Source organism: Botryllus schlosseri, chromosome 10, assembly GCF_051294905.1.
Source record: "Botryllus schlosseri isolate E-star chromosome 10, Bs_hap1, whole genome shotgun sequence".
Taxonomy (NCBI): domain Eukaryota; kingdom Metazoa; phylum Chordata; class Ascidiacea; order Stolidobranchia; family Styelidae; genus Botryllus; species Botryllus schlosseri.
In genome coordinates this window covers 12,760,336-12,881,620 of record NC_137245.1, presented here as the reverse complement: position 1 = coordinate 12,881,620, position 121,285 = coordinate 12,760,336, and the positions used below count along the sequence as shown (strand labels likewise).

At 40.9% G+C, this 121,285-nt stretch overlaps 4 protein-coding genes across 4 annotated transcripts; 2 read left to right on the top strand and 2 right to left on the bottom strand.

Moving 5' to 3' along the window:
* Positions 1-5,942: 5,942 nt before the first annotated feature.
* LOC145448219 (uncharacterized) lies at positions 5,943-21,332 on the bottom strand. The gene is made up of 9 exons (XM_080326579.1): positions 21,274-21,332; positions 20,485-20,788; positions 20,051-20,092; positions 13,334-13,396; positions 11,876-11,938; positions 11,578-11,640; positions 11,081-11,143; positions 9,518-9,637; positions 5,943-9,437 (listed from the first exon to the last, which is right to left on the bottom strand). The coding sequence occupies exons 2-8, from the start codon at positions 20,726-20,728 to the stop codon at positions 9,585-9,587; spliced, it is 591 nt and encodes a 196-aa protein (XP_080182705.1). The 5' UTR covers positions 20,729-20,788; positions 21,274-21,332; the 3' UTR covers positions 5,943-9,437; positions 9,518-9,584.
* Positions 21,333-31,128: 9,796 nt separating this feature from the next.
* On the top strand, positions 31,129-33,900 carry LOC145448484 (uncharacterized). Its single transcript, XM_080326869.1, has 6 exons — positions 31,129-31,618; positions 31,689-31,819; positions 31,888-31,961; positions 32,941-33,006; positions 33,080-33,160; positions 33,667-33,900. The coding sequence occupies exons 1-6, from the start codon at positions 31,502-31,504 to the stop codon at positions 33,804-33,806; spliced, it is 609 nt and encodes a 202-aa protein (XP_080182995.1). The 5' UTR covers positions 31,129-31,501; the 3' UTR covers positions 33,807-33,900.
* Positions 33,901-54,700: 20,800 nt separating this feature from the next.
* On the top strand, positions 54,701-77,513 carry LOC145448212 (protein FAM91A1-like). Its single transcript, XM_080326567.1, has 20 exons — positions 54,701-54,940; positions 55,010-55,187; positions 57,178-57,291; positions 58,407-58,594; positions 59,130-59,283; positions 59,348-59,493; positions 60,141-60,242; positions 61,979-62,064; positions 62,122-62,201; positions 62,877-63,013; positions 63,563-63,714; positions 64,154-64,245; positions 64,312-64,388; positions 64,956-65,040; positions 65,515-65,678; positions 66,492-66,605; positions 70,274-70,568; positions 75,439-75,568; positions 75,629-75,698; positions 77,129-77,513. The coding sequence occupies exons 1-20, from the start codon at positions 54,869-54,871 to the stop codon at positions 77,237-77,239; spliced, it is 2,547 nt and encodes an 848-aa protein (XP_080182693.1). The 5' UTR covers positions 54,701-54,868; the 3' UTR covers positions 77,240-77,513.
* An 11,040-nt stretch (positions 77,514-88,553) lies between these two features.
* On the bottom strand, positions 88,554-111,572 carry LOC145448727 (solute carrier organic anion transporter family member 4C1-like). The gene is made up of 12 exons (XM_080327188.1): positions 110,838-111,572; positions 110,164-110,407; positions 110,055-110,109; positions 109,901-109,985; positions 108,599-108,704; positions 106,904-107,028; positions 106,567-106,827; positions 105,587-105,776; positions 103,973-104,129; positions 103,743-103,897; positions 92,542-92,747; positions 88,554-88,851 (listed from the first exon to the last, which is right to left on the bottom strand). Exons 1-12 carry the CDS (start codon positions 111,064-111,066, stop codon positions 88,667-88,669), a joined length of 1,998 nt encoding a protein of 665 aa, XP_080183314.1. The 5' UTR covers positions 111,067-111,572; the 3' UTR covers positions 88,554-88,666.
* Between the last annotated feature and the right edge of the window lie 9,713 nt (positions 111,573-121,285).

Sequence of the window (121,285 nt, the reverse complement as noted above, 5' to 3'; positions counted from 1 at the left end):
GCTGGCGAAGAGTTATCAAAACGTGGTTGTTAAACTGTGTCAAATTTTATCTCGTTATTGAAGTCATGCAGCCCGCAGCCTCTATGAATTTTGAAGAGTGACCCGTGGCCCATTTTGATTTGGCGACCCCTTCCATAGAGAATATATTGACCGTTAGATACCACATTAAAGCAGTGGTTCTCAACCGGGTGTTCGCGGAACATTTTCAGGCGGTCCGCGAAGCCTCCAAATGTGCAAAATGGGTGATAATCTAATCTGTATTTTGTTAAAATTAGAGAAATCACGAGATAGTTTCGCATCATAACTGTTAAAATGTCATAACTCACATACTCAGAATGGCCGTTTGAGAGGAAATATTCCACTGTGCAAACTCATTTTAAGTGCATAATTGCCAATAGCCTGCTAATACAGACATATTGCAGTTTATAGATGTTTTGTTGGGGGTTTGGATAAAATTTGTTTGCAAAAATCCATTTTCTCCTGTGATATGCATAACCGCTATTTCGTAATAACAACTAGATAGAAATGACAATGGTAGGTATCACAGGTTACGGTCATACCCACAGGTGTCGTTGGAAGCGTTGCGGGTTATTATTACATTCGCCACCAGCACCTATCTTTGTGGAAATATATTTTCAGCACTGGTTCATATCTAATAAACGACGCGTATTTCCCAGACACGACCGCGTATTTCGAGAAATTTAGCTGCAAAATTCGCTTTGAAATAATAAAGTCTTACCAATTTCCACATAAAAAGTAGGCTATGATGTTATTTTCAAGAATGTTCACTAGCCTACAGATGATATTTGCACAGGACAGATGACGGTTGCACAGTAATGGAGCTTAATTTGAACTGAATCTTTGGGGGTCCGTGACGCTCCAAAAGGGGTCCGCGAAGACAAAAAGGGTGAGAACCACTGCATTAAAGATTATTTGGCACTTTTCCGACCATGCCTATTGCATTGCACTTTGTAACAATGTTGTGGCTTGATGATGGCTTCACAAATGTCTTTTCAGTAACGTTGTTATAGCTTTGTAGTTTGTACTAGATTTTCGTCTACTGCGACACGCCCAATCGAGATTTACAGCCGTCCGCGCAGTGGGAAATAGTATCTATAGACTATAATTCTGATCGATAAATTAGGTCTTAGTGGCAAGGGGCACAAAAGCACTTGTAGTTTATAAAAGGAGAATTAGTTATTATCAGTTGATATGGTGTGGCTGCTTTCAGTGTTGCCTAATACTGTTGAGCAGCGAAATATATTTGAGTGCAACGAAAAAGTATAAGTATAAGACAGCACGCTGTTCCTATATGTGCTCGACGACTGTCGGATTGCCGGCTAAATACTGTTCCACTGTTCAGGTTCCTCCGGCGCTTGCTGAACGCACTGTAAGGAAACGGTGTCGATTACGCCAAGTATTACTGGGAACTGCGGTAGCTGGTCAGCGCATCACAGCATCTTCAGTCTTTGCAATGTCCTTTGAAATATCCTGTGTTCGCAAAATACAAAATCTTCTATGAATTACAGTGTGTATACAATTATTCATTGAAAGAGGTTTCCGGGTATGATAGTGATGGACGAGGATTAATATGACAGGGTCATAAGAGTCACGGCTAATGGTCGACTTGTGAGGGCTGATCAGATGCTAAGTTTCAACGCCGAGACGGCCTACAGCAAGCGTAGCGAAATCAATTTGAATGTATCGTAGAAGCAGAAATACTACTTGAATAGTTTCAAGAACGTGAAAGCAGTTTTCCCAGCTGCATAAAACCACGAATGCATCAGGTTTAATTCAGCAAGTTGCTGTTGCAAATTATGGGTTAAACTCATGACGTCGCAACCACTGTTCTACTCCGTCCGTCAATGAATGCACTGTAAAAATAACTTCAAGTTAAATGCCGGCGAAATACTGATCCACTGTTCTACTCCGTCCGTCAATGAACGCACTGTAAAAAAGCCGTTGAGTTAAATGCCTACGCGATCGACAGCATGCGTAGCGGTTTGGATTATCCCAAGTATCACTGGGAACATTTCGTAAGTCCGAGTGGACTATTTGTGGCGACACAATGGGCTCGCGGAGTCGATCGCGCATTGTTTAGGAGATTCCCGATTGTCTAAAACAATGGGAATTTTCATCTTTGAGTTCGCTTTTTGGGGGGGTTCCAGTGTCCGGAACCAGATAAAAATTATATATTCGGAATCAGTATAACAATAGCTTTCGGATAATACCGGTTATATTGAATTTTGAGGTGTGGCCGCCAAATTCACTAAGTATTTCAGACTGGTGTGTAGCAATAGATTAACCACCGGTATTATCACTCAAAAACATAATGCATGTTCTTTCGAACAAGTCCGAAAAGGAATATATAAACAAGACTCAACATGAAAAGTCTGCACCTTACCTTACAGCAACCTAAGGGGATCGCAGCCTCGGAAAATGACAAGGGATTCCAGTCTCGCATTGGTTAACCGATTCTAGGATGCAATACCTCTTCATTTTCCGAGGCAGGATTTCAGAGGCTGCTATCTTCTGTGATCTTGCAGCAACTCAACCTGTGAATATTCTGCTATCAACAATTGCAATATTCTAAAGCTATTCGATTCGAAACTCCCAAGACCTTACTGAAACGCATCCTTTTATATCCAATACGAAATCATCTCGTCGCCATGATATCTATTTCGCGACATTCAGTAATTCAGTAATTCAACCGCACGTGCTCAGGCTCAGTCTGACGTCTGACGCCGGTATGACTGGAACTCCTATGATGTCACAATCTAACGTTCGCTCTAGCAACTAGGAATTGGTGATCAAACAATTCATGAGGCCTTTTGCGAGAAAAAGGTAAACTCGTCGCAATGGCCAAACAACATGGCTACGCCAGCACCAGTGTTTCGATACATGGTTATTGGTTAGTGATACATCTGGCATGCGGCGTTAAAAATGAATGCAATGTGGGCAGAACTGGCGTAGCAGATCATGACATAAAGTTCATACCTGTTGTAAAACTACGTATATACCAAATACGCTTGGCATGCTTCCTTGATGACTCAAATGATACTTTTTATAAAGTGATATAAACGATGTTATCTGCAATGCCTAAATGTTCAGATACCAGCAGTGATGTTCAGTGTTCACTGATTAGCATTCAGCATGGCCATTCGCCATCGATGTCGTAATTTGATTGATGATTGAAACATGATGCAATGACGAAAATCAGATATGTCCAATTGTCCATTGTCCATTAGCGCATTGTCGAATTGTAAATGCAACAGCAATTAATGCTGTAAGAACGGATTATAATATCTAATTATCCAGTAAATCACTTTTACGAATGCAAATGTAAATCTTAAATACTGATCATCCAGTATATTTCCTTTACGAATGCAAATGTCAAGCTGAAATACTGCCTATCCCGTAAATTGCTTGTACGATTTGAATCTGTAATTTCTTTACCCTTCAAAAACAAGTAAAATTCATTTTGACCTGCCCGTATACTAATGCAGCGGACATTTACCGTTAATTTAACTGACGGAAGAAATTTACAGGTATAATTTGGGTAAATCTACGAATATTTCTAAGAGTGTAATGCGAGGCAGCGGTCAGCAGAGTTTCACGCCATAATAAGAAATGCGAGCTAAATAGTCCAGGCTTCCCCTGCTTTCCACTAGACAATCCATCAATCAGCGCAAGGTATGGTATGGAATGGGAAATTTCAATACTCCATACCCGCCTCAATGGTTCCGTACCATACTTTCAATTTTCCGTACCATATAGCAACATTCTACAATACCATATTTGATAATTTTCCCATACTTTCGCAGTTGCCCTAACTCTCAGATAATATTCCATATTTTACGACTAGAGATTTTCCAGCGTTTATATTATAATTATTTTGGATGAAATTATCCATTTACCAGCCCTTTGCACCAACTATCCCCAGTTTCTTTTTCTTATATGTGAGCGATATAGGTTGCCTAATCATCGAAGACGGAACCAAATATATATATAGGTATTATTTGTGAGTCCCAACAGAAGCTCATGACATGTAAAACTATTGCCGTAACGCAGTGCTAGCAGTAAGAAGCTGTTCTAATATTATTTACAAAATTACATAAAATAAAAGTATTGTCCACGATTAGAATATATCTTATAATACAATTTTACGCATCCACAATCATTATGGATTTTGCGACAGTGATGGATCAAATAATGTCCTATTCATACTTCAGTAGTATATGTAATATATGGCGATGTGCCATTAGTTCACATGGGTGAGGGCGCAAGGTGGTGTTTTGTAGTATAGGCCCCGACGGTTAGGTGGCTGGGTATAGGTATAGGGATCGGTCGCAATGGGGTCTTTCGCTGATGACTTTGGTGGTCAAAACCTGTTGGTTTGTGATCCCATGATCGCCAGTAAGGTGGCTGTACAGCAGACCTGGACAAAATGCGGCCCGTGGGCCAAATGCAGCCCGCGGAGCTACTCTGTGCGACCCGCGAGAGGATGCTTGGAATTCAAAACATAAAACCTGCTTTTTGAATGTTGATACGTGGATTAAAACCATATAGGCTGTATCAACTGGACGGGAAATTCGTTTACTTTGAAGCCTGTTCATTAGTCCGCCATGGTTACGCTGCAAAGTATGAGTAGCAATTAATGTGACAAAAAATCACTCCTTCCATATAGTGCAATTCAAAATTTAATTTTTGCCATTGTCACAGTACGCATGATACGGTCTGTGTTTCAAATTGTTACGTGATACGTTTTCAAATCTCTAATTCGTAAAACAAGTCTGTCAAGCTACTATATGACTCATCTTATCTATTACCCAAGAAAGAGGAACGGGCATGTCAAAAATGGAAGCCGAAAGATGAAATTTAAAGAAGGTTTGGAGCACAAAATATTTGTATACTGGAGTCAGACGTAAACGTTTTAGTTTGTTCTGAGCATGTCACCGATATTTAGGATTATAGTTGAAATAGGTCTTAAGACAAAAACACGAAGACAGACACTCGGCCAAGGGAAGGCGAATTTCAAAAAAACTGCAAGCTTCGCTCAACACCATGGCTATTTAAGCTGCACACTGCTCTAAAGGCAACGACTAAAACAATAAGATGTTAAGGCCTACTATCCCAAATACATTTCATTGCAGTGTTTCTCGAACCGGGGGGCGTGAAAGCATCTGAAGGGGGCGCAAAACCATGGTCAAATGAAAATATTGTTCGCGCTAGGCGTGATTCACCACCCAGCTCATAGTTTTTGCCTTGCGTATTGTCCGATTTTGATATTTCAGAATTCTCTCATCAACAGCCATCACCTTCCATGCCATCAAACTATCCGTTGGGATTTCTAGCATTCTGGTTCCTCTTTTTAATACTTTATGATATCGTGATAAAATGGGGGCGCGAAATTTTTCACCATCATGAAAGAGGGGCGTGCCTAAAAAAGTTAGAGAACCACTGTTATAGTGTAGAACTTGGATACAGGTTTAAAGAGAATTGAAAATATATCATGTTTAACATTGTTTGCATCATGACAAAAAATATATATATATATTTAATTTTCTCATTACCTGACATCAACACATTCACTAAGCAGCATTTATTAACAATATAAATTAATATTAAAATTAAAATATGCTGCAGAATATAGCTAAATATTTTCACTCAGTCCGCCAACGTATTTTCTACTTCTCAATTTGCCTGCAGAGAAAAATAATTGGCCACCCCTGCTGTACAGTGTACACTGTACAGGTATAGGGATCAGTCGCAAGGTGGTCTTTCGACCGTAAGATAATAATGATCAAAAACCTCCAACGGTCGCGAGGTGTTGAGAAATGAGTGAGGAAGAGATTGCGTAGTGGTGACGATAAGCTCCTCGTCCCCCGCGTCGCTGTTCCTACGGCGACAAAAAAACGCCCAGAAAAAGACCGATGAAAGAGCGCACCCATGACCACATAACTCATTGATTCCGTATAGGAAGCCAAATCCAGGGATATTCAACCTCCTAGCTATTCACGACCGTGCTTCAGAGAGTTGTCATGACCCATCTGGAGTCGTATATACTCATGTTAAATTGGTTACTGGGAACTTCGCACCGAGGAGACTCAGGAGAGCCCTTGTGGTGTTCTGTGCCATCACTGATTTCTTGAGATATACCTTGCGTATAAAAGTTTGAAATTGTAGCAGCAGAACAACCCGCCGGCTTACTATCTCTTCACCCAAATCGTGAGTATAAATGTTAGGAAAAGATAACAGGACTGCCTTCCATCTGGAAAATTAATTTCGTCGATAATATTGGTTGTTTCAAATATTAGGCTACTGTCAAAAATTTATCCATTCTTAGCCGACTTGATCAGATTAACCGATCGATCTGGTGTACGGGCACGAAATTAATGATGATGCATCTCAGATAACACTCAGATAACAATAAAAACGAAAAATCCAAGTCAGCCTGAATCGCGCCAAGCGTAAATAAAATCTTCAAGTTTATAATATCTCAAAGATTTGGGAACCAATTCGTTAATTCAAATTGCATATTGACGGTCGTCAGTACCCGCTAATTCATTATGTGTTGAGGGCCGCATAATTATTGCATGACGGCTGCATGCAACGTCTGCAGGTTGGCCACCTCTGACCCGTTGAAATAAGGATGAACAAGGTTGTAACGTATTTTTAATGCTAAATACTAATCAGGGCTCGAGATTACAGAAACGCCATCTAGCACAGTAGTTCGCAAACTTGATGTCCCCCGAGACACCATGCCTACGCAGTACGCACCTGCAATCATGTACACTGCGTTATTTATAAGCATCTCGCTGAAAGTACATATTCAATATTTCTGAGCTCTCGCGGCGGTTTCCCCGAGAATGATTATAGACAGATATCGCAAGCTGAACATTAGGGTTGTTCAAAAATAGCTCTTTTCTTCAAATTCAACTTGCTTAGTGATAAAATTGTCAGGTTGCCTGAAAAAACGCTACAAACCAAATTTGCATCGATTACGACCGGTAGCAGCCGTGCAATCTTAAATTGAAATTTCGATCATTGAAATTTCGACACTTCGGTATGGGTAAATATTGTGTTCCAGTATAGGGGCTGAAATGAATTTAAAATGTAGCATGTTTACCATTGTTTTGAATTAAAACTGCGAATATTTATCATATTTTGTCATAAATAACCGTCACTTACTCGTTATCTGATATCAAAACAACCACTGAGCAACATATATTAACAAATTAATTCGCAGCTTTCAATTTAGAAATGAACATAATGCGCCGTGGAATTTAATTAAAATTTTCGGCTCGGCCCACCAACGTATTTTCTGCTTTTGTTTGGCCCGTGGGGATAAATAATTTCCGACCCCTGTGTTAGACTATACTCCCACTTCCACTTGACAGTTTCCAGGTTTCTAGGCAAGACTAGTTCTAGAATACTTATTATTCAACTTACTTATAAAGTCACTACTTTATTAACTAGCACCTTTCCAGAAATTTACGATGTTGACTACCTTGACCACCTCTTCACATATGTCCATATACTGAACCACCGAATATATGGAACAATACCTATAACCAGCGGGTTGCGAAGGGTTGAGAACATAAGTCGGAAGCCCTTTTCGACGAAGGATTCATATTGACCCTATGTTTTCAATTATATATGTCAATCCACTTGCAACGTCACAACTAAGGATTCGTGACGTCTTAGTTGGAACAAAAACGATAAAAACATGTTTTAAACAAGGGCATTGTTTTAAATATTTTCTTAATTGCTTTTTTTTAATGCAACCCTGTCTATAGAGCATGCGGGGTTCCTAAAAAAAATTACGACCCATTTTATTCTCCCGCGACCCCAACGGTTAATATGAATAACTGCTTGGAATAAAAAATACTCCCCATGCTTAATTTGTTGCAATGAGAATCACACTTGCCGAGATCTTGGATTATAGAGGATGGGATCGGGAACAGAGTTTGGATTGGCAGATATTATATCCACTAGACTTTGATATTCAATCAATACGCGTAAACCATCGCTTCCTGTGTTCCTAGCAGTGTTGGGATCAAGTCGCTACATTCGAGTCACGAGTCAATTCGAGTCATAGCACATTTTGACTCGAGTCAAGTCAAGTCAATCGATTTTCAAAGTTGACTCCAGTCAAGTCAAGTCACTCGATTTTTTGAAGTGACTCGAGTCAAGTCGAGTCAAGTCAAGTCACGTCACGAGTCAAGTCACAATTCAAGTCAAGGTGCCTTTTCGGAGTATGAGGCATGATTACGTCATTGCATTTTGCGAGCTGTCTGAAATTACGATTGAGTGGTCATTGATTCCGAACCGATGACGAATACAGCGTTAAATGTACAATTGTACATGCAAGAAGGCGCTGTATCGCTCACATATACGTAGAACTGTTACACTGCATAAGTAATTGCACAGCCTCAGTTTATAGTTACCAGTCAAAATAGAGAATAGAGAATCGAGAAACGAATTGAAAAGATATGTAATACATTACCCATTTATAAATTGATATGATGCAATTCAAGCCTGCGCCAATGGTTTAGGACTATATAAACTATATATTCGAATTTAATTTCCCTTAAAACAAGAGGTTTGGTTAACGTGAGAGCAGAGACCAGAAATGCACATTTTGCCACTCGATTACTTTACTGCTTACTAGTTTACGACAACGTAAGCTGCAAGCTTCGATCACTTCGTTTGCGGTCAATTTATTTGTGAGAGAACAATGGAGGCTCAGTAAAACGCACGATCAATGAATTTTTGGTCGCTCTCACAAGTTACACCAGCGTTTCGCGAACAATCCGAACATATGCAAGATACAGTGATTTTTATCGACACTGATTACTTGATGACTTGAAATTGACTCGTGAATTTTGCTTCGAGTCACGAGTCAATCCACATTTCTGAAGCGTCGAGTCAAGTCAAGTCAAGTCATTTTTGCAAAGTGACTCGAGTCAAGTCAAGTTATTCGAAAACGGTGACTCGAGTCCGACTCGAGTAAAGTCATGACTCGAGTCATCCCAACACTGGTTCCTAGTCACGTTACGCGTTCACTGGGATAACGGAATGATTTCAAAAAGTATCTTTAAAGCGGATACCGCCGTCCTCTCTGAAAACGGTGCATTTATTTGGTTAGATAGGGCAGTTCGGGTGTATGAGTTGAAACACGAAATATGAAATATGTCCTAGCAGGAGTAGTTCATCTTTTCTAGATCACACGGTGGCTCGTATAAACCCTCGGCAGCCATTTTCTTGATCAGTGTTGCGCAAGCGTGCTCGCAACTACCATATATGGATGATTTTGTACATTGAACACTGCGAGCATAATTTTTTGAGTCTTGACAGCGACAAGTATACTTCAATTCCCAGCTATGAAATCCTGCGTGTACGCGTGTTGTTATCCCATTTCCAGCGTAGTTCAACTTTAAAAAATAATCAATATAGACATCTTATATAGTTTTCTCCATTTATCGTATACATATAATAAGCTATCTATACTGACCATTGAACTGCCATCGTTATCGCTAATGTCTGTTTTCACTTCATTCCAGGATGTCGTCCACTGACAGTTATCTCCGGTAAAACATCTTGGACATGTACAAGTTGGGAAGTCGTCCGACCACTGCAATTATTTATGCGTGAAATGTAGTGCGTCACCATCCACTGGTGAGTCCAGTGATTCTCAAACGGTGTGCCGCGGCACACTAGTGTGCCAATTGAACTGCTCAGGGGTGCCGCGAGCAACTGTAGTAATTAAGTCAAAGTATGGCGGAGTTAATGAATCCAAATTCTTAGTTTGGCATAATCGGCGGTTCTATTATTTTAACTGCTCAAGACATACGATGTACAATGCAATGTAATAAACAGATACTAGTTACGGACTCTCAATCTGGCATCCGCATCAGCCTAATGTCAGTTTTCAATCTTCCTCGCCCATTTCATCATCTTACTTGGATTGGTCCTTGATCGGGTCTTTTTATTATAAATACGCTGTAAGCACGGTGAAGTAGGGAAGGAGAGCCTAAGCTAAATCTCCGACCCTTTGGAATTTGCTACTGCAAATAATCAAACTGGGGCAGACGTCATCAATGTTGGTGATACGCTAATTCGCCCACATATGGTAGCATTTAGGACGGTGATAACTCAACAAAAGGTCATCACTCGGGTAATTGGGCCGTAATATCGAGGTGCGGCTGAAAATGTTTTTCTAGTCCCCCTACCATAACCGGATGCTAAACAGTGATATGACGCAGCTTGATGGCCTTTTTGTCTCTTTTTTAGTCATCATCTTGCCAAATCTTCGACATCTATGGTCATTTTATACCATACCGATATTGTTTAGTGATTTCTGAGATGCCAACTTACGGACCGTTTTCACTTCATACTGCTTGTGAGGGACTGGTTATGTAGATCGGATGATGGAGAGGAGCCTAGATAAACCTCCAACATTTAGCACTTAGATTCTGGGCTCAACCCTGCGACCCATTTGTGTTGCAGGGTGCAACACAGCAATGTACCACTACGCTACTCGCCACTCAGGGTACTCGAAGTACTATGGGGTGCCTCGAACTATTTTCCTCTGTAAGAGGGTGCCATGAGGTCGAAAAGGTTACGGACCTTTGACTAGTCCACCGCCAGTTCAGTTTTCGGTTTAATGTTAGTGAATCATGAGTATGTCAAATATCGTAAACCACTCACTACAGAGTTAACTGCATGGCTGGGTTATATAGCTTTGAAACACAAAAATGGCCGGTAGGCCTACCCATACATGTGGCCAGTAGTAATATGAGTGGGTACATCGTTGCCGGCCGCCGGGCCTACGTTATCGTAGGCCCCGACCGTTGCCTTCAAACATATAGAAACAATGATATTTCGAGATGTGGTTTTGAATTATTATCGACTTCTCAAGATAAATCACCATAAAAAAAATTGCTCAAAATTACTAGATTACTAAAATTATACGCCTAAATGCTAAATGACTCAAGCTAATTGCTTATGAATATCTTGTGAACAAAATCTGATGAAGGTCTACATGTTTGGAGAGTATGATCGGTTAGTTGCTTACCTGGTGATGTTCCCTGGTTCTTTTTGCTCAATTGTGATAATTGTTTCTTCATGACATCGCGTTCTATATATACATAAAGAATTCCAATACTTCATGACATACGGTTTCTTATGTGAAATAAGTATTGATATAATGTGTGATAATCATAAAATATGAAAGAGTCCATAAAGTAGTCTACCCTACTAGGTCAAATGCGTTAACCGATCTATTACTGGTTTTATGGGGAACAAATCCATCTTGAACATGCTGGTATCACAAATATAAAGGTTACAGGTTACTGACTAATTAGATTAGAGATACACTCAACCCGTAGCATGAATGAATCCTGAATAGCTCTGTGTCAAAGTGAAGTTTTTCGCTTCATGTGTACTGATGACTTTATAATATAGTATGGATACCAATCCATCCAATTCCGGTATGCAACCATTCTGCTCGATGCGCCAGCAAATAAGCCCAGAAGTATTTCCTGGTAGCTTTGCTCGACTGCTTATGCTTACCTGCCGACATTTCCTGATTCCTTTTGCTGGATTGCGATATCTCATATTTGATGACGGTGACCTCTAAAAAGATGTTGAGTAAATTTGAAATCTCTAGCAAACCTAATTGTTGTTTATACGAAGAACCGCTAACTTGACGTCGTGCTAAGAAGTGTCCAAGGACAATTTTTAAAATACATAATTTTGTCACAAATAGTTGATTGGCGACTCGCTCCACTCGGGATGTTGCATAATTTTTGTAGCACATTCAGCATATCACTGCATGGAACTGGTGTATCCGTGACATGTGTCAACGTACCTGCCGTTAGTTCTCTGTTATCCTCCTTCATTTGGGATATTTGTGCCTTCACATCACGTAACTCTGACAGTAAACGCCGGGTTGCATTACATTGTTTCAGCTTTCGGGAACGTTATAGTATCAGTCGACAGTTTTCCTGTTCTTCTTGATGCATTGATTACTGTCATCTTTTGAGTCAGGTCCATGTAGGGGAGATGTGGTACCAATGGATCAAAAATTGCAAAATAAAAAACGGCTGTATTAAGGGCTCTTATGCCCGCTTAGGTCCGCATATGATACGAAACACATCCTACAAAGCTTTCAACTTACTGTATTAGATTTGAGGTTTTATTATCTTAAACTAAACCCTCCAAATAATGAGGATCCTTAGTATTTCCAAAAAATGCAACTTCAATGAAAGAGAGTCATGTATTATTTTCCAAATCCGCATTCCTAATAGGAAATAGGGGGTTTTGGTGAGTGTTCTGATTTGAGGTCCAACAAATACACACTGTATTGTATTAATTCAAGTGAGGAAACTTTTTGTTATTGTACAATTCAAATTGATGACTAGGCTATTTCGTTAAGCTTGATTCAACTTTACATAGCTGCTGATCACCTTCGCACTCATGCTGAGAACATTCTTCAGACAAAGACGCTTCACCGAGAGAATCTTCTTCAACTGCTGGTAAAACTTTTAAAGGCAATGCAATTGTGACATCTGATCGGTGAGGAATCGGTCGTGTTGCGCAAGTCAAATTGGATATTGAATTTTATGCTCATTTTTGACATCGAATAAAACACACATGAGCAACAGTAACAAACTTTTCCATGTCCATGTGACTCTTTCCATACCATTGGCACACCGTATGCTAAAGATTTTTGTTTTCAAATGCTTCGCAGACTCAATGTCGCTTTATTTTTCATTCAGTATGCTGTGCATACCTCTTCTATACATCGCCTAGGCCAAGGTGGGTGTCCGATATCGAAGACTACTCCAAGTCGTCTCGACGCCTTCCTATCTTTTAATTGGATCGCAATCTTGTGACGTTTTGAAAGAAAGAAAATAATAATAAATTGATTCTGATATCAAAAACTAGGCCTAGAATACTTACTTTTACCAAAATTATAAATGTTACTTTTACTTCTACTTGAGTAGAATTTGACGCTGTTACTTCTACTTCTACTTGAGTACCAATGGTAGTACGTTAACCACCTCTGATGATGTCACAATGGTTATAGCTATGACTTAACAGCCAGGAATACGTCACAGAACAGGCTGTTTTTACAAATGCAAAATTTTAAATCACAGATTATAAAAAATCTTGACGTGATAGAAAAAAGCGACTTTATATTCGTAATCAGCGTACGAACATTGACTTAATAGTCACTATTTCGGCCAGAAAGCAAAAATCATTTCGACCATTGTTACATTCCCCTCACACAGCGTGTATCAGCAAGGTTATATTCAGTACTTGCCCTTTAATAATTCGTCGCTCTTCTTTGTCCATTTGGAAGCTTCCTTTTTAACAACGGTATTTTCTGAAATCAACAAACAACAAACGATTTCTCCGTAGCAAAAGGTTTCGAGAAGTTATGTTATGTTCTTGATCTTGTTTGAACAATAACTCAATGCGACGAGGTTGCAATACAGAATCAGTATATTATCAGCAGACTAACTTTAGTACAGGCGACACGATCCAGAGTTCAGTTAAATGAAAAGACGACGAGACAACAGAACACAGGGTATAAATACAAGCATGACACACGAGGAAATAATGATTGGCTGAAATTACTAATCCAATAGAAAGAAAGAGTTCTACGACACCGAACGTAAATGCACGAACATAACAGTCCTCCCTTGTAAGTTAGAGGGTTGCCCACATTTACGGTCTATAGAAATCGGTGGGTTTCCTATTTCTAAGAGGATAACGTCTGCCCGACGATCGAGCAGGACTAGCTGCAGGACGTTGTGCCCTATTCCTGACCAATGGTTGCTCAGCTTGGGACTGTTGAGGCTGAGCAACTTCCTGTGTGGCTGTATCATGACCAGTGGAAATCAAGCGTGGTTGGAGTTTGTTTTTGTGCCTCCTCCAATACCCATGATCTGTTTTTATGATGTACACAACACGCCCCAGTATTTCCGTCACCACGCCAGCAACCCACTTTGGTCCGCTTCGGTAACTGCGAGCGTAAACCGAGGAACCAATCTCAAAATGAGTGACTGATTGTCTAGGCGTAACGGGTTTCGATTTGTCGAAGGGCGAGCACAAACTTAACAAATTGCGCGGCTGCCGACCATGTAAAATCCCGGCAGGCGTTTTCCAGTCTATGCCCGGGTGCGGTGCACATCGGTACGTAGCGAGAAGTGTTTGGAGCGTGAAGTTGAGATCTTTTCCCCCGTCGCAATTTTTTATTAATCCAGCTTTTAAAGTCTGGACGAAACGCTCCGCTTCCCCGTTCGAGGCAGGGTGAAAAGACGGGGATACGATATGGCTGATTGCCAAATTAGAGCAAAACGTATCGAATTCATTCGATGTGAATTGCGGCCCGCCATCCGTAACAATTGTTATGGGCAAGCCTTCGATAGAGAGAAGACTTCCCTCAAAGCGTTGACCACACACAAGGTTGTGGTAGAACCGACATTCATTACTTTAACGAAAGGATGTTTCGAATGCGCATCGACGATGACAAGAAACATTTTATTGTTTATTGGACCTGCGAAGTCCAAGTGAATTCGATCAAAGCTTTCAGAAGTTTTGGGCCATTCGCGATACTGACGATCAGGCGCTTTCATTACGGCAAGCGTCGCAACTCTTAACGAGATTTTCAATGTCGCGATTAATGGAAGGCCATGCGATGTAACGTCGAGTCATTTGCTTCATTTGATACCCCAATGTCCTTCGTGCAACAATGATAAGACTCGCGAGCGAAGTGACTGCGGAATTACTACGCGCTGAAAACCATCAATATTGAGCATGACTATGTCTTCGTGCAGAGAAAGCGGATGATTGCGAGTCGAAAACCAAGAAAAATCATCAATGTGCATCTTTGGATTCCAATTAACATGAGTGACGGATAATTTTACTATTTTCATGGTTTTGTCCTTCAGCGTCGCGTCGCGAATTTCATTGCGAGTTAACGGCAAGCCATCGAATGCCATATTAAGGCCTAACGGCCCCTCGTCGTCTCCCAGTCTATTCCGCAATATTTGTTTCGTATACTTCTTTATTTATTGAGGTGACGAATAAAAGACTATCTATCTATCTATAATAGCGTGAACGATCTCCGCGTTTTCACGAGTTTCCAGTTCGTCAAACTCAGGGTCTAGGCCAGGGGTTCTCAACCTGGGGGGCACGCCCCCCTTGGGGGGCGCGGAAGGCTCTCAGGGGGGGGGCGAGAAATTGACAAAGTCAGTATAAATTGTACGTGTCCGAACATGTGTTTCACATCCATTATGAGAAGACGATTAATGAAGATGAAATTTATTACATATTCAAGAAAGCTTGCAAAATACAAACTCTAGCAACCGCGCTCAACGGAGTATAGTCTGATTTCAACTTGATTTGAGCAAATTTTTGAAATTCTTTGGAGATATAGAGAGCAATTCCCACGTGTAAGTCATTCATTGCTTGATAGCTTTGACAGTAGCCTAAAGCTTGGCGCGCTGGGCAGCTCTTGTTAGTAGCTTGCGAACTGCACTGCCTAAGACAGAATTAGATGCAACATAGGTTGCCCGGTTTCGCCCTCAATTAGGCTATAAATCAACACAATTTAATTAATTTCCAAAACTGATCAAATTTAGCCTGGCAGGACAGAACGACGCCTTGCGCTCTGTACTCACGACCCGCATCAGGAATAATCTCAGGGTGACCTACCTTGAAATTAATTAATGGATGTCTTGTTCAATGTTTTTGGTTATTTTCAAACAAGTTTGGAGAAATTTGTCATGTAAAAGACTCAACAACTGGAATGCCGATTCAAAATTGGCGTAAGATATACCTTATGTATACTATTAGATCAGGGGTGGGCAGCCTGCGGCCGTAGAAGGGAATTTGAGCGGCGTTAGACGCCTAATTCAATTAGTGGCTATATGTTGGCGGCCGTAGACATGCAAATTGCATTTACGAATTCACTCCCGCATTTTCGAGAGATTTTAATTAATCTTGAAATTTTCTTCGCCCTCCGCGCAATTCAACAAGACTTCATTTTTTGATTTTAATGCAGTAGCGCCCGTCTTAATCTGAGCCGGAATGGGAATTGGCAAGAAATAACAATTCGTTTGCAGCCCTGAAAAATTTTCGCGCTCCGCGCGACAATATGCTCCTCCCGGCAACTATTCATAACATTGCCACTCGCGATTTCGTTGCGTACAATAGGCCATTGTGAAAAGTAGAATAGTCCGGAGTTCACCGGGAATGGATATGGACAGTTTACCATAGGAATTTTGTGTCCAGATCGTTCATTGCGGCAATGCCCTGGAATGCGGCCTTACGCTACCCCGTACATAAGTAATTGAAATGCGGCCATGATTATCAAAAACGTTGCCCACCTCTGTATTAGATGATGTGCTCTTTTTGACATGACGATAAATGCAAGGGGGGTCAGGGGGGCACGATTTTTTTGACCATCTCTAAGGGGGGCGCGAGTCAAAAAAGGTTGAGAACCACTGGTCTAGGCCTTTTGGTAGGCGAGATAAACCGTCGGCGTTTCCGTGCTGATTAGTCGGTTTAAAGCGAATATCGTATTGGTAAGCCATTAGCGTCAGTGCCCATCGCTGTAAGCGTTGCGCTGTAATCACGGGAATTTTCTTGTCCGGCGAGAAAATAGCTAAAAGCGGTTTGTGGTCCGTCACGAGCGTAAATTTTCGACCATACAAGAATTGACGAAATTTAGTGACACCGTATATGATTGACAGAGCTTCCTTCTCTATTTGAGAGTAGGATTTTTGCGAATCGGAAAGCGTTTTCGATGCGTGCGCGATCGGTCTCTCTTCGCCATTGTGCTCGATTGAGAGGACAGCACCGATTCCGAATTGAGAAGCATCAGTTGACAAAATGAGCTGCTTGTTTACATCATAATGAGCTAACTGCGTAGCGTCGATTACGTCGTTTTTGAGAAAGCAAAAAGCTGCGTCACAGTCCGTATTCCAAATGAATTTCGCGTCTTTTTGAAGAAGACGGTACAAGGCAGCGGCTTTATTCGTGAAATTAGGAATAAACGCGCGATAATAATTGACTTTGCCCAGGAATGCCAGTAGCTGGCGAACATCCTGAGGTTTAGGCAACTGTTTGATTGCTTCAACGGATTTGTGAGACGGGCGTTTGCCGTCCTTGTCGATTATGTGGCCAAGGTACTCGATACTACTTTTGAAAAATTCACATTTAGCGAAGTTGACGGTGAAACCGTATTCGGTGAGGCGCTCAAAGAGTAGCGATAAGTTGCGAAAATGATCGCGTTCATCAATGCCAGTAACGATTATGTCATCGATAAAACTAGCAACACCGGGTAAGCCGGCGATCATGGCATCAATACAGCGTTGAAAATTTGCGGGACTAGATGCGACTCCGAAACACATGCGTCGATAACGGAATAGACCGAATTGCGTGTTGATGACACACAAATTCATCGCATCATCATCTAATTCTAGCTGAAAATAAGCATCGGCAAGATCAGTTTTCGTGAAAATACAACCACCCTGTAACTTGTGAAGGATTTCATCTAAGGAGGGCAGGGGATGTTGATCTATCTGAATTTGTTGATTCAATGCTTTGAAGTCACCGCAAATGCGTACTGATCCATTTGATTTAGTGACGGCAACAATTGGTGCTGCCCAATCACTGTAATTGATTGGTTCGAGGATACCTTGATTGACTAATCTATCCAATTCGGTTTGAACAGCGATTTGCCTTGCGAAAGGCAAAGGGCGTGGCTTGTTAAATACGGGCTTGGCATTAGGTTTCAAGTGAATTGTCACCTTTGTCTTGGTGCATCGTCCTAATACATTAGAGAAAACGGAGGGAAATTTGGACTGAAAAGATACCAATTTGTCTTTCGAATCAGAAATGTCAATAGTATTACATGATTGCGATTTGACCATCTGCGAGGAAATTGCATCCAAAGCAGACATTCCCTTAAGTGGTCATGGAGAAAGCATCGCTCCAATCAAGACCAAAAATGTTTTGCCCACGGTGTTCGTCGAGAACCACCAATTTTAAGTCAACTCGAACTTCCGAACCCACCTGCACAGTTACGGTGCAAATACCTTTCACTTTCAGTGGCTTGTCGCCGTACGCTACGAAAAAGCAATGGTATGCCGAGAGTTTCGGAGAGCCCAAAGTTTTGTACCCAGTCAATCCCACCATGGCGGAGGGTGCACCAGTGTCCCACTGTGTCGGCAACGGAATGCCGTTGATGCTGGAGTTAATCCAGAGCTGGTTTCCTACGCGTCGATATAGTTGATCGATGTCGAAGGAGAGGAGTGGCACTGAGCAGAAATTGACGGATGTGACCTGTTGCGTGATGCTAGGTTTGGTACACATGCACACAGGTTTGATATGACCTTGACGACCACATTTCTGACATACTGCATGTCGATACTGACAGTCTTTTCTCTGGTGATCGATGAAACAGCGGCTGCAGGATTTCAGTCTTTCCAGGAAGTTGCCCTGAGTGGATTTGGAAGGTTTTTTCCCTTCTGATAGCTTCCAGTCATTTTGTTGACGATGGAAGTATCTTTACCGCTACTCTGGCCCTGGATAACCCTATCGGTTTCCAGCGTTCTCACGTATGTTGCGGCTACTTTGAGAACGTCGTCGAGGGATGGATTGGTTTGTGTTAGACAATGCCGTCACACATCCGCGTGCGGCGTTTCTTTAATGATGAGATCGCGCATTAGCTCATCAACGTAGCTCTGATCACAGCCATCTCTTGAGCATATGAAGTTGCAATCCTTGGAGATTCCGCGTAGAGTAGCGATCCAATCGGCGTACGATTGTCCCGGTTGCATTTTACAGTTGTAAAATTCGTACCTGGCTGCTTGCACATGAATTGAGTCCTTGAAGTGTGTAGACAACTTCTCAGTCAACGCGTCGAAGGTTTGCGCACTGACATCAGCAGCACCAAACAAATTACGTAGGAGCGAGTACGTTTCAGGTCCGACCCATGAGAGTAGACACGCTCTTTTCTTCTCCATGTTGGAAATGCCGTAAATTGCTAGGTGATGGTTGAATCGTTGCAGATATTGGTCCCATTTCTCCTTTGATTTGATGAACGAATCAAACTTGGGAGCGGTAGCTTCAGATGTTGACGCACCGGGACTCAACCTCTGCGCTAATTGCGATATGGCTTGCTCATGCTGCAGCTTTTGCTGTGCCATATCTTCTTTATGCTGTGCGCGTTGTTGGTCCAAATCTTCCCTGTGCCGAGCATTTTGCTGCTCCATATCTTCTTTACGCTGTGCATTTTGATTTGCCATTGTTTCTTCATGCTGCTTTTGTTGCTTCGCCATCATTTCTTGCTGCTTCGCTTGTTGTTGCACCATCATCTCTTGCTGCTTCAAGAATTTTCAAAATACCCGATTCCATGATATATATTCGTCGCAGAAATAACTTCGATCCGACTTCTGACACCAATTGTTATGTTCTTGATCTTGTTTGAACAATAACTCAATGCGACGAGGTTGCAATACAGAATCAGTATATTATCAGCAGACTAACTTTAGTACAGGCGACACGATCCAGAGTTCAGCTAAATGAAAAGACGACGAGACAACAGAACACAGGGTATAAATACAAGCATGACACACGAGGAAATAATGATTGGCTGAAATTACTAATCCTATAGAAAGAAAGAGTTCTACGACACCGAACGTAAATGCACGAACATAACAATGTTGCTAGTATAAGCCTTCCATACTTCACGCCGTATAATATCCATGATCAATTATTGTGAAGTTATAAACTTATATCGTTTGACCATGATTCATTAATCACCAACATGATTTGTCGCATTTAGAAGAAGTTAAAACGTTGCGTACATGTATCGCAACATTGCGAATAACAAGGATCACCAGAATTCGAGGTATAGAATGACTCACGTCAGCAATAAGTCAATAATTCACCTCGCAAATACTACATTCTCTAGACTAGAATACGAGCATATAGGCTTAATTACTATAAAGTACAAATAGGCTACCTTTCACCAATTCCGTGTTGCTTTTCTGCAATTTCCTCATACCTGCATGTGCAAATTTAGTATATTATGCTGCTGGAGAAGATATATTACGATTATGAAGAAATATTATAAAAATGAAACCTACGCCTAGTTACACTGATGTACGGGGAGACTCGGTGTGTAGGCTACTGTTCACAGGGAATATATAGCAAATGACTGTGAAAGAGTAGAGACTGTACGACGCATTTGTTGGAAACAGCGCTATTAAGGTTTTCGAAATTGGCATATATGTATGATTTATACTTATAGCCCGATGACTCACATACCTATAAATTGATTGCATAAAATAGATGGAAACGGGGAAATCCTGTATAGCTGAGAAGGGCAATTGGGCAGTCGGGCACATGTGTAAAAGATTTATGAATTAGATAGAAATGTTTCGGAGTACAGGATACCTGTTCTTAAAGATTTCAGTTGCTTTTTCAATTCGTCGTATTTTTCTTTCGATGCTTGTTCCTGATCACCCAATCTTGTACAAGTAACCGGGTACTCGTTCGCTTTCAGATTTTGCAGAAACGGACCTGGATCACATTTCGCCAACTGGCAGCCTGGTCGTGCTTTGCATAATATTTCCTCGCGTTGATCAGTAGAAGCCAACACAAGTATCGATACCACAAATAGCTCGCGTTTTATCTTCATTTTCACCTAAATACTTTCACAGTCAATCATCGCTGAGGAGGTACAGTGCAATGTAAATAGCTGCGAAACAGATGTCGAATTAGTTGATGGTTCGCTCACAATATAATTCAGTATGTCAGTAGCTCAGTTCGTAAAAGCATATGTAGCCTCAGTTGCGTTTACGAGTATGACATATATGCTATTACGAAAACATATTTCATCAGCCCACGGGCTTCCGTAGGCTACAGTCAGCATACAAAGATCACGCGATAACGACATTCTCCGCACATAAGGCGAAGGTAAAGGTAACGAAAACGGACAGCAGACTATGAAGCAAAACTTCATAGATAAGTTCGAAATCCCTTACATACATTGTAGACTCTAAAATGACTCCATATAGTTATATGTCTACATCAGTTTCATCTTCCTAGGGACCCTGTTCTCGTAAGGTACGGTGGTATATACCGCAGGATAGTGTCTACGGCCCGATTGCTGCACCGAATGCTACGACGTGGGAAGCTTTACCATTCAGCCTATCACTTGTACACTAGATTGAATGATCTTACCTGTTGTCTACGTACGCTTCTGATAACACGCTAACACTCGCAGATTGACGGTCTATAGCAGTGATTCCCAAGTGCGGCCCCGAGGGCCGCATGCGGCCCCCAGATAGCCTTATTGCGGCCCCCAAAGTATATTAAGAAATCGATTTATGACAAAAAGTAAAATTTATATTAATAAAATACTCGTGTTTGGCTTGGCCTCTGCAGTTTTTAATTATAGAATTGCAGGAAAGTTGTAAGTATAGACTGCCAACGTTACGTCACTGCTGTTTCAATGCAATGTGCCCTAACTTTCCAGTTGAACGAGAAGTAGCTATAGATATAAATAGGTATTGATAACTTTTAAAACTGTAGGAAAATCCTGAAAAAATGATTAATTTTCCCACTTCGTGGTCGCTTGACTAAAAAAGAAGAAGAGGCTCAACTCCCGGAAAATACAGTTTTTCTTTCACATTAACAGGTGGTTGACTGAAAAAAATGGTCAACTTTCCGGTCCAGTTCCCGAAATAGCCGCCGTAGGGTTCCTACAGTGCTGACTTAATGTATATCAGTCGAATTTGGCCCTATATGTAACCAAAATCCCCAAAAAAGAAGACATTTGGGTGTCCTCCGATGACACTTTAAAAATATCAAAAAAGAGGACAAATCATCTTAAAAGAGGACGTATGGTAATCCTATGATAACTAGATGTGCAACACGTGACTCACGGTTGAATACGCCGAGATGCATACTGCTAAGCCGGCTGAAAGCAGCATAATTGGCAGTCCTATAGTCAGGGCCGTATCTACCGCACCCCAAACCCCCAAATTGAGGGGGGCCGAACCTGAAGGGGGTCCAAAATTATTTCGTGAATTAGCATAAATTATAGAGTAATTTTTGAAAATTTATGCGACTTTTTTGAAAATTTTTCGCGCTAGGCGCGATTTCAATTCGCCACATATCTTGATTCTTGGGTAGGCTACTCTTCCCCAAGAAAATATACGCAAGATTTATAGAAATGGGCATATCAGCGTTGGCCATGACCGCATCACAACGCACCAAGACATATGGCCATGTAACATGTGTGTGATCTTTCAGTTTAGTAGGTTTGGGCAAGTCTAAATTTTTTTGATATAGCAGACAGGAGGTCACGAAATAACATCATGTAAAGAAGCGCTCTCTCACTAAACAGTACAACTTTAATTTCGTGACAAAAGCGAAAAACGTGATGCAGGGTCAGTTTATCACCCTATGGGAGCCCGGGGTCCTGACGAAGTGCTGTTACGTTCCTGCCAACGGGTATACCCCGGAGATTTTTAATTACTATTGAGGGGGCCTATACCTTTTCAAACACACCGCACTCAGCTCTACCGGTAAATCAGATTACGTGAACAGAGACAGGATGAAAATTGATAGCAATACATGCAATTCCCAATCATATTGACCGATTCAGTCATGAAAGTAAAGAAATTTCTCGCGCTTCGCGCGTTTAGGTGAGAAAAGTTGATTCACTCAACGGACACCCAATACAGCAGATAAGTAGCGGTAAACAGTGTACAGTTTTGAAATCTCGCCAGGGCAATAAAACTACTCCGAAATATCCATGATGACTGTTTACGAATTGGAATTGGCCTATCATATTTTGTTAAAGTCGCCAACACTGAGTTTTGCTGCAATGCCTTGGGTCAAGTTTGTAAATCTTCGGATGTGGTATTTGACTAATTGTTTTATAGGTTATCGCTTTGCTGTTAGACTTTTTGAGGAAAGCTATTGCCGCATTGCGTCATTTTCTTGCTTCGTGCCGACAAAAAATATAAGTTCGGTTGTCTCGCTAGGCCTTCCGTGAAATGGGAAAATACCAAATTTGACAGCTCTGCAGGTGCTGACAGCGAAATCCTGCCATGTATGTTTCAAACCCAAAGAACATAAAATGTATGCATGATCGATTGAATAGCGAAAAAGCAAACAGAACAAGCCGACACCATGCAAATCTGACTATGATGGGTTATACAACGGAACCTTTTGGATATGTCATACTCAATGTTCCCTCTAATTTTTCACGAGTCTGCGCACACTCACTAACTCACTGCGCTGTCCCTTGGACAACAGTGCGTAACAACTAAATAAAAGGTGATCACTTCGTCTTTTTTTGTGCGCAGCTTAGATTTTCTGTGCGCAGAGACCGTGTCAGCACTGCGCAATTGCGCACACGCGCAGCTTAGAAGGAACGGTGTTTATACGCTAATAATTCTAAACAATATATAAATGCAACTTTATGCTGCAACTTTTGTAAAAATTAGGTGCAACTTTCTCACGATTTTAGTGGAACAAAAACTTGCCCTACTGATTGATTCTAGTTCTGAAATTATAATCTTTCATTTTTGTATGGAAATCTACCTATGGAAAACCTCGGTACACTTCATTGAATACAACAGTAATAATCTACAAGCAGTGTATCAATTTATACATAGCATGTGCGTGCATGGACGAAAATATTGCATCGGAAAACTTTTGAACACAGTCGGATCGAGCTCGGATTGGTGTAGCGCAGTGTTGGGGCAACTAGAGCCATGTCACTTGACTCGAATCTGATTCGAGTCAACTTTTTGAGATGACTTGACTTGACTAGGCGATTCAAAAATGTGGATTGACTCGTGATTCGGAGCAAAATTTTCGAATCACTTTCAAGTCATTATTCGTTGGTAATATCGATCTCGTATATTATCTGTTATTAGATAGTGACAGAGGTGGGCAAAGTAGTCAAGAAAGCTACTCAAGTAGAAGTAGAAGTAGCGACGAAAAAAATCTACTCAAGTACGAGTACAAGTACTTCTTCCATAAGCCACCTAAAACTACTTGAAGTAGAAGTAGAATTGACTGACTTTAAATATACTCAAATAAGTAAGTAGTTTTGAAAACAGTCATAATTCGTTCGAATGGACTGTCAAAAGCTGTAAATTGAGCTATGCGGAAGCTGCAGAAAGCTTGATTCGAATCGATGCATCCCAGGAGGTATCAATTTTGGACAGAATAAGAATTCTTTCGCATCATGGGATGCAAATTATGGTATTGATATGAAAATGCGATACTAACCCTTTGTTTACTAGAACACCCCGTTTTAGAGAATATCATGGCATGGCGCCCTGCCCCAAAGGCTCCAAGTTTAGGCGAAGAGCAATACGGATAAGTTGTATCGGATACGGTTTCATCGCCTCGTCGCCCAAATGAAATATTTCATCACAGTAAATATGACACATCATAGCGTTTGAAACTAGCATATCGCAATCCAGTGTTGGGATGACTCGAGTCATGACTTGACTCGAGTCAGACTCGAGTCACTTTTTCGTATGACTTAACTTGACTCAAGTCACTTTGCTAAAATGGCTTGACTTGACTCGGCGTATCAGAAATGGTGATTGACTCGTGACTCGGAGCAAAATTCACGAGTCAATTTCAAGTCATCAAGTAATTGATGTCGATAAAAATCACTGTATCTTACATATGTTCGGATTGTCCGCGCAACGCTGGTGTAACCCGCGAGAGCGGTGGCGAGATAGCGCAGTAGTATAATCCGCAGCTGCAACACCAATGGGTTGCGGGTTCGAGTCCGACCGAGGTCGACTTTCGAATTCCTATACCTAAGTGTTGGAGGTTTATCTAGGCTCCTCCTCGTCACCTTATCCGCGTATAAGCGGTGTCTTACAAAAAGCCTAGAAGTGGCTGTGCTATAAGTCGGCAGTTACGGAGTAAAAATGAAAAATATCGTGGCCAGGTGTAGATGACCATAGTAGTCGACAAACACCATGAATACCACAAACAACAACCTGTGAGAGCGACCAATCATTCAATGATCGGGCGTTTTACTGAGCCTCCATTGTTCTCTCACAAATATATTGATCGCAAACGAAGTGATCGAAGATGACAGCATACGTTGTCGTAAACTATAGTATAGTAAAGTAATTTAATAGCAAAATGTATATATCTTAACTTAACCATACCTCTTGTTTTATTGAAATTGAATTCGCAAATAGTTTATATAGTCCTCAATCATCGGCGCGGACTCGAATTGTATCATATCAATTTGCAAAAGGGTAATGTATTGCATCTTATCAATTCGTTTCTCTATTCTCCATTTTGGCTGGTAACTATAAACTGAGGCTGTGCAATTACTTACGTAGTTTATTAGTTCTACTTATATGTGAGCGATACAGCGCCTCACTTGCGCGTATATTTACCTCTATATTCGGTCATCGGTTCAAAATCAATGACCACTCAATCTGTATTTCAGACAGCTAGCAAAATACAATGACGTCATCATGCCTCATCCTCGAAAAGGCAATTTGACTTGAATTGTGACTTGACTCGTGACTTGACTTGACTTGACTCGAGTCACCCCCGAAAATCGACTGACTTGACTAGACTCGAGTCACCTTCGAAAATCGATTGACTTGACTTGACTCGAGTCAAAATGTGCAATGACTCGAATTGACTCGTGACTCGAAGGTAGTGACTTGATCCCAACACTGTCGCAATCTAGCATTTACCTATCATATCGTAATCTAGCAGCCCATGGCGTGTCCTAACCTGGAAAAGTGGACTCTGACTTTTTCTTAGCTTTACACCTGTTTTAGCAGACCACTGTTGAAACTTTATGGGCAAAAGACATGAAATATATTTTCTGCTTTTTGGAAGTAGTATTTATATTTCTCTTTCAATTCCCAGTACTACAATTTGAGTATCAAGTAGTTTCAGTTCTTTTGTCTGCAGAAGATACATTTTGAAGTATAAAATCAAGTGTAGTAATGCCTCTATTTCCGAAAATAAAGCCACACTATATCGTATTTTTCCGATCAGCCATATTTTTTACTAACGTTTACTAATCGCGCAAAGTGTTAACACCGTATTCTCCTTATAATATGGAGAAGGGTGCCATACCATGATATTTTCTAAATCAGGGTGTTCGAGTAAACATAGGATTAGTATTTTCATCCTATCCCATCATTTTCATCCCATGATGCGGGCAAATGCTTATGCTCTCGAATATTTATACCTCCTGGGATGCATCAATATACATCAAGATCTGCATCTTTCACATAGCTCAATTTGCAGCATTTGACAGTCTATATGTGACCGAATTACGATAGTTTTCACAACCACTTACTTATTTGAGTAGATTTAAAGTCTGGTAATTCTACTTTTACTTCAAGTAGTTTTAGGCTGCTTTTAAAAGGACTACTTCTGCTCGTTCTTGAGTAGATTTTTGTGTCGCTACTTCTACTTCTACTTGAGTAGCTTTCTTGACTACTCTGACCACCTCTGGACATGCAGAACTTTTTTTTATCACTATGAGTCGTTGAAAGTATAGCTATATTTCTCTATCATCGCCACCATCATTCTTAATTTCTACTGGAAAATTTTAATACTAGTGTGCATTCCTGCGCGAGAACAAATTCTTCTTGCTCCTGAACTGACATGTATTACTCAGGCGCTGTTGCTCAACCATGTACATATTCCTAATCTATAGCCAAAGCATTCATGCAGTTCTAATGTAAGAGAAATATAAAGATATATTTTAACGACTGTACAGTGTATTGCAATTTGTAATGAATCACCCAACATGTAGAAGCATGCAATTACATTGTTTTTGACATATGGGCATGTAGGCGTGCCATATTTACAGCACCCAAAAAGACGAATTTTTACCGGCAAGTAAAGCGAAAGTAGCACTGTTACGTTTGAGTTAGATGATGTTTTACATTTCCTTGGTAGTTGTAGTTACAAGTTACTGCTCGAATCTGATCCCTCTGATAAGCTGTCTCATTCTTTGCACCATTGTGGTTGTATCAAAGACAAATTGCGTCGGAAAAGGATCCTTGGATTTAAAATGGCTCAGATATCATACAGCCGACTTCGCTAACGTTCTTCCGGCCCTGTCAAATCAATGTCAAGGAGAAACCTCTTCGCCGGCATCTCCTGTCCAAGCCGTTTTTCTTATGGCAGGGCGGTTTGTGTTCACAGGTTGAGGTGCTGTTTTTCCGTTACCATTCAATTCAGTCACCTCCGTGCTGCAACTTTTGAATGGCCTGAGAATGTCTTCGGTCATGCGCTTAGCTTCTTCCCTGATCTCACTCGATGCGTAGTAGTACAGAAATGGATTGAGGCATTCCGTAAGACGTAAAACACCGTTCGGCAGAAGCATCATCCACACCATAACACTGCCATCGATACTGTTTCCAAGCAAAACCACAAGTATTTTCGCTACGTAATCAACGCCGTACCCTCCCATGAACGTTAGTACTATCGTTTTCAGCTGCATCAACGCTTGCTTTTCTTTTTGCCTGGACGAAGAGCTTTGGCATACGCTTGCCGCCACGGCAAACCTGTGTTTCCTGATGTGATGGACGATTGCTACACAGAGCACAATGATCATGACCGTAGGAATCAAAATTCCCAACGTCAATGACAACAGCGACAGTCCCTGGAGCCACGGTGGAGGCTGAACAGTGAACATTCATAAAACATATCGATCCGTTTTTTCACTCTGTAACTTCCATGAGAAGGGCATGAGGTGCTGAGAAGAATGTAAAGGACATGGCCCAAGAAAATATAACAGCAATCCGACACATATTCACAGAAATTATCCAATGCGAATCCATAGCGTATACCACCCCATGTAATCGAACGAAACTTAGCAGAAGCACGTGGTGAGTCGTCACCATGCCCGTCGCAACACTCATAGTTGGTATCAGTTTACACATGTCTTGTGGCAATTCGAAGTCAATCCAGTACAGGTTGTGGTAGATTTGAAACGGGGCTGTACCAAACGATGCAATGTCAGAGATGCGTAGTCCGAGTACGATGGTAGTAAATACCGTGGGCTTCTTTCTGAGTAAGATCACTATCATCAGATAGTTTACTAACAAGCCTGTACCCCACAAAATTCCAAGCGTGATGATGACGCCTGCAGTTGCCCCTTCGCCTGGACCAGTATAGATACTGCCTGAGTAATTCGACTCAAGAACGAGTATGAAGTCGTCAATTTTATCAAATGTCATTTCAAGGCCGGGTATTTTCTTTCGCCATAGTGGTGCCATTCGACATAAGTGATTTTGAAACCTATCTTACAGTTCTAATGAAATCTCGAGATAACCATTTCAGGGAAACGGACTTTTTCCGCATGACACACTGCGATCCACTTATTGAGATCAATTCTTCGATATATTGACAATAAAAGTCGCCACATGGCTTATGACAGTTTTGTTTCTCTTAAATGCCACATGATTAGTATGGCTAAATTACCTGACATTATTTTGCATTTGGATTAATCGCTAGGCTGGGACATTTAACATGGACCTTTGAACAGCGCTTTTGTTTCCAGGGTATAGTTCAAACAGTAAGACGTCAAGACGGGGTCTGTGATGTACGCGGCTTAATTGATTCGTATTGCTGCACCTTTGGCTATATTTAGTATATGTGTAGTAAATTAATGGACTTGTGATTTCTAATTATCCACGATAAATTATGAAACCGTTCAATGTACTTTACATATACAGTCAAAGAAGCAACACTCTTAGCGAATCGAGTGTATATTCACTAAGTAGGGGAGATGTGGTACCGATGGATCAATGGGACCGAAAATACTTTGAAAATACTCTATGATAATTCCATGATTACACTCCGTGAACTTGTCTACAATTGCTTGCTGGCAAAATCTTTCCTCACATACAAAAAAATTCGACGTGCGCGAGCTATGGGGTCTCTCAGAGATGTTTTTTGTTTTGGGGGGTGTAAAGTAAATTTAGATCGACATAAACATTTTTCTTTGTAACCTTCAACACGAACAAACCAGCAATTATTTTTATTGTGACGTGCAGGACTTGTATCAGGCTATATAATGGCACCTATTATTTTTTTCAGTACTTTCCTTGAGTGGAATTTTTTTCGATTCATCTATAAAATTCTAGGGGTGGGGACCGATGATACCATAGCCAAATCAAGCAAAATAATCAAGCATACTAATCATAAAACAAATGAAGCATGCCTAAGTACAGAAAATCTTTATGTAATAATTGCATATGATGTTTTATCGCTATAACGAGGTGTTTGGAAGTCACACTGTCGATTTTCGGGCAATATGTATGTACCCTCAAATTTATAAGTCCGAGCCTAAATCGAAACGTGATTTTATGACCACATTTGAGTTAACATTTATTCTATTTCTTGACGGTTGCAATCAAACATTCTTCTTTGGCTTACTGTAGCTTAGATTATAATACTGAGCAAGAACAGTTGTCACATCTGATGCAGTTAGGGTATATGTGTCATAGGTCCCGGGTCGTGTGCCATTGGACCCACCGGGTGGGGACCGATGACACGTTCGAGCAACAAATTTTGAACGTCCATAAATATTTTTTGAAAAGACGGATATTCATGTATATGTGCGCGATAGGTAGAGCTTGTATCAAAGTGCTGGGCCAACAAAAGACCTGCTGTTTTCGGCTGAACATTTTGGGGCCAGTGATCATTTTCCAATTTTTGATCCATCGGTACGACATCTCCCTTACCAGTTGCCTCACCCGAAATGTTCATTTTCTACTCACAAACGCCATCTCGAGGTTGGACGTTATCACGGTTTATTCTACTAACATTCACACCATTTTAGATTGGCTTAATCATTTTATAGGGTGTTTGAAGGAGCTATGTAGTTGCGCTAAATTCTGATATGACCCGAGGCGAGATTACGGAACCCCAAAAACCCAAACATAGAGATATGACTTAGAGACTATGGCTCAATATGTCGAAATGGAAGGTACATATACCATTGCAAGCAAAATTAAACTGTTTCGAGAATCACGATGAATTATGCGAGAGAATAATTACAAATCATAAGTCATAAATTGAATATGTGAAATCTCAAGTATTAAGAATTTTTCTCCGTAATTTTCAAGTCGTTGGGCGAGCCATGACCCGTTCATGGCTTGTTTATTCCATCTTAGTGTCCTAAATTGTATGGACACAGCGAGATTGAACCACTCACTGCATTTGGAGTACGTCATACTTTCAATCTGGCCAAAGGCAGTTTTGGCAAAGGCAAACACGTGAGTTTCGACTTTCTCCACGTATACAGTAAATCAAAATGTATATAATATATGTATATGATGTGATGACATGGGCATGAAACGCGAATGAATAGTTTTACAATTTAGAAACACGAATCTTTCCTTATGCGGGATTCGTGAAGTGAGTGTATTGCGATTTTGATTAAACGTGGCGTCGAGTGACAAATGAAAACATTTTTCTCACGAAAAATCATCTGCAGGTTTGTCTGTTTTGGGGTATTCATGGTGTTTGTCGACTACTATGGTCATTTACACCAGGCCGATATTCTTGTTATTTTCCGTAACTGCCGACTTATAGCACGGCCCACCTCTAGGCTTTTTGTAAGACACCGCTGACGCGGATGAAGTGGCGAGGAGGAGCCTAGGTAAATCTCCAACACTTAGATATCGGAATTCGGAAGTCGACCTCGGTCGGACTCGAACCCGCACCCATTGGTGTTGCAGCCGCGGATTATACCACTGCGCTATCTCGCCACTCCATCTGCAGGTTCTTTGCATTGTTATTGCTTTGCGATGCTGCGAATTTCGTGTTCGCGAAGTCACGAGTTATTCTGTGAGTGTATTGGCATTATGATTACACGTGGCGTCGAGTGACAAATGATGTCAATTTTACTCACGAAAAACTTGCATGTTTTTTGCATTGTTGTTGTTGTTGTTGCTTTGCTGATGCTGCGAATATCAGTATATATACCGACGTGAGCGTGATAATTCACACATCCGCACACTTAATCGATTGGTGCACTTGCACACACGCATTGTGAATTTCTCGATGTCTTTTGATGTGTTGAACGCCGTTATGATAACGGCAGACTTGTTGAGATCTGTTGGAAATCCCGTTGAACCTGGCCAACTAGCGTATTGATTGAACTATAAGGGCTCTATCAACGCCGCTGTTATCGATGTTGGTTTAGAGGTGTATGTTCATGGTCAATGTCACGCTCTTGAGTGTATATAGGGCTGGGAACAACGGTTTCTGTACCCAAGTATCAAATGCGATGATTTGAGTAGAGTAGCAATAGTTTGATTCGAAATGACTTGCAGCAGAGATCGCAGAAATGTTTATATAATTTAATGTGACACTCCGTAGGCGTTGATTTGCGGCAGAAGATATAGATCCGGATTGTAGCGGAACTATGATTCCTTTTCTTTTGGCAAGTTTCATTAGCGTCGCGTTGGCGTCGTCCGTGCAAAAGCAATGTGATGTTTCAGCTCCTCTACCAAAAAAAGATTATCCTACCGATTGGAGCGAGGTAATGGTTGAATGCAGAGCATTGTAAAATGAATGTCTCGGGCAATTGTAACCTTCACAATATGTCACAGTACAACGGCACTTTGTACGAAACGTTGACGACCATGGACGCAATATCCCAAAATCATAATTGCGTGACTATTAAGGATATCACGCCGACTTCCAGGGGATTTCACAGCACATATGAGGTTTACTTTCACGGGTCAGTCACATTACCGTTTGAATTAATTAAATTATATGCCGAATTATATGGCGAATTTTATTATTAAGAGGGCGACAAGCTTCCTTCCATCCACACGTTTTCAATACTGGCGATGGACATTTTCGACAGGCGATTGTGGAAAGTATGGAGTTCTGCAATGAAAAGGCTTTTCGAGTCAGGCCTGGATCTGGCTCTTAGAATTAGAAAAATCGGCAGTAATCGACCTTATACCATGCAAATTGTTTACTACTCACCATGAAATTTAATATTTCGACACAGAATTCCTCTGCAATCAAGGTTAAATCTCATTTGATAAGAATCTTCTGATAAACGGCTGGAATGTTTTAAAACTTATGATAGGACTTCGTTCTGAGTAAATATCAAATACTCGGGTTACCAGATGTTAAGATCCGAAAAAGGATACCTTTTTCAAGTTGAAACAAGAGAAATGATACGGGAAGTTTAAAAAGATAATGCTGATCGCCCGGCAGATTGATTAAAAAAAGGTAAACTTAAATCTTAAATCTGGGTATCCTCGGACAGTTTCCTTTCGGTTGATCTTTTTTTAGTCAACCTCCCCGGCAGTTCCAGAAAAAGCCGATTTGCACGCGTAATTTCTAGCGAATAGACCTTTTTAGTCGTCTCTAGTCGCCTAACACTCAAAACATAAAGAAAGGGCATATTGCAAAAGATTAGGACATTTGGACGTCCTCGGAGGATATTTCAGTTGTATTCGAAAAGAGCACAAATCCTCTTGAAAGAGTGCATATGGTATCCCTACAAATACGCGAATTATACATTGGATACATCCATTATATACGGTCCATTGCCATGCAATGTTCCCGGTGCTCTCTTGGTTCAATCAAAAGAATAACTGTGTCTCAGCATCATTCGGTGACAGCTGCCAGTAATTTTGTTCAGGCATTCTCCCGTTCCTTGCCTACTTCAACAAATATCCTTGTTAGTCGTCCCTGCATGGTTTCACTGAACCATAAATAAATTTTAGTCATTCTTGTGGGCTATGCTGAATATGATTATGAGCTGGAGCTTGCGATAATCAGAGTAAATGGCTGCAATATATGAGGTTTCCTGAAATGACTACTATTTTTGTCCTTTAACAGAAGACGAAGAGATAGCTTTATCTCAGGATCAGTCTGGAAGGATCGATCCCAAAGCAAGATCGGAAGGTATATATGCCATGTTGCGCTAGGATACGAGCAGAGTAGCATCCAACTGAATAAACATTAACACATTTTACAGACACTGAGCTGGAATGGGATATATATTCTCTGCTTGGAGACTCTGGATATTATTGTGCGTACGTCAAATGTGACCCCGCCGGTAGGTCTGGGTATAGGCGATATTTAACTGTATTCTAATTCCCAGCCTAAGAGCCTTTCAGTAAGCATACATAAGGAATTTTGCTATACATACTACCCTTTCTAGATTCAGTAATTCATGCATGCGATCGATTCATGCGCACTTGCTATGTAAGGCCAATGCCCATCCTTAAGATAAAGTGGATTCATGCACAGGTCATCACAATACATAATAATGCAAGTGTTACTTGTAATGAGAAAAAAGTAGGCCAACTCATCTGATCACTAAAACACAATCACGTATTTTGAAGGCATCTGCGTTACTCGTTGACTCACAATCAGGAAATATAATTTGAGAAGTCGAATGACCCTAAGCGTCAAGATGTCTGAATACTTAAGTCCTTTATGTCGTTCAAGCTACATGGAGATGTCTACTATCTATGTGTATGTGTAAATCAGCTATAACCCGCATGTTATTGGTCTGCCGTTATTACTCTAATATTTCTTCGTGTCCATTACTAATTTCAGGTAATTGGATTGTTTGGGTATACACGAGAGCAAACGTAGTGTCTGCAGATGAGTTGATTTTCATCCATAACGATCTCTTGAAGCACGGCGTGTCAGCACCTCTTCGATTTACTGGCTGTAAAGACATGGAGGGAATTTGATGTTGCAAATATATGCTTTATGTGTTATGTTTACTATATTGAAACACCGGGTATAATGTTAATGGAACTATAGAATATATATGCTCAATGTGCACTCACGGCAGTGAACATATTAATTAAGACCGTCAATCAGGAATGACAATGATAACCAGGGGTTTTCAACCCTTTTTCGGCCATGACCTATCTCTAGGGATGGTGCGAACCCCTGAAGTGTTCTGATTCGTGTGAACGCGAAGCTTTTTGAAAGGCTCTGTGAGAGCGGACGTCAATACGGACCTATCACATCAGGTGACGTCATATTGCTAATCCAACCCTACATTTCCGTAAAGTAATGTATAAGCGAGTACTCAGGACACATGTCGGATACGCTGAAGTACATGTTGAATTTTTAGGCATCACCGATTGTATCAACTAGAACAGTGCTTTTCAACCTGTTGTATGGTATTCACTTGTGCCAATGAAAAAATTTGTAGTGCGAATGAGGAAGGTGGTGCGAATGAGAATCATAAATGATTGTTATTTTCCTGACAAGGAATAATTCAAATGAACCTAATAGGAAATTCAAGGGCAGTGCATCCCTAACTTTTGCAGTTGCGACGCAATTGTAAAAGTTGTTTGACTTACGGCGAACAACAAATCGTAGCTTTGACGATAACTTTGTATCTCACAAGCTGTAGTGATTTAATATTTTCGCACTATAATTATTACGTAACCAAAAGCCTGGTTTGCAAGCTTGTAGTGGCAGACATACAGTGTATCAGCCCGTCTCAGCCGGTGACAGGTTGGAATAATAACGTCAAGTTGACTTTCTGCTTTCTTCCGCTGAACAATCATCATATTTTCGTAATAACAGTTTGATTAGCGCGAAGCAGTAGGATAGCAGTAAATACTAGGGATGGTGTAAACGTGAGGTTCACGTTCGCGTTCTGTGTGTGAACCTCGGAAATTTTGAGGTTCGCGTTCACAACAGAACCTTGGTAGGTTCTGCACTGTGAACCTTTTTCATATATTGCGATTTTCACTTCATTATAACATCTTTGATTCAAATTTATTGACTTTCAACTGCGGGCCACTCTATGCATGGTGCTGGCAGCATAAACATTCAACACTTAACGAGCATGCTGCTTGACAATCTCAAAAAATTTACTTGCATTGTTACAAAAGTTTGCTCGAAATATCCAGCTTTCCGTGTGTGAATATTTAGTGACTTTTTGCTGTGAGTTTGACCCGCAATCACATAACATCAAGAGCAAAATACACTACATGTAGATAATCAGCGAATGATGCTTATTTAACCAATCAATGAGATTGATATCGTCTTCTGATGTAAAAATCTAGCAGGCAAACAAGCGTATGGGGTCAATCTTGACTTCATATGTATACTGTATCATAAAAACAAAATCCGTGCGACTGGAGTGTTGGCTACTGCTGTATAACTTGTTAATGGGGTAATATCGGTAGCAAGTATAACAACCCGTTTTTCACTCTGCTCAATATCAATGTGGCAATACTCAGACGCCGAATACATTGTCTGGTCAGGTCAAAATTGATGGAAAAGCGACGCGAGAAAGCGATTTTATGGAATTAATATATCATTTGATCGCCTCAGTTGATACATTTGCCGACGTTTAAAACGTCAATATGTACTTAAGCGCTGTGCCATTATGTGGCCCAAGTCGTCGCTCGGTATCGTGAACAGTACATTAATATAGGCAATCACTTAATTGAAATAAAGGGTTTGAATTAGCAATATGACGTCACATGACGCCATGAGGTTCACGTTCGTGTTCACACAGAACCTTTCAAAAAGGTTCGCGTTCACACGAGCCTGAACCTTTCAGAGGTTCACACCATCCCTAGTAAATACAATCATTACAGACTCACATTCACAAGTTACTGTAACGCAAATTTTTACCCCTTCAAGGGTTATTAAACTATGCGCCGCAAAGGTTATAATTTTTTGTAATATTTGTTGAATTTATTGCAAAAATCCTGCGATAGTTTTTACATATCCAAGGTCACTGTGTTGGGTGCTGTAGCCAATAAGCGAGAAACGCAAAAAATATGGCTTAATCATGAGAATCTGCCGACCTTTGGTTTGAATTCGTGATAATATTTATCTGACTGATTTTTTTCTGGAAAAAATGGTCGAAGATCGTTGGGATGAACCAGTGTAGGGTATGTAGCGAGCGAGTTCAGGCCTATGAGACTCATTCAATTCTAGGCCAACCCCTTCTGCGTCGGAGCGCATGAATATTCAAAGTTTTGGCCAACATACCGCTGATAAAATGCGGTGCCGAAAACATCAGCGGCGATAAAGCCTTGGACAAAAATGACCGTCGCTAATTGGCCAAACCACATCGATATCGATATGGATATGCTCCGTTGTCGGCAGTCGGCACCGAATAGTCACGTTCTTGCAAAACGAGTAGACAGCAGCATCAATGCGACGAGCAGAGGAATTTAAATCACCCCTATTTGAAATCGAGTGCGTCAGACATGTTTCGTGTTGGGTACAATTGTGTATGTCATACATGTCCGTAAAATTGTAGCATATAGTGTAATACTAAAAATGCATTTTTGTCATGCGTGAGGCTCGGGTCGCGAGATGCCTCTAAAACTATGATTTTTTTCGTCGTCCAGGAAGCAGGTTATTGGTTACTGAAGGTTATTAAACTGTTATGAACTTTCAAGTTCGATTGAGCTTAAGAGCCGAGCACACGGTATCGTGATTTTCTTTGCTCTCTCATTTACTCACGAGTCAGAAAATGGGAAATCGTAAAAAAAAAACAGAACACAAGTTGGAGCAACATATCATAAGACCAAGCTCTGATGTGCCTACAAGGGATGGTGTGAACCTCTGAAAGGTTCAGGTTCGTGTGCACGCGAACCTTCTTGAAAGGTTCTGTGTAAACCAGTGGTTCTTAACCTTGCCCCCAGCGCCCCCCAGGGGGCGCTGGCGATGTTGAAGGGGGGCGGAAACGCTCAGGGGGCGATATGGGGGGCGCTGGGCTCAGGGGGGCGGTATGGGGGGCGCTGGAGAAAAATGGCTTCGCAGTAGATGATGTGGTGATAGGACATATCCTTAATGAGTATTCAGAGCAAATTATCACCGAAAACTTCGTTACATATAGCCTTCAAAATACATATATGGTTAATTGTCCATGGGCGCCTAAACAACTGACACCGAATGTTCATGTCCTGGCCATCTGAACCCCAGAAGACGAATTCCATCTGGCAGGGAAAAATTATATGTCAGTGAAGAAATACCAATCTGAAATCGTGTGCATCTTTTAGTTTAGTACGATTGGGCGACAGGGATATTCCTGTTGGGCGATATCCCCATTGAGTGATTCTATATTTTTTGATATTGCAGACAGGGGGTCACGAAATCACATCATTCAACGAAGTCATATTAACGGGTTCGCCCGCCCGAATATGTTTAATTATTAGTAACGGGCCCTACAGTTTCCAAGAAACCTCACAATGTTCGCTTTAAGTTTTGATGAGTCTGCGGCCTGCGCACACTCAACAACTCACTGCGCTGACCCCTGGACAACAGTGCGTATCGACTAAAAAAAGGTAATAACTTCGGATTTGTTGTGCGCAACGTAGATTTTCTGTGCGCAGAGACCGTGTCAGCACTGCGCACGTGCGCAGCTTAGAGTGAACATTGCACCTCACTCAGCTCTACCGGAAAATGTGTTTACGTGAGCAGAGAGACGATAAAAATTAATCCCAATTTACATGCAATCCCCGATGATATTGACCAATTCAATCATTAACTAGTAAAATTTTTCGCGCTTCGCGCTACTAGGCGACAATAGCTGCCTCAGTAAATGGACACCCAATGTAGATACCTAACAGGCTTTCAGCAAATAGAGGACAGCCTAATGGGGGTCTGGGAGTGAAGTCCCCCGGAAGCTCGGTTTATCACCCGATGGGGGCACAGGACCAACGTTTTCTGTTTGGGGGGGCTGGCGAAGTGCTGTTACGGCCCTGGTGACGAATAATTGTGCCTGTGGGCACGCCCGAATATGTTTAATTATTAATTACGTGCCCTTTATCTTCCCATACAACAGCTCACTCAGTTTATCGCGACTTTTATATGTAATTGCCACCTATTCATTCATGCATTATAGAAAATTTTGGTACCTAGGGTGACCAGGCCACACAAACTTTGCTGACCATCGAAATCACGATAGGGGATTCGTGGGGGCGAAGCCCTCAGAAGTTCGGTTTATCACGCTATGGGTGCGCAAGGCAATCATTTTTAGGGGGTTGACGAAGTGCTGTTACGGCCCTCCTTCTTACTCATTGTCTTTATTACATTCCTTACATTATGAAGTTTGGGGGGGGCGCTGGAGCACGATAATTTTTGAAAGGGGACGCTGGAGGAAAAAAGGTTAAGAACCACTGGTGTAAACGAACGTGAACCTCATGACGTCACGTGACGTCATTTTGCTAATTCCAATCCTACATTTCTGTGAAGTGATAGCCTATAATGTACACGATACCTAACGACGACTCGGGTGACATAATGCCACAATGCTGAAGTACATATTGAAGTTTTAAACGTCGCCAAATGTATCAACTGGGCAATCAAATGATTTACTAATTCCATGAAATCAATATCTTCCGTCGCTTTGCGACGATTTCGACGAGGACTTGCAAGGGAATATAAGCTTACGCCTTAACTGTCTAGCTAGGCCAGAGCGGACATTGTATTCGGCGTCTGAGTATTCCTGGGGCAACTCTAAACGGCGGACCGCGGAACAGCGGAACATGTAATACTAAACGGCGGACCGAGCGGACCATAACAAAATAGCTCAAATCTAAACGGCGGAACGAGCGGACCACGGAACTAGCGGAACTTGCAATACTAAACGGCGGACCGAGCGGACCATAAAAAATAGCTCAAATTTAAACGGTGGAACTGGCGGACCGCGGAACAGGCGGAACTCGCAATACTGAACGGCGGACCGAGCGGACTATTACAAAGACCACAATGTGAGCGGCGGACCGCGGAACAGGCGCAACTCGCAAATGTCGCAATACTCCTACTTTCTCAAAAGGTGCCTTTAATTTTGGCAATAAGAAGCATACCAAACATAAGGACATCTTTTCTAGGGTAACTATGGTGTGGCCCAGTACCAACAACCCAAACATATCCCAGACATGATGTCCTGGTTGCAACACAGTACCAACACACCCCAAACATACCCGAGCCATGACGTTTTGGTTGCAATGCGGTACCAGCACAGCCCAAACATACCCCAGATATGATATCCGGGTTGCAACACAATACCAACACTCCCCAAAAATACCCCAGACATGATGTGCTGGTTGCAACACACCCCAAACATACCCCAGACATGTCCTGGTTGCAATGCAGTACTAACACGCCACAGAATGGTATATATTGACCATCTCTGCTCGAGGAGAAATTTATATGTATGATTCTACTTGAGTGGTAATCATAATGAAAAAGTAACTAGCTAACTCTGATGCTCTCATTTTGAATGATGTTTTCACGTCGGTGATGGTGCTCTTAGTCTATCTAGCTAAAGTAGGAACATTCCAGTAGGTTTTCATCTGCTCAATCTTCTAGTGGTTACGTTTCTGGACTACATCCAAATCAACCGATTAATTTAAAGTTAAAATACGAACTGTTAAAAAAGAACAAGTAGAAAGTAGTATTTTGCTCGAACACGTCATAGATAGAACCATTGAGCTGTTAGCTAACGTAAGCAGAACGATGATGGTACGGCTAAATCCACTGAAATATGTCATCAAGCCAGATAAATGCAATTATGTCGCTACTATAGTTCTGTGCTACCTTGACCTTAACACAGATTAAGGTGTTACCAGCTACGCCAAAACGTCATGGTCGTAGCCCAGTTCAAATTTTTGTATGCGTGAGACTGCTTGAAGGTATGTGTCAGAATATTGATGTCACCTGGCTACAACGCTGGTTACCTCCTGCTATGGTTCTCACAGTCTTAGTTGATAATGACTTAATTTTCCCACGGGCGCATCAGATGAAGTAGGCTATCTTTGATCTGTGTATTCTGGTGTAAACTGATTACAACTACTCCAAGTCCATTCGACACCTTTCTATCTTTTCATTGTATCGCAGTGTTTGGGTCTTTTGAAACGATGAAATTGTTAATAGAACTGACGCTGTGGTCCGGTGTCAACAAATTACAATGTCGTGACCATTAAACGTTTAATACATAGAAATACAAAACATAAAGTACAAAGCGGCATGGAATAAAGTAAAATTGTGTCGTAACTCGTAACTATTAGACGCTGAAGAATTACATTTCTTGACAGAATTAAATTACTTGACAAAATTTTCAACAAAATATAAGCTTCAACAAAGTCCAGGAAAAGATCACTTGAGAAAATTACGAGATGCGCCTGAACCGCGGCCCGCCGTTTACATTGCGAATTTTGTGATAGTCCGCCGGGCCGCAGTTTCGCTCGGTCCTCTGTTTAGTATTACATGTGCCGCTTTTCTGCGGTCCGCCGTTTAGTTTTGAGCTATTTTGTTATGGTCCGCTCGGTCCGCCGATTAGTATCGCAAGTTCCGCTAGTACCGCAGTCCGCTCGTCCGCCGTTTAGAGTTGCCCTTTATGAAGTAACATCTGTATCAAGTATAGAAACCAGTTTTTCAGTCTAATCAATATCAATAGCAATAGTCTTACGCCTTAGGAATACATTGTCCAGCCAATACGGCAGAGATATGCTTATATTCTCTTGCAAGTCCTGGTCGAAATTGTTGGCAGAGGGGCGGAAGATATTGATTTTACGGAATTATTTTAGCATTTGATTGTTCTTGTTCAGTGCTTATCAATCTTTTTGAGCTCTATTCGCAATTTCGTTGGAAAATAAATTTCATTCACACAAACCAACAGAAAATTGTTTTACATAAAGAAGATGAAGATACTTGAGGATATTTTGTTCCGATGTGCAACAATTGGCTGGTATTGCTTGAGCCAACAAGTGTATCATTAAAAAGAATCGTTTTGATTTCAACCGTTTCACTAAAACTCTTCTCGGCCAAACACGTTGTTCGCTTTTGTACAAGAAAGTCTACTAGTGCTTGGATGGCCTGGTATTAAGAACTGTTATGTACTCCTATCCAAAATACAGCGTATTTTCCGCGAGTGAAAAATACTTGCTGGCAGAAATCGTTTTTAAGAAATGACGCAAAGGTCCCGGAGGCTCCAGTTTGTCGAAAGGGTGAAAAATCCTCATGTTTATGTTGAGGCTTTTGCCTGATGTCTTGGAAAATAAGTTCCAAAACGATCAAGGAGAGTAGACACTAGGGATGGTGTGAACATGAGGTTCACGTTCGCGTTCTGTGTTTGAACCTCAGAAATTGAGAGGTTTACGTTCACAAACCAACCTTGGTAGGTTCTGCACTGTGAACCTTTTTCATATATTAAAATTTTCAGTTCATTATAACATTTTTGGTTGAAATTGATTGCATTTCAACCACGGGTCACTCTATGCATGGCACTGGCAGCATAAAAAAATCAACTCTAAACTAGCATGCCCCTAGAAAATCTCGAAGATTTTACTTGCTCTGTTACAAAAGTTTGCTCGTAATATATAGTTTTCCGTCTGTGAATATGGAGTAACTCTCTGCTGTGATCGAGCTTGACCCGCAATCACACAACATCAAGAGCGAAATACACTACATGTAGGTAATCAGCGAATGATGCTTATTCAACCAATCAATGGAATTGATATCGTTGCCAGAGGCAAAGAAATCTAGCAGACGTACGGGGTCAATCTTGACGTAATATGTTATTGTATCTTAAAAAACAAATCCGTGCGATTGGGTTGTTGGCTACTGCTGTATAACTTGTTAATGGGGTAATATTGGTAGCAAGTATGGAAACCCGTTTTACACTCTGCTCAATATCAACGCAGGAATACGGGCAACTCTAAACGGCGGAACGAGCGGACTGCTGAACTAGCGGAACTTGCGATACTAAACGGCGGACCAAGCGGAACTGCGGACCGAGCGGACCATAACAAAATAGCTCAATACTAAACGGCGGACCGCGGAACAGAGGAACATGTAATACTAAACAGCGGACCGAGCGGAACTGCGAACCGAGCGGACCATAACAAAATAGCTCAATACTGAACGGCGGTCCGCGGAACAGCGGAACATGTAATACTAAACGGCGGGCGGAGCGGAACTGCGGACCGGCGAACTATCACAACATTTGCAATGTTAACGGCGGACCGCGGATCAGTCGCATCTCGTAATTTTCTCAAGTGATCTTTTCCTGGACTTTGTTGAAGCTTATGTTTTGCTGAAAATTTTGTCAAGTAATTTCATTTTGTCAAGTAATGTAATTCTTCAACGTCTAGTTATGAGTTACGACACAATTTCACTTTATTCCATGTCGTTTTGTACTTTATATGTTTTGTATTTCTAAAATGTAGCAAACTTTTAATGACCATGACATTGTATCTGTTGACACCGGACCACAGTGTAAGTTCTATAATAGAACTTCTATTACCGCAATTTCATCATTTCAAAAGACTGCAACACTGCGATACAATGAAAAGATAGGAAGTTGTCGAATGGACGGGGCAGATAGCGTAGTGGTAACGATAAGCGCACACCAATTGGCGGACTTGGTTCAATTTCCGTCGGAGGTTTATCTGGGCTCCTCTCCCCCGCCGAAGCCGTTCTAATGGCGACAAAAAAGCCCAGTAAAAGACCCAACGAAAGAAAGCACATACAAGGAATGGAAAGAACCAGTTGTAGGGCTCTGGCCCCTTCTCTCTCATGTCTGTATATCACGTGACTTATATTTTTCTTCTCGCTACCACACGTGACTTACCATTTATCAGCTCGTGCATTTCAATTACAAACTAGACTCATCTGCGATATCCTAATGTATATTCCATGCATATTCGACCAATATATCTATCTGAGGCAATCCTGTCGTTGCATTCGCGTTGAAGTTGTCAGATCAAGGACTTAACGCATGAACGTGCATCTTACTACCCACGAGCTAAGTATATCCACCCAGCCACACATTACGTGGGACTCAGGTTACAACTCTAGCAGGTTATCCGACGACACACCTTCCTATACAGTAAAAAGGGCCGCGTCCTCAACAAGATCAAGATCGAAAAGGACTGTGACATCGGGCACTCTAGGCCGAGGTGGATGTTAGATTAAAAGGATGCCGGACCCCAATTGTGGAACAGCATCTCGCCGGCTATCCGACAGTCGTCGAGCATGTCCACATTCAAGTCGAAATACAAGCAATTTCTTCTAAATCAATACTAGCTAGTCTTCAGGTTTACCGGACCATGACCTAACATCGACCTCGCCCTCCGACACATGCCACCTCATTTTGTCGCTTGCGTCTTATATTCTCTGCATTACTTTTCATTCAGTATGCAATCTGTTCATGCCTCTTCTTTACTTCGCCTAGCTAGGCTAAGGTGGGTGTCTGATATTAAAGGCTACTCCAAGTCGTTTCGCAGTGGCGGCTCGTAACAATATCGGGTGGTGGGGCAAGGGCTGCGAGCGACTTTTATCAAGATGACGTCACAATGGCGTTTTCCAACGTAAAAAAGTAACTTTAATATGATGGTCACATGAATTTCCCGACAACAGTGATTTTAAAGTAGGTGCCGCGAGAGGTTTGTCGGACCGGCGGTGAGCCGTGACTTGAAGTGTGGTAACAAATGTTTTATTCATTTTTTTTAATCAAAGGATTATTTTACATAATGTACGTGAACTAAGAATCGACCCTATGCCACGAATCAATTATCAGGTCATCCTTAGTAGCATGCGTTATGATTTCATGGTAGAGTTAGAGATTACGCAAATCGATAGGCCGTCCGAAAGTGTTTCGTACACGATCCTGGTGTGTTACGACCACTGAGCTGGTGGTTACGAGTTACGACCAGGTGATAGGCAACCAAAGCGGAGGTACCCGGCGTACGACTGGATCAATGGACTGGACAATTTCTATCATCATCATCATTGGTTTATTAGCAATTTCATCAGTTCAACACATCAGAAAAATGCGATACAATGAAAAGACAGGAATATGTCGAAGCGACAAGGAGTAGTCTTCTAGACCTTTAATTTTCGCTCTAAAGGCAACTGCGTAAACTAGCCTACGTACGGAGCAAAGATTCAATACGATTCATGTTCGCACTTGACTTGACCAGACTAATTCCAATGACTAGAACTCGAGAGATTGCGTAAGCCTAACTGCAAAGGTAAACGACTTCGGACACATACGCAATTGTTATCTCATAGATTGGGTCTGTCATATTGAATCAAGAACATCAATTTGAATGGTCTTTGAAGAACTAAGGACAGCAGCCTCGGAACTTCGGTCTCGGAACAACATAGTACATTTTGGGCTTGAAACTGGAGATTGTGACGCAACACATACGGCTTACTGTCTGCTGCCAAATCGCCGTTGGAAAATATATTAATCAATAAATACATGAATGAAAGCCGTAAACTTAGCATACTATTACATGAAATCATCGAGAAGTAGCATTCGCAATCTCATAACCCATTCCGGCATGGTACACTGTCAAAATCAATACAAACAGACGAACACCGAACTTTGAGTAAAATACATCGAGGAATAGGCTGATCGAATGATCAGCTGTTAGCCGACATCGAAAATGAAATAGCTATCGCATTTGACAGGGGATTGTAAGCAAATGGTATGAAGGCCACAATTTCACAGTGAAATGCACATTGGCGAACATAAAATTATGTGAATATTTGAATGCAAACCGAGAATCTTAGTTAGCTGTTTCATGCGATCATCGAGATATACCATTGGAAATATCATCACCGATCTCGTTATGGAACGCAGACTAGATTAGCACAGACAGACACCGGCTTTTCCGTGAGATCCGCAATGATGTAGGTAGGCTAAGTATCAGATCAGCGCGCATCTCTACCATACTCGACCTCGAAAACGAAATAACTGCCTCAATCATTGAGCGTCAACTTTAAGACTTGGCAACGCGTTCGATACTAAAATCAAGACATACCGTACAAAAGCTCATGACAGATCTAGGTATGGAACATCGTTAAAATCAATAGAGACCAATAACGGCTTTTGCGTAAATCTGTTAGCGATAAATGAAGAGTCAGCTCTCACTCGACTTTGGAAACGAAATTACCACCCACATAGTTCAGTGACAAACTTAAAACTTATTACAGCGGTCGATGCTAACATTAAGACTTACTGTGCTAAATATCATGACCGATCTCGGTATGGAACATCGTCAAAATCAATGGAGACCAATACCGGCTTTTGAGTAAAATCTGTTTGCTGTACAATGTACAATTGTACATGATAGATCAGCACACACTGAACTTCGGAAACGAAATTACCACCCTTATCTTTGAGTAGCAAGCCTGAAACTTGAAGCAGTGCTGAATATTACCTTCACGACATATCGTACCAAGTTTCAAGAATTATCATGGTGCGAAACACCGTCAAAATCGACATATACCAGCAAAGGTCGAGTCAACGCATATCACGGTAACCGAGTTCAGATATAGATACGATTGTTACATCACACCTTAAGGGCGACAGGCATAGTTGCCCCACTTGCTCGGCCATTTTACGAATAGGAGAGAGTAAATCACCGTTTCTTTATTGTGCGCGGCTTTGAGAGAATAGATAGTGAAAGCTTGTTATGAGCGCTACCGGGGCAAGCCCCGGCTAGGCATTCACAAAGCGAAAACACAGAAGAGAATTCGATTTTCGCAGAGACTTCGCTATGTATGGGCATTTGTTAGCGAAAGCACAAGAATAATGCGGGTTTCGCCGTGATCTCGGTATATACTGATTGCTGTGCGTCTATAAATGGTTAAATTGTTATTGAACAGAATTTGAGGTGGGGCAATGCCCCAGTTGCCCTATAGGACGAGCCGCCACTGTCGTTTCGACACCTTCCTATCTTTTCATTGTATCGCAGTCTTGTGATGTTTTGAAACGATGAACATAATATTAAACCTGATTGATTAATTGATCGCAACTGCATGCGTGTCGTTCGACATCCTCCTATCTGTTCATCACATCGCATTGTGTCTTATCGCATTGTACATTGTGTGTGACTTGACTTCAGATGGAGAATATAACCCAATTAATATCCTCTTATTATCCTGGACTGCGGGAGCAGTGTTAATCAGTTTACACCAGAATACACAGATCAAAGGTACTTCATATGATGCCTCCGTGGGAAAATTAAGTCATTTTCAACTAAGACTGTGAGAACCATAAAAGAAGTTGACCAGCGTAGTAGCTAGGTGACATCCATAATCTGACATACCTTCAAGCACTGATTTGATGAGCCGTTCGCAGTTTCACTTTACGTTCAGTTCGTACTTACACCAGCATGGCTTAATGTTCGAGACAAGCATATTCATCTTAGTCTGCTATTACATTTGTTCAGTCAGTCCACGATTTGCGTTTGTGTAATCTGTCATCTGACCTGTCGTTTTCATTGAGAAATCCTTCTGGGATTTGTATACGAAGTTGTTATATTTCCCTCGCCAAATTATCGTGTTCGAGCAAAAAAACTACTTTCTACATGTCAGAAAGTAAACAGTTCGTATTTCAACTTTAAATTAATCGGTTAATTTGGATATAGTCCGGAAACGTAACCACTAGAAGAGTGAGCAGATGAAAACCTACCGGCATGTTCCAAAATAAAAAGTAGGCTACTTTCCCTATTTAGGTAGATAGACTAAGAGCACCATCACCGACGTGATGGAAACATCCATCGAAAAGAGAGCATCAGAGTTAGCTAGTTACATTTCACTATAATTACTACTCAAGTAGAAACATACATAGAAATTTCCCCTCAATCAGAGATAGTCGGTATATACCATGTCTGCGGTGCGTTAGTAAAGTACAGCATTGCAACCAGGACGTCATGTCTGGGGTATGTTTGGCGTATGTACTGTGTTACAACTCGGCATCATGTCTGAGGCATCTTTGAGGTGTGTTCGTACTGTATTGCAACCAGACATCAAGTCTGGGGTATGTTTGGGGTGTGTTGGTACTACGTTACCACACTTGAAGACACCCCATAGTTACCCTAGACAAGATGTCCTTATGTCTGGTATGCTCCTTATTGCCAAAATGAAAGGCATCCTTTCGGAAATTAGGAGTATTGCGATATTTGCGAGTTGCGCCTGATCCGCGGTCCGCTGTTTACATTGTGGTCTTTGTAGCAGTCCGCTCGGTCCGCAGTTCCACTCAGTCCGCCGTTTAGTATTGCAAGTTCCGCTAGTTCCGTGGTCTGCTCGTTCCGCCGTTTAGTATTAAGCTATTTTCTCATGGTTCGCTCGGTCCGTCGTTTAGTATTACATGTTCCGCTGTTCCGCAGTCCGCCGTTTAGAGTTGCCCTCACGGCAATACACAAAGCTACCGAAAACGACGTTTCTCATGATCGAAAGTGAGATGTCTTTTCTGTCTCGCCAAGTAATCTTTTCCCAATTCGCAAGGATGCTAAAAGTTACGAATATTTCTATTCCAAGTCCCGAAGCCTATGTAAGGAGAGAGAGAGTCTTTATTTTCATCGAACCAAAATACATAACAAACGGCAGTGATGGTGGTACAGAAAATATGCGTGCACAGTATTCGGTATCAGATAGGCAGTGGCGGCTCGTCCTATAGGGCAACTTGGGCATTGCCTCACCAAAAATTATGTTCAATAACAATTCTTTGCCATTTATAGACGTACACCAATCTATATATACCGAAATCACAGCGAAAATCGTATTCTTCTTGTCCTTTCGCTTGTAAATGCCCATATATAGCGAAGTCTCTGCGAAAATCGAATTCTCTTCTGTGTTTTCGCTTTGCGAATGCTTAGCCGGGGCATGCCCTGGTAGCGCTCATAACAAGCTTTCACTGTCTATTCTCTCAAAGCCGCGCACAATAAAGAAACGGTGATTTACTCTCTCCTATTCATAAAATTACCGAGCAACCGGGGCACAATATCTCTGTGCCCCTAAGGTGTGATGTAACAATCCTATCTATAGCTGAACTCGGTCACCGTCATATGCGTTTAGTCCAGTGGTGCCACTCCTAGTGTTTTAACACTAGATCTAGTGTTTTTTCGGTCGTCCTAGTGTTCTAGTGTTTTTTTTCGCACAATTTTGCTAATCTAGTGTTTTTCTGCAATCGTACGAACAATGAATATTCTAACGTTAGACTACTAAATTATACGCTAAATTTATCGCTAATAACGCGATTTGGTCTCTCTGGCTGTGTTTGTTTTCAACAATTCTGTCTGGTGGTGCAGTAACAAGCAATTATTATGTAACAGGGTGCGCTGTAAATCCGTACTTATGAGCGAAAGTCTCTGAAAAAATGAAGAGCGATTTCGCTCTGATGCTCTGTCGTTTCTTGTTGAACTCAGTCTGGGATTCGGGCAAGATTTTCCTTTGCCGAGGACAGCATACTTGAGTGTATTGAATCCGTTAACAGCCTTATCAACACAAAGAATAGTAAAATCAATCATTCCTCTAGCTGTGCAATTTCCTCTGCGATATTATTTGATGATTTGTCGGAAGAATGGGCTGCTTTGGCAAGGTCGCAAAATGAGCTGCAGGTTGTCAGTCAATGCCCTCCAACAGAATTTTTGCAAAAATTGAAATCCGTGCACAATGGATTCGGTGAATCAAAATTCCCTTAACTGGGGAAGCTCATGAAGAATCTCTTGGCATTGCGCCACATTCCACTGCATTCGTGGAAATGAAGTATGCTGCACATGATATCTCCCCATCGTTTGGTTGAAGATGTACGGTAGTGATCAAGATGCCACACAAAAGATACTTATGTTTGATGGATGGTGTACAATCAAAAGATAATTTTTATGATGCCGTACAATTCGAAAGCGACAATATTTGATTTTTCTTTGCGCTATTGAATTCGTTTCAATAATTTTCGTTGACCAATCATGTAGTAGCCTATATCAATTCGTTTCATTAATTTTCGTTGAATAATCAAGCAGTATATCATGCATATGTATCGAATTCATGTGTGGAACACTTCTTATCTATGGATTTGTACCTTGGTCATCATGATTACTTGGCAACGGCAAATTTTTCCTGCAATTTACTAATCTAGTGTTTTTTTCGCCCATCTAGTGTTTTTTCACGACATAATCTTGTGTTTTTCCGCGAACCTAGAGTGGCAACACTGGTTTAGTCGACCTTTGCTGGTATAGGTTGATTTTGATGGTGTTTCACTCCATGAAAACTCTTGAAACTTGGTATGTCATGTCGTGATGGTGGTATTTAACACTGCCCCAAGTTTCAGGGTTTCTACTTAAAGTTTAGGGTAGTAATTTCGTTTCCGAAGTTGAGTGTGTGCTGATCCGTCATGGATCGCAAACAGATTTTACTCAAAAGCCAGTATTGGTATCCATTGATTTTGACGATGTTCAATACTGAGATCGGGTATGACATTTGGCACGGTAAGTCTTAATGTTAGTATCGAACGCTGTACCAAGTTTTAAGTTTGTCACCGAACTGTGTTAGTGGTAATTTCGTTTCCTAATTCGAGTGAGAGCTGACTCGTCATTTATCGCTAACAGATTATACGCAAAGCCGGTATTGGTCTCTATTGATTTTAACGATGCTCCTTACCTAGATCCGTCATAAGCTTTTGCACGGTATGACTTGATTTCGAACGCTGTGCCAAGTCTCAAGGTTGACACACAATGATTAGGGCAGTAATTTCCTTATCAAGGTCGAGTGTGGTAGAGATGTGCTCCGATCTGACACTTTAGCCTACAACGCATCGCGGATTTCACGCAAAAGCCGGCGTATCTGCGGTAACGTTGACTGAGATGATGATATCATTTTCAGTTTGCATTCAAATATTTACTTTGATATTATATTCTCCAATCTCAATTTCACCGTGAAATTGTGGCCTTCAAGCCATTTGCTTACAACCCCCTGTCAAGCGCGATAGCTATTTCGTTTTCGATGGCGGCTAACAGCTGATCACTTGATCAGCCTATTCCTCAGTGAATTTTACGCAAAAGTCGGTGTTGGTCTGTTCGCATTAATTTTGACAGTGTACCTGTACCATATCGAAAAGAACAATGAGGCCACTTCTCGATGATGTCATGTAACAGTGTACTGAGTTTACGGCTTTCATCCACGTATTTATTCGGTAATATATTTTCCAATGGCGATTTCGCAGCAGACCTATAGACAGTAATAAAGCCGTATGTGTCGTGTTACAGTCTCCAGTTTCAAGGCCAAAATCTCCTATGCTGTACCGATACCGAATTTTCCAGGCTGCTATTCTTAGTTCTTCAGAATGATGTTTTGGATTCAATATGACAGGCCCAAGCTATGAGATAACAATTGCGTAATGCGTATCTGTCCGAACTCGTTGACCTTTCCAATTAGGCTTACGCAATCTCTTGAGTTATAGTCATTTCCATTTCTGCAGATAATTAATAATTAGTCAGGTCTAGTGCGAACATGAACCGTGTTGAATCTTTGTTCCGTACGCCGTTTACGCAGTTACCACACTTCAAGTCACAGCTCACCGGCGCACATCTCGTGGCCCATACGTTAAAATCACTGTTGCCGGGAAATTCATGTTACCGTACCGTTAGGCTTACCATACGTCCTCTTTTAAGAGGATTTGTCCTCTTTTTTGACTTTTTTGAAAGTGTCCTCGGAGGACGCCCTTTTGTCCTCTTTTTTGAGACTTTGTCCTCTTTTTTGAAAATTTAGGTCAGATTTAGAGCAAATTGCGAGTGTTATGCCGCAAATTAGCACAGAAGTGACGCTCCGGCGGATATTTCGGAGTGAAAAACGGTGAATTTAGCTCTGAGCGAAAAGATGACCTTTTTTTTTTCAGTCATCCACCTAGCAATGTGGAGAAAATAACGGTATTTTGAGATCTGAGCGGAAGTGATGACCTTTTTTTTTTTTTTTTTTAGTCAACCGATCACACAGTGGGAGAAATTCACCTGTTTTGGAGAATTCTACTCCAGTTTTGCATCTTGCAGATTTCTGAAAAAGTGTCCTCTTTTTACATTTTCAAAATATGGTAAGCCTACCACCGTCATTAAGTTACTCGTTTAAGTTGGAAAACGCCATTGTGACGTCATCTTGATAAAAAGTCGCTTGCAGCCCTTGCCCCACCACCCGATATTGTCACGAGCAATGTTCCCTCTAAGCTGCGCACGTGCGCAAATGCGCAGTGCTGAAACGGTCTCTGCGCACAGAAAATCTACGCTGCGCACAAAAAATCAGAAATGATGTTTTTTTATAGTTGTTGCGCACTGTTGTCCAATGGACCACGCAGGCGTGCAGATTCGTGAAAATTAAGATGGAACATTGCCAGGGCCAGATAGTGTTATCACTGAAGTCTGAAACCGAGGTACAAGTGCGCCCCGCAAAGGTAACTATTGCGCTCAGTGAAGAAATGAGAGTTCAGAATCACCTTCGCCCCACGGAAGATATTTTTTTAGTATGGCCTCGTACACGTGAGCGATACTGCATGATATCATTTCAATGGCGCATTATTTTCTGGGAATGGCGAAACAACATGATTTAACAAAGTTATAAATAAAAATGGGCTAGCTCGAAGTTAATCTGCGAGAAACTAACGAATGATAGTCTTCTCCGCGTGGCATGAACATTGCGTAACATTTACTCAGGACCGTAACTTTCGCACCCTAAACCCCCCAATTGGAGGGGCCGAGCTCGAAGGGGGTCCAAAATTATTTCGAGAATTAACATAAATCATGGTGTATTTTTTGAAATTTTTCAGGAATTTCTTTCGCGCTACGCGCGTTTTATTGTTGTAAGATATCTGATCATTGGGTACCCTTTCCCAACAAAAATTAGGCATGATTTATAGAAATGGGCAGTTGGGCGTCGGTCATTACCGCACCATGACGCGCCAAGACATATGAAGTTAAAAGCTATGTAACATGCGAATCCAAGAAGTGCGCCAGAACGATCAGCAGCGAGAAAACCTTGGGCGAAAAAGTCTGCCCAGGTGCTGACCGAAAACTTCGATGTATACAAATATATGTGTAATTGTCCATGTCCATGGGCGCCTAACTGGCTGGCGCCGAATGTTCCTGTCCTGGTGATCCGAGTCCCACAACAAGACAAATGCCATATCCAGGGAACATTATTTTCCAGTTATGAAATACCAATTTGAAATCGTGTACGTCTTTTACTTTAGTACGTTTTGGCGATTTCAATATCTTTTGACATAGCAGATAGGGGGTCACGAAATATAGCATCATGTAACGAACTCATTAGATCAACGGGTACGCCCGAAGATGTTTTATTATTATTTAGAGGGCCTATCTATTCCAACACACCTCACTGGATCAGCTCTACCGGTAAATCTGATGATGTGAGCAGGGAGAGGATAAAAATTGATAGAAATATATATGCAATTCCCGATCATATTGGCCGATGCAATCATGAATTATAGAAATTTTTTCGCACTTTGCGCGTTTAGGGACGCTTCTACTAATGAGCATCCAATGTACATGATAAGTACCGGAAGAAGCCTAGAGCCGTAGGGGGGTCTGGGGGGCGAAGCCCCGAAGTAGTTATTTTTATCGCCCTATTGGAGGGTGGTTGCGCACTGTTGTCGGAGGGCCTGCGCAGTGAGTCGGCGTGTTTGCGCAGACTCTTGAAAAATTAGAGGGAACATTGGTCACGAGCCGCCACTGCAGATAGGAATGATCGATGAGACCGTGAAGGTCATCTAGTCTGATCACACCAGCATCAAACAGGTACACTTGACTCTGAACAGTCTGGCTGTAAAAAAATGTTAAGTTAAGAAAGGAAAATAGAAAAAAAAATAAACAATGGTAGCAAATGATCAATGAAGCAATGTCTGGGCGAGGAAGGGCAACAGTGTTAGTGTAACGACAAGAGGTGATCAAGTAGGGCTTTTTTTAATCTAAGGTCATTTAACTTGTTGATGGACTAGCCTACTCTACGTTCTGATTCATCTTCGATTTCAAAATCTTCATCATTAGGCCTGCTATCCTTAAGATCTTCATCTCGATCCAAATTATCGAGCGTATAATAATGTCAAGTTACACTGGATAAGCTGAATGGGGCATTGGACCTATAGCTGATAGTAAATGTAATGTTTATTTTTCTTGCCATATCCTGCAGTTTGTATCAAATATGTGTCTGAAATATCCTCGGATGATTGCATAATGCATACTCTAACCAAAAATGGGTGACAGCATCGGCCTAGATCGATACCAGTACCTTTTTTCTTAATAATACAATTGAGCCCATGGCTATATTATACTTATTATATGATAAAGGTGTGGATTTCAATATGGTATGGAAAAATAATTGGAAAAGCGACATTTTTGGAATTAGCACGCCAAAATTAGCCTAAATCAAGTGCAAAATCAAAGTCAACAAATTTTTCGTTCAAAATTGTTGCCCAGTGTAATTGAATGGTTGAATAAGCGCAATTTGCTGTCTATTTACATGAAGTGTATTTTAGTATTGATGTGTTGTGTGATTGCAGGCCAAACTCACAGCAGAGAGTCACTAAATATTCACTAACAGAAAGCTGAACATTTCGAGTATAGGGGTGGGGTGAACGTGAGGTTCACGTTCGCGTTCTGTGTGTGAACCTCAGAAATTTAGAGGTTCGCGTTCGCAAATGAGCCTTGGTAGGTTCTGCACTGCGAACCATTTTCGTATAATACAATTTTCGCACGCACATGAAGGTTGTCGGTGAATGATGCTTATTCAACCAATCAATGAAATTGATATAAAGACTACATCAATGGTTCCCAACATTGGCGATTCGGCGATCTAGCGGGGCGAAAATAACGAAGGGGCGATAGGGGGGCGAAAACGGACAATGGGGGCGACAGGGGGCGAAAATAGCGAAGGGGCGATCGATAGGGGGGCGACGGCGCGTTAAAACGGCTAAATTGGAGTCAAGTCGGAGAAATGACCTACTTTTGACAAGTTATCATGCTTCTGAAGATTGCCAGCAAACTGGGACGAGAATAAATTGGCGCGGACGGTTTTCATATCGACTTGACTATGTTGGGCTGTTTTTGTACTTATACATAGCCTATGTCAATCAATTATTGCAATGGGTAAAATGCTAATGATAAATTCATCAGTATACTGGAGTTTTCGGAACTGACTCTTCATTCATATATCATGACGAACGAATCGAGCAGTCCATGCACACTTACTTTAATAGCAATTCGTTAGTAAAGTAACCGGTTTTGTGGGGAAAACACGTAAACCTTTCTCGTATCATTCCCGTGCGTGCATGCGTGATTTCCAAGAACCATTCATGTAGCCGTACACTACTCGCGTATACATCCGTCCGCTGGTCCTACAAAGTCGCGAAGCACACCAATCGAATCCCTGGCTGGCGCCATCCAAACAGACGGCTCGGGTTCGATTCCCGCCGTCGGAGGTTACCCTGAGCTCCTTGTCCCCCGTGTCGCTGTTCTTACGGCGACAAAAAAGTCCAGAAAAAAGGACCCGATGAGGAAAAAAAAGAGCAAGAAATTAGCATCTGAAAAGGACTGACGGAGAAAGAATAACATCGAAAGAAGACTGTGACATCGGGTACTAGGTCGAAGTGGATGCCAGTTCTAGAGACCCTAACTAGTTGGTCGTAAGGCATCCCCCTATATGTTCATTACATCGCATTCCGAGTCTTGTATATCCCATTGTGTGTGTGTTGGGTAGATGAAAATATAATCTGACCATTGATCGAATGATTATTTACGTAAGAAGTCTGGCGTGACATCATCTAGCTCATGCTTACTATCTATGGTTCAATGAAGTTCAATTTCCGATGATGCTTATTTATTTATCGCGAAGCAGCAACTCACGAAATTACAGACTTTTGCCACATTTATTATCTGCATTTGTACCCTTAGGAAGCAAAGAGCTGTAACAGGGCGGGATATCGCGTCAAACACTTGTTGTTCGACAGATGGATTACTGAATATTCAGAATGAATAAAGATGTCGAAAAACACATTAAAGAAGGATTGCTTTGGCCAAAACTCCCAGAGAGAGTGCGAATGGTAATGAAGATACCGCGTTTCCAAGCAAAAATCGGAATGGAAATTTAAATTAAAAAGTGTACTCTTTAGGTCTGTGGAAATTCTGAAGAGGAATACAACCGGGCATTTCTGGATTATGCCGTAAAAAACCAGATAAAGTACAAGTCATCGCCTGTTCGCCATGTCGTCAAAAACGAAAAGACATATTATGAGAAACTGTTGGAATACAGCAAGAAGAATTTGATGCTTTACCCTTATCACCTTCAAGGCAAGTGCATAGAATCTGGGATGACCCATTTTTAAATATGTTTGTGTTTGGTGGTGCACCACGTTTGATGTGTTACAATTGTTTGGATGAGTAGGCTATGTCCGTTGATTCCCTTTAAGGCTTTCCATTTCAAAGACATCATCTCAAATCTCAGCTCAGTCCTGACGGGAATTGGTGGTAAAGTCATGCAATGTTGCGATGAATTATCTGATTATTCTATGCAAGAAATCCTTCTTGTCATGAGCAACTTATTGCCAACGAAAACAACCACTGTTTCCAGTCACCGCCACCCCAGTCATTCCAAGAAATTGGTTTATCTGTGTATCTTCATTTGATTAGAATATTAACCATCGTTGAAATCGATTCATTGATTAGGCTATTATTAAAACCTGGTCATTGGTCAGCACATGCTGCACATCCTAGCCGTTCCACTATTCCCCTATATAGAATCTCGGTTCATTTTTTGAAATAAATCCTGCGTGATGAGAGCTTTTCTGTATAGAATAATTAGGCAAATAAACAGAAGATCCTGTGTGACGTTGCCACCAATTCCATTCCGGACCTAGAACGGAATCAGTGTTCCACCAACTTGTGCTTACTAGCTGACCAAAAAGAGTTCGGGAATCACGCGTTGGCCATCAAATCATCCAATATGGAATCGGTGTCTCGTGCACACCAAAGATTCTACTGACTGCACACAGGTGTGACGCCGAGAACCGCCTTGGCACACCAAAGATATTGCGCTAAGCGTACCGGGATTCCAACCTGGCAAATCATGACTGCTGTATTAATATAATTCCGTCTGATATTACCTATACCGGTACCGGTGTTCTCAAACTTTTTCCGATATTGTACCAATACTTTGTTTTTGCCACACAGCGTACTACCTGAATTAGGCTACTTATGTTAATTGAATGTACCGGTGTTTATTGGTTATTTATGTTAGTAGGCTATAGGGTTACCATATTTTGGAAATCTGAAAAGAGGACACTTTTTCAAAATTTTCAGACTTGCAAAACCGGAAGAAAATCTTGAAAAAATGGTAAATTTTCCCACTTTGTGGTCGGTTGACTGAAAAAAGGTCAACTTTCTCGCTCAGCTCCCGAAATAGCCGCTGGAGCATTACTTAAATGCTGATTTACTGTATCTCAGTCGATTTTGCCTTATATTTAACCAAAATTCTCAAACAAGAGGACATTTGGGCGTCCTCCTAGGACACTTTAAAAAAGTCAAAAAAGAGGACAAATCCTCGTAAAAGAAAACGTATGGTAACCCTATGTTAGTACTATTCCGCAGCACCAATGGATATCAAGAAAACACCATTTCATGAGATAGTTGCAACTGTTTCTTATGCAGAAGCTTGTCAATCTGAGTTATGACATTACTCAAAGCACTCTTCGCGTAACACAGTATGAGAACCATGGACCTATGCAGTATGTTTTCCCCTGTGACTGGCTCTTTGACTAGGTCTACTCAAAGCACTCTTCGCGTAACACAGTATGAGAACCATGGACCTATGCAGTATGTTTTCCCCTGTGACTGGCTCTTTGACTAGGTCATCAGTTTAGCAATCACTTATAGCGCTATTACAAGAAATAGGCTTATCACTTGTGTTGTCTCAAATAAATTGCACAATTAACATTTACTTGTTAATTCATAATGTATTTATTCTTCTATTAGTCACGAGATGTCATTGACCGCATTATTTTGATCTCTTTGCGAATCCTGGTGATCGTGTTTAATTCTCAATCTCCATACGAAATGTCATACTGGATCACTGATTTAATTGCTAAGCATCAGCAAATGCGAAAGTAAAATCCAGCAACAGCACATGAGCGCAATTAGATTTAAAAGGCTGTAAATCAGCCATATGGTAGTGATGTGGAGGTCTCCTGGTCTAATACGGCATAATTTGAGCATACAAGTGTGAAGCTATTTGTTCGTTTGAATTGCCTCGCATCAACTAGTTAACTTACCCTTTTCTTATCAGAGAGGATGATTGGCCTCCGTATGACTGCCTTCACGTACTACATATCAATGATGGAAGAAATAATGAGGGAGGAGAGAAGCTATGATTCCCTTCCAAATTTTACTGCTGCGGATTGTGAGTATCTCATTCGTTCATTTCAGTGTTGGGATGACTCGAGTCATGACTTGACTCGAGTCTTTTTTTTTCATATGACTTGACTTGACTCGAGTCACTTTGGAAAAATGACTTGACTTGACTTGACTCGGAGCTTCAAAAATGTACATTGACTCGTGACTCGGAGCAAAATTTACGAGTCAATTTTCAAGTCATCAAGTAAGAGGTGTTGAATAAATCACTGTATCTTGTGTATGTGTATGTTTGGATTGTTCGAGATTTGTGACAGCAACCAGTCATTCACTGATTGTACGTTACACTGATCCTCCATTGTTGGATCACAAATAAATTGACCGCAAACTAAACGATCACAGCTTGCGCTGTCGTAGTAGTAGTAGAAGATGAAACTAAATAACACTGTGTCACTGTTTTTTAGACGGCTCAATGCTTAGGCCTACGTTGCGCAGTGCTCACATTTACCAACCCTCTTGTATGATTTGAATCGAACAAATATAGTTTGTGCGTTTATATTATCACGGATGTGTAGATGGGTAGTGTAAGCTTTTGCACAATATCAATTTGTTTTAACTTCTCGAAGCTTCGTATTAGGCCCTATATTTTTACTGATAATAACTGACTGTAGCATGGAGCTGTACAGTTACTCGCGTATTTTATTAGCAGTTCTACGTGTACGTGAGGGATAAAACGTCTTTTTGTATGTATAATGTATATTTATCTAGATATTCGTTATTTTATTCTAGATAAATGATCAATTAATCTGTCTTTCACACAGCTAGCAAAATGTAATGACTTTGAATCTTCACTCATACTTCGAAAGTTCAATTTGACTGGAATTGTGACTTGACTCGTGACTTGGCTTGACTCGAATCACCTCCAAAAAATGAGTGACTTGACTTGACCTGGGTCACCTTTGAAAATCGATTGACTTGACTTGACTCGAGTCAAAATGTGCAATGACTCGTGACTCGAAGGTAGTGACTTGATCCCAACACTGGTTCATTTATTATATATATTCGTGATATGAAATAGTTGAAAATTCATAACTATCGCCATTGCATGGGTAGTCAAATTGTGACTGGCGTGGAAATGGACAAGTTCCAACTACTCAATTATAGGCTTGAGGTTGCTGGGAATCGGGCGGAATCAGTATATTGAACTGATGAACAATTCGCGATCCAACAAGAAGTTTACGTTTCGAAGAAAACCCCAGTTTCGCGACCTGCTCCCGAAATCACCGATTTCAGTCAATATCGAACCGTGGTGGATTGTTACTGTCGGCTACGTCACGGAAGACGATATCAAGGTAGGTTTGCGCGCTCGTGAGTGTTCTGTTCGATTTCTGTCAACGTTTGCAATCCAGTTTAAGATTTGGCGATCGTGACAGAATGTACGGTACTGGCATTGTTTTAGGTACACTGCACTTAATAATATCCACATTGAGCCACTTAACGTTGGCATGAACTGTGCACACACTCATTTTATTTGTGGCTCATGTGAACATCTATCAATTTTAGACTGCCAAGTCAATTTGAAGAATGCTGTAAACACTCTCTACACCACCCATTGTCAACGTCATTGTGGCTGAAAACTGATAAATGCGTCAATCTCACCGATAGTTCAATTACAAATCCCTGCACTCTGCTATTAACTGTAAATATGCTGAGGCCAGGTTTTTTTTAAAACTTCATCAGCATTCATTTCGATTTTGGGTAGTATTATGCTATTATCATTGTTGTGTCAAACTTTTATTGTCCTGATTGACCTTTTCGTGGACCACTTGAACCCTAGTTTAAGAATGCCTGGTCCAGGCTGACGTCTTCCTTTTGTCTATGATTTAGGTATGCACTCCTTCAATGAAAGTCTGTGTAGACAAACTGATTGACAACGGCCCAACTGTAGCGTGTACAATTGAACGGGAAACCCTCGACAAACTGTACATGAGAGGATTGATCTTTTTTGACGTGCCGGTTCAGAATGACACGATTGTAGCAGGTAATGAAATTTAAGAACTGTTTTACAAACACATATGGTATTTCTTGGTGACATTTTGCTGTAGTGCCGCCTTTGGAAGGGTTTGTGATGAACCGCGTGACCGGAGACTACTTTGAGACGCTGCTGTATAAGATATTTGTGTCCATCGATGAGAAGACAACGCTGTCGGAACTGTCCGCTGTTTTGGATATTGATTTGGAACTCGTTAAGGTAAAGCTGAGTCGGAAATTTGTGAGAGATTTCAGTTCATCGCGGTGCAATTCATTGCCAAAACCTTGACTAGGGCTAGGCATAGTAATTCGAGTACTAGAATCCCGAATTGAGTAATGATTGCTGTTTGCTCTAATATTTCGAGTACTTCCCCTTTACCACCTCTTATACACATATAATTTTGTTGTCAAAAGAGTCTTGTAGCCCTCTACTGTATCATTCAAGTAACTTCATACTTTAACATTGGACTGTACGGTGTTTCTTAAGAGTGCAGCGCTATTTTGGCAGTACTCAAATGCTCTACCTCTAATTCTCGGCTTTAAATCACATCTTTCATACATTTGATCTTTTAGATACCGGCTGAAATGGAACTGGAACAATATTGCTATGTTGTAATAGTGTGATTTACGGACATTTTCAGGTTTTGTGTGCGTCACTATACAATATGTGCTGTTGTTTCGATTCTGTACCAAATATCCTTAACCCGTATCTAAGATTCTTGACCCTTTTCGAATTAAGGCATGCTGCCTGATCTAAATTATCTGCTTTCTCACATTCTGGATGCGGTACTTTTATTTCAAATGTGGCGATGCTAAAATTATGTCGACGACATCGGTAGCTTTAACTGATGGTTACCGTAATTTTAGAGCGCAGTTTCCGTATTCTGTCGGCTGGGATTCGCTCGTTTGAAGCAATCGTTCGATGTCAGCACCGAGCCGAAGGCGCATAGCTCCTGGAAAAAAGTGAAGGTACATCGTGTATATTGCCCGTTGTTTTGCATGTAAGCTATGAGGAGCATAATCAATCGACCATTATGACTTTTTAATTTTGTAGGCTGCCTAGGTCTTGGAACACCAGGGTGTAAGACTGACTTTAAAGTGGTGGTTGTTAACCTCTACTAATCTGTCGAACCCTAATCTTGGCCAGTCACAAAATCTATCAACTTACACATCCAATGTAGAATGCTGGTGCACAATATGACCTGTGCTTCAGCAACAATGATAAAAGAACAAAACCATTGAAACATGATTCTCATACAAGGCAAAACTAATATTCGGTAATGGATTTTTTGTGGAAATCAGTGGGACTTTTGCTGTATGAGTTGGGTGTGTCTCTTTACTCTTGGCATCCATTGAACGACTGAGACTGGCTCAGCGATTCATTGGGGTTCATGTGAACTCCAGATAACAACCGCTGCTCTGGCGTGATAGAACTCGAGTATAGGGTTGGGACTTCGGGATCGAATTTGAAATCCCGGGAACGGGATTTTCGCTTCTCAATCCCGGGATTTTCCGGGATTAGCAAAATACTAAAATACGCCTAATGCAAGCTACATAAACAACATTTATTCCTTGTAATATTGATACCCAACCGCGGCTCCAATGTAGCCTTCTTGCGGCTCTGAGTGACCTCTAAATATGCCACAAAATATAATGGACGACAGTTTTTGTTTGTTTCTATAAATAGTTATAGGCAATTTTTGTATATGAATGCTGAAATGAGGAATAGCCTACTAGATATCTCTAAAGCCGTCCAAGGCCGCTCCTGAAAACAGAGGAACAGAATTCTCGCAGACTAGCGTCAAACGCACGGAGGAATACCCGTCAGAACACGACATATCTTGAGTTCTGCTGCTCGTAGACCTTTATATATCGTCTTTTTGAAGAGTAAATTACGACACAATTTCACTAACATTAAAATAACGGCTCATAGTCAAGTATAAATTGCAATAAGTCCAATATTTTTCATAGAATAATCCTCCGCAAACTTGTGTATCAAGTGCTGGAATGTATGAGGAGTTATCACATAACAACAAAATAGTATGTTGAGTAATGATATGCATTTTCAATTTATTTCAATGTATAGCACTTGCTAATCTGCGTCTACCAATGCTATAATAATAGATATACAATATGTAGAAGTCTATGTGCATGTGCAATGTGCATGCTTTTGAGTTTGCTAGATGGTGAGATTTAGTGGTAGTCTAATCGGGTGTTTTAATGCGGCTCCCTGCGTATACTATGAAGTTTGAAATTCGGCTCCGACATTCAAATTGGTTAGGAACCACTGATAAAGAGTATCATCACTTAGACGGTTTCGTAATTTGTTGGCGAAATATCCTTAAAATATGGGTGGGGCGCCAGATGTAGGCCATTTTCGAAATGGGGCTCTGCAGGGACGTGAGGTTAAGAAACAATGTTTTAGACAACCTGTCTAGTTTTTGACACTGCTTTATTACCAAAAAATGACGCTAGGTAAGCCCTGTTAGATGCTGTTCACAAATCCCGGGATCCCGGGATCGGGATTTCCCGGGGTCCCAACGCTACTCGAGTATATCATGTGCCCGTTTTATATACTTATCTTATTAATGTTCGTGCTCGAGACAGTTTCTTATCGACAGTTGTTGCGCGTTTTGGCGCAGTTTTCTAAACTCCACGATGGTATGTGTGCACAGTGAGGAGGCAATGATTTTGATTTCTTGCAGTCTCGTCGCACGTCATCCACTAACAGTTCCGTACTTCATCTTGGTCCTAGTCTGTTGGACTTTGACTTTATCGAGGATGTGGAGGGGTAAGTGGGTACAGACCGAGTCGCGTAGAAGTCGATGGAAATTTGTGCTCCTTTCAGTCTGGGCACCCACTTCGAAGACGTTGAGGGCATGCTCCTGAATTCGGAGGATAACAAGCAAGGTTCTGAGAAGAGTGAAGGTGATTTTGACTGCTTTCTACGTAGGGTGACTAAAAGTAGAACCGCTTTGGAAGTAACCGGTCGATCTAGTATCAATTATGGTCTGAGGTAGCCAATTTTTCAGAGCACTCAAATGGGTTCTCCTACTTTCACAACTTTTGAGTAGTTATGATTATAGGCTACTCCCACTTCTACTTACACAGTTTCTAACTTGCTGCCATTAGCATTACTGAATTTCGATGATATCAAGCAACGATCCTCAAAACTACACAACTCTGGAACATGAATCGGGCATAAATGCTGTTACATATTTCTGGTAGTTTGAATCAGATAGGCATAATGATCTTTTTAATTACGAGTCCTTTTCGGTTACGTTGGGCCAGTAGTGAATGGCTTGCCGGAGATATTTGTCTCATGCAGCTATGATTTTTTGTTGAAAATATTGAGTCACTAGCGACATGGGTCGATAAAGATGTAAGAACGCAAAACGATGATTTTCTTGGTATGGTAGAGAAATGGTATTGTTAGTTTTCGAACGGGTCTGTTGGTATGTTAATATTTTGAACCTGATACGTGTCGAAGAAAAACCACTTAAGTAGACTGTATTGTTACCCTCGCTTGCGCTACTATCAGCTGCCTATGGTAAAAATTACATAACCTCATTGCCTATACGAGAACTCGACATTCTTTTTCAGCCGAAGACTCCATAAGCCTCTCCAGCCAAGCATCATCCGCGGCTTCATTGCCGCAGTCCTGTAATCCGGGGAAAAGAATTGCGTTTGTTTTCGATTCCTCGCTGACGGCTTTCTTGATGATGGGGAATTTGTCGCCGGTAGGTTTTGACAAAGCCTGCACTAGCTACCGATCGCAAAAATCATTTCGTTTGCAATATGTGACGAATATCGGGCTCACTCTTTCAAAGTTGTCTTGAATCGCAATTACCTTGCTGTGACACTTCTTCTGCCAAATCCGATGGCGAAATTAAAAGCTTCAGTTGCCACTTTCGTTCCTCCAGTATCCGCAAAGAGACTGTTTCATGTTCGCAAAGTGATGTTTTCATTCTCTGAACATTGTCCCTACTACTGTGCGATCCAGACATGGTAGTGTAGACACGGTTGTGCGTCATGTGCAAGACATTTGTTGACCGAAATGCGTGCTATAGTGACATCATTCAGAAGTAATCGGAAGAAAGTGTCTTTGAAATTACTATGTTTACCTGTAGTTACGTTGAAATTTGTGGCTTTCCTCTGTTTCTACTTGAGTTTCGAAGATAGCTTCTATGACAAACTCGGTATTAGCATTCCCTGCAAGATTTTCCAGCATTTATCACTCGCCAGGAATTAACTTTTGTTCGGTGCGTAAATCCAAAAATGGTTTGCAGGGTTTGAAAAGTCACGCTGTCACACTTTTCGAAGTCGGCAAGCTGACAGATGAAGGTATCGGAAATTTTATCAACGAACTGAGAAAAGTGAATTCGGTCGACAGCGACGAGGGGGAAGCCCGGAGATATTTTGATCACGCAGTCAATCTGAGGTACGTCCACTCTTTGCGGCGACTTGAAAAGCACGAGTATCAAGAAAACGCTGTTTTGATTGCCTATAATGTGTGATGTGCAATGTATAATATACTTGCACAAATACTTTCGGCTAGCTCTCGTAAAGTGTATTTGTCAGCTATACCTTCTGAATAGACACTAATTGGAACTGCAATTAGAGCTCTGCTGGTAACTGTTGTTGATAGTATGGGTGATTGGGTCACAGAATTGGTCAAAATAGTCGTCGGTGGTAAAAATACAAGTAGCGTTGTAATTTTCTACTCTATTACAAGTAAAAATAGTGATTTCAAAGTAAGTTTTGCCTAAAAAAACGGAAAGCGGTTGAGTAGAAGTACGGTAGTGTAAAATTGTCACCATGTGAGGAAGTAGTGAAAGCCTTTTTTCTAAACTGAACTCCGCACCGGTTTTTCCTTGCAGGTCTACCGTCGAATTCATACGTCACAACAAAGAATTGACGGCAATATTTTGTGACGAGGATGAGGGCAATGGGTCTAGCGGCGACATCGGGGGTGCGTGTATAGCGACCGATTACGTCGATCAGACCGATCACGAATCAGTGTACCTTTATTTCACAGAAATCGGGTTGGATCTGATACGGTGCGAGAGTTTGCGGGGGCTCGACCAGAAAACGGTCGCTCGTCTCATAAATAAGGTCAGTTCTCTCTTCTGTGTAGCACCGAGGACCATGTAGCGGTATAAAACCGGTTCTGGGGGACAGGCATGGGGAATTAAAAATCGAGTTGCAGCATTTATCTTCAAATTTAAAAACTGGTACCATAATGAATATGGGGTTATTTGGCAGTAGGCTACGTTCTTATTAATGCATTGCGCTATCGTCGAACTAAGCTGATAATATTTTGCTGCTGTTGTAGTTTGTTCTTGATTCTGGTATTTGTACTGTAATGACTAGGGCAAGTTTTTGTTGCAGTTAAATCTGTGGAAAGTTGCAGTAAAGAGCTGCAAAGTTGCAGTGAAAAGTTGGACGAAATACGTTGGAGCGTTACTTCAGTGCTGAAGTTGCACTATCAGATTCCTTCAAACAGCTTAAAACAGCATTCTACATAACTTACCAGTATTTAGGTAGCTGCCGGAAGCCGTAAAAAAAAGTTGCAAAAGTTGCAAAAACTTGCCTAGTATAATTGAATATAATTCTGCCACTAGCCTTAATTTTATGATATCAATGAACGACAAACTGACAAACAATTGCTTTTGAATTTAGAATTATCACGCTGTGATTGCGATGGCTCCGTTGAACGACGAAGTGGTCACGAACTTGAATAAAGCACCAGGCGTTAAGGATGACGGTATGATTTCCAAGGAAAATTCTTGCTAGAAAATAGTCCACGTTGGGGCCGTGCATTGTTGGATACAGCAGCAAAGTGTTGTGTAAAAGAGCAGGATGTATAAAAGTTTGAGATTGAACCTACTTATCGGATTCATTCTGTCTAACCACTAAGTGGTGTAATTCCCCATTCATGGAAGTGACTGTAAATTTTGTTGCCTGTAATAGGTCAATTAACCTTGAGACTTTCCTGGAAAATTTTTGACAAGCACTAATTAGCGAATGATCACGTACACGGTCAGTCAAGGCCATTATGTGAAGAGGAGTTTTTTCAAGAGAACTGGTACTGTAGATTCGTGGCACGGGAAATTTGGAAATCTTCTATCTGAATTTTGAATCCGGCCTGCAAAAGTGAATTTTTTCAAGCGGGATTCGATCCGAATGCGCGAAAACTGTTAGGATTTGCCTGACAATTTCTTTCGTACACTTCTTCAAGGTGACAAGTCTGCTAGGGAAGGTGCACACTGGTTCGGGCCGCCGAGCGCCATTATTAATTCCGTGTGGTTCAAGATGTACCTGTACCACACGACCGGTTATGGTCCACCGACCGTTTTACTGGGACGAGGGACGAAGTTGTCACGTTTGCCAAGCGTTTTTGAGGTGACGAATTGTGTTCCAACGTTTTGTTCTGTCATTCTGTCTACTTTGCCTCAGTAATTAAATGCTTTGGTATCATTTCATCCTGTTCCGAGCTGTGAGTGTAGCTACAAACCATGTTATTTCTTCTTACGTTTATACTTCGGTTCGTTACAGCCCAACTAACTTTGTTTAGTCTTATTGTGTTTTATTGCATTATTGTAACTTGTGAGTATTATGTCTTATCGTCAAGGGTCGATTTTCAATGCCTAATTTGAAGGAAAACCCGGTTAGTTCGCTACTGTCACCAAAGTTGGTAGGTAACAAAGTACATTTTTGCAGTACCCTGATATGGTTTTGTCTAATCGCCCCACTTGCTCAAGTGGCTTAGTTTTAACGTTCGACTTCCACTCCACCACTTATTTTTATTCCAAAGATTTTATCAAGCAGAAAGTGGTGTTTGGATACCTTTGCGTCACTTATGCTGTGAAATTGACCCATCAACAGGGCGATGTAACCATAGCAAAGCATAATCATTGCATTATCTACATTGCTCCTGATGATGCTCTTGCCCTATTGTCTAATAAATGTCTGTAATGCCTCGACCTAAACCACTGACTCGGATAATTCTCCGACCTTTCTACTTCTACTTATGGACGACAATTAGTTTCGGTGTGTCTTGAAAATTTTTACTCGAACTTGGATTGTCATGGATTGCTGCTTTGACAAACCCTGCTGGTTACTGTAGATTTTTCATGTTTCGTGCCGTCCTAACCGCAGACAGGTTGCTGCCACGTTATTTTCTGCAGTGTGATTGACGGCGTTCAACCTTTTCAGGACTATGAGGATCTACTGATCACGTCTTTCGGTCACGAACCTTGCGTCATCCCAACTTCAAATGCTCTGCTCATGTTAAGCGAGGCACTCACACATTCCCCTGTGCTAGTACAGGTAGGTATTTTCATATTTTGAGACTGATTTCAGAGTTTTTCAAATGCCGTTGTTACATATTCGGCATGATGGAATAAAGAAGTGTATCAAATCGTCGACCACAGTCAATACATTGCTATCCAGTGCTCTTCAACCTTTTTCGTCGTGGTGCACCCTTTCAAGGTTTACTTGAAACTGGTACACCCCTGACCGGATAACTCATTGATTCCGTATAGTAAGCCTAGACCAGGGGTGTTCAACCTCCTTGTTATTCACGTCCGTGCTTCGATTCCTTACATAGCATACTACCGCATTTCGGCGTGGAGTCGTAATGACCCATCTGGACGTCATATAATCAGGACTCTAACTTCCGCACCCTAAACCCGTCGATTGGGGGGGGGGGGCGAGCTCGAAGGGGTCTCAATATTATTTCTTGAATAAACATAAATTATCGAGTATATTTTTGAAAATTTGTTTAACTTCATTCTATTTTTTTCGTCCTACGCTCAATTTAATGCCAATTTTCTTGATTATTGGGTAGCCTTCCCCAAGAAAAAATATGCAAGATTAATAGCAATGGGCATTTCGGTGTCGGCCGTTACCGCGCCACTACGCTCCAAGACATATGAAGGTTTAGGCAATGTAACAAAATGCGATCCTAGAAGTGTGCCAGACTGATCGGCAGCGAAAAAACATTGGTCAAAAAGGACCGCCCTTGTGCTGACTGAAAACCCCGAGGGGACCAAGGGGCCCGCCCGAATTATTTGTATTTGCGGGCCCTACATTTTCCAAAACATTTCATTTTGATTGTATATCTTAAAGTAAATCAGAGAGAGAAAATAACAAAAAAACTTTTACATGTGGAAAATTTATTTCGTCTGTAATATAGGTATGGTTTCATATATTACTGTCAACTATTTATCCATTCTTGGCACACGTGAATGATTAAGCGATGGAGCGGATGGAGGGGGTGTAGGCATACACGTGTACGAATCCGTCTTAGTATTTCTTTATCGAATGCATCATTTTCCTTTACGGTTTGCATTTGTTCGGTGGGACTCAGATTACACTATACCGTATATAAAATACGAAAAATCCTGGTCCCCTGAATCGCGCAAGCGTCAATATAATTTTCGTCAATTCAAATTTCATATTAACGGACGCCAAAACACGCTCTAATTTAATTAATATGTTTTGCATAAATATTGTTTAACGGCCGCATGCGACCGTATGTCTGCAGGTGCTGGCCTGTTGAAATAAGGATGAACAATGCTGCAACGTATTTGAAATGCTAAATAATAATCAGGGCGCGAGGATTCGGACCACCTGCAAGCACAGTGGTTCTCAAACTAGACCCCCTCGAGACACCCTGACTACGCCCCTGTAATGATGTACACTGCGCTATTTATAAGGAACTCACAGAAAGTACAGTTTAAATATTTCTGAACCGTCGCAGTGGTTTCCTCAAGGATCATTATAGACTGATATTGCAAGCGGAACACATGTCATGTCCATCCTTTTCTACTACAAAAGGAATCAAAAAGTCCATACGAACATTTAAGTGATGTGCACAAACGTATGCTTATGATACACCAAAAGGAATAAAGCTTACAAGCTCGTACAGCTGATATGAAAATATTTTTCGATAATGCACTCCTGGTCCACATATTGATGTTCTGAAGCATACAATTACCTGTTTATTGTGATGCCTATATAGTCATCGGTCCATTTTAATTTGGATCTGGTACACCCCTGTACACCCCATGTGAGTGGCACACCCTTTAAAATTTTTGGTACACCCTAGGGTGTATGAAAACCCCGGTTGAAGAGCACTGCTATAGACCAGGGGCGTATCCAGAGCGCGAAAAAGGGGGGGGGGGTTTGCGTTACGAAATAGGCTATTGTGACGTCATCATTACGATCACTCGTCTCCACGCCCTGGCGAATAATTAATACATTATAGTTTAATAATAAACAGAGATTTGCGGTGAGTGGGAGATGTACGAATACGATACGGACATTGCCTGAAAATCGCGTTTCTTTTATGGTCTGATTGAAAGAAATTCGTAAATGCTCACATTTAGTCATGAGCCGGCAAATGCCGCCCGTCTTCAAGCGCCTAGTTCCGGTCAGAGATGCGCGATTTTGTTGGGTTTTGACGATATTATGCGCACGGTCGGTAGTATCGCAGCGGACGAACAAGCGCGGAATAGGGCGGTAGCATAAACGAGGGCGATCGCCACAGAGAGGTGTGGTGTGAACACGAATGTGTGCTTTTCGATGGCTTTACTAGCCATACGGCTGAGCGTGTAGTACGCGCGAAGATAATTAGACCTTAATTGCAAGCACGCAAGTCAGTCAACTAATACAGAGTACACACTGGGATAATAACTTGATCGACAGAGAAACTTGTCAGCCGATATAATTAGGCTTTACCACTAGGCCTACTCAATTCTCCCGTTCAGCGACAACATAGGCCTATATTTGGACGACCGCAAGCCACCTAACAATCGGGAACGTGGATTGCTAGGCTTGTATTTTGAAATGTGAATGTCAATCCTGGGCCATTTCTCGCCAATAATCGCGAATACAATGTGGATTTGAGAATAGCATTGTCGTTCTGGTGCCGTCGTGTCTGCGTCTCGCTGATCAATCAACACGCCGCCGCGTGCAATTCTTAATTAGGATTTCAAGGCGAGCAGGTGCAGCGAATTCGCGAGCGATGTTGATTGCCGACAACTTCGTCTTTGCAATTACGTATCGCGTCGGCCAATTAGATTAGATTTTCCTAAAATGAGTCTCTCGTTTTAGCAAGGCGAGAGAGAAATCGTGGGAAGAAAGTTGAGAACGTCGGCAATTGCCACAGCTGAAATGTAGCTGAACAAGTGCAGAATTCGTATGGAATTAGCGAATTATAATGACCTATTTTATCCTTTCGACTAATTCGGCGCATAATTCCAATATTTTGTAGGGGTCTTAGTCCCCTTAAATAACATTAAGACGCCATATTCGCCTTCTCATACGTAAAAACGAATATGTTAAACTAATAAATTAGCAAATATTAGAGGCTATATTTGACATCAATTTTTAGGATTTTGAAAAGGGGGGGGTTCCGACCCCCTAAAACCCCCCCTGGATACGCCACTGCTATAGACTATAAATGATTTTGACAGTACTAAGTATATTTCATGTAGTGTGGAATGAGTCATATCTGGCAGTTCGTGCAAAAAGCCTATACATAAAATCACTAGACGATAGTTTGTTGTCAGCAGGAATAGAGCCTGACTGACATCGAAAGTTTGATCCGCTACTAATATCACATATTTTTATCAATATCAAAATTTGACAGACTTCTAATTTGTGACAGTAATATGAAAAATAAATCCTATATCAAATGTTTTTCATTTACCATAGATCTCCAGCCGAGTAGGATATTGGCCGTTCCAACCCAACAGGTGTATTTTTAGTTCGATAAAGACGAGTTTTCAGCCAAGAAGTGATCTCCGCTGGTCCTCATAAATCAATACAGCAGTGCTGAACAGCACCGTTTAGCCCTGAACAGTTGTACGGGTGATGACATCATGGGAGAGGACAATAACTAATGACCAGAATTGGCTGATACCAATATTTTAACTGGGGCAATAATGGACCAGAAAACTAGAAGAATTGAACTTGTCCATTCTTTTTAGGGATACACACTGACTTGGTACAAGACCGAAAAGTTTTATTTGCCATTCCCGATCGAGGAGGCCGGTCAAACCGAACTCCAATTCATCAGTGACTCTCAGTGCTTGGAGTCCGACGAGGCAAACGACGCTCCGAAACTGAGCAAAGACTCGAGCCTTTACAAGAAACTCGTGTCCAATCTCGATCTTCAATGCTCGTGCGGTTTCATCAGCTTCTTGAGATATCAACCTCGCCATTCCAGCTTGGATAGAAATGTGTTCTCCAGACCGGGTGGAGATGATGAAGAGTTTAGAGCGGGTAAGTCTGATTTTAAATTGGTTGTTAATGTTTGTTATTTTAGTTCCAATGTAATTTCAATGGTATTCTGAGCTAACGTCATATTTTCTACCGTGATAATTAGGGCGTTTTTTTTAACCTAAAAACGGTAAATTTTGACCTAAAAAATATTAATTTGAACTTTTTTTAACCTAAACAAACTGAATTTTGACCAAATTTTGACCTTACGTATGCAAGTTAGGTGTTTTCCCACATGATGGTAATATTGTGCCACTTATCTTTATTTCTGTTTGGAACTGGCTGTGCTAACGAACTAGTTTGGCCTGAAAAAACGTTTCTGGCTTAGAAACAGGCAACTTTTACGGGCACTATTTTAACGAAATCTGGCCCTATGAAGAATTGCAGTGCTCACGATACGTCTTATGGTGGAAATGATTAAATTTTCTTGTAGTACAACGAGAGATACTTTCCTACATTCTTGGGTAGAAAGTGCATGTCCTTACTAAGAAGCTTGCCAAGGACGCTCAACAGTAGCAGTTGTTGGCTGACAACACTCAAGTTGTGTGTTCACAGCTGGTCGTGGTCACGCACTGTGTTGTGTTGCTTCATTCTGACAATGTTGTCTACATCACAATTTTTCATCATGCGCTTTGTAATATAAGAATGATGTAATGCCCAAGATGTCATACTTCAGATAGGATATTGCGGTACGTTGACCATAACACCATGTCTACCTATTTGTTTTATTTGACTGTTTATGATTCACAATGAGCAGACAATTAGCCGTTGACAACGGTAGGCCTATAAAGTAGGCTACAAACTGTAAAATATCAAATGATAAGTTCACCGACAGTGCAAAATCTACGATAGAAACGAAATGCAGACGTCATAAAATTTTTGACTTTATGAATAATTTTGACAAATTTTGATCTAACCCTACAATTTTGACAAAATTTTGACATGTCAGAAAAAACCGCCCTAGTGATAATATGTTAATCTGTCAGCATTTCGAACAATCTGTCCTGTAAAATTATACTTCAAGTCCAAAGGTGGTGAAGCAATCGCTGTGCACTCGACTGGTAGTATTTATGGCAGTGCTTTTCAACCTTTTTGAGCTTCATTCGCACTTTTTTTTGTAAAATAAATTTCATTCGCACAAACTAACCGAAAATTGTTATACAAAAAGAAGATGAAAATACAACATTTATTTGTTCAGATGTGCAACAAATTATGTATCTTAAGCTATCAAGTGTCTGATTAAAAAGGCTACTACCTATTTCACTAAAACCTTTCTCAGCCAAACAAGTTGTCAGGTTCGAACGTCTACTAGTGCTTGGATGCCAGGTCTTAAAATCTGTTCTGCACTCCTATCCAAAATACAACGTATTTTTCACGAATGAAAAATGCTTGCTGGAAGAAATCGATTTTGAGAGCTGACAAAAAGGTCTAGGAGGCTTCGTATGTCGAACGGGTGAAAACCCCACTTGTTTGTATTGAGACCTTTCCTTATGTCTTGGAAAATAAGGCCCAAATGATGTAGGAGAGTGGGCAGTGGGCACATTAGAGTTCGCTACCTTATGATACGTTGCTCCAATTTTTTTTTCGATTTCCCATTTTCTATCTCGCGAGTAGGCCTATGTTGAAAGAGCAAATATACTGACGATGCTGTGTGTTCTGATCTTTGGCTCAATCTAACTTGAGAATTCATAACAGTTTAATAACGTTAAAGCAGATTTTTAGACTACCACCAAAATTTGAGTTTTTATGGCATCTCGCGACCCGAGCCTCACCTATGAAAAGGAATTCAATATCAATATTACAGTAGTATATGCTACCATTTTACGGACATGTAGGCTAGGGCTCTCCAAAAATGACTTTTTTTCTCAAATCGTACTGGCTACTTGATAAAATTGTTAGGTTACCTAATTTAAGCCTACACACAAAATTTGGTTCAATTTCAGCCAGTAACCGCTTTGCTACAGGAGAAGAAAGTTTCTATTTATTATATAAAAATAAATAGGGAAAAATTTGAAAATTTTCTGTTCACCCCATGAAAGTGTTAGGATGTCTATAGAAACGATCCTCACTAAATTTGGTTCAATGCCAACCAGTGGAAGCGGAGTTATTGCCGTCGAAAAATTTTAATTTGAATAAAATAGTATTTACGGTGACCGATTCTTTGTTTATTTATTATAGTCGTGCTCACCGTAAATACTATTTTATTCAAATCAAAATTTTTCGACGGCAATAACTCCGCTTACACTGGTTGGAATTAAACCTAATTTGGCGAGGATTGTTTCTATAGACATCCTAACACTTTCATGGGGTGAACAGAAAATTTTCAAATTTTTCCTTATTTATTTTTATATAATAAATAGAAACTTTTTTCTCCTGTAGCAAAGCGGTTACTGGCTGGAATTGAACCAAATTTTGTGTGTAGGCTTAAATTAGGTAACCTAACAATTTTATCAAGTAGCCAGAACAATTTGAGAAAAAAAGTCATTTTTGAAGAGCCCTAATGTAGGCCTATGACATACAGAACGCGTCGGCCTACACCACAATTCTATCCAACACTGCTCTACAAAATATGTCTGACGTACGCGATTTCCAATTAGAGTGAATTGAATTTCCTCTGCGTGTCGCAGTTGTACCACTGTCTACTCAGATTGCAAGAACGGGACTATTCCGTGCCGTCAACGGAGCATACCATATCGAATGGTTTGGCCCATGGATATCTAGAACTATCTAGATATCCCTGGTTTGGCCATCCAGCGTCGGTCATTTTTGGCCAAGGTTATGTCGACGTTTATGTTTTGGCACCGCATTTTATCAGCGACTTGTTGGCCAAAACTTTACGTCGTCATGTGACCCGACGCAGAAGGGGCTGGCCTCGAAATGAACGAGTCTCACAGACCTGAACTCGCTCGCTGCACATCCCCAGTCCCTACACTAGTTCATCCCAACGATCTTCGACCATGTTTACCAGTCGGACTAATCTTACCATGAATTCTCATGATAAAGTCATATTTTCGGAGTGTCTTGCTTATTGGCTACAGTACGCAACACTGGGGCGTTAGATTTGTACAAACTATCGCAGGATCGTTCGCAATAAATTCCACAAATATTACAAACATATTAACAGATAGCTCAGGCACCGTGTCGACCCAAAATTATACTATTTGCGGTGAATACTTTATTAACCTTTGAAGGGGTAAAAATTTGTGTTACAGTAACTTGCAAATGTGAGTCTGCAATGATGGTATTTATTTACTACTATCCACGTGCATCGCACTAATCGAACAGTTATTACAAAAGTATGATGATTGTTTAACGTTAGAAAGCAGAAAGTCAATTTGAGGTCATTTTTCCAGCCTGTCGCAGGCTCAGATGGGCTGATATATACTGTATGTCTGCCACTGCACATTGTGCACAATAGGGTGGTTCAAAAATAACCTTTTTTCCTGAATCTTGCAGGTTACTTGATTAAATAGTTAGGTTGCCTTAAAAAACGACGCACACCAAATTTGAATTCATTCCAACCAATATTCGCGGATTTCGTAGAGTTTGAAAATTTTGAATTTGCCTAAAAATGCAAAAAAAAAATTTTTTTCAAATTTTTCTGCCAACCCCATGAAATTGTTGCGCTGTCTTCGAAAACGATGCAAAACAAATTTGACTCAATTCGAAGCCGTAGAAGTGGAGTTATTTCAGTTTTTCTTTGATAATTCTGGGATTATCCTTGATTGGTGGATCATCTCAGAATTATCATCAAAAAACTTGAATAACTCCGCTTCTGCAGCTTGGAATTGAGTCAAATTTGTTTTCCATCGTTTTTGAAGACAGCGAAACAATTTCATAAGGTTGGAAGGAAAATTTGAAAAAAATTTTTTTTTGCATTTTTAGGCAAATTCAAAATTTTCAAACTCTACGAAATCCGCGAATATTGATTGGAATGAATTCAAATTTGGTGTGCGTCGTTTTTTAAGGCAACCTAACGATTTAATCAAGTAACCTGCAAGATTCAGGAAAAAAGGTTATTTTTGAACCACCCTAGTGCACAATCTTCCAAACCAGGCTTTTGGTTACGTAATAATTATAGTGCGAAAATATGGATTCACTATGGCTTGTGAGAGCTACGATTACTGGTGGGTCGTAAGTTAAACAAGTTTTTACAATTGCTTCGCAACAAGAAAAGTTACACTGCCCTTGAATTTCCTATTAGGTGTATTTGAATTATTCCAGGTCAGAAAAATTAATAATTATTCACGATTTTCATTCGCACCATTCGCACCTCCTTCTTCATTCGCACTCATCCGGGATTTTCATTCGCACCGTTCGCACCACCTTCGTCATTCGCACTGAAATTTTTTTCATTCGCACAAGTGCGAACCGTCACACTGGTTGAAAAGCACTGATTTATGGTAATAACACTGTAGGGCAGAGGTGTGCGAACTGCGGTCCTACGGAAACAATTTAGCCTCTCATGAAGAAGTTACAATTTGGAATGTGTCTCAATTTAGCTTTGTGCAATACTTCTGAGCTAATCTCAGGTGGGCTAAGAGGGACCGAAAACAGTAAAATCAATAAAATATGCAATTGCTGACTTGTTACATGAAAACTTTTGATAAAGTTATTCATCAACCTCAAAATAAGTTTCCTTTCAGCTATTCAAGATGGTTTGTGTTGCCCGGTATTGCGTTTTATTGATAAGTCTTCCGACCACTGTTGGTATTTCTTGACGTTGGGCAGCTTGCAACTACTAGAAACCCTATATATATACGATCTGAAGCCTTAATGTATATCTGGCCTGCTTTCAGAAAGTGTTCCGGACTCCTGTTTTGGCGTATATTTCTACCGAATTATGATATGAAGGAGCATGGTTTTTGTTTAGATCCCAACGAAAAAGAAGGTGTCGTGTGGCAATTGCTGAACGTGAATTTTGGCATTCCGTTATTCAATGAATCGCTCAACGAAGAGGTGTGCCAGAGGTTCATCCGGCAGGAACTTTGCAAAAACGAAAGGTGGAAGCCGATTGTTGCCGTGCCAAATTAGGCCTTGCTAACAGCCTTTTTTTTTGTCAGTGCCATGAAACTTTTTGAATCCAATGCCGACTTGAGCAGAAGAGTGGAGAAATTCGTTGAAAGTTACAAGGTACAGTCTCAGATTTTTGCTGTTGCTCTGCTAGTTACATGCCTGCTATGACGTGACTTTCGCCGTGAGGTGTACTGTACTGTCGACGTAGTAGTGCTTGGACTGTTCAACAACCATTAAGAAGTTGAACAATAAAACCCTATCGAGAGAATTGATATTCAGAAATATTCCGACAATTGTAGGTAGCATCCCGTTTATTACTGAAATCGTCATTGTACTTATTGGTAGTGTCAGCAGTCATTTTGCGTTGCTCGCGAAGATGCACCTTGCAATGTCGAAAGTAGCCCACTGATAGACAGTGTTGGGATCAAGTCACTACCTTCGAGTCATTTCGAGTCGTTGCCCATTTTGACTCGAGTCAAGTCAAGTCAATCGATTTTCGAAGGTGACTCGAGTCAAGTAAAGTCACTCGATTTTAGGAGGTGACTCGAGTCAAGTCAAGTCACAATTCAAGTCAAGTTGCCTTTTCAAAGTATGAGGCATGATTACGTAATTGAATTATGCTAGGTGTCTGAAATACAGATTGAGTGTTTATTGATTTTAAACCGATGAACGAATATAGAGTTAAATATATACACGAAAGACGGCGCTGTATCGCTAAACTATTTAAAGTAATTCCATAGCCTCAGTTTATAGTAACCAGAGAAACGAATTGATAAGATGCAATACATTACCCATCTGATAAGATACAAATCGATTCTGCGACAATGGTTGAGGACTAAATAAATTATTTTCAATTTCAATAAAAAAAGAGGTTTGGTTAAGGTGTAAGAACAGAAACAGACATTCTGATATTAAACGACTTTACTATACCAGTTTACGACAACGTAAGCTGTAAGCTTCGATCACTTCGTTTGCGGTCAATTTATTTGTGAGAGAACAATGGAGGCTCAGTAAAACGCACGGTCATTGAATGATTGGTCGCGCTCACGGGTTACACCAGCGTTCCGCGAACAATACGAACATACGCAAGTTACTGTGATTTTTATCGACCCCGATGACATGATGACTTGAAATTGACTCGTGAATTTTGCCCCGAGTCACGAGTCAATCCGCATTTCTGATACGCCGAGTCAAGTCATTTTGGCAAAGTGACTCGAGTCAAGTCAAGTCATACGAAAAAGGTGACTCGAGTCTGACTCGAGTCATCTCAACACTGCTGATAGATGGTTTCAATGTAATGAATGTATGCCACCCCTCTAGCAGATGTTGATTTTAGACTTCGAAATTTTCATACGTTTCATATTCTATTTTTCTAGTTCTACTTGTGATTGAGTAGAAATTTATTGCGTTAATTCTACTTGAGTAGAGACTCTGGCTGCTTTGGCCGCCTCCAATTTTTAGTTTAAAGTGCTCACTGCTCATACATTGACCATTTCTGTTTCTTATCACGGATAGTATAAACTTAACGTTTCTACTATTTTTCACAGCTGCCTAACAGCTACTTCGGGGTGTTTCGACCAGAGCAAGAAAACGTGCCGCATCCCGAACAGAACTTGATGTTCAGCGGAAGGACTTTGTCGATATTTGGAGGATTATGATCTGTGACACAACTGAGTTGTCGATACTGTTCTTTTATGGTACTTTTATCGAATTTATAAGTCGAGTAGCAGTGTTTTTCGATTCTGACAAGGCCAAGATTAGTGGAATCTGCTTCGTCTCGTTATTTCCGTGCTGTGAAGCTGGCAATTGCTCATCCGTCGAGTCATTTATGGTCGTTCGACTGTTGACTTTCGAACATCGGTTTGACGTGTTGTTTACCTGTCGAAGCTGCGTGTATCCTATTGGTAAAGTGCAATTACATGATGTCTGGAATTGGTCGTCTTGTTGGGAGTGAGTTGTACGAGTACGTCACGTTAAGAATACACTGGAAGAGTGTAAATTTGAACTTTCGGGCTCGTGATACATCGTACGCGTCTTTGGATAAGTGAGAGAAAGTAAATTATTTCGCAAAGCATGAAATTTTATTGACCTTGGATTGTTAACTCGCTGCAAAATGCCGCGGATGAAGAGGCATTTTCAGGAAAACAGTAAATTAGATTAGAATTAATATTAGGGTATAGAACAGGGGTGGGCAAACTTTTGAGCTCGCGGGCCACATTCTACATCTGAATCCATTCGCGGGCCGCACCAAAACGCAATATTGGTATTTGATCATATAGGAAGGACATGGCTGTTATATATAGCCTATATGCTTATTTGAAACAAACCAAACATTGCTTTGATGATATCGTACACGCATCAGAAACAGTGGCGAGATTTTATAATCTGGTCGACCTCAATAACCAATGTGTCAAAACTATAGTGATGAAAGTCGGTTGTCCCGATTCTTAGAACAGGATTGAAATTTAAATATGTGAGCAGCGAGCTGTTCATAGATTTACTAATTCCACTTTTGGTTTAGTTCCAGGACATAAAATGCTGACAGCATCATAACCATGTTAGCATCAAACACGCTTTTACCATGGGTAGATAAAATATAAATACCCTGATTCTACGCATACAGAGAACGAATCGGATAGTTTGATGGCATGAAAGATTACGACTGTGGATGAGAGATTTTTGAATATGAAATTCATACTGAATACAAAGCAATAACTGTGGATTAGATGTAAATCGCGCGAAGCGCGAAAAAAAATCATTTAAGCTCAGCTTCGCGGCCCCCTTCAGATGCTTTCACGCCCCCAAGGGGAGGGGGGTCGAGCTCCCAGTTTGAGAATCGCTGCCTTAGAATCATCATGTTCAAATATACTAATAAAAGTTGCATTAATTCGATTTTTAGTAAGCATTTTATCAATATTTTTAATAAGTTTCTTTAGACTCTCTCGGGTGTTGCGGGCCGCATGCGGCCCGCGGGCCGTAGTTTGCCCACCCCTGGAGAAGCAATTTGCAAATTAGATTGGAAGTAAAGCATAGGAACATGTCACAAATTAGATTGCTGGCATTTCGCTCTAATTCAGTGGAATTTGACAACTAGAATGGTCGAATCATAGCCTTTATCTAATTGTCCAAGTGTAACAGGCTTGAAACAAGACAAAACAGGATTTACACATGAACTTATAATAGTTTTATTACCATGTTTTGGGGCTCAAATTCCTGATACTCTTTAGCGCCCACTAGCGGGTTTTTCAATGAGGTATGAACACATTGTCAGTCAATATGACGCAACACTAACAAAGCTCGCCTATATCGACTGTATACGGGAATTGAGTATACAGCAGGGCTTTGGAGCAGCCGCAAATTTGAATTGCTCCAGCTCCGGCTCCGGAGCTTTCTTCTATCATACATTAACTCCGGCTCCAGCTCCGGAGCCGCATTATTACTACTGCTCCGGCTCCAGCTCCGGCTCCGGCTCTGAAAACTATCGAAGGTGTCTGTCTATATCAGGAGTGGGCAACTCGCGGCCTGCGGGCCATATGCGGCCCGCGAGGTTTTGAGTAGCGCGCGAGCTCATTTCCCATTATATTATCGAAATTGAATTGCTCAGATTGTGAACTTGCAAGGCCAACCAAAAGTATGATTAGTATGGCCGCGACACTTGGGATGTTGATGACTAAAATATCAGTTCCGACGCATTGGCAGATCCAGGGTTCAGTCACATTTTCAGTAAATCGTACATTACAATAAACTAAAAAAGCAGTAAAATTTTTCTTCACGCTTCGCGTGTTTAATTTTCACACGATTTTTTTCTATGTAGCCTACCCCCACCTGAAAATGAAAAAAACGCCTGATTTAGCCGATTGAGTCTAACTGTATTCGCAATTACGAGAGAAAGTATCTTCGCGGTTGCACTCGCAGAAAGATCGTCGACGATGAAATGTAGGCACAAATTGATTGTCGTATATTAGCGGAAATCTTCGATATCGATATGTCCAGATGCCGAATATGGTCCCGTCCTTGCAAACTGAACCCAGCGGGCGGTATGCAGTCGACCCGCAAGAAGTAATAATAATATTAACTTTGAAAATTTTACGCGCCTTGCGCGGCTAGTGGGCAACGCACTCGTTCGTCAATTTAATGTGACCCTTTAGCCGAAAAGGTTGGCCACCCCTGGTCTATATATATTACTAATTTACCCGTAGGTTAGTTATCTATTAGGGATGGTGTGAACGTGAGGTTCACGTTCGCGTTCTGTGTGTGAACCTCGGAAATTTTGAGGTTCGCGTTCACAACAGAACCTTGGTAGGTTCTGCACTGTGAACTTTTTTAATAAATTGTAATTTGCACTTCATTATAAGATCTTTGATTCAAATTTATTGCATTTCAACTGCGGGTCACTCTATGCATGGCGCTGGCAGCATAAAAAATCAAAGCTAAATTTCTCGAAATATCCAGCTTTCCGTTTGTGAATATTTAGTGACTCTCTGCTGTGCGCTTGACCCGCAATCACACAACATCACGAGCGATATACGTAGTCAGCGAATAATGTTTATTCAGCAAATCAATGACATTGATATCGTTTTCTGATGTAAAAAATCGAGCGGTCGTACGGGGTCAATCTTGACTTCATATCTTTACTGTATCATTAAAACCAAATCCGTGCGATTAAGGTGCTGGCTACTGCTATATAACTTGTTGTTTATGGTACCGGTAGCGAGTATAGAAACCCGTTTTACACTCTGCCAGTAGGGGTCTAAGCTTTCCCGTGGCCACTTACTGGCCACAAATTTTTTTGTGGCCGGTCACGAATATCTCGTGGCCGGCCATGAAAATGCGCTGTCTCGTGGCCGGCCACAGTGAATTTCGAGTTCGCCAGTTCACGAGTTCATGGCCAGTTCGTGATTTTGGCACATCTAGTTGGATCAAAATCCGCCCTTTGCATCCAATTTGACAATAGTCAAGTAGATCTTCTTCATTTGCAATACGAACTTGCTGGTGGCAAGGTTTGTATAGACGACTTCCACTATATTATCGCCCGTAGGCTACCTAATAAGTTACATTACCACTTTATTGAGTAGTTTAGGGATGGGTTCAAAATTTGCACGGCTTCACACGTGTTACCTTCTCTGTTCGCTGTAGAAATGAATTTAATTCCCACTGACTATTGAAAAAGTACTCTGGGACGGTGCGTTGTAGACTAACACCGAAACATACGTTCCTTGAACTTTCTAGAATCTAGATAAATATTTGACAGAGTAATGTATGAGCGTACTGTGTACATCTTATTGCTCGGTCAGACAAACGTCTTTACATTAAAACTGGTGTCCACACAGCTTCCACGCCAGACGATCAACGCAGTGGGATTGCGTGGAAAATAAAACCGTGGTGCAGACTCGATAACCTTGCAGTTTCTTCGCATCTCCATCGCCCAAGCCCATTAGTGATGCAAACGTAGATAATCTGACTCCCTGTCCCTCTTTCGTTTTTTACATAAAGAAACCGTCATATTTTGATACAAAAAGTTTGTTTATTCCGTTACCAATTTCACAAAATCTGAAGCAATTGAAGATATGATTACAATCATTCACAATTCCTATTCAAGTAGTTGCATGAATGCAATGTGTCCAGTACATGCTTTTCACAGAAAACACCCAGGGACACGAGAGATCAGATGCACTTTACACGGCGATAAGTATTTGCACCGCATTCAAATGTCGAATTATAATGAACGATTGGGACTTGTCTGTGTCATCAAGATTGTTCGCTGAATTGCACATTGTTCCGTGCATCAACCACAAATATATCATGCCTATTGGTCAATTCGCAGGCTTGGCATGGGCATTTTTTCATCGATTGATGGCGCTGCATTTGATGTCGCATCGATCGATGATGCTGCCTTAGATGACGCAAAGTATCTGAAGTTATCTATTATTATAACAGTAATTCAATTATATAGCAGGCACATTTACGTCCTATGCCCACCACATCGGTTAGCAAATTGATCTAACAACGACATGCAATACAACACGATCCTTGCACTCAAGTAATCAAGTATCCTCTGGCATACACGGCATCGTTAGTGACTGCGACATGTATCTCATTCGTATATTATTTGTTTCAACCTGGAAGAATGGCACCTAGGTGGATATATATACCAATTATGTGGGATCGGAAACGTGCCAAAATCAAATTTCTGGGAACAAAGCCCCACATTTTACCAATATTACCGGTAGGTTTAGGCTACATCGTTGCCTTTATTCTACATCTACAGCACATCTGCAGTGTGTCAAGTTCACGTGCTGCTACAGCATAGAAATATTCTTAGATTCATCGACACAATTCTCATCGTGCAAATGAGTGCAAGTTCCATTGATGTTGAGGATCTCGAACGTCGTATGTATTGTATAGCAGTACGATAATCAAATATGTATATAACCGTATATCGCGGACTCATCATAGACCTGATACAGAAAGGAAGGATTGTATCAGCCTGGCATTATCCAATTCACAGCTATTCAGCTATACGAAAGATAACAAACTATGGAATTGTTTGCAACTACATGTCCTATAGCGTTAGAAAGACATATCAGATCGGGGGAGGCACCGGCCACAGCAAGCTGCGAGCTGCTCTGTGGCCGGCCACAGAATGTTATGTGGATTTCACAGCTTTTCTGAAACTTGAAACAGTATTTTCCACATATTCTTGGTTCTTTGATTCCCTAATTGTTTCGTTCGGGTACTTTCATTGCGGTATTTAGTATTGAAAACAAGAAAACAGGTAAAATGACCGCATATTGACCGATCCATGCAGTATCTCGATGGAACAGATTATGCATTCAGGGAGGTTTATAGTCGAGTCTACTTAAGCGTAAATCGAAAATCGGCAGTGAATTAAGACAAATTCCCAGTACAGTATTGTATTATTCATAAATTCATCAGGGCAATCCACGAAAGATTTTAAACTGCCCCTACAAACATCCTTAAACTGCATGATCAAATATATATGTATTACTTATTCGCATCGCAGACTCCTCATAAACGATAAACATGGTTGAAAAATGAAGGACATTATCATCATCATATTGTTCAATCGTAGGTTCGCATATTTACAAAATAAAACTATAACTATACAATCGATTGCAACTGCACAATGCACATTGCACATCTTACGGTTGAAAATCAATATCAGAACGGGGGAAGCACCGGCCACAGCGAGCTCTAATCTGTTCTGTGGCCGGCCACAGATTGTCATGTGAGTCTCACAGCTTTTGGGGAACTTATAGAGATTTTCTGACAGATATCTGGTATACATTGTTTTTTCCAATTCTATGCAGTTGCATACGATTAGCTGTGACGAGTGTCAGCCGAATATTTAGGTCTATTTCTATAAAAATATACAAATCAACACTTACCATTTACTAGTTTTGATAATGTCTTCATCGCTTCTAGCTTTCTATACCATTATTTCCTGTTTCATTTAACGGATATCCCCCTTTTTAATGCATTCTTTACATCATTTTTTGTGTTTTTTATTGATATATAGAGACTATATTCCAGATCGTTATCATCTTCTTCCTATCGTTTCATTGTATCGCGATTCTTCTGGTATTTCGGGTGAAAATGCATATAAACTGAGCTAAACTCTCGCTCTCACCTAGTTCTATTTACTGTACGCCCATAATAGAACATAATTGATCATGCATTTGACCACGATTGGGCCACATACAGTACTTATCATCGATACTAACTTGATATATTGCGGCCGGCCATGAAATTTGGCTATGGCCGGCCATGAAATTTAGTCATGGCCGGCCATGAGAATGAGTTTGACATGGCCGGCCATGGAGATTTCATGGCCGGCCATACTGAAATTTCATGGCCGGCCATGAAAATCACCATGGCCGGCCACAGAATAGCACTTTTCATGGCCGGCCACGGAATATCTGTGGCCGGCCACGGAATATCTGTGGCCGGCCACGAAATTATCCGTGGCCAGTAAGTGGCCACGGGAATGCTGGAAGTCCGTCTCCACTCTGCTCAATATATATGTAGCAAAACTCAGACTCCGAACACATTGTCCGGTCTGGCTAAGACCGTTGAGGCGTAATAAGCTTATATTCCCTGGTAAGTCCTCGTCGAAATTGTTGGTAAAGCGACGGAATGTATTGATTTTATGAGATTATTATATCCTTTGATAACCGCGGTTGATACATTTAGCGACGTTTAAAACGCCAATATGTACTTCAGCAATGTCACATTATGTGGCCCGAGTCTTCGCTAGGTATCGTGTACAATGTACATTAATATAGGCTATCACTTCATTGAAAGATAGGGTTGGAATTAGCAATATGACGTCACGAGGTTCACGTTCGTGTTCACACAGAACCGTTCAAAAAGGTTCGCGTTCACACGAACCCGAACCTTTCAGAGGTTCACACCATCCCTATTATCTATAGTAATCTATGGTCTGTCAGCCGTCAGTAACATCGGATGCAGTAACGAAAACATAGGTGCCGCCTTGCCGGCTTGTGACGACATAATGAATACTTGTCAATTGTCGATAACATCATAGTTGCACTAGAATGTACTTTACTCCATGCCATTGCTGTGTACACGTACAGCATTAAAATTCTGATGCGGCGTTTTAACACTGGCACTGTACTCGTTAACAATAATAAGCCATACAGCTCAATTCAATCTTTAAATGTGCGATTATCATTCAACTGTACCTGTAGTAAGAGCAATATGGGCGGATATAACGACGTGATCAATAGAAATTCGATTGGTACCAAATGGCCAATGGTTTGACGTTCGATATTGGTGCACTCGTTCCGTGGCGATCAAGTTTATCGGAATATAATATTTTCCCGTTGAAACGAGTCAAATAATCGAATTAAACACTGCTATGCCCATAACGAATTAAACTATGCAGTATGCACATTGCACATTTACAAGTTTACGAAACATATGATTACAAATTGGAAATCGCATATCAAATCAGTAATTTGTCTCCAACATAAAATACCATGGGGTTTTGGGCTATACTCTTCTGCCATCCCCTATTTACGCTCGAAAATCCTTACCGGAGTGAATGACTATGATGCGCAGTAATGAATTCCACTTAGCATGCATATTTGCATACTCAATACGGCCGTAAACCAAACTTTACGCTGATTGGTCGAGAGACAATGGCCATGGATACGGCGCAGCAACGGAGGACGCTGCATTTACCTAAACCTATAGTCGGCACTACGATGTATTCCTATAGCCGTGTAGACTGTATAAAAACGACAAGATGACAGTTAAATGTTTATTTCTTTATCCATAATAAAATTAGGAAAGGAAATAAAATATTTAGTAACACCTATCAAAATATAATGCCGAAATACTGAAGTGTTTATAAATGCAGTGCCACCAATGCCAATGAACTGGGGAAGAACAGATCTTTCCATTCATTTCCTTCCAACGTAAAGGACAGGAAGGCTTGGGAATGCAGAGTATAAGAAGGCAGGACTATTTGTGACATACATTTGGGCCTGAATTTGATGCCAATAAGAGTGATTTACTTGTAATTATCTAGCAGCAGTCAAATATAAACTAATTTTCTGTGATTTCTGCCCAAGTTCAAATTTCATGAGCTCATTGCATGTGCTGTTACGATACCTCAATCACACCAGTGCGGATGAGGTCTGCTCAGCTAGAATCACTCTATCATATGAAGCACCCAGATATCCATATGGAAAAAGAACAAGACCGATCTTTGCTACATTCACATGAGTGATGCTTAGTAGTCTTGAATGGCCCTTTCTTCGTGCAATAACCCCCACGATATTGAATACCTGTTCATACTGTCCTGTCCTTGAAGTGATTTGAAAAGAGATGTTGCATATGGAGTAGGCTACCTGCTGTCTTATTCCCCTCAAAGCACTCCAAAACCCTACCAATATTGCTACTTGTGAGTCGAAGAGCCCTATGTATTTACCCCATTCTTTACATCCTCTTAGGTAGCTTAGGTAGGCTTAGGTAGCTAATCTGCATATGACTGACTTCGTTGGCTTCTAACCCTAAGATTCAGGTGATGGATTTGAAGATTCCATTTCAAGACTACACGATGGCGATTCTAAATCATGATCACCCGATAACAATGTAAGATTTGCATGTGCAGCATCCGCAACATTGGAGGAAGACAGTTGACACGCCATGGAGTTCAGGGTCCGCCTCTTTGCAATGCGCATATCTTCTGCTTCACCACGGAGATTGCGACTGGGAATCGCACCTCTCTTTAGACGTGACTGTATTGGTGTATCTATAATGCACTAGCAGCAGAATCTTCCTTGCAAAAGTGGTGGGAGCAAATTATTATTATTATATTCTTTATTCACAGTAAAACTGGTAGATACACACATAATCCGGGGAGCAACCTGCCCCCAAAGGAAAATGGCGAGATTGGGGTAAATTTTTAAAATTTCAGTCATACATTCAAATTGTTATTCCTATGCAATACACGGAGAAGTCAGATTACAGAATTGCAGCAGATGAAGAATTGGCAAGGGTTACAGAGCAGGCGAGGTAGAGATGATTGAAGATGAAGAATCGAAATTACAGAAATTATGCTGTGATTCACAAGTGTAATTTTAGTCCAGTGGTGCATTCAAGGCCTTCCGAAGAATGTGCACAGTGCCCAATAATGTGATTTTCTGGATCATGTCGAATCGAACGTTACCCGGAATTTGTTGGATATGCCTCATGAGTTTTTTGCTCACGACCCCTGTAGCACCAATGACTATCGGTACAATGTTTATTTTGCATCGCCACATTTTCTCACATTCCATTTTGAGGTCTGCGTATTTGGAGTATTTTTCTGATTCTTTTTGCAGTAGGTTGTGATCAGCTGGGACAGCCAGTTCAATGAATAAGCATTCTCTTTTCTTTTTTAGTTTGACGATTATATCCGGGCGGTTGCTCCTGATTTCGCGGTCAGTTATAACTGGTACATCCCACAGAATTTTTACTTGTTCGTTTTCTGTCACTGGTGCTGGGCTGTAATCATACCAATTATTATTATTATTATTATTATTATTATTATTATTATTGTACACAACAGTGGTGCTTTTAGCCTGTTTAAGGCTTTGTGCTCCACGACATGACAGTATTTGAACTGATCAATGCATTTATTCTTGTCTTTGACATTCTTTCCACTCTCTCACGCATCGGCTCGCGATTCATCGGGTCTTTAGCTGCCGACTTGTATCTTGGCTCACTGTGATTTCTGGGCTTTTTAAGTCACTGCAACTGCAGTGAGGTCGGCGATGAGGAGCAAATGAAGCTTGTGGAAGTAGGCTTGAAATCCTGCCTTCTTACTCTGCATTCCCAAGCCTTCCTGACCTTTGCGTTGGAAGGAAATGAATGGAAAAATCTGTTCTTCCCCAGTTCATTGCCATTGGTAGCACTGCATTTATAAACTCAGCAGTATTTCGGCATTATATTTTAGTATACGTTACTAAATATTTAATTTTCTTTCCTAATTTTAATATTGATGACGAAATAAACATTTAACTGTAATCTTGTCGTTTTTATACAGTCTAGATGGCTATAGGAATACATCGTAGTGCCAACTAGGCTTAGGTAAATGCAGCGTCCTCCGTTGCTGCGTTGTATCCATGGCCATTGTCCCTCGACCAATCAGCGTAAAGTTTGGTTAACGGCCGTATAACTATAGATTACTAACCTCCGTAGGTTAGTAATCTATAGTATAACACTGTCCAATTTCGCGGCCCGATTACAGAACTATCACGAAAGAACGAGTATTATTTGCTCATCCGATTCATAGCAACGATGAGATGGAATTTCTCGGTGCGTGCTCGTCATATCGACATGTGAAACGAAATCACGTTTTATTCTCTGTCCAATTTCGCGTAATACATATTGATCATTATTTTCGAACCGTACACAATTGGCCAACAAGGTTGTGCTGATGATGAAATTGCGGGCATGCCGAATACCCACAATATTCACAGTCATATTTCGCATACCGAGGTTCGGTCCTAATGTATGAAAATTGAACATTGAACATACGACTGCTCTGCTGTTAAATCCCCAGGAACATGGTTCGTCGGAAACGGTAGCGCCAAAGAAGCAAAGATTCTTAATTTCGCGAAGTTCTGCTGTTGAATTATGTGAAATCAGCAGATATCGTTGTTGCATATATAATAGCATCTTATGAAATACGTCGGAGCCGGAGCTACCCCTCAAATAACTGGCTCCAGCTCCGGCTCCGGCTCCAGCTCCGGTAAAAATGCACGGCTCCGGGGCTCCGGCTCCGGGCTCCGGCTCCGGCTCCAAAGCCCTGGTTACATGTTATACATGACGAAACTATCCGAACGATACTATAGTGATCTAGAAAAAGATTCCAATCATTTTCCCAGTGTACATGACATACTGCCATATAAAACTCAATATTCAGTTATTACATTGCATCGCACCACATCAAAATTATTAATTAATTCTTGGGTATTTTTCAAATATTTAATTGTAATCCAGGTCAAATTGATCATTTGAAAACGGTAAAGGATATGGCCCGATGTATGCCTCCCAAAGAAGATATTTGGAGAATGTAACTATAGGCGGAATCACGTCGACACGGGCCTTTGCTGAGTCGATACATAACTGAGACTGTTATTGAATTCGGACTATAGTCACCAGATCAATCTAATTTAGCGGATATATAATTTCGATGTGGTCTGGTGCACAAGACCATAGCACCATTAACCCTACATACAACAACTTGTGATCACCACCCTGGCACTCGATTAAAAAAAAAACTATTGTTGTATCGAATAAAATTAAGAACCCCTGCATTAGTGGGATCTCTGCTTCCCTGAGCTATTGAGCGATAACCGTGTGGCTAAAGTCGCTAAGTAATTCAATTCTGCAAAATCCCCCTGTAACCTAAGCTGAAATTTGACGGATAAAACGCGGAGTCAAAAATCTTGTAATCATCTCAGTTTAAAAATACAGCGCCGCGGAGTGATCAAAATGATGAAATATGAGATCGTAGTAGCTAGTGTGCATTGTAGAAGCGCAGGTCGTTATAGTTTGGTCGAGTCGAGTCTCTCTTTTCTCGTCATCGCGTCCGTGACTATTGCTTCATTCTGATACGCATCGTTCAAGTTTCCATCAAAATTTAATTCTTTGTCGCTATCCTCTTCAAGCGGCCTGTAATATTTCTTTGCGAGGAAAAAGAATGTTGCGGAGAGAGCCTTGAAGACCATCGCTGTAACATAAGGATGCTGTATGACGGTAAAAACTTCGGTACGTCATCGTCCCTGACTTCCAAAGGTGGCCAATGAAACATCTTAGGCTACTTTTCATATTTATCATATTTTATCATATTTTGGAATCGCGAACGGAGGACAATTTTATCAAATTATGAAACTTAGTTTAACGAAATTGGAAACAGCTGATTTTGTTATATTTACTAGAGATATTGTTGTGCTGAGTAAACATACATACACATTGTTCAGATTTTATTCCCGCGAAACCTATCTATCTATCTTTTAGGCCGAAATTTAATGTCTTGGGTTGTCTTCTATGGCATTTTAGCCTAAAAAGAAGGTCAAATTGTCAGAAATTAGGATATTTGGGCGAAGGATGGACATTTTTTCAAAAACGAGGACAAATCCTTCTAAAGGAGGACGTATGGTAACCCTATATCACGTGTAAAGCATATGTATTATGCATGAATGGTGAACACGTCATAACACCCGTACGACATAGCAGTCGCCAAATATAGTTTTGGAATAACCCTGTTCGGGCTACATGATTCATTTTCACTGTTTGGATGCGCATAATGATTATATAAAATAATAGGGTCGCCTGCGTCCCCTAGAAGTTTGTGACGGAGGAGGCGGTCAGTTGCGACGTATACTTCTTACTTTCCTAGTTATAGCCTATACTAAAGAAGGTTTTGCCTTATTGTGTTGACTACTCAAGTGGATATGTTTTGAGACTACTTTTACTTGTAATAAACCTATTTTAGGCAAAACAACTTATTACTTTTTACACTTTGGATTTTGTTGTCAGATATGCTTGTGTCATTTTTATGGCTAAAACTGTCATAGAAGCGGAGCAAAAGAGACTCTCTATCAACGTAACACAGTGGTTCTCAATCGGGAGTCCGCGAACCCCTGTGGGTCCGCGAAGCATTTTCAGGTGGTCCGCGTAATAACCTCTAAAGCTGTAAAATAATTGATAACCTAATTTGTATTTTTTAATTAAGTAAAGCATGAGACAGGTTAACGTCATAATTGCAAACCTTTAGGAGTCACATTAAAAAATAGTCGTCTGAGATGAAATATCCGACTGTGCAAACTCATTTTAATTGTCAAATTGCCAATAGCCTGCCAATGCAAACATATTCCTATCTAAAGATGATTTGCTGTGGTTTGTGGAAAAATGAAATGTGGGAAATAGCCATCTCAAACAGGGTGACTTCGAAATGTTTGCAGAACATTCTGGATCTGCAGTTGTCAGTCTCAGCAAATTAGTAATCAGTCGTTTAAATTATAAATTCCTGATTTTTTTTCCTAATTTGTCCCAATGAAGGAATTGAAAACTCACCACGAAATCCATTTTCTCCTGTGGTATAACCGCTAAATAACTTCAAGATGAGATGCTAGATAGAAATGACTAGGCTGGACGTAATATGTTGATTAAAAACTCACACTAAAAGCGGTCGTCAGAAGCATTACGCGCTAATATTACATTCGCCACCACCTATCTTTGTGGAAATGGAATTTTGGCACTCGCTCATATCAAATCGAAGACGAGTATTTAAAAGACAATAAATACAGCTGCAAAAGTAGCTTCGAAATAATAAAAGCCTACCTACTTTCTACATATAGTGGAGTGTTATTTTCAAGAAAAGTCATTTTGTGGCTGTACATCACTAACCTACAATTAATATTTGCACAAACCAGATGACGGTTGCAATACTACAGTCAGGCCGCAAGATTACCGGACCACAATCTGACATATCGACTTCGCCTACCGACGCATGCCGCATTCATTTTTTGTCGCTTCCTTTTATGTTATCCTTTCTAAAATCCAGCGTACATGACTCTTATTTACATGGTATAGGCCAGTGGTTGAGACCTTGTTGTATTCGCGGAATCCATTTTGGACCATCACGGACCCCCGCGGACCCCCACTAGTTTTAGTTCAAATTTAGCTTAATTATCGTGCAACAGTCATCTGTCTTGTGCCAATATTAACTGTAGACTAGTGATAAACAGCAGTAAAAAGACGTTTCTTGAAAACAGCACCATACTATATGCAGTTTTCTGTTTCAACGCGAATTCCAGAGCTGTATCTCCTAAAATAGGCTACGTGATCGTGTCTTGGAAATGTGCGCCTTCGATTTGATATCATAGAGTACCGAAAATCCATTTCCATAACGATAGGTGGTGGTGAATGTAATATAAATGCGTAACGCTTCCGACGACACCTTTGTGTATGACCGCAACATAGGCTATATGGCACGAAAATTGAGGAACATACTTTTAATGAACATATCATCTCCAAACTAGTCATTCCTATCTAGCAGCTCATATCATATACATCAAAGAAGAAAATGGCTTCGATGAAGAGGTTTCAATCCCTTTTTGAGGCGCACTACGAAAAAATACATTTTCCACCAACCCCAACAAAACACCTCTAAACAGCAATGTATCAATAGGCTTTCGGCAATTTGTAAAGTATAATGAGTTAGCACAATAGGATATTATATTTCATACGGTCATCGTGATGATGTGAGTCTTGAAGTTTTAGCAGTTATGAAACAAAACTTCTCGTGATTCCCCAACTTAAAATAATTGACAAATTGGGTTATCAATCATTTTGCAAACGCAGAGGGTTCGCAGATCCCCGGCTGAGAACCACTGCTACACGCCAATGTGAGTGTCTGATCAAGACTACTCCTAGTCGTTTGGCACCCTCTTTTCTTTTTATTATATCGCAATCTTCTGGTGTATTGATTTGATAAAAATTGCATTAAATGATAATGATGACGACGACGATAATTGAGCTAATTTTGAACCCAAACTTGTGGGGGTCCGTGAAGGTCCTAAAGGGGTCCGCGACGACAAAAAGGTTGAGAACCACTGCCGTAACGGAATATACTTTAGACATTCATTTGAATAGTAATTGGTCATGTTGCGTTGGTGGTAAAGATAAACCTTTCGATTCAAAAAGTATGCGACCCATACTGCGAAAAGTATGCGATCCATCGAGCAAAACTTTTTACCGAAACTACTTACTTGAGTGCTTCTCAGATTTTCATTTGCTACTTCCACTTGAAGTAGTTCTGACATAATATCAATGAAATTGCTACTTATATACTTGCAATTGAGTAGGAATTTACGGCGTTACTTGTACTTATTCCTTCTTAGCAACGGGGAGTTATAGAGTAGTGGTGACAACCGGTTCAATTCCGGCAGCGTCGGAGGCTAATCTATATGTGATCCTCTTCGATCCTCCGCAAGAACGGCGACAGAAAAGCCCAGAAAATACCCGATTAAGATCGTACTCAAAATGAATCGAATGGAAAGAGCAAGAAAGAGCGAATAAATATAAACGTCGAAAAACTGTGACATGGGGCATCAGGCCGAGGTGAATATCAGAGTAAGATACCGCAACTGGTCGTTTCGCCATCCTGATACTATCGTATGTGTCGTATGAATTTCATTGTACGTTGTGTGTCTTGATTGAATAAAAATATATTATCTCACGATTATTATGGCCACTTCTTTGACCACCATTATGGTGACGTCCTCTCGAAACATTATTTCAAAATGTTTACTTGAAGAAGTTTTTGCATATACTAAAATCGCTACTTCTATTACACTTGGGTCTAAATTCGCTTAGTACCTTTAACTCAGACTGCAGTCCTATCATTGACACTCACACATCGATATAAGTATAACAGCTAGTTTCCAACTGTCGTAGAGGAAGCAAGATCCTCGTCCACCACCGCAAGGCAGTTCCTCCCACAGGACGCAAACCGTGTCGAATATCACACCGAATATTAACGGGCCGGGTATGCTGCCGAATATTCTCATCAGCGTGACTTGGAGCCCGACCGCGAACAATCGAAAGTTGTCCGGAACGCACCTGGAAGATTGCATTGATGAACATCTCAAATATATATCTGAGGTTCAGAGGTGGTCAAAGTAGTCAAGAAATCTACTCAAGTAGAAGTAGCGACGAAAAAAATCTACTCAAGTACGAGTAGAAGTATTTCTTCCATAAGCAACCTAAAACTACTTGAAGTAGAAGTAGAATTGACTGATTTTAAAAGTACTCGAGTAAGTAAGTAGTTATGAAAACGATCCTAAATCGTTCACATGGATTGTAAAAAGGTGCAAATTGAGCTATGCGATAGGGGACGAGCTTGATTCATATTGCGATGCATACCAGCAGGTATCCAATTTTCGATAGCATAAGTATTCGTCCACATCATGGGATGAAAATGTTAGTATTTATATGGAAATACGATGCTAATCCTCTGTTTTCTCGAGCAGCACGTTTTAGAAAATAGAATGGTATGGCGCCATTCCCCATATTATAAGGCCCCTAGTTTAGTCGAAGAGCAATACGGAGAAGTTGTATAGGATACGGTGTAAACACTTTGTGCGATTTGTAAACGTTAATAAAAAATATGGTGGACCGTAACAATGCCATATTGTGTAGCTTTATTTCCAGAAATTAAAGGCATTACTACACTTGCTTTTATACTTCAACATGTATGTTATCCAGACAAAAGAACTGATAATAATTATAACTCAAAGTATATGATACTGGGAATTGAAAGTGAAATATAAATACTACTTCTAAAAGCAGAACATATATTTCATGTTTTTAGTCCAGAAAGTTTCAAAGGTGGTGTGCTAAAACAGCTCTAAAACTAAAAAAAAAGTCAGAGTCCACTTTTCCAGATTTGGACACGCCATTGTCATGCTAGATTACGACATGACAAGTAAATGCTAGATTGCGAAACATCAGTTTCAAACGTTATGATGAGCCATATATACTGTGATGAATTATTTGATATGGAAGAAGGGCGACAATGTGGTGTGAACGCAACCACGCCAACCCTCTACCTAAATTATATTCACCGATACTTTCGTGAAATCATACTGGTAACTCTGTATCCAGCACTGCGCGCGAAGCGCGACGAAAATTCTGGGCTTTACTAAACTTTTATGAAAATTAAATGTTGATACTCCGTGAAAACAGCCCCGAAATTCCACAGGCTATCTTCCTGATTGGAAGATTGAACTACTTCTACTTGACAAACTGAAAATAGCGAAAAGTAAGTAAGTAGATCACAAAATATTACGAAGTAGAAGTAGAAGTAGCGAAAATCAGATCTACTTGGGTAAATACCAGAAGTAGAGGAAAACTACTTGAGTACTTCGAAAAAGTAGAAGTACTTCGTTACTGACCACCTCTGCTGAGGTTTCGAAGCGGAACAATCACGTTGTGGTGTCAATAAGTTCAAAGTTAGAATTCATCGGAAATGATAAAATTGAAGTAAATATTTGTATAAATATAATCGGCAATTGTAGTGGTACCTTCCACGGCTGCAACACCAATGGGTCGCGGGTTTGAGTTTGGCCTAAGTCGACTACAGAATCCCTGCATATAAGCGTTGAAGGCAAAGGTGTCCGGCAAACGTTCTTTCGTTCTTCCTGCACAGCCGCAATTGTATTAGCGCTTCTCAAGAATAACGGCATTGCAGGATCGCATAAAACAGCATGTCCTTATAGATCTATTAGAAGTCGGTTATCACGCACGGAGACAAGGTCGTCCTTGATTCATCCCACGAGTTTTGAATCAGAATAGGCAACGGCCATGACTTTTGCCATCCGAAACAGTTGATGAATAATTCTATTTGTGCGAAAAAAGGCCAGGACGAAAGATTTCGCGTCTTCGGGAGAGACCGTTCACACTTTCGGCCCTGTCTGGGAGTGCAACTTATCAAAATACGGCAATCTAGCTAGTGGCAACAAAAGGAATTCCGCATGTCATATAAAAATATCAAGTTGAGCTTACGCCCTTTCTTCACCTATCCAGATTCTTCGAACTTTCATATCATATTCATATTTGGTGAAACTATTGTTGATATACAATGTTCTGTCCAATTTTCCACTAGTTACTGAAGATAAGCACTGACGAGTGTCAACCGAAAATTGCCGGTTATGATTCATTATCAATGTATTATTCAACTGTATATTGAAGTAGTGCACCTCCAAGAGTATATCTTCAAATACGTGTAATTGCGTTGACATTTACGGCTATGAGTAGTAAAACTGATCTCAGTTTACACCTTAAAGACTGGAATTAGACCACCAGCCCATAAATATAGTCACAAACATTAGCTAGAGCAGGGGTGGCCAACCTGCAGCAGTGGACCCGTAATTCAATTAGTATATGTGGTGGTGGCCCCCGACATGGAAATTGAATTTACGAATTGACTCCCAAGTTTTCATTTAAAATATTCTTGAAATTTTCTTCACGCTTCGCGCGATTATACGCGACTTCCTTTTTCGATTTCAAGATGGTAGCCCCTATATTGCAACCTGAGTTCCACGGTGCAGATGTGAGCAGCAGAGGAAAATAATGCGCCCCATATAGAAATACCAACTTGGAATCGTGTGGTACTCACGAATGAAATTTATTTCTCGTACGTGTAGGCGATTCATATATATTTCCTCTATACTGACAATCTTGACGGGAAGTCAAGAAATAAGAGCATGCACCAAAGTGACCAACAACAATTGACCTAACCAAAAATCCATCATAATTTATAACTTGCCTTCAATGTTCGAAAACACCCCTCCATCAACTCTACCGGTAAGCTGATCGCGTGGGCTAAGAAAGGATAAGTGCTTGAAAGGAATATGTGAAACTACTGATATTATAATGACGCAATTTAATCGTGAATGTGGGAAATTTTCACGCTCCACTCGACCATAATGAATCCCAGAAAGTATTTGTAACATGACCACTAGCGATTTCGGTGAATATCGTAATAAGTACACTGTAAATCCGCAAGGTCGTATTGAACACTTCATAACACTTTTTTCTGCGTACAGACACACTTTTTGGGCATATAAACGCATTGGGCCATTATCGTCGCAACGCTTCTGCGTATTTCTCCGTTTACATGTAACACTTCGTCACTGCGGCTTATTTTCAAGAAAATGTATACTTGATAATTTATCATCAATTTTGCATTCATAAACCATCGCTACGTTTGGAGATCACATTAAATCACGGTATATGTAAAATAATATTACTCACTTGACCCAACACTAAGTTTAAGGGTAATATTTCAATGAAATATACATATTTCCCTGTGACGCAGAGGGGTCACAACCTTCGTCACGGTAGAGCGCGCTCGATTTCAGTTTGGATTTGAATTGGTGGTTCGTCAGGCTTCAGGCAGAGAGTAAGGTACACGAAAAAACTTGGCGAAATGGATATATTGAAGCAGTTTCTGCTACCTGATGGCGTAAAGGATCATAAATTCCATGTACTGTAAGGTATGGAGATGCGGTAAATGTTATTGAATGTATGTAATGTGAGAATAGTCATAAAATTAACTCGTTTTGATATTGCTGTAACGTCGTTTGTTTTAGATGTTTTAGCAGGCTACTCATATCCCTTATTCATATGAATGTTCTTTAGATGTTTTGTAGTATATGATTCGTCTGATATTATTGCTGGATGATCGAGCTTCGAATCTGATAATATACCAGGCTGCGACCAGGTCCAGTACTACGGTACTGATGGGAAGCTGCTATAAAATTAACTTTTTTGACATATGGATAAAGGGATGTTCTCTCTATCCACACTGAAATCTGGAAGTATACTAACTGTGCCAGAGTAAAATTGGTGGTAACGTCATGTGCAACTTTCCATTCCATTACTCAATTATTCTATGAAATACACCCTTCTGTCACGCACAACTTATTGCAGAAAAAAAAACTGTATCCAGTATGATATCTGCGTGATTACTGAGCAGTTCAATTGAATTGCGGATTTTTGCAACAAATATTTTCTTTTCAATAGTCTTGGATTGATCCTCAAATTCGTTCAACTGATGTCCACTCTTTAAAAAGAGCCCCCTGGGTCTACCGTGCCTGCGCTATCAGACAATGTTGACGGTGACGTGAGGAGTCGTTCCTCGTTCGTAACGGGTTTTGTGCCGGCACAGTCATCTTATGTGATACAGACCTTTGTCTCAAGAGCCCATGGATACATGTGATTATGCAAGCCTATTTTTTCATTTTATATATCACCATTGATTATGTAATTTGCTGGTTTTTGCAGTCCTACTTTTCTCACGAACTATCTCGCAGAGTAGCTTACGGGCTTTCCGATATGAGCTGAAAAAGGCTTCATCTGTGTACACTGCACAGTAAAGTGTACCCTGAACTGTGTACACTGAACAGAGATGTAGTTGAACGTAATGAGCTCGTGTAACTTGTACTTTAACTATTGCTTACTGAACTATAATGGGCTAGGTCAGTGGTTCTCAACCTGGGGGGCTGAGCACCTCTCCTGCGCTTCTATAACCTATCTGTGTGAAATATTTATATTTACTTCTGCATCAAATTTACAATTTTCCTTTGTAATGTTTCGTATTTTCGTATAAAGAATATGAAAAATGCCCTAATGTGAAAGTAGTATGTATTGCAATTGGCACCTTCTTGAAATGCATTTGTTGTTTTAAATACTGGTAAGCATCGCGGTATTTCGTAAGTAAACTGGTATATCCTTAGATTATGAATTTGATTCTGCTGCATTTGGTTATTTTTATGAATGTTTGCTGGTAAAATTCCACTAAAATGATTAACAATCCAGGAAAGTATGCTACTCGTGCTGTAGTAAAATTGGTGGTACGGTCACATGCAACTTTCCATTACAATAATTATTTGTTCTATGAAAGACACCCTTTTGTCACATACAAATGTATCCAGTGTGATATCTGCGTAATACTGAATGCCGGTGACGTGATATTTTGTGATACGATTTTTGATGTACAACGTTCTTTCGAGTTCTTCACTAGTTACTGACGATTACCCCTGACGAGTCTCAGCCGAAAATATTCGGGCTCATTTCAATATGCATATACTATTCAATTTTATATTGAAGTTTTGCACCTCGAAGAAGCTGTTCGAATATTGAATAGTTCCCTTGTATTGCAAATTTTTGAAACAAGTATTTTCTTTTCAACAGTCTTGGATTGATCTTCAAATTCATCCAACTGGTGTCGACTCTTCGAAGAGACCCCCTGGTTCTACCGTGCCTGTGCTAACAGACAATGTTGATAGTGACGTGAGGAGTCATCTGAACGGATTTTGTGCCGGTGCAGTCATCTTTTGCGATAATACTTTTGCCTCAAGAACCCATGGAAACATGTGATCATGTAAGTCTATTTACTCATTTCATATATCACCATTGATCATGTAATGTGCTGGTTTTTGCAGTCCTAATTTTCTTAATAACTATCTATATATGCGATATGAGCTGAAGAGAGGCTTGATCTGTGTACATTGAACAGAGCTGTTGTTGAATGTAAAGAGCTGGGGTAACTTGTATTTAAACTACTGCTTACTGATCTATACTTGGAACATCAAATTGAGATCATTTCCCATGTCGTGCTAATTCCAAATAATTTCGTTAATTAAATTTAATCAGGAAGGAAGTATTTTGAAAGATTGAGAACAATTATTAATCAGGAAGGAAGTATTTTGAAAGATTGAGAACAATTACGATTACTGCAATGAAGGAAAAGTATTCAACACCTTCGATAAGATGTCACAAAGTTTTTTGTACTAAAGACAATCAATGTGTCCTTTGTCTGGTCAATTATTGTAATGGAAATCCAAACCCATAGGAATAACGATTCTACTATATTTATTTTCGGATCTTGTTTGCAATCGATTACATTTTCAGCAAAACGAGGTTGATGAAGTCAACTGTCTTCTTCTCCAAGCCAAATTGAGAGACAAGCAAATACAATCCAAGACCCAAGCGCATGTCTTATTGAAACAGGTATCGTTATCTTTCTGTTTTGTGGACCATACAAATATACATAGACCGTTCATAGACGTACATAGACGTTGTGCTATAAATTTCATCCTGAGTTACAGTTCTGCATTCTCACTGTGGCCTGTGCATCTGAATGTAAATGTAAATGTCAAAATGGCCAAATTGAAAAAAGCGCGGACCTAATTCAAGATATTTTTATTAGTCGTTATGCGAATTTTAGTCCTTCTCAGGGATAGGATTTCACATGTACCCGAGCGCCTTTCCTGCGCTTGTGTAACCTACATGTGTGAAATATTTATATTTATTTCTGCATAAAATTTAGAATTTTCATTGACATATTCAAAATTTGGAATTTAATCACATTTTCAGGGAGCTCAACTTGGAGTCGACCAGTAGAAAAGAAGCAAACATCATGGCACGCCACGAATCAGAGATTGGCCGATCCTGGATTGTAGCTGATGCCAAGAATATAAAACTGCTTCAGTGAAAATGAAGTATTCAGAAACATTGTTGACGTTTTGAGCTACTATGCATTGGATTGTCATACCCTGAAGGAGTGGTTCTCAAACAGGAGAAAGCATTTGAAGGGGCGTGAACCCGCTGTCAACTAAAATCTTTTTCGCACATGGCAGCTTCTACTTATTTCTCTGTGTATGGTCAGAATTTAATATTTGAATATTCTCTCATCAACAACTATTACCGTCACTGCCATCCAACTATCAGTTGGGATTTTTAGCGTTCTGGTTGCTTTTTTAAATTTCATGATACGACGATAAGGGGTGTGTGAATTTTTTTTGCTATCATAACGGGGCGTGTCCAAATATGTTCATGAACCAGTGCCCTAATGACTTCCAGATTTCATATTTTGCAGCAGACTGGCAAATAACAACAAAATCTTTTCTGTAAATCTGCAAAATTTGTATGGACTCAAAGAAACGATTTCTTTGTTATTTAAACAAAAGTGATTGGCATTAACCTGATATAAATCCTTGTAATGCAAGCCCAAGAATATTTTTGATGCCTGGTTAGCAGGCCCAATCTCATTAAGAGTAAAAAAATACTTTGTTACTTGTTTATCGTGGTAGTGGTAGTGAAACTGATATATTCATTGTTTGTTTTTTTACAATAAAATCAGAAATTTACAAGCCATAATTTGATCAATTATAAATATGTTTTAATGATTTGTGTTGATCATGTTTTCCGTTAACGGACGTAACCAATGAATTTGATTCCATGCCATTGTCACGAAAGTTAAAGATACTAAATGATATTTTGTTATCACTATCCCTAATTCCCTATGCATTCATTTTCATGATTGAACGAGTTGCATGATATTTGTAGTGAGTTTGCTCTTGATCATTTGTGATGTTCGTGATTTCATGGACTATTCCGGAAACGGTTTCAACTGCTGATCTGAATTTATGAAACCCTGTCACTGCAGCTATTGGAAATTTCAATGTTTGCACGTATTTAATCACCCAGGTTGGGTATTATAAGCGTCATCTATTCATGAATCAATAAAATCTGATTTTATTTTGAGCCCTGCGTTCCGGTGACTAGTCAACCAGCCACTTTGAGGCTGAACACTTTTTAGGTAAACACTTTTAATTTAAACACTTCGCAACACTTCTAGGCGTTCAATTTTTGGATCACGTTTCGTGTTCAATTTTCCGGGTTGAGTAACATTCCAGAATTTACAGTGTAGGGATGGTGTGAACGTGAGGTTCACGTTCGCGTTCTGTGTGTGAACCTCCGAAGTTGAGAGGGTCACGTTCACTAACGAACCTTGATAGGCTTTGCACTGTGAATTTTTATCTACTTTGTTACAGAAGTTTGCTCGAAATATTCAGCTTTCTGTTTGTGAATATCTAATGATTCTCGTCTGTGAGCTTGACCCGCAAATAGCCAATCACACCACCTCCAGAGCGATGTACGCTACATCAGGGCCGGTCAACCCGTGGCCCGCGAGAAGGTTTTGAGTGACCCGCGAGGGAATTTCCGAAATTGGTAATGTTATTAAAAATGAATTGCACAGATTGTGAACTTGCAAGGCCAACCAAAAATTGGATTAGTCTGGAAGCAAACACTTGAGATGTTATGACTAAAATATCAGTTACGACGCATTGGCATTTCCATGAGCCAGTCACACTTTGGTGGCTACATGTAGAGAGTCAGCGAATGATGCTTATTCAGCCAATCAATGAAATTCATATCGTTGTCTGATGTCCATCTCGATTTCATTTGTTTATCGTATCATAAAAACCAAATCGGTGCGATTGGGGTGTTGGCTACTGCTGTATAACTTGCTAATGGGGTAAAAGTCGTTTTACACTCTGCTCAACATCAGCGTAGCAACACTCAGACGCCGAATACATTGTTCGGTCTGGCGTATACCGTAAGGTTATATTCCCTTGCAAGCCCTCGTCGAAATAACATAACACAACATCGTTGGGTTATATTTTTCATCTGAACAAGTCACACACAATGTACAATGCGATAAGACACAATGCGATATCATGAACAGATAGGAGGATGTCGAACGACACGCATCAGTAGCGATCCTTTACTCTAACATCCACCTCGGCCTAGAGTGCCCGATGTCACAGTACTTTTTCGATGTTGATCTTTTTTTTTTGAAGCCGCAGCCCTTTCTACTAGTTCTTTCCATTCCTTGTGAGTGCTTTCTTCGTCGGGTCTTTTTCTGGGCATTTTTGTCGCCGTATGAACGGCAACGGCCGGGGAAGAGGAGCCCAGATAAACCTTCGACGGTTGGTTGGCGAAGCGACGGAAGATATTAATTTTATGGGATTATCATATTATTTGATTGCTTCAGTTGACACATTTGGCGACGTCTAAAAAGTCAGTATGTACTTCAGCACTGTGGATTAGGTATACCGAGTCGTCGCTAGATATCGTGTGAACATTATTATATATCACTTCACTGAAATGTAGGGTTGGAGCTAGCAATGTGACATGAGGTTCACGTTCGCGTTCACACAGAACCTTTCAAAAAGGTTCGGGTTCACACGAACCTGAACCTTTCATAGGTTCACACCATCTCTAGTAATAAGGCGATAACAATAAATAAATAGGTCCAGAGCTCACCGGAAATGGACATGGACACTTGACAGTTTAACATGGGTATTTGCCGTCCAGTTAATTTATTACGACAATGTGCTGGAATGCGGCAGTAAACTGTATGAGTAATCTAATTGCAGCCGTGTGGCGAGATATCGCAGTAGTATAATCCGCGGCTGCAACACCGATGAGTGCGGGTTCGAGTCCGACCGAGGTCGACTTCCGAATTCCGATACCTAAGTGTTGGAGGTTTACCTAGGCTCCTCCTCGCCACCTCATCCGCGTTAGCGGTGCCTTGCAAAAGTCTAGAGGTGGGCCATGCTATAGATCGGCAGTTACGGAAAATAAGAAGAATATCGCCGTGGTGTAAATGACCATAGTAGTCGACAAACACCATGAATACCCCAAACAAACAAACAATTGCGGCCGTGGTAGCTAAAAGGTTGGCCAACCCTGTGTTGGCAACTCGCCTGTTTACTAATTGATTACTAACAATTTAACCATCTCCAGGAAATGCCAGCATTACCATCAATGTTCCCTCTAAGCTGCGCACGTGCGCAAATGTCTCTGCGCACAGAAAATCTAAGTTGCGCACAAAAAATCCGAAGTGATGACCTTTTTTTTAGTCGTTTCGCACTGTTGTCCAAGGGCCTGCGCAGTGAGCAGAGGTGGTCAGTAACGATGTACTTCTAAGTAGTTTCCTCTATTTCTGGTACTTACTCGAGTAGATCTTTTTTTCGCTACTTCTACTTCGTAATAATTTGGGAACTACTTACTTATTTTTTTCAAGTAGAAGTAGTTCAATCCCCTAATAAGAAAGATATAGCCTGAGGAATTTCGGGGCTGTTTTCACGTAGTACCAATATTTAATTTTCATAAAAGTCATGTAATACCAATAATTTTCGTTCCGCTTCGCGAGCAGTAGATATGGAGTGACAAATTTTTTTCAACGAAAGTATCACTGAATATAATTTAGATACCGGCTTGCGTGGTTCCGTTCACATCGCATTGTCGCATCGCAGTAAGTATGGCCCCCATAACGTTTGATACTACTGTTTCGCAATCTAGCAATTACCTATTATACCTAGCAGTCCATGACGTGTCCTAATCTGGAAAAGTGGAATTTGACATTTTTGTACGTTAGACCTGTTTTAGCAGACCACCGTGGAAACTTTCTGGACAAAAGACATGAAATATATTTTCCGCTTTCAAGAAGTAGTATTTGAATTTCTATTTCAATTACTAGTATTATTCGTTGAGTTCTAATTATGCTTTCAGTTCTTTTGTTTGGAAAACATACATGTTGAAGTATAAAAGCTACTGTATTAATGCCTTTTATTTTCCGAAAATAAAGCTATACACTATATGACATTTTTACGATCTATCATATTTTTAATTACCGTATACTAATCGCGCAAAGTGTTTACACCGTATCCGACACAACTTCTCCGTATTGCTTTTTGACTGAACTATGGGCCATATAATATTGGGGAGGGCGCCATGCAATGATATTCTCTAAAACGGGATGCTCGAGTAAACAAGTGTTTAGTATCGCATTTCCATGTCAATACTATCATTTACATCCCGTGATGTGTACGACTTCTTATTCTGTCAAAATTGACATCTCCTGGGATGCATCAATATGAATCAAGCTCTCTACACCTTCGGATAGCTCCATTTGCAGCTTTTGACAGTCCATGCGAACGAATTACGATCGTTTTCATAACTACTTACTTACTTGAGTAGATTTAAAGTCAGTCAATTATACTTCTACTTCAAGTAGTTTTAGGTTTCTTATGAAAGAAGTACTTCTGCTCGTGTACTTGAGTAGATTTTTTTCGTCGCTACTTCTACTTCTACGTGAGTAGCTTTCTTTACTATTTTGACCACCTCTGCCAGTGAGGTAGTGAGTGCGCTCAGAATTGTCAAAAATTAGAGGGAACATTGATGACCATTGACACTCACCTCAATACGACAAGCTGCGCGGGCATTGTAAGGGCGAAATTCGCGACGTTGATCAGAAAGAAGACGATAATGAACGGGATCACTGCGCTACAAGTCCCTTCGCACAGCCCGCGAGGTAAACTAGCGAGGCCTTCGCATCCACAATACAGGTATTCCTAAGAATCGAATATGTGCAAACAAATTATATGGTTGCTTTATTTTCATTGCATGACGTTTTTACATCCACTTACGTCTGTGGTGAAATTGTAGGAATAGCATCCTGCGTGACAAGCGGAGAAGTAACTGAAATTTCCGGCGCAGACTGGACTGAAGTATTCGCCTTCGCAGTTGCATTCCGCATTGCAATCCGTACTGATACTGTTTTGTGAAGGCGGATAAGCGAGATCCCTAAAACGCAAGGATCATTTTCACCTATTGCACCGTATAACTAGCTGCGCGTATTGTTCGGAGCCCGAAACTATAACCGTGTCCAGTCAATACCGTGAATGCTAGAACCGAGAAAGGCGATACTGAGAATGCTGTTACCGAGATGGACACGACCGAGAATGCTATTACCAATAATACTATTACCGAGAATTGACATCACCGAGAATCATCACATTACATTGTGTCTTGTCGCATTGTACATTGTGTGTGACTTGTTCAGATGCAAAATATCAACTCAATAATTGTAAATTTGTACATTACCGAAAAAGACACGACCGAGAATGGACATCACCAAGAATAACATTATCGAGAATGGACATTACCGATAAAGACACTACCGAGAATGGACAATACTGAGAGAATAATGAAATCTTTCAACTATAACAGATGCGGCATATTTTGATGGTATATAGATATAGCTTGCCCCTGAATTATAGCGCATTTGTTTGAATTTTTGTGTTTAGATATAATTTGGAGACAAGATAGCTTTTCACGTGGAGTCATAATGTCTTCGTTTTAAAGATCTACGCCTGCTACTACCCATGAGCCATGTCTAATGAATATACTGCCTACAGTACTTCGTCATCCCACCTCAATGTTGTACTTCCCCCCCCCCCCCCTCCATAGGGTGATGAACCACACGGTTTCGAATTGGTATTTCTTCACTGGAAAATAATTTTTCACTGCGGATGGCATTTTCCGTGTGGGGTTTACATCACCAGGACAGGAACATTTGACGCCAGCCATTTAGGCGCCTATGGACAATTAAACATATCGATGTTTTCAGTTAGCATATGGGCAGTTCTTTTCGGCCAAGTTTTTCTCGCTGCCGATCGTCCTGACACACTTATCGGAGTCATCTGTTATACGGCCTAAAACTTCATATGTCCTGGTGTGACGTGGCACATTAATGGCCGACTCCGAAATGCCCATTTCTATAAATCACGCGTATTTTGTCTTGGGGGAAAGGTACTCAACAATCAAGATATTTGGCAACATTAAATCACGCGTAGCGCGAAAATCTTTAGAAAAAGTTGCATTAATTTTCCAAAAAATACTATAATTTATATTAGTTAGTTCATTAAATAATTTTGGACCCCATTCGAGCTCGGGCCCTCCGATTTGGGGGGGGGGGGTTTGGGGTGCACCAGGTACAGTTTTGATTGTGTGTATCGATTGATTCGTTCAGTCATTCCATCACTGATTAATGAATATACAATCGGTCTCTGCTAAAGACGCTCAAGCTATGGATGCTTTCAGTTTTGATTATTCACCATTGATTGCCTACACCAGATTGGTATTTTATAGAAATGATGGCATGATCTATAGCCTATACAGCGGGGGATAAACAAATATCCTGGGAATATCGTCGATTTCTAGGTCTATCCTATATCACGAAATGACGGGTTACTACCTACCCGTACGTCGCTGTGACCCCGATGATAACCGGGTCGTCACAGATGTACAATCCAATTGGCGCCAGCACGAATATAATGCCCAAACACACGATGGCCATGTTCAGAAGCTGTGGTGTCCTCCATTTATATCGACTGACGATAATTGCTGCGATTAGATTTCCAAGCACGCCGCCCGGAATCGCGATGAGTCCTGAATATATGCTACAAATCACTTTTGTGCGTGCGCATGCGCAGTTTATCACCATTCGAGGTATCTGCATTAGACGCGACTCGTCAGTGAAACTATACCAAGTAATCGACGCAACTGAAATAGCGTTTGGACTTGGACACACATACAAGAGTGGTAAAATGAGAACTTCAATACTTTGCCGCTGCCCCCAAGTATAGATGTTGGTGTATAATTGCAATAAATATCTATTCGCGTGGTGACATTCATGAACTATGCCCACCTCTTGATCAGTTGTCGAAAGCATGTATGCAATGTATATATAATGTATGGTCTCCTGGCCGATTTGCGTCAGTACTATGTGTGAAATTGCCAAAATAGCAAGGCGCTGTAGCCACTGCATCAAAGTAACTCAACATAACTTCACCTATCTGTGGCATCAATAACCATACTGCGTTAGCCTCGATGATGCATTTTACTATGTAAAAAATTGTCGCCAGCGATTGGCTAAAATAAGTGCACCATATCAATCTCCTTTGAAATTTGAGTAATTTTCATACGTTTGGATTCGACTTCTACCACAAATGGTTTTTTCAGTATCTTTGAAATCACAATTTCTACTTATAATTGAGTAGTATCTTATACGATATCACTCTTATACTTACAGTATTGTCATTAATATTACCTGTGGCCACCTCGCCATAATTCACATGCATACGTAGGCTACATTGCATGTAGTTTCATTGGGAATATTTTATAGGATTTATGGCGGGAATATCAATGCGCTTCTTCAAATGCTGTTTGGTGGTCTTACCAGCGTACTTCGCTGCTTCGGCTGGCGACGTATTGTATTGGTTTTCGATTACTTTCGGCAAAAACGCAGTGAAACCGCTAATTATAAAGGCTTCGGAGCAGCCGCCCGCGACAGTCAGAATATAGGTTGGATTTTTTAGCAGCAACTTAATCGCCGTCGGCATGTCTTTGATGGACTTCCCGAAGTTCTTCTGTTCGGTTATTTCGGCTCCGGCATTCTCGTGTATTTCCGACTCTTTCTCGTATCTGATTTTTGCACTGCCTACACACAAGACAGTGTAAATGTAGGTTGCTTATCATCCAGCGTCCCTATTCGAAGCATCCAACCGTATGCATACCTGGAAATTGTCTTGGAAAACCGAACATTGGCATCATTATTACTCCGAAGCACAGGATCGCCGTTAACAAATGTCCCAGATACCAAGCACCCACCCACTTGGGGTCGAGAATCGACGCATCCTCTCTGAAATGTAAGAAGGAGAACAAATGATTGGCGGTGGGACGATTGTACTTTCATTGGGATCTATTGGGATTAGCTTACTTCTTGAGGTATAATAGGGATTATAAGAATATTACTGTCTTCCACTATGGAGTAACAAAATGATGGAGACATGCCGAATCTACAATGATTTGAAGATAATGTAACCAAGTGAAGAGCTTTAGAACAAATTTGGAAACTTATACCCCGATTTTAATCCAACACTTGTAATGATTTTGGCCCTGAACCGGCAAACCCAGGCACGGAATTCCATATCTGTTAGGGATGGTGTGAACGTGAGGTTCACGTTCGCGTTCTGTGTGCGAACCTCAGAAATTTAGAGGTTCACGTTCACAAACGAACCTTGGTAGGTTCTGTACTGTGAACCTTTTTCATATATTACCATTTTTCATGTCATTATAACATCTTTGGTTGAACTTCTTTGCATTACAACTTCGGGCCACTCTATGCATGGCGCTGGCAACATAAAAAAATCAACACTAAACGGGCATGCCTCTTGCCAATCTCGAATATTTTACTTGCTTTGTTACAAAAGTTCGCTCAAAATATTCAGCTTTCCGTTTGTGGATATTTATTGATTCTTTGCTGTGAGCTTGACCCGCAATCACGCAACATCAAGAACGAAATACAATGCTTATTCAAACAATCAGTGAAATTGACATAAGGAATACATCGTTCGTTGTGTGATGTAAAAAATCTTGCAGGCGTACGGGATCCATTTTGATTTGATATGTTTATTGTATCAAAAAACCCAAATCCGTGCGATTGGGATGTTGGCTCCTGTATAACTTGTTTATGGGGGTAAGGTCGGTAGCAAGTATAGAAACCCGTTTTAGCCTACACTCTGCTCAATACCAATGTAGCAATAGTCAGACGCTGAGGACATTGTCCGGTCTGGCATAGACCGTTAAGGCGTAAGCTTATGTTCCCTTGTAAGTCCTCGTCGAAATTGTTGGCAAAGCGACGGAAGATATTGATTTTATTATAGCATTTGATTGCTCCCGTCGATACATTCGGCCGACGTTTAAAATGTCAGCATGTACTTAATTTAGCATTATGGTTTATGTAGCCTGAGTCGTCGCTAGCTGTCGTGTACACTGTACTTGTATATCACCTCAGTACAGTATATCACCTCACTGAAATGTTTGGTTGGAAGTGGCAATATGACGTTACGTGACGTAATAAGGTTCACGTTCGTGTTCACACAGAACCCTTCTGGCCCCCAAGGTTTAACACGACAGCAGTAGCAGAGCATTGTATGTGAATGAAGTTTGAATTCTATTATAACTTTAATGCAATACGTATCCTGGGCTAATTACACACACGTTCACCTGGCAGATAACTGTCCCCATGGTAAAGGAAGTCGAATTAATGAGATTTCACAGTAGGCCTATACATTACTATATACACAGTATAGGCCTATACATTTGTTTACTGGCAAGACGCTGCGTCAAACGCAATAACGATTAGTTTGATTACAGAAATATGACTGCAATCGACCGTTTCAACAAATGACAACTGAGAAGGAACTCACGGTTCTGCCCCCGGTATATGAAAGTCCACGTATGTTGGAAGAATCCAATACCCACCGAGTACGTATCCCATGACTGGTCCCAGCAATGACATTGCGTTTGCCCATCCTGACAAACGTAAATATGTTCATTGTTCATGTTTGAATTCAGTTTTTCTTCGAAGGACTCAAGTTGTTCGGATGATGGTGATTGCAGCGTATATAGATATAGTGATTTAGAGAGATTAGGTATCTGTCCTGTAGGCTACATATGATAATATTTTCTATATGCAACTATACTATAATTTCGATATCGCATTTCTGTCACTATAGGCCATCGCTTCTCTGTACAAAATTCGGATTACAAAGAATGACGTTGAAGCGTGTTGTGTATATTGATTCAGTGTATAATAGTATGATTAGCGGACGCACATGAACTATGACCGCCATGGCGCTATATCGTTCAAATAACAAGCACGCGTTATAGGTAGGTTAATTTGGTATGCATAGTTATTGCCTATAGGCTATAGCTCATGTGCTCTCAACCTTTATTCACCGCGACCCAAATCTGAGTTTCATTGGCATCTCACAACCCAAACCTAGCATATCGATATATATGCATTTTTAATGATAGATACTACGTTTTACGGAGAGGGTTGCATTTAAAACAAACGGTATTTTAAAACACTTTTTTTAAAACATGTTTTAAACAGTGTTCTGAACAAAGGCCTTTGAAAACATTGTTTTATTTTTAAGTTGTAAAATTATGCCAACGTATGTTGGCCAAAACTTGATGTCTTCATATGTCCTGGTGCAAAAAGGGTCAGCCCAGAAATGGCTGTGACTAATAGTCTCGCACTTGCAGCATATTACCACCCCTAAATTAAAGCATCAAGACGGTCTCCGACCGTGTTAAGCGATACCAGGAATATACCGTTCTTTTCCGATTGCGAATACGGTTAGAATTATTTCTTTAAACTATGCGCATTAACAACCTATGGGATGGCCCCTTCCTTCCTTTTCCATATCCGAGTACCACATATTTATGATCGAGCCATATTGTCGTAACCATTTCATTGCGTTTCCCGCTTATTGATGATACTACCCAATACAATGAATGAACACGGACACGAACGAAGCATCTACTCCATATCGCGTGAGTCGCGAAATTTTTCTTTGGTTGCGGGAAATTCGGCAAATATTACATGCATATTAAAATATCGCTCTAATGCGGTCCCGACTCAAATTTATACCCTTCGCGACCCATACTTTAAGAACTCCTGCTTTTGCTGTTTTTCGAAATGATACACGCCAGGATATACCCACCGATATACAACGGAGACTTGTTTTTCGGTAAGCTATCCTCCAATATTGCGTAGGAAACGGTAAAAAAATGGTATACAGGCGACTCCTTGCAACATCATGGAAACTATGAATACTCCCAAGTACGCATGAAGATTCTCGGGGTCTTCGTTTGAACAGTCATCGCTTGAATTGGAGCATAGGCCTGGATATATGTGCGTGTGTGTTTGAAACTGTTTTAGAAGATTAGGCTACTACAGCACTTACTTGATGTAGAGTTGCCAAGCTAGTATATGTCTGTTGTGAAATGTGGTATTGCAAACAACAGCGCACCAACACCAAAAAGTATGGAGCCTATAGCCATTAACCTGGGCCGATGTCCCCGATTACCGTAAAAAGTTACAAACAATGCGAAAAACACATATCCGATATCGTACGAAACAGCCACCAGGCCCATCTCTTGGCTGGTAAATCCAAATCTTTGCTCCAGCGTGGTTATAATCACATTGAAGATGCCGTTCACCAACAAGCCTGAAGAAAATAACGGAAGAGAAAGATAGCAAATTGTTTTTCTACTGCGACTGCGTGATAAAGTGATATGCACTAGGGAAGCTTTTGGAGTTAAAAGCGATAAAATTTGAATGAAAATTTGTCTACGAAACCCGTTGCAAATAACAACAATGCTATCACAACACGGAAAGCAGCTACGGTACCACACTTTGAAGGAACTGAAATACTACACCGCGTCTCGACGTGCCCGAAGTATTCTCTTCTGTTTTGGATCAACGTATTAGTGCGAATCCGAAATTCGCCTTAGTTTTGTCACCCTTCAACACACGATGACACAAGCATTAACGTATATAATTAAAATTGATATGCTTATTCATACTATTAATCGAGCAATGGCCGATCTGCGAAATTTGAAAGTAGATTGGCCAGCCCTGCATATGTAGTATCTTACCCTGGGTGATGAGAATGAGAGTGAACATCACAAGAAAACCGAACGGGTTATTCATAAACTGCAGCCTCTTCGGCTCCCAGCTACACCAGCCGTACCGGCCCTCTTCTTCTTGCCCAGGATACATTTCCTGATGTGATTTCTTTTCGCTCCTAATCGACATGGTTTCAGTAGTGAAAGTTGTAACGGATAGGCCTACGCAATCAAAGAATTTTTTGCAAATTAACCTCATATAAATAGTTTCAAACGTTTCCTACTATCTAAATTTCGGCTTCGTTCAGACCATTGCCGCCTGAAAGCGCATTTATATAAAATTGGATGTAGCGACACCGACCTATGCGACTATTGTGCAGTACCTGAAACAGTCGAGCATTTTTTGCTGCACTGCAATCGATATGATTTTCATCGGAACTTTTTATTTGACAGGGCGCGCGAGCTTGGGATCGCTGCAACACTCGAAAATCTACTGATCATCCCCCAAATTTTATCCCATGTTGCAGAATTTGTTCTATCTTGTGGTACTTACTTGTAAATCGGTTCTTGCCCACATTTTGGTATATCGATCGCTCATTCTAGTTTGTGACGCACCTGGCCTCACAGGCGAAAAGCGTCAATCATATTTTCATCAATAATAATTATAATCTAAATTTATTTTGCTGCAGAGTAACTGCTCATGCTCATTCTGCAGTGACATAGCCCACATTAAACCAGATATAGACCTAACAGCTATAGCCGGCAGCGACATTTGTTTGTCCCGTATTAATCCCCTGCACTCTATGCACACATCGTTCACTGATATGCCTACATGATTTGCTGCGCAAGAGCAAACTAATCAAAGTGTTGCGAACGGTCATAAAATTGGTTTATCGTAGCATAATTCTGCATCTACAACAATTGTCCCTTGTTTTCCTGACACATAAGTGGTTTGATAACGCGCTCTTTGTAAGCATATTATAGGTACCATAAGTCTAAAGCCATAGCTATTCGTGCTTGGCCCAAAAACGGGTAATAATGGAGATATGCTTGAAATTGCTACATATGTTCCATTCGGACACTCGAGTTACTTTCACTCCAGCTATAGTTTCCGCATGGATCAGTGGTTCTCAAAATTTTATGAAATAATTATTATACATATTAAGCCGTGTTCATTTATGCCACACGATTAAGAATGAGGTTCTCGCGCGTTAGTAAGGCATTGGCGTAAGAACATATATGTCGCCGCCCTTGGCGTTCGTTGTAAATTCCTCTCAAATTTTGAAATATTTTCAATCTTTTCAATTATATTTACTGGAAATCTAGCTGTGTTGACTAAAAAAAAGGTCATCACTTCACCTCGACTCCCGCATCACCCACCTTTCTCACTACTTCCGTATTGTTGACTAAAAAAAGGTCTTCACCGCGCAGGCTCACATTTGCCGCCCCTGGCGCAGAGCCAGAACCGCCAAGTGGCATCCACGCCACTGGGTCAAGGCTCATTGATTATATTGACGTGATTGAAGCATTTCTATTTCGTGAACTCGGGTCATGATTGTCCCTACACTCAAAAGATATCGGAATAGCTCACACTTAGGCCTCATACCTAACTACTAATGTAAAATCTAGCGATGGTGTGAACGTGAGGTTCACGTTCGCGTTCTGTGTCTGAACCTCGGAAATTTAGAGGTTCACGTTCACAAACGAACGTTGGTATAGGTTCTACACTGTGAACTAGGGATGGTGTGAACGTGAGGTGCACGTTCGCGTTCTGTGTGTGAACCTCTGAAATTTAGAGGTTCACGTTCACAAACGAACCTTGGTAGGTTCTGCACTGTGAACCTTTTCATGTATTACAATTTTCACTTCATTATAACATCTTTGGTTGAAATATATTGCATTTCAACTGCCGGTCACTCTATGCATGGCGCTGGCAGTATAAAAATCAAAACTAAACGAGCATGCACCTTGACAATCTCAAAAATTGTACTGGCATTGTTACAAAAGTTTGCTCAGCTTTCCGTTTGTGAATATTTAGCGACTCTCTTCTGTGAGCTAGACCCCCAATAACACGACATCAAGAGCAAAATACACTACAGGTAGTCAGCGAATGATGATTATTCAGCCTATCAATCAAATTTAAATCGCTGTCTGGTGTAAAAAATCTAGCAGGCGTACTGGGTCAATCTAGCATGGTTACATATGTTTATTGTATCATAAAAACCAAATTCGTGCTATCGGGGTGTTGGCTACTGCTGTATAACTTGTTAGTGGGGTAATATCGGTAGCAAGTATATCAACCCGTTTTATACTCTGCTCAATATCAACGTATAGCAATACTCAGACGCCGAATACATTGTCCGGTCTGGCCTAGACCGTTAACCTGCAAGCTTTTATTCTCTTGCAAGTCGTCATGGAAATTGTTGGCAAAGCGACGGAAGATATTGACTTTATGGGATTATTATATCATTTGATTGCCCCAGTTGATACATTTGGCGACGTTGAAAACGTCAATATGTACTTTAGCATTGTGGCATTTTGATTGTGTGGCCCGAGTCGTAGCTAGGTATCGTGTACATTAATATATAGGCTATAACTTCACTGAAATGTAGGGTTGGAATTAGTAATATGACGTCACGTGACGTCATGAGGTTCACGTTCGCGTTCACACAGAACCTTTCAAATAGGTTCGCGTTCACACGAACCTGAACCTTTCAGAGGTTCACACCATCCCTACTGTGAACCTTTTTCATATATTACAATTTTCCCGTCATTATGACATCTTTGGTTGGAATTTACTGCATCTAAACAGCGGGTCACTCTATGTATGGTGCAGGCAGCATGACAAATCAACACTAAATGAGCATGCACCTTGACAATCTCAAAAATTTTACTCGTTTTGTTACAAAACTTTGCTGAATAGCTTTGCTAAATATTAAACTTACCGTTTTTTGAATATTTAGCGACTCCCTGCTGTGAGCTTGACCCGCAATCACACAAGATCAAGAGAGAAATACGCTACCTGTGGGTAGTCAGCGAATGATGCTTATTGAACCAATCAATAAAATTGATATCGTTGTTTGATGTAAAAAAAAATCTACCAAGCGTAGGCTACGGTGTCCATCTCGATTTAATATGTTTATTGTATAATAAAAATGAAATAAAAAATATGTGCGTGTATACGGTGTTACCTACTGCTGTGTAATTTGTTTATGGGGTAACAGCGGTAACAAATATAGAAAACCGCTTTACACTCTGCTCAATATCAACGTAGCAACACTCGGACTCCGAATACGTTGTCCTATCTGGCCTAGACCGTTAAGGCGTAAGCTTATATTACCTTTCAAGTCCTCGTCGAAATTGTTGGCAAAGCGACGAAAAGATATTGTTTTTATGGTATTATTATATCATTTGATCGACCAAGTTGATGGATTTGCCGACGTTTAAAAAGTCAGTATGTACTTCAGCATTGTGGCATTATGTGGCCCGAGTCGCCCCCTGAGCGTTTCCGCCCCCTGCAAAATCGCCAGCGCCCCTTGGGGGGCGCTGGAGGCAAGGTTAAGAACCACTGATGTACATTATCACTTCACTGAAATGTATAGGGTTGGAATTAGCAATATGAAGTCAAGTTCGCGTTCACACAGAACCTTTCAAAAAGGTGCCGATACCGTAAGCTCCCTACTTACAGCTTGCACACCATTAGACTAAAGCATCCAGTTGTTTACAGAGGTGGTCAGTAACGAAGTCCTTCTACTTTTTTCGAATTACTCAGGTAGTTTTCCTCTACTTCTGGTACTTACTCAAGTAGACCTTTTTTCTGATTTTCTCTACTTTTACTTCTAATTCGTAATATTTTGAGAACTACTCACTTTTTTTTCGCTATTCTTAGTTTGTCAAGTAGAAGTAGTTTAATCTCCCAATAAGAAAGATAGCCTAAGGAATTTCGAGGCTGTTTTCACGTATTAGCAATATCTAATGTTCATAAAAGTCATGTAATACACGGAATTTCGTTGCGCTTCGCGCACAGAAGATAAAGAGTGACAAATATGTTTCAACGAAAGTATCACTGAATATAATTTAGATACCGGCTTGCGTGGTTCCGTTCACATCGCATTGTCGCATCGCAGTAAGTATGGCTCTCATAACGTTTGAAACTACTGTTTCGCAATCTAGCAATTACCTATTGTAGCCTACCTAGCAGCCCATGGCGCGTCCTTGGAAAAGTGGACTTCACTTTTTTAACGTTAGACCTGTTTTAGCAGACCACCGTTGAAACTTTCTGGACAAAAGACGTGAGATATATTTTCCGCTTTTTAGAAGTGGTATTTGTATTTTTTTTCAATTACAAGTAGCTTATTATACGTTGAGTTGTAATTATAGTTTCCGTTTTTTTTTTGTCCGGAGAACATATACATGTTGAAGTATAAAAGCAAGTTTCGTAATGCCTTATATTTCCGAAAATAAATACTATACACTATATGGCATTTTTACGATCTGCAAAATTTTTATTTAACGTTGTAGCGTACCGCTCCATGATTAACCCATAATTACCCTCGCTGATGACTGATTACGTTACTGCTACGTATTGTTGTGTTGTACTCTTTTATGCAGTCGCTTTTAGTCACCGTCCGAGCCAGTCGATCTCCTAGTCTCCGTCGGACGAGCATCGTCATGTTTTAGTTGTTTTATTAAAAGAGCAATGCTGACTTGTCTACTTTGACTTATCGAGCCGCGGACCAAGAAGAACGCGCGCCCACGACAGAGCACGCTATATTTTGGTGACCCCGACGTGATTTCGCTGGCCATCCTAGCTGACGTGATTCGCCAGCCGACTCGAACCCAACGTGCACTCGCTGACTCGAATCCCTTGCTCACTCTCTGCTGTATTTGAAATGTCTTCTCGACGACGACAACAATCGATGGAAGATATTGCCAGCTCGGCCAATTTCACTGGTGCCTCGAGGATGCCGCCACCGGTGGTACATTTCTGGTCCCATTCGCCAGAGTCATGGCTTGTTACGGGGGAAGCCGGATTTGTCAGTTATGGGGTTACGGACTCTGCGTCGAAGAATTTCCATGTCCTGAGATGTTTAGACGGCAACCAGCTCGAATCGATTCGTTTGAAGTTACCTGGCCCAGAAGACGACGACTGCTACGAAGTATTGCGTGATCTTCTGATGCGTGAGTACGCTGTTCCCTTACGAGACCGTGTTAAGGAACTTTATAGTGATCGCTGTAGAGATTTAAAACCCTCTGAACTTCTGAAAAAATTGCGGAATGCAATGGGTACTCTATCAAACACACCAGGTTCCGACTGCTATTTAAAGGAAACGTTCCTTCATCATTTGCCAGATCATATTGCTGGGATATTGTCGTCGCATGTAGACGATACCGTGGAACAGCTTGCCCTACGAGCTGATAGTGTATACACTCGCGCTTCTCCTCGTGTGGTTTCAAATCATTACAGTTATCCTCCCGCAAATCAATTAGATGAATTGCAACGAACTGTTCAATCGATAGCTCGAGAGGTCAGGGAATGGAAGGCTATACCTTCGACACGACATTTACCTGCATCGGGCATACAAAGCTCGCACAATCTCAATCGTAGTTCCGTTCCTCGCCATGAACCTTTTTAGAGGTGATCGACCAGCTTTTCGGACGCAGTCAAACCGTTCAGAGACACGTGGTGAGGTAACTCGATTTGCTCATCTGCGTGGTACGAATCAGTTGTGCTTTTATCATGATAAATTAGGTAATCGAGCTCGAAATTGCCGTCCACCCTGTTCTCCTACTCCTCAAATCGCCCTTTTTTAGACGGAGGCCTCGTGAGGGATCGCAACAATTTTCAACAGTGAACTCCGAACGTGAAAACCCTTTATTGCATGTGCGAGATTCGATTTCAGGGCAGATTTTCCTCGTCGATACAGGAGCATCCGTTTCTGTTTTGCCGACTTCGAGTAACGTTTTAAAAAGTAAACCAGGGCCAAATCTGTACGCTACAAATGGATCGAAAATTGCGACGTTTGGAACGAGATATTTACGGATCGAATTCTCCGATAGACACAAGTATGGATTTCGATTCTACATTGCCATATTGGGGGCTGATTTTATTGAGCGATTTTCCCTCATCGTTGATTTGAGGAGCAATTGTCTGATTGATACTGTTTCAGGAGGTTTCATTCCTGGCTGGAAGTGTAATCCAGTAGTTCGCGGTTTGAACTTTATAGCGCATGATCACAATAGGCCATATGTAGATCTTTTGTCGAGCTTCAATGACATTACCATTCCACGGAATGCAGCAGTACGAGCTAATCACGGTACTGTACATCGTATTATTACTAACGGATGTCCCACTCGTTCACGCTGTCGCCCATTGCCGCCCCATTTGAAACAGAAGGTGAAGAATCGATTACAAGAGATGTTGAAGTCCGGTGTAATCATTCGCTCAAAATCGCCTTTCGCCTCTCCCCTCACTGTCGTACCGAAGGGGTTAGACGATATTAGAATCTGTGTCGACTATAGAAAATTGAACAATCAAACGGTCAAGGATCGATGGCCTGTCCCATTTCTGCATGATTTTACCAATAAACTGTCGAACTGTATAATGTTTTTAGCAAAGTTGACTTAGCGAAGGCGTACCATCAAATCCCTCTTCATCCGGACGATCAAGAGAAGGCTGCTTTTATTTGTCCCGAAGGGCTATTCCAACCAACGACGATGATGTTCGGCTTGACCAACGCTTGTAGTACTTTTAGCCGTTTTATATCCGAAGTAACCGAAGGACTGGAGAATATTTTCGTGTTTTAGACGACATTTTAATTGCGACTCGGACTGAAGAAGAGCACATGGCAACATTGTCGAAATTGTTTTCAAGGTTTCGTAAGTTCGGACTGGTCATAAATGTTGATAAGTGCAGTTTCGGAAAGGAAGAAATCGAATTTTTAGGTCACCTTGTAAATGCAAGGGGAATTGGTCCCTTGCCGTCTAAGGTTGAAGTAATCTCTAACTATCCTCGTCCCGAAAATGTAAAACAACTACGTTCATTCCTTGGACTAGTCTGCTATTACCACCGTTTTGTCAAAAAGTGTGCCGAGATTTTGAATCGAATAAGCGCGATCTTGTAAAATGGACAGATAGTGCTAACACAGCTTTCGAACGCATCAAGACCGAACTGTCCGATAATGTCATATTATCCCACCCGATTCACGATGCTGAACGCATCAAGACCGAACTGTCCGATAATGTCATATTATCCCACCCGATTCACGATGCTGAGCTGTCACTCGTGGTTGACGCTAGTCAAGTCGGAATTAGAGCTGTTTTGCAACAGAAATGTGATGATTCGTGGTCCCCCTTAGCATTCTACTCGAAAACCTTGAATCCGACACAGCGCAAGTACTCCGCATTTGATCGCGAGCTTTTAGCGGCTTATTCAGCAATAAAGCATTTTCATGTCCAGCTAAAGGGTAGGAAATTTTAACTGATTACCGATAATGACGGCCTTGTAAAATCGTTAAGGAATCCAACTGACAGACTTCTGGATCGTCAAGCAAGACAGTTGGAATTTATCACGGAATATACCGACGACGTTAGACACATCAAAGGGACTCTGAACACGGCTGCGGATACTCTCTCCTGACTCGAGGTGAACGCAATTTTTCCGAACACTGTTCCCATCACAGCGGAAGCATTACTAGACGCTCAGAAAGGCGACGATGAGCTCAAAGAACTCCTCGCTAACGCTGGTGACCATTCGTTGCATCTCGCGGAAATACATTTCGTAGAGTTGAACGATCCTATCATTTTCGACAAGTCGTTACCTGGTAGGGAACGTCCCTACGTTCCTGCAGCGCTTCGAGAGACTGTAATGCACAGTGTGCACGATATTTCGCACCCCGGTATACGCGCGACCACTAAATTAATAGCTGAACGTTATGTATGGCCCGGCATGAAACGACATGTGAACGATTTCGTCCGTCATTGTCAGCGGTGTCAACGATCGAAGATTCATAGGCATACTCGAACTGCAATTACCAATCTTCCCGTCCCTTCCGAACGCTTTCACACGGTGTGGACATTTTATCACTCCCTAGTAGTTGTGGCTACTCGTATATTTTGATGTTGTTGATCGCTATACTCGCTGGCCTGTATGTGTTCCAATGATGGACATTCGTGCCCAAACTGTTATTGATGCGTTTAGTTTTGGCTGGGTGTCGAATTTCGGCTCACCCCGTAAAGTAATAACCGACCGAGGAAGTCAGTTTACCTCGCTGGAATGGACTCAGTATATGCAATTCTTGGGTATTTTCCACATCAAAACCTTGGCGTATAAGCCGGAGCAAAATTCTCTTGTCGAACGCTATAACAGAACTTTGAAAGCCTCCCTCCGCGCATTAGAAAGTCCTCATAATTGGTATCATCACTTAGGCTTAATTGTTTTAGGGCTGCGATGTTCTGTCAAGGAAGATCTCGGTTATTCACCAGCAGAGCTTGTGTATATGGCACTTCCCTTCGACTACCCGGTCAATTAGTCAATCCTTCTTCCAGTGGTAATAACGCTAATGATTTCAACTACGTTGGTGAATTGAAACGCTTTTTCTCGGCCGTGGGTGAGATGCCGACTAGGTTTCATTCGAATCAAAAATCTTATGTCCCGAACGATTTGAATAATTGCACGCACGTTTTCTTGCGGATAGATGGTCATCGTAGATCACTCGATCCGGTTTATTCTGGTCCGCATCAAGTTTTAAAACGCACTCATAAATGTTTCACAATTCTAACGAATAAGGGTCCTTATGACGCCTCAACCGACAGGCTTATACCTGGCAGACTTCCCATCGAGCGTCTCGACGAATTGACGCCACCGCAAGTTGATATTTCGCGAACAAATACTGTGTCGGCCAGCGGCCGTAATATTCGTACTCCACATCACTTGAATGACTTTGTGTTGTCACCAGTATTTAAAATGGATATTTAGTGTGTTACTCATTCACTTTTCCGCCATCACTTGTATTATTTCGCTGCAGGCTTCTTTTCTTCATCTCCTGTATGTTCTATAAATCGTGTCTTATTTAGCCTGTCTCATTGTAAAGTGCATCATTATCGCTAAACGAACAATTGTGTCGTTAATAGCTTCACCACTACGCCCATCTCACTTTCATTAACGTTAGAACATTTAGAATTGAACTCGTAATCGAATCGCAATCTGTAATCATTGCCGTGTCATGCTGGTAGGGTCCTTCATTCGTAGTTATATCGTTGACTGATGTAGTGTCCATATTATATCCTAAAGCTTTTACCAACCAGGGGGGCCCTTGTAGCGTACCGCTCCATGATTAACCCATAATTACCCTCGCTGATGACTGATTACGTTACTGCTACGTCTTGTTGTGTTGTACTCTTTTATGCAGTCGCTTTTAGTCACCGTCCGAGCCAGTCGATCTCCTAGTCTCCGTCGGACGAGCATCGTCATGTTTTAGTTGTTTTATTAAAAGAGCAATGCTGACTTGTCTACTTTGACTTATCGAGCCGCGGACCAAGAAGAACGCGCGCCCACGACAGAGCACGCTATAACGTATACTAATCGCGCAAAGTCTTAAAGCCATATCCGACACCACTTCTCCGTAGTGTTCTTCGACTGAACTAGGGGCCTTACAATATGGGTGAGGGCGCCATGCCATGATATTCTCTAAAACCGGGTGTTCGAGTAAACAAATGATTAGTAATAATCGCTTTTCGATATCAGTACTATCAGGGATATATCGAACTCTATATATAGAGTTCTATATATCCCCAGTACTATTATCATTTAAATCTCATGATGTGGACGACTGCTTATTCTGTCAAAAATTGACACATGAATCAAGCTCTCCGCACCTTCCGCATCGCTCCATTTGCAGCTTTTGACAGTCCATGCGAACGAATGACGATCGTTTTCACAACTACTTACTTACTTGAGTAGATTTAAAGTCAGTCAATTCTACTTCTACTTCAAGTAGTCTTAGGTTGCTTATGAAAGAAGTACTTGAGTAGATTTTTTCGTCGCTATACTTCTACTTGAGTAGCTTTCTTGACTACTTTGACCACCTCTGGTCTTGAGGTATATTAACTGTGGGCTAGTGATAAACAGCAACAAAATGACTCCAGCTATAAGTAGAAATTGGGTAAAATTTTATTAATTCAAAGCGAATTTTGCAGCTGTATTTCTCGAAATGTGGTCGTGTCTTGAAAATCCATTTGATGGTAAACGAGTGCCGAAAATCCATTTCCACAAAGGTAGGTGGTGGTGAATGTAATATCTCGCGTAACGCTATACCGACGATATCTTTGGGTATGATCACAACGAAATTGAGAAGCAAATTTATTAGTGAATATATATCACGTAAAGTAGCCTACAGCCTAGTCATTTCTATCTACCAGCTCATCTTCATAATGGGGTTAACATATTTGGAATTGGGAAAGCAGGACACTTTTTCAAA

What these genes read in the sequence shown, in the direction of transcription:
- LOC145448219 (XM_080326579.1), bottom strand. Translation starts at nt 20,728, where the DNA reads ATGAAGATAAAACGCGAGCTATTTGTGGTATCGATACTTGTGTTGGCT. An exon ending in CAACACGGAATTGGTGAAAG is followed by an intron (nt 13,397 to 20,050) that starts GTAGCCTATTTG and finishes TGTTGATTTCAG; the next exon opens with AAAATACCGTTGTTAAAAAG. An exon ending in GAATCAGGAAATGTCGGCAG is followed by an intron (nt 11,144 to 11,577) that starts GTAAGCATAAGC and finishes ATGTATATATAG; the next exon opens with AACGCGATGTCATGAAGAAA.
- LOC145448484 (XM_080326869.1), top strand. Translation starts at nt 31,502, where the DNA reads ATGATTCCTTTTCTTTTGGCAAGTTTCATTAGCGTCGCGTTGGCGTCG. An exon ending in TATGAGGTTTACTTTCACGG is followed by an intron (nt 31,820 to 31,887) that starts GTCAGTCACATT and finishes TTTATTATTAAG; the next exon opens with AGGGCGACAAGCTTCCTTCC. An exon ending in TCCCAAAGCAAGATCGGAAG is followed by an intron (nt 33,007 to 33,079) that starts GTATATATGCCA and finishes CACATTTTACAG; the next exon opens with ACACTGAGCTGGAATGGGAT.
- LOC145448212 (XM_080326567.1), top strand. Translation starts at nt 54,869, where the DNA reads ATGAATAAAGATGTCGAAAAACACATTAAAGAAGGATTGCTTTGGCCA. An exon ending in GTCTAGCGGCGACATCGGGG is followed by an intron (nt 64,246 to 64,311) that starts GTGCGTGTATAG and finishes TTTATTTCACAG; the next exon opens with AAATCGGGTTGGATCTGATA. An exon ending in TGATGAAGAGTTTAGAGCGG is followed by an intron (nt 70,569 to 75,438) that starts GTAAGTCTGATT and finishes GTTTTTGTTTAG; the next exon opens with ATCCCAACGAAAAAGAAGGT.
- LOC145448727 (XM_080327188.1), bottom strand. Translation starts at nt 111,066, where the DNA reads ATGAGGTTAATTTGCAAAAAATTCTTTGATTGCGTAGGCCTATCCGTT. An exon ending in CTCCAATTCAAGCGATGACT is followed by an intron (nt 109,986 to 110,054) that starts GTTCAAACGAAG and finishes TGATGTTGCAAG; the next exon opens with GAGTCGCCTGTATACCATTT. An exon ending in GCGCAGCTTGTCGTATTGAG is followed by an intron (nt 92,748 to 103,742) that starts GTGAGTGTCAAT and finishes GCAATCTTCCAG; the next exon opens with GTGCGTTCCGGACAACTTTC.